Source organism: Mixophyes fleayi, chromosome 10 (assembly GCF_038048845.1).
Source record: "Mixophyes fleayi isolate aMixFle1 chromosome 10, aMixFle1.hap1, whole genome shotgun sequence".
Classification (NCBI taxonomy): Eukaryota; Metazoa; Chordata; class Amphibia; order Anura; family Limnodynastidae; genus Mixophyes; species Mixophyes fleayi.
In genome coordinates, this window is record NC_134411.1 from 32,484,806 (window position 1) to 32,628,984 (window position 144,179).

Here is a 144,179-nt window from a genome sequence, read left to right on the forward strand (position 1 = left end):
TGCTGTCTGGTGGAACATAAACCAGGACTTCAACATCTGTGCTAGTAGAACACATGGGTACTAGTCCAGCGACCCAGCACAGTATCTTTAGGAGGTAAGACTTGTCTAATCACCAAGCATGTGCAATATCCTCAGTACTAAAAATAACATCTGTCTGCAGATTCAAACCTGGGACTCTCCCATCACTGGTGGCGGCTTGTTGGGACAGCTCATGTACTTTTCTCAGTGCCACAAACCAGATGGATGCAACAATCATGGTAGTAAGAGAGACCACACCTAGGTATTCAAGCAACAAGGTCTTGCTCCAAAGAACGCCCCCTCTTCTCACCAGCCCCTCCAGTATTTTACTTACCTGAGCTTCTCTTCTTCTTTCTGTATCTTCTGTTTCTTTTGTCCTTCGGCTCCTCGGCTTCTGTGTTCTGACAGCGTCCTGACATCATTATTTGCATGTCTGGATCCTGCAGGAGCCGAGGAGCCGGCCCCCTCCTCCTTGTGCTGGCTGTCTTTCAATGGGCAAAGTAGTCCTGTGGCGCTGCCACCGCAGGTGGGAATGTGGCATGTAACGATCAGGTGGGTATTGCTCCCCCAGTTGTCCCTGTGCCCTCTGGGCTACACCATCCGCACCTCCCTCGTTACTTCCCTGTGGGGAGCAGATGCCCCCCAGCCCAGCCAGCCCCTGATGCTTTTATGCATCGAGTTTCTGCTACATGATTGGCTCATTAGATATTTGCATTAACTAGCAGGTGTTCAGTTATACCTAATAAAGTGGACAGTCATCATCATCAGCATTTATTATGTTTTTATATTAGGATCAATATAGACACATACAGTAGACAGGGTATTTATATATATTTATACATAGAATCATTTTTTATTTTTTTTATTTATTTTTCTTAAGTTGTTAGCACACTGTGCTTTGTTCAATGTTAAAAAGCATTTTGAAAAACATTTTTCATGTATGTTTCTGTTAAAGCACTTTATAAATTAAAATAATGAACCATTGTTTGTATTTTTGTCTTCAATGATGAATGAAATAACATACCTTTACCTCTCACCTGTCCCGATTCCATCAGGATAGTCCAGATTTTAGAGGACTATCCTGATCAGCCAGAACTTGTCCCGGCATGAGGGACAGCTGGGACGTATTTCCACTCTTCACGTTACATACTAGATGTGTGAGCCAGTTAGTGGTGCACTCTTTATATAAGGGAGGATGGGAGGGAGATGTAGGTGGTTGGAGGGAAGTGCAAGCTATGCCCTCCATGGTGCTGGCCACGCCCACACATCACTGGCCACACCCACACATCACTGGCCACACCTCCAGTGGGATGGCACTTCTCACAATAGGCCCTTTATAATTTTCAGCCCCAGGCCCATGTGGCCCTTAATCTGGCCCTGCCAGTTATCCATCTTGCTGAGCAGTTTTGGTGAGAGACGAGAACAGTTCCCGTCTGTGAGTTTAACTTGAAAGCTCATTCTGCAGCCTCATTTCTGCACAATGGAAGTGAGAACAGGCGGCTTTCACTGACCTGTGAAATTACTAGACAAGAAGAATCAGTGGAGCTTAAACAGACAAATAACGCAGAGTGCACAGTTATGTAGATGGATACCTGTTAAATCCCAGAGCTATTGCTTCATTTACCAGACTCCTTTATATTTGGGCTCCTATATCTAACGTGTAAGATTACAGGTATTCACAGAGAGACCGGTGGTGGCTAAATACAATTAATGTATCCCACAGTGGTGACGGCTCTGGCACCCCCAAATGGCGGCAAGAAATAGAAAGTAAATGCAGAATATCACAGCTTGGTCAGAAATACATCACCGGTGAGGCAACCTTACTACAGGAATGGGCAACCTTCAGACCTGGCTGGACTACATCTCCCATGGTGCTTTGCCATCTGGTATCTCCTTTGCAGCGATAGGCAAAAATTGCATTTGGGTACTGTACCTTGCAGGAAGTATAGGTGTTAATATATGCTGAGGAGCCTGTGGATGGCATTTAGTTTACTAGGAACCAGTGACGCCACCAAAGCGATAACCTGCCTCCCTGTAGAATGTAAGCTCTCAAGGCCAGGGTCCTCTATCCTACGTCTCATGTCTGTCCGCTCTATGTCCCTGATTTATCTTATACGGAATTGTTTCTCTATGCCATGCGACTTGTTCCCAGAATCCTTCTGCACAGGTATTAGTGTTCGTATATCCCATACCATGTGGTACGACTTCTGCTGCGATTATTTGCATCTCTGGGTCTTGTAGTTGCCCAAAAAATGTAAGGTTTCCACAGAGGCAACAACAGCTCCATTGGTAGCTAGAAGGGAAGAGATGTAATTGCCAGTTAAAAATGGATGTTTACGCCTCCGGCCAAACCACAATGTTCAAGGCTACCGGCATTAAAACCGCAGTATAGGATTCCAACGTCTCTGCACTTCTCCTACCTACAGATTCGTAGCTTTATTCGCTTACTAAAAAACTCCGACAATTACTACCCTTTGAGCGTTATTGTATCTATTCGGTGTAGAGGAAATGTTTCAATGCTATACCGATTCCTCTTCAAGCTAAATTCACCCCTGTTGGATCCCCACGAGGAGGCATGTGAGGTGGACCTCGGGCTGGCCATGGATAGCGATGGGATGGTCAACAATTTGGAAACGAGCAGCTAAGGCACCCATCAATGCCAGTGTCAGAGGAACGGCTTACAAAGTATACTCGAGATGGTACCCAGTCCCAATTAAACTTCATGGCATGTTCCCAACAACACCAGACAAGTGCTGGCGAAGTTGTGGCAGACAGGGTACTCACCTACACATCTGGTGGGACTGTCCAACCATTGTGGAACACAGCACTGACCCCCCTTCACCAACTTATAGCTGTTCATCTCCCCAGGGACCCCACAATTTGTTTGCTCAATAAATCCACCCCATCGATAAGCAAACCAATGAACCCCATGACACTCCAAGTCAGTCAAGCCTGTAAACTATTGATAGCCCAAGCTTGGAAAAATACACTTAACCCTACCAAACCAGAACTGAGAAATAGAATATGGCACATCTCATCCATGGAATAACATTACAACCCTCCTTAATGACACTCTGCCTAAATTTCACGAGACATGGATCCCCCTGGTACAGATTACACAGCTCCCCAGTTCTGGGTGGTTTGTAAATTAAACCTTTTAGGCCTCCTCATCATCCCCCATACACCTTGTCCCTCTTCCCTTCCTTTTCTTCCAGACTCTCCCTCTAGTCTCTTCTTTTACAATATTAGAAAAACCGCTTTGTTCTACTTTAGCCCTATTGTTAAGATATAAGGTGGAACTAATATTTGTGTCATACTGTTCTATCTCATTATACTTTTTCTACAATGTTGTCCATTGAACAAAGTGTGAAAATAAAGAGATTTAAAAAAAACAACCCACAGTATAGGACGTCGAACCAAAGAATTGTCTAATTGCCAATATGGAGAACAAGTTTTTTTCTCCTCTTAAAGCAAAAATTAGATTATGCTTCATAGTAATGTTTTCAAACCTTGGTATTCAAGGACTCCGAACAGCTCACGATTTGATGATTTCTTTAATCGTACACAGGGGAGTAAATCTATTTGGCTGAGTAGGTGATTTTCACACCTGTTCTCTCAGACAGAAACACGCAAAACTTGAGCTTTATAGATTTTTATTTTTGTCTTTTTCTGGATCAACTACATTTTTAGAGGATGAAAGTTTGGACCTGATGAATATACTGTACATACTTTTATTTTCAACCCAAGCAATGTTTACTCTGTATTTTCTGCTGTAAGTCAACTCCATATACAATACTTGTGATTTTTAGTTGATAATAGAGTCGTTGGCTTCTGTAACAATACTGTGGTTATTTTTAGAGTGTGAAACTGCTTGTGATTTGCCAGTGAGTTCCAGCCAATCGAGATCACTCTTGTTCTGATGGGGTCCACAGAGGGGCCATTGACATCTTCTGTTTTTGTTGTATTTTTTCATTTCCTGTGGATTAAAAAATATATATATTTTCCTGCAAATTATCCTCTGGATAAAAGGAAGAACTGGTTTGGCTTTGCCTTTCTTGATTACAAATTTTTGACCTTCCTTTTTCGGTTAAAAACGACAAGAATTCTTATTACATTTTGGCGGTGTAATAAAGTGTGAGATATAGGGGCATATTCAATTGTCCGTGGGATTGCTGAAAATCCCGCGGCCCGAGCATGATTACCGATATTACGGTAATCATGCGTGGAAAAACATGTAATACCGTAATTTACTCGCTGGATTTCAACTTGCAGCTCCCTGAGCCGCGAGCTGAAATCCAGCTACAAATTACCGTATTACATGTATGTTTTTCCGCGGACGATGCTGATTATGGATTTTAAAGGGGGACAGACTTTTGTTTTACATGAATTTATTCACTAACCAAACTTCTCCCATTCATTTCAGTGTGGTTTCTACATGCTGAACTACCCAGTGAAATGAATGGAAAAAGCTCTATGCCGCTAGCGTATGGACACATTCACAAACACGTCCAGTGCATATGAACCGCATGCACAGAAGCAATGGGTTTAAATGCATTGCATGTGCAGTTTTATTTTACACAGTTGCATTACCAGTGGGTAAGGTCAGGCGATACAACACACTGTGTTCTCAGGGCTGGTAAGTGATTTGCATTTAAGATCACCCACTTTCTTATTTACATTGTATTTTTGTGTTTCAAGTAACTTATGCCCATATGTACCCAGCGAAAGTCATCTGGAGTTACAGTAACTAGTGCAGCCATCTGCATTATCTTATTGTTTGGTGTTTGACATCCATTTACATACAGCACTTTGTTAATAGACGAAAATAATGCGTCTAATGTTACTGTGCACTGATTATCAGGATGTATTTACAAGAAACACGTCCATGTTGTTTAAAAATGAGGTAGATAAAAGTGTATCAGAGTGATAATGGTACATTGGATAATGCTGATATTATCCAGGCATTCTGATATAGAGCCTCAGAGGTTCTATTAAAACCGGATGACGCACTGCCGCTCGGGCATCGTGGGATGCAAAGCATTACACCGGAGTCCTGCGGGCTATGAGAATGTTGCCCCGAGATCTGGAGGTCAGTCTCCTGGAGCTGAATTCGGCATCCTGCCTCAATTCCCTACCTACAGTCAGGGGGATCCATCCACAGATGTGCTGCAGCAGTTACACACACCTCATGCAATATATATTAAAGAACGTAAGTAAAGCTATGTATGTGAAAGAAATAAAACACGTGACTTAAATGCGGAATAGTGCTCACTGAATTGTTCCCCAACGCGTTTCGTCCAATATCAGACTTTCCTTGAGAAAGTGGATATAACAATAATACATAAAAATAGAACAAGTATATACAACAGAATGAGGTGCAGACAGAGGGTAGAGCGGACTATTCTCATCCACCCTGGGAACTCTCATCAGCTAACACAACAAATTCACGGGGAAACTGAGAAATATAAAAGCTCTACACCTAGTAGGCTGCCCCAATCTGCCGCCTGCGGTTTAATAAACCATCGAACCCCGTGCTAGCCCAGTTGATGCAGAACTACGGTTAAGTGCATGCTGGGAAATGTAGTTCCAATGACAGGCGAAGAGCCATAGTTTGCCAAATTCTGGTTAAAGTTGAGAGTGAGCTGTTTTCTTATTGGTAGAGAGGGTTCTATCTCTACGTCAATGCTGCCTGGGGCTAAATATTAGGGTGAACGCGTCAGGAGGACACAGTTTGCAGTCAGCAGCAAGGAAGAAACAAGTGAGCTAGGAACATAAAACTAATTGTGTCTGCAATGGGATGGTTCCGCTCACTGTGGCTGTGTCAGCTCATTTCCTGCACTGTTGCTTTACAACAAAGAGACGAGAGAATAACCATCCCCGTCCCCTAAGGCTCAGTAGTTATTTGCAGAGTACATCTACCTTCTCCTCAGATTTGTGTGCAGAGTGACAGCTCGCTCTGTGCTCTGCATGATAATGACTGCGAGCTCCTCTCCCCTCAGTGTCACCAGGAGCTAAAGGTTACTGTCCCCCTTTCTGGGGGCATCCTGTACGTCTCGGTGAAGTTTCAGTCACAGTTACTGTAAAGATCTAAGTTGGTGTCAGATAATCCTCAAAGGAAGACTAGTGTATAAAAAAGCATCTATATATTAATAGCATAAGTACGACTTTTATGAGTTACTTATTTCTATGTTGCTGTTGTCTGAGCAGGGCACATCATATACGAAATTAAAGGTCTTGGTCTGTCGATTTGCAGAAAGATATTGGCGTTGTAATCGGTTACATTGTTATTTCGCAAAACGTCCGCCCCACCAGTGTATTACCATTGTCCTCTGGAAAATGTTACAGTCAGCAATACCCCCGTGCACCTGCTGGTTGCTCTGGAAACTGTGACCGCTAGTGAACTCTCCCTGTGCACCTGCTGGGTGGCCTGGAACATGTGACCTGGTGGGTGGTCTGGAAACTGTGACAGTTCTTTGCAGCCACATATATCAGCTGGACCGTACCCAGCAATGTAACTTCGGTGGAAGAACTTATACATATATTGTAGTGTATAAAAAAATTATTTTGTTCCTTTAATATAGTGATTGATATAGTAGTTATTTATTCATTATACTCCGTTGTTAAAATTTCGACATGTAATTTAGTGTATAAAAAAGTTATTAAATTGTGTTAATAAAGTAATTTAGCCATTACATTTCACTTTAATTTAAGGTGCTTTATTGTCAGATTTGTTTGTTATAGCGTGTAACGCTTGTTTAAAATACCTGCTGGTATGTTATTACACATAGGTGCCTCTTTATTTGACTAAATGTATTGTTTTAACTTATTACTTAGATTAAGGGCAATTTGTGGCCCTTTTGAAGGTTGATGGGCAACCAATGCAGCCCCCGAAATGTACAGGTTGCCCATCGCTGTGCCTTATAGAGGACGATGGCTCCAAAGAGTGCAGAGCCATGATGTGGGTATATGGAGGCATGATGGAGCTGTATTATTATTAGTATTAATATTTATTTATATAGCACCAGCCTATGCCGTATCAGTTTATTATTGGGAACAAACACGGTCATCAAACAATTCTGGGTAATACAGACAGCTCGGAAGCTTACACTCTATAGGACAAATGGAGTTTGTTACATATTGCTTATTGATTCAGCCAGATTGCAAAGGTAAAAGGTGCTTAGTGGGGCTAGGTCAGTGTTGGCTAACCTGTGACACTCCAGGTGTTGTGAAACTACAAGTCCCAGCATACCCTTCCAGCAATAAGCTGCTCTATATTGGCAAAGCATGCTGGGACTTGTAGTTTCACAACACCTGGAGTGTCACAAGTTAGCCAACACTGGGCTAGGTGATGCAGTCACCTATGATGGCATGGGACGGTTACGCTGGTCATATAACTACATAAGATGGGCAATGTAATGTATATGGCATGAGGAGCTACTATGTGTTGTACATTGAGCTTTACATGATGGATGTGAGGGCATGCTGAAACTTGTAGTCCCACAGCAATTGGCGTGCCACGGTTTGCCTATCTCTTTCCATATTAAAAGCAGGAAACAGTTTGACACATATTAAGTTTTTGCTGGTTCTGTGTTCTGCAGAAATAATCAGTATGTTAATTCTGCATCCAGTACAGGGAGGACCTGCATTATATAGTTATCTGTAATGAATAAAAGCTACTGGCGTGACTGTATAAATAGTACCTTCTGCAACTGAGATAAATTAAAAGTTAAGTACTTTAGTGTTGAATTCTCAGCTCGCTGTAGTTTAATATTAATAATCTTTAGGTGATGCAATTTTGCAGATAATAATACTAATTATGGTGAGAATAGAACAGTGGAGAAAGCAAAAGTAAGTTTCACCGCATTTAGCTCTATAAGAGGAATATAAATCAGGATAGAGAGGGATTTAGTGGGAGAAGCAGACAGCAAAAGTGTTGGTGCATAACCTCAATATATATGTGATTACTCCAGCTGGTGGAAAAAGCATTACCCAACTGCGCCGGATTATCCGTTAGGCGATGTAGGGGCTGATGTGTATTAGGAGAATATAACTTGCATTGGTCCAGCTGCTATTCTCAATCCAGATCAGTCAGATACACCCCTCCACCGCTAAACCAGTGTATCCGACAAATTCAGTTATCACTAGTAAAGATAGTTACAATATACACTTATAATTTTGCAGTTTACCAAGGCATTGTACGGTTTGTGCTGTCCCACGTTCAGTCTGCTGGCAGAATAAAGGACGGAGATCAAACGCAAAGCTTTCTAATTCGTAGACTCGCTACAAAATGCACTTACAATGTAGTAGTATCACTGATACAGACAATTATACTACAATTTTATTCCTCCAGATACTAGGGGCAGGAGTGAGATTTATACTTATCCAAACTCATGATCCTCTCGTTATAGGAGTCATATGAGGGGCCCTTCAGTGAAGCAATCTGTACAGCAAATGCATAGGTGACGTTTCTAATTCATAGACAACGGATAGGCTGCATTGTCACTGATAACGTTTCGGCCATTTTGTAACTGGTTCCTAGCGAAGCTCTAGGCTACATTCTCATGAATATTGGACTCCCATAAAATGGCTGTCTCCAATGTCAAAGAAGACAACAATTAACACACACAAAAAAGATTCCTTATGGCCTCTATCCTCATGTCAGAAAAAATATCTTCTGTCAATAGGAGATTCCAAACTCCTTGGTAATAGAAATACGAAAAAAACAAAGACAGCTATATTTAAAGTACATAAAAAAATGATGGCTCAAAGAATACACAAACATAAAAATTAACAAATAAAGAATCAACTTGATAAAACTAATAAAAAAAATAAAAATAAAAACCTATAAACATTGGCTCATATAATAAGTAGTAGAAACCTCCATTATAAATTATTAAACAAATGACTCTGGTCCCAACACGTAAAAAATATTGATAGGGAACTAATGGTGGTGCAACATTTGTATATATAAAAATGGACCACACAGACAAACTACAAACCTCCAATGAGGAACAACAAGAGCCCCAAAAATTAAAAAGAGGTATAGAAAAATTGCAGTGAATTCACAAATTTCTCAATCATAGGTTTCAATTCCGGTATAGAGTATTTCTCCCAACTAACGCGTTTCACCACCTGAGAAGTGTCTATTAGACAGTTGCTCTTTAATAAGGTAATATTTCATTATCCCTTTCCAAAGCCGATCTTTGGAATCATACAGAAGAATGCATCACATTCAATTATTCCGATTAGCACCGTATTATTAAAACGTATTATTTTCATTAATTTGCAATTTCACAGATTTAATCCATTTTCCATTCCGTCTCGCTAAAAAAAATAAATCTGAATGTGTTTTTTTTTTATAAATATAAACCATGATTGCAAAGTAACACAGTAGTTGGTTTTCTGAGATAGATAACGTTTCATTTCATGTCTAGGTTCCTATCGTGTACGACTGTAATAACTTCGGAGAGATTTGATAGGATATCTTAAGAAAAAAAAAAAAAAACCTTTTCTTGACACTATTAAGTTCCATCCGCAAACTACGGGACTCCTGATTTTTAATATCCAGAGAACTGAAAATCAGTTTCTATTTGCATTTCCTACGTCCTATCTCATGGCAGCATCTTTCTGCTTTATTGTAAAGGTTTCGATGGAGAACTGTACAAGAACGTTTGCCTTTGTCTGCCAAGAATTGAAATGTAAATGATTTCCGAGGCGCCTGGGAGCCCACAATGCAGTTAGTGTGTGCCGCCAGGCCCTGCGTTCTTTACCAGGTTCATTCACTCGTCTTCCGAGAGCATCTTCCTGATTAAATGTAAGTATTGTCAGTCTCGCTGGTAATTCTCACACCTGCCTCATTGTATCTGTATCAATAGCGCTCCGCCGCGCTGTGTGAGATGTTTGGACCTCTGTTACTAAAAAGAATTAAAATCTTCCCTCCTCTTCTGTCTGTAGACAAAATAAAGCTTTTTTTTAACTTGTTTGAAACCCACAAAAGTATTTTACTGTGATAATACAAATTTAGTATTATGATGATGTGTTTTGCCTTCCCGTTTTTTTTAATTGCATATTAAATCGCAAGTAAATATACATAGGACAGAGGTCGCATATGTGTTTAGTCTGCATTTCGATCCATTTAAATCTGTATTCTTAAACATGCAAAACAGTATATTAAAAGGACATGGCAACACAAATATTATGGCTTCTTGATTCCGTCACCTTACATTTACAATCCACTTCCATTCAGATGTAAGTAACTCTGCAACCGCATTGACGCATGTCAGGCACTCTAAAATGGAACAAGGTTTACAACGAAAGCAATGCTGTTTAACACATTACGAACAAAAATACGCGCTGTCATTTCATATAATAATTTTTATTTCTACGACCGCTTGCAGGCGCTTAACTTGCGTTACAGAGGCTTCCAAAATGCAGAATTTTTATCAATGTGTGTGCGTAGCCTTCGGTTCATTTACGAAACACCTAGGGCCTGATTCATTAAGGATCTTAACTTAAGAAACTTCTTATTTCAGTCTCCTGGACAAAACCGTGTTATAATGCAAGGGGTGCAAATTAGTATTCTGTTTTGCACATAAGTTGAATACTGACTGTTTTTTCATGTAGCACACAAATATCAACTTTAAATTTCAGTGTACAAATAAGCTATCAAGTATTTGTGTGCTACATGAAAAATCAGTCAGTATTTAACTTATGGGCAAAACAGAATACTAATTTGCACCCCTTGCATTGTCACATGGTTTTGTCCAGGAGACTAAAATAAGAAGTTTCTTAAGTTAAGATCCTTAATGAATCAGGCCCCCTATATTTTTAGAGCTCCTGGTCAAGGTATTTGTGGATTTTTAGTTTCCCAAATAAAAATGTAAAGTACCTTCTGAGTATTTTCACACAATTTAATCAACCCCAGCAGGACATTTCATATGAGGCCAATTTGTTTATTTATATGGAGAAAGGGAGGAGAGATAGCAGATGAAGTCTGTTGTAAGGATCACAACAATTGGATTTCAAACAATTGGCCACAGTTGGCAACACGACTCGTTGTGTTGCTGACTGTGCAAGATGACATCATCACAAACCGCGACTTGTCTTAAGGCAACGATGGGCGGACCCAGCTGTCATTGATGTAATGTATTATTTTAGGGGTTAGGGGTATTAGGGTCAGGAGTTAAGGTTAGGGTTTACTCCAACCCTAATCCCTAAAATAATACTTACATCACATCAATGACAGCTGGGTCCGCCCATCATCGCTTTAAGACAAGTCACGGTTTGTGATGATGTCATCTAACACAGTCGGCAACACGAGTCGTCTCGTGAAGACATCTGCATCCAGGTAAGTAGGTTTTTTATCAGGTCGCTCTACTAGGCATTCGGTCTCCTCCTGTCATCCTATTCTCTCTCGGGGTACTCAGTATTGTTAAACTGCACCAACATACATCTCCTCTCTTGTCTCAAAATATCTCCCAACTGGGCAACTTCGTTCTGCACAAGATCTGCGTCTCTCATCCACCCTCATTACATCCTCCCATTCCCGGTTACAGGACTTTTTTCGGGCTGCACCCACTCTATGGAATTCTCTCCCTCGCACAATAAGACTCTCCTCTGGTCTACAAACTTTCAAGTGTTCTCTGGAAACCCACCTCTTCAGACAAGCTTATAATATTCCTCAACCATCCTCTTAACCTCACTACCTTAGCCTATTACCACCCGTTACACAATTGCACACAAGACAACTACCCCCTGACCAACATTGTTGTGTGACAGGATCATTTAGCCTATGAGTCACTTTTACCTTTGCAGCCTGGCTGGGCCAAAATGCAAAATGTAGACTTAGCCTCATGTGTCAAACTCCCATTGTCCCATAGATTGTAAGCTTGCGAGCAGGGCCTTCTCACCTCTTTGTCTGTTTTACCCAGTTTGTTTATTAGTTTACTATGTTTGTCCCCAATTGTAAAGCGCTACGGAATATGTTGGCGCTATATAAATAAATGATGATGACTACCACCGGTATAAGTACTGCAGGTTGTCAGCATCATGCGTAATAGCCCATGATAAGGACTTGATAGCCATAAGATTAGAGGGGAAGGTGGACAATTCGAATACGGAACCAGACATTTCTATTCTAGTGAATGGTTCTTCGTTCAATGTAAGACTGCAGCGCAGAAAGGTCCCCAGAGTCCTAATTTAACAAGGATAAGTTTCATGCATAATCAGTTTAAATCACTTTCTCTGCATCTAACGAGACCAGGAGGGCTGGCGTTTTAAAAGCGTCCACATGTGACAATGCAGTTATATTACACAATCTACGTGTTTAATCTGGAGGTTAGTAATGAAGCAAACAACAAGAGTACTCTAGGACTATATCTGCCAAACTTCGGGATGTAATAATTGTGGTCTCAAGCATCTCTTCAGGAAAGAGGAGCGGAGCCCCAGAGACATTATTGAATGGAGAGAGAAGACGCTTTATTTAATCATTCTGTAATATAAACTGTAAAACAATAAAAAAATATTTTCAGATTGCTTATTACTTGATTGATTTCCTCTTTTGTCCAAGTTGAATTAAGATTTTCTTAGTTTTCGTGATCGATAAATAGTAAAGTTCGTCGGCTTTATTATATCTATTGTAAATTTCTTTCTTCTTAAAAATGGAAGCTACAAAGTCATATTTTGAATGGAGGAACCCAACGCTTCTTTATAAAGGATTTCAAAACTTTGGACCTGGCTTTCACTGGATTAAGTTTATAACATTTTCCAATTTGTGGATGAGCCCAGAAGGGTTGAAATGCGCAGACTAATATTGGAAGGTATTGGCGAGATCTTACACTTGATGAATTCAGATTTCCAGGGATATTTGTACAAGTATGATACTGATATTGGATAGTTTATGTAACTAATGTATTCTAAATGGCAAATAGAGATTATATATACTTACCAAGCACCATAGTGGATTCCAATTTTGTGTACATCAGTTTATATCCATTTAAAATGATTCTTTTATTTTTAATTATGTTGCTAATTTAATTAAGTGTCCACGAAGCACCACTGTGCGACCACTCCACGTTGAAGTAAAATTAAGTCCACTTGTGGTAATTATCTGCTAAAATAAGTTCTATTCTCAAATTCAAGTTCTTGGCACTGAAAAAGAAAGTGTACAATGTAAGTGTAGCTTTTTTCCCATAGATGTTGTGTTCTCTAAATGTCATGTAGGGCAAATTCATTGAGAAGTTTCGAAAACAATAAGGCAGCTGAGTGATTTGTCGCTGTGATTTTTGTCTGACTTGCCATTAAGTTGGTTAAAGCAACAATCCCATGAAAAAATAAGTTGTGTTTATTACCATAAAGCGATGTGGGCGGCTATAAAAGGAATCTTGGTATTTACATTTTCCCCCCCCCCTTGGTTTGGTTCTTCTATTAATGATTTATAATTCTGCAAAATGTCATCTAGTTAGAACATAGCGTACACCGATCAGCCACAACATTAAAACCACCTGCCTAATATTGTGTAGGTCCCCCTCATGCCGCCAGAACAGCTCTGACCCGTCGTGGCATGGACGCCATCAGACCTTTGTATTGTTTAAAGAGCTGGAGACTGATATGATTGTTCTGTGTCTGCTTATCAGCAGTTTCACAGGAAATCCCATCTGTATATAAAGGAGTGCTAGCTCAGTGGTCTAGCGATGGGTGCAAAGACTCTCTTGCAAGCTTCACTTGTCCGCGATAAATCTTAGTAGATTTGCAAAAATGATATCTCTGGGGACCATCAGCCCCTAAGTGACGTGGTTTGGGGAGTCTGTGGATTCTGTTGATAATCAAATCTAGAAGCTTAGGGTAGGAGGGTTTTAAATAGTTGTAAATAGTTCAACAATGTACTGGGACGGCTGTGATTGAGTTCATGCTCCTCGATTTCATCTCTCCTCCAAATCCACAATCTTATTTTTAATCGGTTCATTGAAAGTTTTAAGAGCAGAATGATGCAGATACACTTATTATTGGTCATAGATATCATCATTCCTCCTGTGGTCTATGTGAGGAGAGCAGTGACTGCCAGCCCGCATACCTCTTTGTGAAGTCACTGCTTGTGGAAGAGGCGTCCGACGGCCGGAGATGTTGGTGGGGAGGTGAGGACTTTGATAGACGCAGGACTGGAGACTGTGCTTGAGTGTCCAGGCTCTTACGTGGTGTTTTAGGATAAGCGTTTACATTTTTAGCTTATTAATATGTGCATATTTTAATTCCACAGCACCTGCTTTGTAATTATCCACAGTAAAATATGCATAAACAAATATGATCTAAAGCTCGCCCCCACACTCGCTCATCAATGCGTTTCCCCTCCATTAGGTTCATGATGGCCGTAAGCATCCGTTCTGCTAGTCAGAATTGTGCTTCCCACAACCCACACACCAGAAACCTTGATCTATGTGCTACAGTCTAGATACAGTTGACTTGTAATAAAAATAAATATTATTTTTGGAGTAAGTTACAGAGCAGGCTTTGGCCACCTTTGTGTGGAACTACAAATCCCAGCATACCCTGCCAGCCAAAGGCTGAAGACCCAGGTTCTGAGTGCCACACACCTATAATCGCCCTCTATGCTTGGCGTTACCAACCTACCACTAATATGTTACAGATCACCAACTACTTTATACGATGGTAAAACCATCATCAATAGGACGCAGTCTTCTAACGCAAACTACATTATTTACTGATCTGTGGTTTGTAAACCGGTCAGGCAAAAATCATTTAACTCTTTGCGATGTGTCGAATGTTGCCTAACACGTAACTTTAATTTACAATTTTACTTGGAGTATCTTTGTGCGCCCCGTAGGACTAGCACCAGTTAAAATGTTGGCAAAATGGACCATAGAGCCTGTGTGTGTTATGGAATTTAGACTGTAAGCTCCAATGGTTCAGGGACTGATGTGATCTTCTCTGTATAGAGCTGTAAAATACGGGCGCTATATAAATAAATCATCATAATTCTGAGCTCTCCCGTAGATCTACATTATTATCACTGTTCATGCGCTTATGTAGGACAAGCGATACAAACTGCACTTTAAAATTCATAAAGAACAAAGACATGTTAATTCGTCATAGGTAAGATTAGAGGACCCTGCCCAGAGGCTCGCACACTGACACAAAGGAACGGGGCGAGCGCACGTCCTCTCCTCTGAATCTCAATTTACTATTTCAAGGGAACCAATTATATAATGAGAGCAAGTTGTAACTGCCCGTCTCTGCACAATGAGAGGACGTGAAGCAGGAGCTGTCCATTCTAGTGGGGACATTAGTTTGTCACCCATTGGCTAATAATGATATTACATACTTCAATGCCTTCCATTGTTATGCTGCTGGTCTCTCATATTGCAGCCAGAATACCGTGATACCTTCATTCTAGGAAAATAATGACAGCCAAAATAAAGCTGTCAAATTCACTGTGTTCACGTGAAACATCGTATCTAGAATTGTGTCAATCTTAGATCCACCAAAAGACCCTTATATAACACCACGCTTATCCCCAACTATGGTCTTTGTGTGATAATTTTGTACTACAGACATGGCCAAAAGTTTTGTGAATGACACAAGTATTGGTTTTCACAAAATTTGCTGCTTCAGTGTTTTTAGACCTTTCTGTCAGATGTTGCTATGGTATAGTGAAGTAAAATTACAAGCATTCCAGCAGTGTCAAAGGCTTTTATGGACAATTACATTATGTTTATGCAAAGAGTCAATATTTCCAGTGTTGACTCTTCTTGTTGAAAACCACTGCAATTCGCCCTGGCATGCTGTCAATCAACTTCTGGGACACATACTGACTGATGCCCATTCCTGAGCAAACTCTGCACTGGTGGTGCCCCGATCCTGCATCTGAATCAACTAGGAGACCGTCCTGGCGCTTGCTAAATGTTCTTGGGCGCCCTGAAGTCTTCTTCACAACTATTGAACCTCTATCCTTGAAGTTCTTGATGATCCGATAAATGGTTGATTTATGTGCAATCTTACTAGCAGCAATATCCTTGCCTGTGAAGCCCTTTTTGTGCAAAGCAATGATGACTGAATGTTTTTCCTTGCAGGTAACCATGGTTAACAGGGAATGAACAATGATGTCATGCACCACCCTCCTTTTAAAGCTTCCAGTCTGTTATTCTAACTCAATCAGCATGACAGAGTGATCTCCAGCCTTGTCCTTGTCAACACTCTCATCTGTGTTAACTAGAGAATCACTGACCTGATGTCAGCTGGTCCTTTTGTGGCAGGGCTGAAATGCAGTGGAAAAGTTTATTGTCATGGCAAAGAGGGACTTTGAAATTAATTGTAATTCATCTGATCACTCTTCATGAGATTCTGGAGTATATGCAAATTGCCATCATAAAAACTGAGGCAGCAGACTTTGTGAAAAATAATAATTGTGTCCTTCTCAAACCTCTGGCCATGACTGTATAACCATATTAGTTTTAAAATGTGATTACACAATATACAAAAATAAACTGTGCCCAATTTATTAGAAAAATCTGAAACCACTGGCTAGAGCAGAGAGGGGAATAAGACCCTTTTACATCATAACTCTGTCGCAGATCACAGGGAACAGTTTTCACGCTGGTGGATGGGAGATTTAGTGGCCTGCAATCAGTGGTGGAAATACCATTGGTGCACCAGGTGGGGTGCACCGGGGCCCATGGAGATAATGGGGCCTGCTGCATGGGGAACTAGAGAGCTGTGGGCCCCAGAACCCTCCTCCCCACTTCCCTTTACAGGAGCACACAGCTCACTAGTTCAGTCTCTGGCTATAACCTGTAGACAATTATAGGATTCAAATATTAACAGCAGCACAGATTGTTTCAGCTAAACCATCTCTGTGGGCCAATGTGTAGGTAAGTTAGAAGTGGGAGGGGCTAGGCCAATATGTAGCCAATCAAAATGTCTAAATGTTAACAGCAGCACAGAGTAGTAAGCAAGCAATTCAGCTTCATTTCAGTAGCAGGTAGGTCACTGGCTTGTTTGCAGTCCTTTGTTTAGTCCTTGCCGGCCACGAAGGGGAGAGATGTTCCATATTCCTTGTAAGATCGACCCCTTCTTTTTTTTTGTTTATAAGCGTAGTTTCTTAAGTAGGGAGAACATATAGTTTGATTTTTTTCACATTTAGAATACTTAATGCATTTTATTATAATTAGCTTTATTCATAGGACGCCACAAAGTTCTGCAGCGTAGTACAGACAAGGCAGACCGTTCACATCAGCAAACATAAGTTCACAAAAGTTTTGTTTCTGAAAATTGACTTTCTCCAGACATAGGACCATATCCTCTATAAGTTAAAATGTCTTATCATTGATTCTAAAATGCATAAGAGCTATTTGGACAGTGCGCTGCGTTTGTTCAGACGGGACTAGCTAAGCGCTTACGCGTGGGGGGGGGGGTCTAAACTCGAGGTCTGCGCAGAGCTCAGGACAAGCGTTCGGATCACACTGAGGCCTATTAGTATGGTTGGCAGATTAATGCATACCCAGGCAGATGGTAAAATAACATAATAGGCTACATCAATACTTTATTTTATAATTGGAAAAAATTTATTTAATAGCCATTATAAGAGACCCTTTTGTTTAATCAAAATCATAAGAAAACATATTTTATGCAGCTAGGGTTGGAAATTCCAATATCTTCCCTCACTAAAGTCCCAACCCCTATCCACACTGTAAGCAGACATTTTGTGGGTGAACCAATGATCAGCCAGCAGCTGTATACTAGGACCTATGACATCATTGCATGATGGGTCCTGTGCCTTGGTGATGTCACTGGTTCCTAGTGAATCGATAGGTTGCATTCTCATGGTTCAGTCCGCAAAATGGCTGCTTCCACTGTGTGCAGGGGAGAGGGGCCACTATAATTTTATGAGAGAGTAAATATGTACTTAGTGGGGGGGGATCATTTTCAGATATATACAGATAGAGTCGGTACTCTGTGAGAAGGCAGAACGGGCAGCTGTCTTGGGCAGAAGTAGACATGGGGCACAAAAGTGCACCTTTGCAGACTTACACTTACATGATGCAGCTAAGGCATAAATGCTAATATCCGGCTTCCTTGCCTTGGTTGCAGAATACATTTTCCTGACATAGTAGGGTGTATACCTTGAATTTATAGTGCTACTTCAGTAAACAAGTGCTACATTTTCATTAACTACTCTGCAGCAGGTTTTTGTGAACCTGTATTCTTACACGTGTGTCCGCAATACTATCAAACAGATCTCATACAACCTGAGTAGTTAATTTAAGCATAATTCTAATGCTGTCGTGGAAAGAAGGTAGATTAATGGCGATGATCTCGTTTCAATGTATCAAGGCACTTTGCAAAAGAATATATAGTGTTGGTTAATGAGCAGAACAGTAACATTTAGAGGGAATGGATCAGGGCTAGGCAAGCTGCGGCTGTGCAGATGTCGAGGAACTACAAGTCCCAGCATGCCCTACCAGCCAGACTTGAAAGTTCCACAACAACTCAAGAGTCCCAGGTTGCTTCCCTTCTGTCATAGATACATATGAGAAACGGAACAGTTGGGATACAATGTTCAATCCTTTTCTGCCTCTTGTACCTAAGAAACGCCATATTATCAAGCGTACAATAGTATTCAGCAGGAGTATTCGATGCACAATAAAATCAGATATACGGTAATGCTGCGATGAATCCCAGGATCATACATGTAGTAATACAACACTGCTCAGGCGTCAGAGCTCCACGCAGTGTTCCTCCCCAACGTCTATATTCTGGAAGACCTCTGTTGTCCCTAGTATGCTCAGACGAAGGATGTCTCATTGATCTGGTCTGCGGTCTTCATTCTGCAGCCATTCATTAAATAAAAACACACATCTATTTTCTACGGTGTTGATAGAATAAAAACGACTTAGTCGCAAGTTGCGGATCAGCTATAGAACAGTGCCAGAATGCACTAATATCACCAGCACAGGTTGGTCTGAGTTACTTGTTACCAGTGAGACTAACTGCGCACTGCTGGACAGCCCTAATAAACATTGCACAGAGAGACACGCTGCCATAGTTTTGATGAGCACCTGTCGTCAGCACACAGCTGGGTGGCCATTTTGTGGACTTAACCAATAGTCAGGAGAATACAGCCCAGGCAAATCACTAGGAACCAATGATAATGTGTCACTGGTTCCTGTTGGGACTATTTTTTCAGCACACAAAATGGCTGCCTCCACAATGTGCTTCATGAAGTACCCCCGTGATGGTTCCTGGTCAATTGCTAGGCTGTTTTCTCGTATTTTTTGTTTCAGATCACAAAATGGCTGCCTCCCCCTATGTGCAGATGACAGGTGTACTTTAAGCAAGGGCGGGGTTAGAAAAGGCACAGAGCGCAAGTACAGACGTGAAAGCGTTCAAAGCTTTGTTCGGCTGTGGGAAGATACGGATATGAGGCTGGTGTGTAGAACCGATGTTACAATGTAAAGTGTCCATAGATTGTCTGGCAAAAAGGAAGATCTTTAGTATATAGCTTTTCAATGTAGCCATCAAATACAGAAATGTGTAATCATTCATTAGGTCTGAAGGTTGTTTTTTTCATAGCTGTAGTGGAGCCCCAGAGGATCATGGGAACACGGAACGATGCTTTAGTGAAGTCAGGCCGTATTTCAGGCTAGGCGTCTTCTATTGTTCTCCACGCTGTGACATTACTATTCATCTTATTTATGTTTTTTCATTTTTATTTTTTTTTGCCATTTTTACTTTGTTCTAGCATTCTGTATGTACAATAATGTTTTACTACTTAAGTCTCTCTAGAAATAATTTACTGTCTAAAGCTTCAAAAGGAAAAGAAATACCCAGTTCGGTGTCCAGTTTATCACACTGAAGAGGCGAAATGCGTTGTCAGCACTGCAGCTGCAATCAGACAATTTTCTGTGATTTTAAAGTGCTCCCATGGCCTACATACAACGGAGGCAGGCATAATGCTCCTCGTGCCGCTGTGATATCACTAGCTCCTAGCGGGCTGAGAGCTGGGCCTCGATGACGTGTTTTGTGTCATTATGACTACGCTCTCCACTGCGCGGAGGAGGGCAGGGTCGTGATGACCATTTCATCGCAAAGCATCACTTGCCCTTTGGACCTCCTCTCTGTTATCGCCTGGTGGGAAAGCACAAAAAATTAAGCAAGTATGGAATCCTCATGAACACTGGTAGAACTCACAAAATGGCCACCTCTACCATGAGAAGGGGATAGGTACACGTTAAAAACGAGTCTCCACCTCAAGAGTTAATTTTTTTTCAAAAATCAAAACCAAGGAGTCTCCCAAAGCATAAAGCAATTCTTCTGTCCCAAACACATGATGCGCTACGGTCTGGTTTAAGTGCCTTATTGCTTCAAGAAAATAAAGTGGTAGCAAAACAAAGGTTATTAAACAATACAAATAGAAAGTAGGAGAAAAAAAGAAAAAAACCTTCTAAAAAATATATCTCTGAAATCTATAAAAAATATAAGGAACATTTTGCTGGTAACAAATGCCGCAGACCAACCCATGAAACATTATCTTAGTCTCTGCCCAGACGGCGTTAGACCTCCAGCACTGTGTTTAGCGGAGAGTCGCTGGGCGCTGAGACGGTCTCCTGTGGATCTGTGGGGCTGGCGGAATCCCAAGTGCTACTGGGCGTGGTCAGGCTGTTGTCCGTAGTACCTGCGCTTGTGGCGCTCCCCGTCCGAGAGCGGTACGGTGGCAGTTCTGTCATGCTGGAGGTTTCCATGTCAGAATGGTACGGAGGAGGAGGCAGGGAGAACCAAGGCGGACGGGAGCTGTAAGAGGAGGACAATGTTATAATTTAATAGAATAGAAGACAGAGAGAGGGGGGGGGGGGGTATATGTCTTGCTGACTGTGTTTTAGGATGAATTGAGACATGTACAGAGATCTGAGGTCTACATTCTGATATCTGTGGATTAGAATGACATAAACAGAACATTTCCTGTTACTTGTATATATGCAGTGGTTGAAAATGGTCAGTATGATTGTCGCAATCAAATTTGTCTCCACTACAAACGCCACCATGGGTGAGCTATTTACAAAAGGCTCAGTGCATTTTGGTCTCCAGGAAAATGGCCGCTGCTTGTATAACTCAGTCAGTAATAGAGACACACTGTGAGATTAAAATTACGTCACCTGAAACTGATATTCTGGCAAAACTTTATTTCTGTACTTCCCATCTACAGACTGAATTAACCAGGTTTTTTTCTCAGCATCTATCTCAGGTCACAGACAGATACTTCAGGGATAGAGACACATTTCTGCAGACTGCATGTTATTCTCAGTCTCTGTTCTATGTGTGTGTCTGAATGTGTATCTGTCTATTTGTCTCAATGTATGTGTGTGTGTGTGTGTGTGACATGGGAGAGGTGGGGGACACAGGTGGAATAGCAATTAATATGTCTTTGTATTTTACTAGTGTTAAAGCGCATCTGGAATTAAGGCTAAAGCCTCCCTCGTCCCCTCCTATGTTACGGTCACTTCTGTATGACACTCCAATAACTTACATTTTTCCTAGGATGTTTGTATAAATCAGTCCTGTCCTACATGTGCATCATTGAAAAAGATCTCCGGAGGGATCTAAACGTTGGATTAAAAGGTTTTATTTTCACTATAAATTGCTGAGTATCTGTCTACCCCGTTTTCTATATTACTGTACTGCTGGTTCATATAATGCACCCCAACTACTGAATGAACCAGCACTGAGCCACAATCTATCTTATATGTATTAGCGGTTCAGAGCTCTGTGCATTAGGATGAGATAAGAGTTCAGTGTCTCATGGATTTGATGTCTATTTACTAGGAAGGGGTAAGAGGTTTGTATATTAAGAGGGGATGAGAAGGTTAGAAACAAAGGCATAACTAGATATTTGTGGGCCCATAACAAAATTTTGTAAGTGCAGCACGGTGGCTTAGTGGTTAGCACTTCTGCCTCACATCACTGGGGTCATGAGTTTGATTCCCGACCATGGCCTTATCTGTGAGGAGTTTGTATGTTCTCCCCGTGTTTGCGGGGGTCCTCCGGGTGCTGCGGTTTCCTCCCACACTCCAAAAACATACTGGTAGGTTAATTGGCTGCTATTAAATTGCCTTTAGTCTCTCTCAATCTGGGTGTGTGTATGTTAGGGGATTTAGACTGTAAGCTCTAATGGGGCAGGGACTGATGTGACTGAGTTCTCTATACAGCGCTGCGAAATTAGTGGTGCTATATAAATAAATAGATGATGATGAAGAAGGGTCACTATGGTTTTGGTTGATGGGGGAATAGTTCCGCAGAAGTCAGAGCTCACCAGTATACCCACAGATTACTACGAGAGAGAGACTCACTTGTCCAGCACTGCCTCATTATAGGATGGAGGCGACTCAATGTTCATAGGCGGCTGATATCCCTCACTAGACATGTACTGGACTCCGTTGTTGACATTGTAGGTGACCCTGCAGTTGTGTGGGTGATCCAGGACCACCAGTCTGGACAGGAGCAGCGGGTGTTGCAGCCGATGTACCGGGAGGCTCATCAGGTTGGTGCGTTTCCTCTGGTGGTGCAGGACAAGGGCGAGCAGTGCCACCACCAACACAAAGATCACAGAGCTCCCGATGATGGTGTATGTAATACTCGGGTAATAGAGGAGCTGGTTCTCGGAAGACACATACTTCTGCTCGTTGCTGCTCTCTGTGGAGGAAAGAGGAAATGAGGCTCAAAAAATGGGAGTAACTTAACATCACACTGGTCACACCACAGCAAGCCCGATAGAGTACACTAGAGTAAGGGGCTTACGGAGTCTAAGTGTACTCTACAAAGACTACTGTAAAAACTTCTGTTCACCTTACAGTGTACTTTGCAACCTTAGGATTAGGAACAGTTCTGAAGAACTACACACAACTCTATAGAACAGGTGAAGCAAACTATGGCCTAGCTGTAATTTTAGTAACGTTTTATTTAATGAACGCTGTGGTACTTCTACTATCCAACCAGAAGGAAGTCTACGATAATCATCTCAACCTTGTTCTGTAACTGTCACACTTTAACTGAGCTCTCACTTCCCGCTAATACACAGACATCAACAGTGAAACACAGCTTCATATTCATGCTTCCTAAGCTATGAAAAATCATTGAACACAAAACCAGGGAAGCCGCTCACGAAGGCTGGTGACCCACTAGTATTAGGAAAATGGCTGTGATACTACATGTCAAACGCAATCATGTTCGGCTTTCACCGGTACCCAGGGCTTGGGCGTTGGCTCAACGAAGGACACACCCATTGACCCATATACATTTACTTGTAACGCACGCAAGGAAATAGCGCAGGTAAAAAAGACTAATAAAAGTTTTATTTTGTTTGACACCAGTGGATAAGAAGCCTAAAGCCGATTTGTGCTACTTTTGCTACAAAGTGACAGACCTATTTTATTTGTCCAAGTTTTGCTCTTTAAATAAAGTGCGACAGTTACTTAAAATGCTGCTCTGAGGTTTCCTCTACAGAGCGGGAGCCAACTGCTTGCTGACATTGTGCCGTCTTTCTCAAAGTCTGATTTGTCGTCCCAAATTTGAAGAGCACTAAAACATAAATTAAATGAAGACGTACATGTCACGGCACGGCGGATAAAACGTTACATGGGTGACTGCTCCCACAGTCTTATATATTGTGCAATGAAATATACGCTTAGAAGAACCGGTTACATTTGCACCGAACATTCTGAGCGGAACTGAAGAAAATCAGCAACCAGAAGGTTTTAGTTCACAGGATATAGAGATATTAGCATCTAGCAACTGGTTATAAATAGTGTTTATTTTCCATTAAATGATCAGCACAACACCAGTGTTTACTAGGAGCACATGATATTTCCCGTCTATGGCAATGTGTCGCGTCTTTGATTTCAAGGGCCGGTTCCAAACTCTAAGGATTTGCCCCTATAATTTATCCCACTCTGCATGTTGGGTGCAACTTCCAGCATCTCTTCTTGTTACCGGGTTTAGTATGTTAATTTTATTGGAGTATTTAAAATGCAAAAGTGTTAAATTGTAATAAAAATGCAGCAACCGTGTAATTAAATGGATGGACATGCACCGAGGTTCATCTAGATAGGACTGCAAAAATGCACCTGCCCATCTGCAGAGGCTGTTCCCGAGGATATTTTAACATATTGGCAGCTATTGAATATTTAACTATGTAAAACAACAGTTAAAGGGATCTGGGCTGATTTTTGCAAGAAGAAATGTGTGCATGCAGCTTTTATTCATCTATAAGTGTTCATAACTTTTATAAATAGAGGGTTAGCCGTGTGTTACTGGAATTTAACTCATTGTGGTAGGTAGTCTGGCAGGAGTGCAATCAGCGGAAGAACTCCTGGGGCCCATGGAGTTAATGGGGCCGCTGCATGGCAGATGCAGAGGGTCGGGGGCCCCGGTTTCCTCCTTCTCACCAACCTGCACTGGGGCCCACAGCTCGCTAGCAAAAGTTGAAGTTGATGTAGCTTTTGCAGTGGCTAGCTTCTTATACCTTGATGTGAAGCTAGACGCACTCTCTTAGTTTGTAGAGGCATCTCCCAAGATGCTGTATTTCCACAACTGGTGTTTTAATGAATCATCATCATCACCATTTATTTATATAGCACCACTGATTCTGCAGCGCTGTACAGAGGTACTCGCATCAGTCCCTGCCCCAGTGGAGCTTACAGTCTAAATTCCCTAACATACACACACACACACAGAAATTAAGATAGACTAAAGTCAATTTTTGATAGCAGCCAATTAACCTACTAGTATGTTTTTAGAGTGTGGGAGGAAACTGGAGCACCCAGAGGAAACCCACGCAAACACGAGGAGAACATACAAACTCCACACAGATAAGGCCATGGTTGGGAATTGAACTCATGACCCCAGTGCTGTGAGGTATAAGTGCTAACCACTAAGCCACCGTGCTGCCCACAATGAATGGATTCTCTTCTCTGTCTTGACAAAAAAAAAATGCTACCTCACTGTATTCAAGCATCATTAATAATATCATTCAGGCATTGTATTCTCAGTGGTGACATCCCAACAGATTTGTGGTAATAATAAAATAAAATCTTCTTTCTCAACTGCATGAGTATAAAGACGTCACAGACTGCGTGATCTGTAATATGTTTACAAATTTATAAAACCACTTCCTAGAGATGCTGTAATGGATTGTAGTGACATGTGGCCGACTGCCCAGCACTTATTTTTTTCTGGTTTATAATAAAACAGTAAAAAATAAATACAGGTTTCTTATTTTATATTAAGCCCTAGAAACAGCTCAAAGTAGGGATGTATGCCACAGGATGTATGTGCTTTTCGTTTTTGACTATTTTAGAGCTTTTTGACAGAGATTTGAACGCAAAGTGATTGCTCATCGTCGAACATAAGTCCATTTGCATGACGTACCTTGCGCAAAATAGCTCTGCAATGCGCCAGAACGAGACATACGCCAATGAACACAAGTCAAGTCTGAATAATACTTAGAAGGGCGGAGCACGAGCGGAAAGCGGCGGACGCAGGTAGGCATTGCACAGTAAGGGCGTGCTAACACAGTAAGGGCGTGCTAACGCAGAAGCGGCTGATTCAAGCTCAGGATATTTTTAAGTGCTTGTTTATTAGCCGTATCAATTGCACCAGTTACAGGGCAGGTGTAAGTATTGTCTGATAGTGATGACTACACATAAGTACGCCACTAGGCAGCACAGAACATGTGTTTGTAAGGAAGAGAAACCATATAAATGCATTATTCCTACAATATGTATGAAGAACATTCTGATTTATGTATTTCATGTAAAAAAAGTTTTTTGTTTTCCTTTTGAACACACATTTTCATTAATGATTATAGTATTAAGAGTTGTTAATTTATTTAATAGGGTATTTTTTTTTACCATGTGTTCCGATGGGACTTTATATGGGTGGGGTATGGGTGGGGTACGAATTTCCGGAGGTGGTAAAACCGTCGGGCAGTAGGACGAAAAGAAACGAAACTGACTTGGCCTAATAAATTATGACTGACCCTTACAGGTTGCCGTTCTTACTGGTGATCGTCATTTGTGAGCACACTATCGGGGACTTGTTCTGTCATTGTAAAGGTCAGTCATCATTTATTAGGATTCGGCCAAGTCAGTTTAGCTTTTTTTTTGTTCGTGGTAGTCATTGTCGGTGTTATCAGCACGGTTACAGTGACTACCACCGCTTTATATGCAGTCTGTTCCGTCTGTCTAGATGCGGCAAGTAACGTATAGCCAGAGTGTCTTAAGCTGGGTACACACTACAGAAATTTCAACCAACTTTTTATGCCGAGCGATTTTACATGCGATCGATGTTCCGATCGCCCGGTCCATGGACTGCATACGCACTAGCCTTGTTTAGGACGTTAAAGGGAAGAGCGGACGTCCCTTTAGCGACTTTTTACAGCCATGTTGCCGTGAGCAATGACTGTAATTTCATACTGTTGTGGATCGGTCGGAAACTTATACACACTACACAGCGGAAACGAGATTGGAATGAAAATATTAAACGGTACGACCAACCAAATGAGGTGACAATCGTCCATTTGGGCAGACTTTCCACCATCGTGTCACTGCACACACTGACCCGACTTTTGAACAAGCGGTTGTATGTCGGCTGATTTAGCCGATTATTGGATGAAAACTGTGTAGTGTGTACCCAGCTTTACACCTAGATTCAGATGGAAACATCTCGAGATCCGCTTGGAATACGGGCAAACGTGCCCGCAGGTTACGCGCAGTTTTTTTTTTCCGTAAAACAAGTTGCGTTCAGGATACGTCCGAATTGCTCACTCCGTAAAGGTGGGGACAATTTGGAAGGTTCTGTCTAAGCTAAACTATCATTGTACTAAAATGCCTGTAGGAGCCTTAATGCTGCTTAATTAACGGGCAGTTTGTCTTGTGTCCAGCAGGCTGAATGGGTACTATAAAAATGGTCAAGGGATTAAACATCCCAGCGATCTAATGTCCGAGATAAGTGCCCGCACTGCTTGCAATTCAGCAACGAGAGCAGAGAATGACTTTTCCAATCACAGCTTTGGAATGAGAATAACAACATCGGATCTGCCAAATCCTCGGAGTCTGGGAGGGATAATGCTTTCAGAGGAAAGTGTAAACACAGATATAATGAAGGTGAACAGGCAGTCTGCTCCTCCTTGCAGAAAGAACGACAAAGTCAGCCCGCGTAGCTCAGCAAGTACTTGGAACGGCATCTGACTCTGGTCCTCCTGGGGTTCTCCCGGCTGTAATAAAACCGCAGGAAAGAGAACACACACAATGGCAGAAGGTAATGATAAAAATCACTGCGCAAAAAAGAGATTTTATGGAAAACCTGCTGCTGCCAAAACTTCTCCAGTGGAGCTGGTCTCTCACATAGAACCGGGTTTAATCATTCTGCCTGGCAAGTCCCTCGTACAGCGAGATGTGAAAATATACTATGTAAACAGATGGAAAATATTACAGTAGGGCCAAACATGGGGTTTTCATAGAGGGGGGGGGGGGTTCCAGCTTTGCCTATTTTAACCAAAATATTCACATTTATATATAAATATACTACAAATACGGTACATAAAGCAAATATTAATTACATATACAGTCAACAAATCAAATTGACCAGTGAAAAGAAGTCAAGTGTCTAAGCAGTGGTAGAAATGGCAACATATTTTAATCAAACTTGCCTTCATTCCCTACCTGCCCGCCACATCTCCCCGGGGGAGGTAGGGAAAGAAGAGGTGGGTGTGTCTTGGTGAGGCCATCGCATCATCGAGTGGGCGGGGCAATGTGTACGATGACGCCAATGGCCTCAATACCTTCCTGCCCAATCAGTGCTCACTGAGGTTGGTGTGGCTTGATGATGCGATTTGTGTCATCGGATGCATGGACCCGCCCCTTCTTACAGGCAGACAAGATGCCTCGTGGGGGGATTGCATGCTCTCTTGGAGGGGTCAGGGGGGTCTCCCAAACATTCCAGAGGCTGCAACTGTGGGTTTAAATCAGTATGCCTGGTCTTGGGAAGGCACCAATAATTATTTCCTAGCCAATGTATAGGCTATATTATCAGGAATATGGGGACCACTCTTTAATGCTGCAGATAAGCCGATGAGTTGTAATGTTCTTTTAAACAAAAGGCAGCAAAACAATAATATCTGCGCAGGGGCAAACGCAGGATTTGTAAAGGGGGGTTTCCACACCACGCCGCCAGTGGGCGTGACCAGCATGCATGGGGGCGTGGCTATAATTTTAGACAGTGCTTGGCTGCTCTCCAACTCTTCCTATCCCTATAATATACATGGGCAATGCTGCGTGCACTACTGTTAGGTGCACACAGCTCTCCATTTTCATGCAGAGCCGTGTGAAGCAGGGGCAGGGTCCAGCCACCTCAATTATACAATGCTACAGGCTTGGAGGGGGTTTCCAAGCACTAAGAAACCCCCCTCAGTTTGCCTATGCTGCACATGCTCCTATTATCAAGAAGGAAATATTATTCCTTTTTTTAAAAATTCTCTGTACAACGCTGCATTGAATGATTGGCGCTATATAAATATGCAATAATAATAATCCGAATTAATGAGAGTAGAAGGCAAGTTCTCAGGCTATGGGCTGCATAAAGGTGTGTAGTAATATACAACCAGAATGGGATCATTTGTTTTGCTCGAAAATATTTTAATTCACTTGAAAAATCAGCATATGTCATTCCCACGTTCTGCCGTTTGCATATATTTACATACAGTATATGATTAGCAGCCGTGCAGGGTCATCAAACGCGTATTTTAATACTGAAAGAGTGACAAGTCCCCCCCCCTCCCTTCTGTGTGCCCCCCACCCCGACATTCTGCTGGTAGAATCTGCCAGGAAAGATGGGAGATACAACTTTTAGATTCAACTTTTTATTGTTACACTTATGAATTCCATCTGTTTATTCCCACCAGGGCTGTAAACAAGATTAATATACCCGGGTGGGAACATTAAAAGTTTCGGGTTTTTTCTGGCACATTTCACATGTCAAACTCAGCAAGGTGTCAGCGCGGAGAGGGGATAGGACGCCGTTCATCGTGTAATGTCGCTATGAAAAATGTAACGTTAAACTATTGAAAAACTACAGGAACATTAGACTGCAAAATAACTCCCAGGATAATCTGATGTCTGAGATACGCTTTGTATAAACTCATTGCTGTTTCCTAAGATAATATGTCAACACGATGCATTATTCATCGGGAGTCAATAAAGGTGATTTACTGATCACAGAACAGGTGGACGCGCAGTGCGTTTAGTTTACCAGAAACGCGCTCATCTGTTGGCCTTTTGCCCACTGTCGGTTTTTGGGAAGTCCCCCCGCGCAAACAAGTTGCTAAACCATTAGCGGGGCTACGGGTCCAGACCAGGGGCGTAGGAACGAAAATTTTCATGGGGGGGCAAAAGGCCAAGGACTACTATATTATTATTATTATTTTTATTATCATCATTTATTTGTTAGGCGCCACAAGGTATCCGCAGCGCCGCACACAGTACTAACAGTGGACTATACAGGGTGAAACCATACAGAACAATGAACAAAAAGTACCAATACTTCAGAAACTCCGGCCAGTCATATGCAGTAAAGACGGAGCGGAAGAACAGGTATGGAGACAGGAGGGGAGGGGGCCCTGCTCATACGAGCTTACATCCTAAGGGAGGGTAAACAGACCAGGCACAAGAGGAGCCAGTTGAGGCAAGAGGAGAGAAGGGAGGACGAGCTAAAGGGAGGAGATGGGGGTTAAGTAGATGGTTGGTAGGCTTTGAGGAAGAGGTGAGTTTTGAGTGCACGTTTGAAGGAGCACAGAGTAGGAGAGAGACGGATGGAACGAGGGAGGTCGTTCCAGAGAAGGGGGGCTGCACGGGAAAAGTCTTGGATTCTGGAGTGGGAAGAGGTGATAAGAGTGGAGGAGAGGCGGCGGTCGTTGGCCGAGCGCAGGGAGCGGGCAGGATTGGCGCCCATTTTTCTCGACAGTTGTAACAGTGACTGTAGATATACAAAGACTTTCAAACCTATGTAAATTTTTGTCAGTGATTCAGGGGTTGGCCAACCGCAGTTTCCTTGTTTGTTTTACTATAAAAATGTATTTATACATTATGAAATAAATATTATTATTGATATTAACTACCAATTAGTACAATAGTTGTTAGAAATATAGAAAAATTCAATTGTTCATCTTAAATATTTTAATTTTTTCATAGACATTAACATAGTTTTTATTCAGATTTTGTTGACAGACTAATCTCATTTCATTGGGAGTATTTTAAATTTATAGTCACTGCCTCACTGGTTATGGTCTGTGCTATACATTTATATTGCTATATCTGTTTGTTACAGGACGCACCGCACGAAATTCAGGGTAAACGTAAAGTGAATAGTGTGATCCCAACGCTGCCGCTAATGGTCCAGTACGTGGTTTAAAAAAGAAATACTCGTTGACCAACAAAAAAAAAAAATCTCACAGACCTGAGTGCCAGAAAAGCAGTAATTTGGGATTAATATACAATGTTAAAAGTGTGGTGGAGCAGTGTCATTTATTAACGGCATCCTGAGATAATTGGTACACGCCTCCATTCTGCATTTCCATGTCTGTGATCCGCTGTCTGAACGATCGGTGCAATTTGACCTAAGAATGATTTATCGGACTTGTGCACAAATAATGTTGTCAGTCTCTGTTACACAAGGTATATGTGCAGCATAGCTGATAAATCCATTTAATGGCACTTGGAAAATGCATGCCGACTGCACAAACCCAATGATCTTTTCTCGTAGGCAGAATCCAGTCGACTACGTCAATGTAGCTGAAATATTCTCCATTGTGCAATATTACACTAGTGCGATCCTGCTTATTGTTCAGGCACCATCACAAGTCTGAATGATGTGATAATATAAACACTGTCATTAAAAGGTGGGACTCAGAGGCTCACGCAGCATAATCCCTAGTTGTGCCCTTAGCAATGAAAACAACGTGATCAGCTGACACAATGACATACAACCTTAATTTAGTACGTAAAAGACTGATTTCACACAGTTTTCTATTAATTAGCCTCTCCTGCAATTTTGGCAAATTATTTTCTTTTTGTATTAGACGTGGGCCTAAGCTGCGGGGGGCTCCTTGTCACATATAACCATGGCCTTATCTGTGTGGAGTTTGTATGTTCTCCCCGTGTTTGCGTGGGTTTCCTCCGGGTGCTCCGGTTTCCTCCCACACTCCAAAAAACATACTGGCAGGTTAATTGGCTGCTATCAAAATTGACCCTAGTCTCTTCCTCTCTGTCTGTCTGTGTGTGTCTATATTATGGAATTTAGAGTGTAAGCTCCAACGGGGCAGGGACTGATGTGAATGAGTTCTCTGTACAGCGCTGGGGAATTAGTGGCGCTATATAAATAAATTATGAAGATGATGATGATGATGATGATGATGATATGTCAATCAAACCCTGCTCTGTTCAGTACAGCCATTTAAAGTCCATTTGCCAAAATAATGGGATTAATGTACACTCCTTTCCTAGACTCAAAGTGACCATATACTTATAGGGCCTGATTCATTAAGGATCTTAACTTAAGAAACTTCTTATTTCAGTCTCCTGGACAAAACCGTGTTACAATGCAAGGGGTGCAAAATAGTATTCTGTTTTGCACATAAGTTAAATACTGACTGTTTTTCATGTAGCACACAAATATCAACTTTAAATTTCAAGGTAAGCTATCAAGTATTTGTGTGCTACATGAAAAAACAGTCAGTAATTAACTTATGTGCAAAACAGAATACTAATTTGTACCCCTTGCATTGTAACATGGTTTTGTCCAGGAGACTGAAATAAGACGTTTCTTAAATTAAGATCCTTACTGAATCAGGCCCTAGGTGATGAGTTAACTTTAACACTCAGTGAAATAGATCTCGGTCTGTCATGTAAACCGGCATCAGGATCGATCACATGAACCACTATACTAAATGCCTTTATACCAACAGAACAGGCCACACACACACACACACACACACACACACACACACACACACACACACACACACACACGATTAGTGCGGTATAAACAACCTGCAATTTATCACAGAGTATCTTACAAACATCCCACCCAGCTCCTGTGGTGCTGAAAACTGTAAATATCAGTATTCATAGCCTCAATCATCCGCATTTGAGAGTCTGGTGAGGAAAAACTAAATATATACAGAACAATGAATGTCTGTTTTCTGCAAGACAGTGATTTGTCTATCCCCGCCGAGCCCGCGCTAAGCCCTGCGCACAATGCAGGCAGTATAATTGCATAACACAGAACAACAAGCTCAGCACTTTGTGCCTTGAATGTTATTCTGTCATCTCTGAATGCCGCGAGCTGGAGGAAGTTTCTGACGATACTGAGATTAGTTTAAAAAAAGAAAGAAAAGAAACCGGTTCTAGGAAGCCGCTACTGAGCGACCATTACGATCAGGATGAGATGCTTATACTGAAGAATCTACTATAAAACAGAATTTGGCTTAACTTCAATTCTCTGCATTCTGATTGGCTACAGGCTGTTCTAGCTCCGCCCACTTCATCCTCCATAACTACCAATAGCCCAAATTATCAGACCTTGAAAAGGTGGGCAGCTTATCAGAAAGTGGGTGTGTTTATGAACCAATGTGGGCGGGGTTGGACCAGGGGCGGATCTAGAAAGATTTTTTACCCCGGGCGATTTAGGCCCCGCCCCCTTTCTGCCTTTTAAGGCTGCTGGTGGCTGCACAGTATGTGCAGGTCCGCGCTCGGCAGTGACAATGTGCTGCATGGCTGCTCTGATTGTGTTAAAACACAATCAGAGCAGCCAGGCAGCACATTGTCACTGCCGAGTGGACCTGCCCATACTGTGCAGCTGTCGGCAGCAAGCCCCTGCTAGGGGGTACGATTGCCCCGATCGCCCCCCCCCCCTCCTGGATCCGCCACTGGGTTGGACGTATTTGAACAGATTGGGCATGGTTTGACATATGGGGCTCGCCTCGATTGTACCCTTATAAATGTTGGTAGGGATTATCTCCAGCACCGTGTGTGTAACCGGTTTTAAAGAATGACAACAACAGGTCTTATGGCGCTAGTCAAACACGCTACATAATAGCAGCACGGTGGTTAGCATTGCTGCCTCAAAGCGCTGAGGTCATGGGTTGACTTCAGACCAGGGAACGATCTGTGTGGAGTTTGTCTGTTCTCCCCATGTTTGTTCTGTGTTCCTCTCGCAGTCCAATTTCACAAATGACATGTCAGGTCTGTACACATTGCATTCCTGCAATGCAGTTATATCACATTTAACTGGCTGATATTGCTCCCATGTGACCATGCACTAATTGCAATCCTGCCATGTCTGTCATATGTGCTGATCTGGTAATCCTACTACTCAAACATCTCAGACTTCTTTAGCTGCGAACCGGTTAAACCTTATGAGAAGAGGATGGTTTAACCCCCAAAAAGAAAAAAAAAATCCAATAAGCCTCAGAACGTAATAGAGCAAAATGAAACAACTTCAATTAATTTCTCGGTTAATTATAAGAAAATTCTGGGCATGCAGAAATAGGTTTAAGTGTGGAATAATTAGACAGATTTTTTTTGTTTGCAGCCTAATTGTGATGAATATTCATGAGGCGGGACACAGCAAGCAATTGTATTTCATTAAACCTTTAGCTCACTTGGCTTGTAAGAACAATTTGTCCAAAACATACTCCGTCTACTCCAAATATTAGAAGTTCAATAGAGAAGAGGGTGAGATGTAATTAGCGGAGGAGAGAATTGCCTATTTCCATTGGGGCATGTTGGGTTTAACCCCTGTAAAAATATTGATTCAGCCTACAAAAATGGCTGCCTCTAGTATGTGAAGATGATGGTTCATCGGTAAATGGTATTCTCATCTTCATCATCGTCGCTTATTGTAAGATCATCATAATCATTCATTTATATAGCGCCACCAATTCCGCAGCGCTGTACAGAAAACTCACATCAGTCCCTGCCCCATTGGAGCTTACAGTCTAAATTCCCTAATATAGACACACACACAGACAGACAGAGACGGACAGACAGAGACTAGGGTCAATTTTTTTTATAGCAGCCGATTAACCTACCAGTATGCTTTTGGAGTGTGGGAGGAAACCGGAGCACCCGGAGGAAACACACGCAAACACGAGGAAGAACATACAAACTCCACAAGATGAGGACATGGTCGGGAATCGAACTCATGACCCCAGTGCTTGGAGGTAGAGGTGCTAACCACTGAGCCACCATGCTGCCACAATATTGTGGCAGCATGGTCGAAAGAGCTTACAGTCTAGATGGAGAGGGCAGTGCCGAGCGGTACAGTGAATGTATTCTGTGATTCTGTTCCAGTAGAACATTGTGTACGTACATATAACTTGTCTCACAATAAATCCTATCGCTAACAAATTGAAGCTTTTAGTAACCGGCTGACATTCTGGACCAACCCCGCTGTAATATAGAGAGACAGCGAAATGAAAAACGTGTCGGATAATATCTGTGCGATTTCCTGGCCATCCATAAAACTCTGCATTACAGAAGCTTTTTCTGGAGCCAGTAATAGGCGATTTAAACTCAGCCCTCGCACTCATACAGATTCTGTCACTCCTTAAAATCAAAAAGGAAGAAATATCTGTTCCTATGCCAGCTCTGATGAGAACGCCACAATAAAACCGCATGTTTCATCTTAATTCCAGGCACTAAATGCTGAGCTATAAACGGTATTGATGTCCTGCATCTTCGGCTTCCCACACAAACAACTAAACAGCCTTTAGTGCAGCAGATAATGACAGATTTCTGCTGGTAACCAGAAGCCGCCGCAGAGGAGCTGAAGGGCTGACATCTTCCCCCCCCCCCCCTCAATGCTGGAGACGTATGTACGGACAGTGCAATTATTCTGCATGGCGTGTTCAACTAGCGAGCAGAGAGCATTATTATCAGAGGGATTAATGCCCACGGTCTTCACTCCAGATCTATTCTACCAATTCTCCCATGTCTCAGGCGAAAATAACATTTCAGTCATCGGTGACCACGGTAGAAAGTTCAGCGAGTTTTATGATTGAAAATTGTGTGTGTTAGGAGGAAACAAGGAATTTGATTGCAGAAAAGACCCAACCGTCATCCATATTTAATTGTTTGTTAAAGGGAGGGGGATGCAAAATCTACATAAGAAAAGGCGTCTTGTAATAGTCACAACTGTATATGTATCAGTTCCCAACGTGGTTTGCAGACGGTAGGTTTGCTCCATGATGTGTAACGGAGGAAAACCAAGGTGTGTCCTGATGCACGTTGAGCGTGATTCAGAAACGAGACTCAGAGCTAGATTTACTAAGCTGCGGGTTTGAAAAAGTGGGGATGTTGCCTATAGCAACCAATCAGATTCTAGCTATCATTTTGTAGAAGGTACTAAATAAATGAAAGCTAGAATCTTATTGGTTGCTATAGGCAACATCCCCACTTTTTCAAACCCGCAGCTTAGTAAATCTAGCCCTCAGTGTCCACATTTCTCAAAGACGGTGGCTAATAATATTAATTGCTTGATGACCGAGGCTATTTCATACTGAACGTGTATACATAGGGCCTGATTTATGTTTGGGCGCTAGTCCGTTTGCGCGCCGTATCTTACATGAATTCGCTCTGCGAGCGCTCTGAAAGCAGAACATTCGTCAATGATCGCAGCGGCGTGCAATTCATGTGCCAAAGCAAATGACACCTACGACTTCAGGGGCGGAACGGGTGGCGGGAAGAGGCGGATGAACGTAGGCAATATTCAAGTCCAGGTTTCCCGTAAGTACGCTTGTTTCAGCCGTATCACTTATGTCAGCTACAGGGCAATTGTAAATACCGACTGATACGGATGTCTCACGCGGCACTGTCTTTGTATTAATATCTACACGTATGCGTGTCACTACCTACATGTGTATGAAAGTGGACCAAAACACATTATATGTACAGTACGCATTAACAACATCCTGATTTAGCAGTATGGCTGCTCAGTGGTTAGCACTTCTGCCTCACAGCACTGGGGTCATGAGTTCGATTCCCAACCATGGCCTTATGTGTGTGAAGTTTGTATGGTCTCCCCGTGTCTGCGTGGGTTTCCTCCGGGTGCTCCGGTTTCCTCCCACACTCCAAAAACATACTGGTAGGTTATCTGGCTTCTATAAGTACCGCTCTCCACGGTGATCCAGCGCCATTTCACAGAGGGACACAGAAGGGGTAGCACAGTATGTAGAGCAGTTGGGCAGTGTCATTGGTAGAATAGAAAGAGGAGGGGTAGCAGTGTTCTTCAAAGTCTCCAGTGACATTCAGGAGAGCTCCATTGCTCCATTGCTAATTGTCATTGCTAAAATACAAATAATAGGTCTGGCAGGCTCGGTCTTCTAAATCTGCAGTCACATTGTACTGTGTTATGTAGGTAACATACAAAGAGAGCTCCATTGCTAATTGTCATTGCTGAAATACAAATAATAGGTCTGGCAGGCTTGGTCTTCTAAATCTGCAGTCTTTGTTTGAAAGTGTATGAAAATAATATTGTGACCTGTGAGGTGGTCAAAATTGACTGCAAATGACTTGAAATCAGTGTTATTGAGGTTAATAGTAATGTAGGGGGGCGGGGGGGGGGGAAGCAAAAATATGTGATTTTAGCAAACAAAATAGGGATTTTAGAAGAAAAAATAAATAAATCGGGAACTAAAACCAAAACACGAAGTTAATCCAGATCCAAAACCAGAACACAGGGGTAAGTGGACAACTCACATATTCATGTGCGTATCCTGTGTGCTGTCTGTTAACATACGGGAAGTCACGTTTAGCCAGAGTGTACTTACACCCAGATTCAAATCGAAACGCACCTCAAGATCCGCTAGGATTTGAATACGGGCAGAACTACACAAGTTCTGTTGTCTCATTTCATCCGCTAGTTGCATTCGGACTTAAATTATGGGACCATAATTTCTATATTAAATGTCATGTTGACGAGATGTGTTGATTTCACTGCATTTCGGTCTACTCTGAAGTGGATATTGGTTTTTTTTGGTGGACTGAGAGCACGTAACTTATTATTTATTGTAGAAACATATGGAAAATCGAACAATAAACAATTTTCCATATTAAAAAAAAAAAGTAATTTCTTTACACTTTTCAAGGCGTTAATATAACCTGGGAAAAGGGAAGGAGTGAAATATGTATAATAATATGATTATTAAAGAACTTTATCTATTTTCTATGAAAGTTGAATTGCAGAGCTCACCACTAACTAGGCTTTGTATCTCTCATATAATCCCCTTATCTCCTGGCAGAGCCCTCCTGTTAATCTTATCTAGGTGGAAGGTATGACACAATTGAGAGGGAGAGCGCCACGGAGCTGTAAGACCAGCCAGCTCTCTACATTTCTTTCTCAATCCACATTTATTTTCTTCTGCTGTCCTACAAGCCTTAACCAACGGTCAAAGGGGGTTACTCAATTGTTAGCCAGAACCGCTAAAATCCCACGCTCTAAAAATATTACCGTTAATACGGTAATATCTCGCTGGATTTCAGCTCGCAGCTCCCTGAGCTGAAATCCAGCAAGTAAATTACCGTATTAACGGTATTTACGCGCAATATTACCGTATTAAGGGTAATATTTTTCGAGAGCGGGATTTTAGCAGTTCTCGCTAACAATTGAATACCCCCCAAAGAATTTATTTACCGCTACCGATCCATTTATGTCGTTCATACAGGTGGAACATTGTAAGGGAGCGGTGTTATGAATTGTTGGTGCAATGGAATTAGGAGAAGGGGGTGGGCATATTTACCAACACAATGTGCATTGTATATGTATTTCTCTCTCTCTATAATATATATATATATATATATATATATATACGCACACACACACACATACAGAGAGAGCGCGCGAGAGAGAGCGCGCGCGCGAGCGAGAGCGTGCGAGCGAGAGAGAGAGAGAAAAGAGAAAAAAAAGAGAGAGAAAGAGAGAGAGAGAAAAAGAGAGAGAAAGAGAGAGATAAATATATATATCACAGGATCAGATGTGCAGGGGACTTTATGCCTCAATTAAAACAAAGAGAGAGAGCAAGTTGCCAGATTTATAAAGTTAATTATTTTCCCAAATAAGATTAGACCCTGTATCCAACCTCTACGAGTCTTCCAGTGCTCATTATTATCAGGTCAGCGGGATCACATTCTAGACGGCACAGTCTCGTCTTTACAATTTACCTAATTGCTGAATTTTACATTGTAGTTTAAATTCTGCAAACATTCACAGACACAATATGCCCTTCCTCAATGTGACAATGAAAACGGGCCTTTCAGAGCCCAAGTACGTGTAACAGAGCCTGTCCCACCCTCCGAGAGACACGGCGCAGTATGAGTTACAGAGCACCTTACTGTATATCCAGATACACATTGCCAGACAATGAAACTGAGGCCTGTTGAGAAAAGTTCAGACCAGCTCTTCTGCTTTTACGGCTGTATTTAATGACACTATTAATTATCTCAGAGATGCTTTTCTATGTAGAGCGCGGATCCCACCAGGCCTCATAAAAAACATTCCTGGGCGGGTGATACTGCAAAGCAAATGTTAGCTGGTAGCGTCTGTGAGCCAGATTGGGGGACTCTAAAGACCACTGGTGAACGGAGAAAGATGAGCGCCGCAGAGCGACGTGGGCAGAGGCCAGAGCTCTGCGGTGGATCGTGGAGAGAGAAACTGCAGAGCGGGTGAATGCAAAAACGTGTGCAGTGCGGAGCAACGTGAGGAGGGGGTACGAGCTCTGCAAAGCAACACGGAGAGAAATACATGGGTTCCGCAGAGCAAAGTGAGGACAGAAGTTCTGCAGAGCATTATGAATAAAGAAACATGAGCTCTGCAGAGCATTGTGGCATTAGCTCTGCAGAACACTGTGGATAGACAGATATTAGTTCTGCAGAACATGATAGATATGGTATAAAATCAGAGTACTGAACATTACAGGAAAGAATCAATGTGTCGAGTTCTGCAGAGCGTTGTAGGAGAGAATCAGAACACTGTTCCGCGCAGCAGCTACAGTAAAGTACATTAGATGACATATCGCACTACTCCAACACCATGCATTAGACAGAGCCACAGAAGAGTAACACTGTCATTAAAAACTCCATTAGTGAAACAAAATAAAAAATGCATTTCCAACAGCTAATAACCTACAGCCAACCCGTCATTAACCAACATCATCTCCATCATCCAGAACCAGTTAGTGCATTGCACACAGATAAAAGCAGTCATTTGTTAGTTGGAGGGGAAAATGCAGCAGAATCTCCATCAATTGCAATTAGCAAAATCTACTTTAAAAAACAGTACATAAAATCTCTACAACAGGCTTGGACAACCCGTGGCTCTCCAGGTACTGCGGAACTACAAGTCCCAGCATTCCCTGCAACAGCTATCAGCTGGCAGAGCATGCTGGAGCTTGTAGTTCCACAACACCTGGTGAGCCAAGGGCTGGCCAGGTCTGATAGGGAATTAGTTAATGGGTTGATGGGGAATAGAAGAAGTTACTAAATGCAACATATGCTGCTTGGTTGATAGGATCTGAGGTTGTCTTATTTAAAGGTCGTTTTTTGAAGATCAACTTTGTTCTGAGACATCCAGTGAATGGGGTGTTCGCAGTCTCACATTGGGCCTATTTATTAAGGCATAGACTATGCAGAAACGGCTTTTTCCACGTGGTTTAAACATTTTAAAAGCTTCGCATTATACCGCAGTTCCCATAATTCTCAATGGGGACTGCGTTTCTGGGAGCTCGACTCCAATGTCTAACGCCAGAGCCGTAACTAGGGGCGGCCGCCAAGGGCGCAAACATGAAGGGGGACGCAGAGAATTAATACTTTACATTCATTTGGTTAAAATTGAGGGTTTTGGGGCGTCACATTTCCTTCTTGTCCCAGGCGCCAACATTTCTAGTTCTGGCTCTGGCTAACACCATCTGTTAAATAACGCACAATGGCTCAGGACCTGGGGGTAAATGTATCAAGCTGAGAGTTTTCTGGGCGGGTTTGAAAAGTGGAGATGTTGCCTATAGCAACCAATCAGATTCTAGCTATCATTTTGTAGAATGTACTAAATAAATGATAGCTAGAATCTGATTGGTTCTTCAAACCCGCCAGAAAACTCTCAGCTTGATACATTTACCCCCTGGAGCTGCTAGTTTAGCAAAGTCATTGCCGCTGTCAAGCCATGATTTTTTAATTAATGACTGCTTTACGATAAGGGATAGTTAATGGGAGGGGGGATGGGGGGGCACTTTTGGCCATTTATAAATAGGCCCCATTGTCTACTTCCATCAAGGTAGTCTTGTAGGAAAATGAATATGCAGAGATATTCTATACCCATCTAGCAGGAGAGTGGTTTATTGTAAAAATACTCTGCAGACCGTAATGGGGGAAGTGGGGAGGTAGCGTTGAGCCACAGTAGCTGCATCTGCCCCTAGTGGTTGAAGCATGTCATTGCAGACACCTGTTTGGAGAAATCTGCAAGATGTCATTAATTCTGACCACACATAGTGCTCAACGGCCAACTGGCCAGATATCGCCGTGTGTGGTCCCACGATGACTGCAATGCCCACAAATAGTTGTATCAACATCAATGCACTGGTAAATGTGCGCAGCTATCTTCTAACCACATCAGCAGACACCCAGTACAATGGGAGTGACCCAGCTTTACTGCTTAACAGCCAGATCTCTTCCGATACGGCGGCCCACCTGGGCCAAGCTGCACACAACCTGTGTGGTCTACGAATCGATGTTGACCTTCCCTCCCTTATATAGCCACATTTGTCATTATTCACAGGGGCATTATTCTGAACTGAACACTCTTTGATGCCGACAGTTTAAAAACTAATGTACGCCTGACAAATCTGCACATAGACGTTTGCTTTGCTTAGGGTGATTTACCACGTTGCCAGCAGCATTCATTGGCATTAACATTCAGTAAAAATACATCAGAGTTATATAAAAAAAGCACTTGGCCTAGGGAAGCTTTCAGACGAGTTGGTGAATATGCCTCAAATGGTCTCCTAAAGTGAGGACAAAGTAAAAGGTTTAGTCTACAATTTAACTAGCGCTGTTTAACCCCCGGGTGAATGACCCCTTATACAATGCACCATCTCTTCCTCACCAAAAATGTTGAGGTTAGGGTACAGTTAAACATGTTTAAGCAAAACATGTTTATTCCTGGCCCTTCTCATTGGCATGACTCTCAAACTTCACAACGACTAGAGAATTCTTCACCCTCGTTAATCCAGACCTGAGTCCCCAATGACGAGCAGACAGTCCATTATCACATCAAATGTCATTGCCTTCTTTCTAGCATTAAGGGGTATTAGTTGGCAGGAGCTGATCATCACTTAATGGCACATAAGAGACTCCGAGTGCCCGGTGGAAGCAGTATTTAAGCATGGCACCTAAGGGCTGCTTTCAGACAAGAGCGAGCAGGCAGATAAAACCTTCTCGCACCCAAACACTGCACATCTAACGCTGTATCACTGAGAATGGGTAAGGGCTGAATTATTGTCTCTCCCGCTGAGTTATAGCCAGCTGGCTGTTTGATTACAGACATAACCTGCTATTTATAAAAGCTCCATGATGTCACGAAAAATAAGTCATGCTCTACTATTAAAAGACTAAAAAGACGGGGACAACAGTACAGTTTCCACAGTCGCGGTGCCCCAAGAATGGCTCCTTCAGTCAGCCAACTTGGCGACATTGGATAGTCCCAAGTGCTAGTTACTATTGGTGCTTTAACATGTTATAAAAAGTTTTCTAAAAGTGATATTGTCATTTAATTCAGAATCCTTATTTCCCATAATTTAGATAGCACCTAGACTAACAGTATTTATAATATTCTTTTTTTTTTTTTTTTTATTAAAGCCCAGGGTGCGTGCTCCAATCACCCTGTACTGAGCACTGACAGTGCAGGGGGCTTGGGTCTTTGGACCCTTCTCTAAAGGGAATGACGCTGTTCCCCCCCCCCCCCTTGCCACAAAGCCGTAAGTCCCTTTAGGGAGATAAGGGTCTTCAGGCCCCCATCAACCAAGGCTAGGGGGGCCCCTTGACAGCCCCAACTGTTACGACCCCTTGGCGCACAACAGTCTTCAGGCTCACCTCCGCCACAAGGTTTGGGGGTCCCCTTTCTCCCCAAGTTCGGCTGCAACTTCTCTCGGGAAACTAAATCTTCAGCTCCCCCCAGAAGGAGGAAGCCCATGATGACTTGAGGAGAAGACTGTCCATAAAGGTCTAACACAAACCCCACAAAAACGTGACGCACAAAAATGTCAAAAGTGTAAACGCAAAAATAAATGAAATAAATAGCGTCAAAGTGGTCCTGACCTTCCGGCTGGGGGTATAAATAATTGTCCTTCCTACATGACACTTATTTTTTCCAGTGAAAACTAGTAGGATAGAAGTGTTAAATAGAGGAGCTCATACATGAAGGGACAAAATTATTCATTAAAATCTTACTCTGACGCAATACCTACGTAGCGCCAATATCCCGGTTTTCAGAGTCGAACGTTAATCTGTGCAGTTTGTAGAATGTAAGATAATTTGGGGGATCAATTCCTCTATTCATCATTTTATTCTGCACCAAGAAACCTTATTTGCATTATTAACATTTCTGTCCGTTCATGTCTGAAGAACATTTACCATGACGCTCAGCCAACAACCTACGTATCATGTGGCTATTTGTTCCAAGAAATATTAAATATAAATTATTTTTTTTCCCAGTAATGCCCATGACATTCTGTGTAATTAAGAGGGCAGAAAAATCTTGTGCTACTGTAATCTCAGTGATAGAAAAAGGTATTTATAAATGTCCCCGTCATATATCATGTCTGAGGGACAACAGTATGTTTAATTGTGGCGATGACAAGTCTATTGTAACTCTCAGTATTGATCTATTTCATCTAGTTATCATGGAGCGTACGCTTCTCCAGAGGGGGCGCAGTCCTTTCGGTATTGACAACGTCCTTAATTGCCCCCCCCTGACATCTCTGTCAGTTCCCTGCTCTGGATCGGGCACTGGTGTAATTAAGTGGTGATGTTGCCCCCAAGCCTGTCTTTAATCAGAATCTTTGGCTGAGATCCCAGGCTTGTTTGTTTCCCTCTCTATATTTACTCCTAGCGGCAAAACAGATAGATTGGCCCAGTTAACGCCATCACTGCTGCACGTAGGCTGAAGCTCGCCACACACGGTGCCATTTGTCTGGTCCGTTTGGTTATTCTTACCAAATTGGTTGACTATTGCAGGATGGGCTATATACAAACAAAATTCATCTGTATTGGCCAAACTGTGATGCGTTCCTCTGGAGGTCACAGCCAGATAATAGAGTCTACGGGATACAAATTTACATCATTAGAGCCTATAGGCGCACAACCGTAGGCACGCTAAGATCCACTTTGCACAGAACATTTCATAGAACCACGCTCATGTCACAGAACAGAATGTAGTACACTGGAACAATTAATTCCGTCTACACATATTCCAAGGACCTCCGGACTGTAAATCAATTTAACATATTTCCACCTCAGTGCAAGTTTTTCTCAATCCATAAATTATTATTTTCTTTGCCACCGAAAGAATAATTCATTGACATTTACGCTGCGCGGGCAAAGAGTGGCTCCCAGCCCCTCCAGTCCCGAGGCCGGCATGTATTACGCCTTATGATAAATGCAGACTGTGGACCTACATTAGGTTCCTGTAGATATTTATAGTGAGTTACAGTTTTTGTTTAAAGCTATGAGTAAATGTCTTTAAATACAGGGGACTTAACACGCTGGGATGTGCATCACTGTTGAGAATGGTCTAGCAGCGTAGCGACAGGAGTTTCCCTTTCTGGTCAAAGTCAGAAGGATGTTTATGTTTCTGGCCAGTTCCCGTGTCTTGTGCAAGAGGAGATGACAGCACCAATGGTATACCCGTTAGAAGGCCGACAACTAACCCAAGGTCCATGAAAAGGAAGGACCATCGTTCAGACTTCATACGGACACTGTGCTCCGAACTCTACCCCTCTCAAGCTCCAAGTAAAGACTATTGGGGAAAGCACTAAACCATTGGCATCCAAATGACTTGACATACATGTAACATCCTGTTGCATGCTGGTATTTCGTCAAATCCCATGTTCAAAGGACTTATGATATTTCCCTCTGGAAGGCTTGTATCAGGGCTACTCTCACAGATGGGGAAGCTCTTCAGCCAGAAAGACAGGCTCCATATCTATACAATGTACCCACACAAGGCTTAATCAGTCTGCGGCTCTTTTCACAGTAGCCGTGTGTACAGTTATTGTTGTTTTGGACAAAGAGTCCCTCGCACGTGGCGATTACGTCCTGATAAAGGAATTTTTAAGACTTGTTTAATTCGAGAGCTGTGGGTGGTGTAGGGTACCATACGGATGGGGGACATCATTTAGTCTGGTTGTTAGGTAGTAAATCCGCTTTCTCTAGATTACATTTTTAACGGGAGTCAATAAAGTCTCTTTATGTGATGTCAGGAGCAAAAAGACCAGTCCAGGTTGTTTAAGAAGGAATCGGATTTAACTCTTTACTGTGATTCCTTGTAGTAGTATATTCTGTGTATACAGAGGGCACGTTGTATAATGTCACAAATAAAGGAGGCATTGAAGGCTGGTTTTCAAGTGATAAATTGCTCTATGCTGCAGCCTTAAATGTCATGAGCAGGATAATGAAGGAGAATTTCTGTAGCAGAGATTGTGATGATCAGCATGTTCTTAGAAGCTCGAATTCCCCCATCCAAACGTATCACCCAGCCCTACAGTGCACTCTGCAAACACAATGTTTAAACACAAAGCAGCCCGACACAGACACACATCTGTCTTTGTTGCTATATAACACAGAGATCAGGGCGTCAGCGGGGAGGAAAGGGGAATTAGAGGAGAGAATAACCCAGACCTTGCACAGTGCAACCAGAACTACCAGGCAGCCTCTTTTGAAAGACAAAGCGAGCGCTGGCAAACAGAGTATTCATTAGTTGGCGCCCACGCAACGACACAATTCAAACACAGCGTGATGTGTGAAAGACGGGATCAGCCTGGAGGAATCTCGCTGCACGCACCTTTTACATTCTCCACAATTATACGGAATGTGGATCCATGAGCGGCTCTTTGGCAGCGCGCCCGGGTCATGTCATCTCTGACAGCTCTCGGAACAACTAAGTGAACAACAAAATTAAACAAAAACATTCTGTCATCTGTATAGTGCTGTAATAAAATCATCGTACAAGAGTCACGATGCAGCGGGTAAATGTCTGGCCTTGAGTTTCATATGTGGGCATCATAGCCTGGATTATCGTCCACACTCTGATTTCATACCACCAATAGCAGGGGCTGGCTGGCAAATTTTAGTCAGGGGAGCGAGTCTCGACTCAGCAGCTTATTAGGAACATTTTAAAGGGGGGAAAAAAATGCAAGTAGCCCAGTGACCCAGCACATGGTAGCCCACTATGGGACCGGCCCAGGATGCCCCCCTGCCCAGCCAGCCCCTGACCAATACAGTGTACGCACACAGCTGGGGCTAGTTTGCAATTTTGCGATTGTTCCTCACCAGTGTATTCCTGGCACATAAAGTAGGGATAGCCTTGAATGTGAGCGGTGGCGGTATATAGATCACGGATATATGAATATCAGCCGTTCATTCACATGGGAGGTTCCAAGGACTGGGCAGCGGGGGGGGGGGGGGGGGGGGGGGAGGGGGGGGCCTTAAAATGCGCTGGGCTGAAAACTATTTGTACAAGAATTATTTAGATAAAGGAAGCAGTGCAGGTCTGCATCTTTTGATGTTTGCAAATGATCCCTTATGTTTGGGACTTAGATTCAGCCTATGACCAACAGATTAACCCGTCAATTGGGCTATGTGGAAATATGTCAAATCTATGTCAGAATGTAACACGGTTTTTCTACTAAGAAAAAAAAAAATTATATAATATGCTACTTATGTCTCATACCTCCCAAAACTTCTATCTTTGGAATCGAGATGGGTAGCGGGGCCACCTCACAGAGGATGTGGTCATATCCCAACGGGGTGTGGCCACACTAAGTGGCCTTCCTCCCCCACTGTGAGAGGGACATACCACCCAACATTCCCATCATCTTGGCTGTCGGGGCCCCACCCCAACCCCCATAACACAGACTGTCCTGCCTAAATTGGGACAGTTGAGAGGAACACACTAGCCAGTTATTTCCTCCATGTTCCAGCACATTTACTTTTGAAGCGACTCATCTAATTTGGCTGAAGTAAGAGAAGCCCTAAAATTTACATGTTAACTTTTAAGACATCCCCTGCGGGAGGTCTGAGAGGGAAGGTGTGAGGGGGCGTGGCTACGTGATTTGTGGCCGTGTTCGCTGCCATTCCAGCCATCAAGTTTCAGTCCCGCACACTTCGCTAGGGAAGTGGGCGGGATCCAGAGGAGAACTCCCTGAAATTCCAGAGTCTCCCGTATATTCCTGGAGAGTAGGCAAATATGTCTAATATCTGGGGGTATATTTACTAAACTGCGGGTTTCAAAAAGAGGTGATGTTGCCTATAGCAACCAACCAGATTCTAGCTGTCATTTATTTAATACATTCTACAAAATAACAGCTAGAATCTGATTGGTTGCTATAGACAACATCTCCGCTTTTTCAAACCCGCAGTAAATCTAGCCCCTGGTCTGTACACAGCAGATTACAGGCATCTGGAAAGTCCCGCTCTAGACAAAGCTTGTAGTTGCCCTGTATTCTGTAGCACTGAACATGCCCCTGCACGGACTCCTCTTTGCAGGGTAGAGGGGTTGTAAACTCTATATGAGCAGAGATTGTATATATAGTATTTATAGAGAAGCAGCAAAAGTGACCTGATCATCAGGGTGGGAGAGAGACAGCATTATGGAAATGCAGTATCACTAAATTCCTGCCAATATTGCATGGCATGGGTGCGGAGATAAGGCCATGTTTGGGAATTGAACCCATGAACCCTGCGTTGTGAGGCAGAGGTCCTAACCACTGAGCCACCGCGTTGCCCTGTGAATGATTTCTATTGATTGCACAAGCTGTGCTTGAAGGGGTGTTTAAGGCAGAACAGATATGTGCTTCCTACAAAGGCTGGTAAATAAAAAGCTGGGAGTGCAATAAGCAGGAGGGGTGTAGTGGGCAGCATGGTGGCCTAGTGGTTAGCACTTCTGCCTCACAGCACTGGGGTCATGAGTTCAATTCCCGACCATGGCCTTATCTGCGTGGAGTTTGTATGTTCTCCCCATGTTTGCGTGGGTTTCCCCTGGGTGCTCCGGTTTCCTCCTACACTCCAAAAACATACTGGTAGGTTAATTGGCTGCTATCAAAATTAACCCTAGTCTCTCTCTGTCTGTGTGTCTATATTAGGGAATTTAGACTGTAAGCTTCAATGGGGCAGGAACTGATGTGAGTGAGTTCTCTGTACAGCGCTGCGTAATTAGTGGCGCTATATAAATAAACGGTGATGATGATGATATCTCGGCTCAGTGGTGTGGGCATACAATGTGGGGATTTGGCCTGACGTGGCACACTTAAGAGCAGAGGGCATGGGGCTGTATTTACAAGGGCTTGGCAATGAGAAAAGACAAATTCTCTGCAAGCTGCTTATTGACATTTTCACAATACACCCAAAAATACCCTTAAAATGGTCAGATTTGCTCGTGACACACGTCTGTGTGATAAATCTCCCTCAGACCTTTATTTGACTAATTGAACTGTAGTTTGGGTAAAATATTAAGGCGTACTGAATCTTCAAATGTGTAATATTCCTGCAAAATATAACGTGCCGTTGGAATGAACAGTTGTGATGCATATAACGGCTATGGATGACTGCAATCTACCGGAGTCTTAATTTATCCTGAAATCACTTCGGCTGTTTCCCTTTTACGGATGTGTCATAAAACAGCTGCAGAATTGTCTCCCCTGTGAAATATGTGCTGTGTTTCCCTCCCGTTACTGTCCCCTACTGTTCACATAGCCGAGTGATTTCCCACTGTGGGCTGACGCCGTGCTGAGAGCTGGAGAACATCGCTCTCCCAGCTCCAGGTCCTTACACCTGGGTGACAGCCAGGAGTCAATCCGCTATTGCTTTGAACAAACTGTCTTAATTAAAATACCTCCTACTAGGATTTCAAAGCATGCGGGCAGGGTCTGTTTTGCATTGCATTTAGAACCCATGAAATTTCTGCTATTGTACGTGGGAAAAGAGAGGGATGGTAAGAATTATTATTATACACATTTATTTATACAGTGTACAATTGGGATTCAGCACGGTGGCTAAGTGGTTAGCACTTCTGCCTCACAGTGCTGAGGTCATGAGTTCAATTCCCGACCATGGCCTTATCTGTGTGGAGTTTGTGGGTTCTCCCCGTGTTTGCGTGGGTTTCCTCTGGGTGCTCCAATTTCCTCTAATACTCCAAAAACATACTAGTAGGTTAATTGACTGCTAAAAAAAAATTAACCCTCGTCTGTCTGCGAGTGCGTTAGGTAATTTAGACTGTAAGCTCCAATGAGGCAGGGACGGATGTAAATGGCAAATATTCTCTGGTCATTGCTGCGGAACTGGTGGTGCTATGTAAATAAATGATGATGATGATTGTTACTTGACTCCGCAATGATCCTCCAACAACGATGTGAATCTGATCAGCAGATTGGATAAGTTCATCTCAAGGAATCAGCTGCGACCCACACACGTCCCACTGAGGTCTGAAACATACATTGGGAAGGGGTGCATGTATCCCAGAGGAAGGGGCCAAGACATTTTACAAGTTGGGATGAAGGCTTTGGGGAAAAACATAAAGAGACTGAAGTTCTCCTTTAAATACTGAAATACAGACTATAAGAGCAGATAATGGTCAACAGATTCATTTAATCTACCCAATAACTTTTGCTGAGAGCGTACTGCTTAAGGGGATATCGATTCCCGAGACATAAGCTATCTCCCTGCCAAAACCAATGCTCTGTTCAGCTATTGCTGCAGATCAAGCACAATGGATGACTATAATCAGGTACTATCAGCCTCTCAAATCACATTTTCAATTTCTCCAAGAGGAGATGTATGGCGAGTTATGTGCAGGTAGTGGCAGTGATTCCCGCAGTAGCCAATCAGAATGCAGCATCGGTGTTTACTTCCCTGCGAGAGAATGCATCACACAACAACACTGCAGCATGCTTCAAGAGGGCGAGTGTGGGGGAGAACAGAGCATGCACAGCTCCCTCGCCCGTCTCTGCTCTGCCATTCACTTCTATAATACGCCTGTGTGCAATACACCTAGATCAATCTCCATAAAGATCAATGGGAGCATCCATCAATGAAGGATTGTTGTCAAACACCAGAATAGAGGGAACATAAATATAAAGAGACCTAACTAAACACAAACCCCACTTACGGTAACAAGAATGTTTGAAAAACTCAGGTTATTTCTGTAAAAAAATTACTCGTCATTAACCTTTGGTTAGATACATTCCCTAGTAGAGTGTATCTAACTTCCACCTCTGTTTACAATGGCTTTCATAGAAAATCATAAGAACTCTAGGGGTGCGGATATAAAAGAGCCATCCATTTGTGTAATATTCCAGGCATCATTGGATAATATCCTCCTGTATCAAAGCGCTGAATCCTTCTCCCCAGTTTTAGACAAAAAATACTATTTTGCAATGTTTGATAATTATAATATCAGCAGGAAACAAAATGAAAATAAAATAAATGTTTTCTAAAAGACATTTCAATTCATTATTTTATTCTCCCCGTTGCTCAGCCCTCATGCCATTTAAATAAAAGCTACAGGTTTGGGTTTATGTAAAGACCAAACTGGGAACCACAGTGGTAGCAATAATCCCCAATAGTCCTGATTTTTGCTGGATTAGGTCCAATTCTGGGCGACAAAAACGCTGTGGCCTACTTGACTGGGGCACGGCCAAACTGTACTATTGCTTTTTTTTAATGCTTCGGAATCTTGGGATGTACGGCAGCTGAGGAAGGAGTCTGTGGGGGCAAAAAATTAAGCCTGGACCTCTAGCAGAGTTCTATGAACATTATGCAAAACGAACCACTTCAAATGGACAATTACATTTTTGGGCAATGCCATTTAAAAGTAGAGATGCTCACTGACCCCCGTGAAGTGGTTTTGGATCTGGATTAGCTTCGTGTTTTGGTTTTGGCAAAACCACCCTCATCTGTTCTGGTTTTGGATTTTTTTAGAAAAAATCCTAAAATATGCTAAAATCACAAAATTTTGCTATTTTTTTGTTCCTACATTATTATTAACCTCAATAACACTAATTTCAAGTCATTTGCAGTCAATTTTGACCACCTCAGAGGTCACATTATTATTTTCATACACTTTCGGACAAATACTGCAGCGACCTGGCTGGATGGTAAGCGACAGAGCAATGACACAAACACACGGCAGTTCCTAGCACATCTAGGATACATTGGCACACAGCAGTAGCAGAAAAGATAAATGGGGGTCCGTCCTCCCTCCCACCCCTCACCATGTTGGATCTTAAAAAGCAATTCAAAACTCACGAGATCAGACGACGTCACAATGACGTTTTGCCTCGCTTTCAATTCCGAGGGAGCGCGACAGTACTGGGCTCGGTACTCGGATCCCGTAAGTTCGGGTGTGTTCGGTTCTCAAGGAACTGAGCCTATGCATCTCTATTTAAAAGGCGTTCCTTCAATGCCCCATGTAGGTGCTGCCCATAGTAACCAATCGGATTAGAACTCTCATTTACCTAGTATATTCTAAAAAATTATAGCTAGAATCTGAGTGGTTGCTAAGGGCAACATCTCCACTCCATTATTTTTAGTAAATCTAACCCCATCTCCTCATTCCAGGATAGAATCTTTAGGTCAGTGCTAGGGAGACACCCTGGCTAAAACAATAAGAAAAGATAGGGTGGATTTCCAGGCTACTCTCCCCAGCAACACTATGCAAATAAGCCCCTCAATAAACCTCTGAGAAATGCCGCTTCCACGGCTGCTCTTTGAATTTTTTATAAATGGAATTACCCAGAAATCCATTCTCCTTTTTCGAAAGATTTACAATCATTAAACAAAAATGGAACACTCAGCAAGCTGCGTGAATGGTGTTCCTGTGGTCAGATGGTTTATTTGTTGCATTAACCCTGGAAAACCTGTTGCTCGGCGACAGATAATGAGTTTCACACCCCCCCCCCAGTCGCTGTAAACATAATTTATAGCATGTAATCTAACATGTTCTTGTATCTGCCTGTTTGCTCACAGATTTCTTTGCATCAGACGGAAAGATTCTTATGCCCTTGGACTTACATTAGCGCATAATTTTTCGATCGATTACAGGCAGAAAAAAAATCTAGTATAGATCGCTGCTGTTTTGTTCATGGAACAATGTTACATTACTATAAAAATATTCTGAAATTACTGGAAAAAACCTCACAGGATGAGGAAGGGAAGAGCACTTTGAAGGCAGTAGGAATCCTGAAGTTCAGTTATACTGTGTAACATAACAGAGCTGAAAAACGGTCTAATTTATTCTCAAATAAATTGTTTTACTTCGTTGTCTGTTCTTTTAAATCGCTGATGAGTGCAGTCTTCCAGTGTTCAGGAACAGAGAGTAAGGACAATTCCATAAAGGGATATCCCTAACAGACCTGATTTAAATGGTACTGCCTGCATTTAGGGCTGCAGTAATGGGAAGTACCATTGCTATTTGGGAGGGGGGGGGGGGTTCAAATGTCTTGATTTTCAAATTAAAAGTTATGTGGTATGTAATTGTGACCACAATCCAAAATATATTTTTAATAGATGGGTTAACAGCACTGGGTGTTAGGTTATCTTTATATAATGTGTGGGTTTTTTTTTTGCCCCTGTTCCCCAAGCCCATTGTTTCACCTCATTGATAGCAAGCTGCTGACGGTCTACGTATCTTGTCTTAAGATCTACTGCTAATACTTTGAACTATCCCCCCCCCCCTGCCCGCTGCTGACTGTCTGACCGCTGCTTACCGGTCAGATGGTGACTTGTAGTGGTCCTACTCCGCACCCCTCTATAGGTCACTGTGTATGGGGCAATGTAGACACCCAGTTTGAAACAGGCCAAGCACTAGGAGAGGGGAGTGAGGAGGTAGCCGGGGCCAAGAGAAATTTCGGGACCCGGTACGGCAACTATTTGGGGCCCATTCCACAGCTGCCGAAGGAGACAGGGCCACACCAGGCTGGTCTCTCATTATACAGGCATACCCAGGAGATCAGTACGTTGTACCTACCCTGCTATACCCCTGTTAGCACCCCTGGGGCAGTCTTTGGGGAACTTGATGGATCCAGGAATGTCACATCTGTGGGAAGTTTAGATAGTTTTTATATTAACTATTGAACTCCACTCAAAAGTAGTTTTGAACAAAGCACATAACCCTCTGCTCCCATGTCCTCACACTGACACTATAAAACGGCCACCTTCCCCCCTCTCTACCCTCACTCAGCGTCACCTACTTTCCAACTTTGACTTTTTGCTGAACCCTTCCACAGCCGGCCTCCTTCACAAGCCTTTACCAACCCCACATAAAGCAACGTGCGACCTATTCTCCCATCACAGTTCTAAGACCTAGTAAAGGAATATAACCTGCGCCTTTTATTTCTTATGTAAGATGTGGGGAACTTAGCTCTTCCCCCGCACACAATGTACCTGTTCCTCTTTTTACTCCAAAGTGCCCCTGCTCAGACACCCCTCATAAATGCCCACACATCCGAGTGCCAGGTCTGCAAATGACTTTGTGCAAAGACCGGCATCATAACAGTACCCCATTGTACTTGCACAGACCTAAACATTTAAAATGTACATTTTGAGAGCTGAGATCGCCCACGACGGGTGCACAGGCTTATACCCTCTGGCCAGTGGTAAGTCCCCAAACAGAGGCAAAGCTCTTTATGTTATTATATTTTTGTCATACTTAGCTCTACCTACAGCCTGGGCTCTTTGCATTAAAAGACAGTTTCACACCTCTGCAATCAGCAGTAAACATAGCTCAGCATGTCATATAACAGTCACTTATATGGGAAAAGCAACATGTCTAAAAATGACGTGGCGCTTAAAGTATATATAGAACATTTCTTCAACTCAATGTACATTACTGACACTTTTCCATGTTCCTCCTGCTGTTTCTGTTCACGACTAGCTCAATGCATTTTGATGATAGATACAATGTTGTGGATCCTAGCTATACCTACCAGGTAGTTTGCAATTTAAAGGGAATGTGATATGTGTGTTATTAAGTCAAATTTAACTGAACACTCAACTGTATATTTAATTAGAAAGTAAGACAAACCTAAATTATGTTTCTTATGTAGCTTCTCCTTAATAAGATTCTTAATGGAGTGCAGTACTGCTTCTAGCCTACAGATGGCAGTGTTGGTGTTTGTACACAAGCAGTTGACCAATGGACATATTGCTCTGTATATAGCCTGTATACGGTAACACAGGCTACACAATGACAACAAAAAAGTATTCTACAGATATGTTGATAACGTGTTTCCTTTTAAGAGGTTCATTTTAATTTGGCCACTGCAATATTTTTCTGTCTCGCACATGTGAAACTTTTCTCTACGTTGGAATAACGTTACGGTCACGTTACTGCTATTCCAATGTGATGACTTTCCATGAAGAACTCATCACCTTCCCGCAAGAATCATTCCTAGCACTCCAGGGAACAGCTGGTTATATCCCCTTATCCCACCTCCCACATAGAGAGCACTTCTGTCCCATACCAGCTATCCCTACAGACACCCCAAAAATAAACTCTGAAGGACACAGAGTCATTCAATCATTCTGTATTGACAGCTCCCAGAGATTCCAGCAATGCGCGTCACATGATCAATGCTTAAGGGTGGCCGAGCAGAGACACCTGTCTTAATGCCTAATGTGTCTATCGCTTGTGTTGAGAGGTTTGGACACTTTTTCAACAGGCAATTGTCGAAATTTTTAAACCCTTATGCCCATAGGCATATGCCAGGATTGACGAAGACTGCCAGTCGGCAGGAAAGCTCAAGTGCTAGATACACTCTGCTAAAGAGTGTATCTGTCAAATAATTGGAACTAGAATAGGAGTCACATTTGCAAAATACGTTTTTCTTTGCCAATTTTGCAAACCCTTAACAAAAAGTCCACAGTATACGGCACACAGGGAAGATACCAGGAATGTTGTGGGTTTGTTCACATTAACAGGATTTTTGACTGATACAGTCATGTGAGACCCAGTGCTCAGACACAGCTACACCGGGGATGTGTACATCTGTTCTTATGCCCTAGCTCCGCCTTGTATCATGTACTAACAGGTACATAAAATTTACTAGGTGCATAGTGAATGTTTTATAAAACGGAATGCACAACAGTAATTAAAAACACTTCGATATAGTATGAGCTTTACCCCATCATAGGCAAACCGAGGGGGGAGGGGGAGTTCCAGGCACTTGAAAACCCCCCTTTAAGCCTGGGGCACTGTATAATTAAGGTGGCTAGACCCTGCCCCCGCTTCACACGGCTCTGCTTGAAAAGGGAGAGCTGCGTGCACCTAACAGTAGTGCACTCAGCATTGCCCATGTATATTATGGGGATAGGAAGAGCTGGAGAGCAGCTAAGCACTGTCTAAAATTATAGCCACGCCCCCATGCATGCTGGTCATTCCCACTGGTGGCGTGGTGTGGAAACCCCACCTCTACAAATCCTGCGTTTGCTCCTGACCATACAAACAACGTTTTAGTGACATCATCATACTCAAATAAATAAATACAACTGCACATAGCTGTAAGAATCTCTCCATCCCCTGATTTACCCTTAGAAGACATCAACAGAAGGGGGCAGTAGTGTCACATTATTCTGAATACAAATAGTGAGTTTATGTCGCACTCATACATAGTTCTACCTACAGCCTGGGTACTTTGCTTTTAAAACAAAATATCACATCTCTGCAATCAGCTAGTTGTCAGCAGTAAACATAGCTCAACAGTCACTTACATGGGAGAAGCAACATGCTGCGCTTAAAGTATATATAGAACATTTCTTCCACTCAATGTACATTTCTGATACTTTTCCGTATTTATCCTGCGGTTTCTGTTCACGACTAACTCAATGCATTTTGATGATAGATACAATGTTGTGGATCCTAGCTATATATACCAGGTAGTTTGTAATTTAAAGGGAATGTGATATGTGTGCTATTAAGTCAAATTTAACCGAACTCTCAACTGTATATTTAATTAGAAAGTAAGACAAACTTAAATTATGTTTCTTATGTAGCTTCTCCTTAATAAGATTCTTAATGGAGTGCAGTACTGCTTGTAGCCTACAGATGGCAGTGTTGGTGTTTATACACAAGCAGTTGGTCAATGGACATATTACCCTGTATACGGTAACACAGGCTACACAATGACAACAAAAAGTATTCTACAGATATGTTGATAACTTTTGAAGCACATCACAAGCAAGAGGGCTGTTTACAACTAATATTTGCTGCAGATGTTGAGAAAATCAGTATTCCGTTTACATAACGATCTGCCACGATAATCATCATTTATTTATATAGCGCCACTAATTCCGCAGCGCTGTACAGAGAACTCATTCACATCCGTCTCTGCCCCATTGGAGCTTACAGTCTAAATTCCCTAACACACACAGACAGACAGACAGACAGACACACACACACACACAGACTAGGGTCAATTTGTTAGCAGCCAAATAACCTACCAGTATGTTTTTGGAGTGTGGGAGGAAACTGGAGCACCCAGAGGAAACCCACGCAAACACGGGGAGAACATACAAACTCCTCACAGATAAGGCCATGGTAGGGAATCGAACTCATGACCACAGCGCTGTAAGGCAGAAGTGCTAACCACTGAGCCACCGTGCAACATTTCTAAGTATCAAAGTCTGGAAATTGGGTGAAGAGATTGCGTGATGTTACAAGATAGTGGGGCATGTACGATAACCTGGAAAACCCCAGGTTATTCTTGTATCTGATTTATGCATTATCTGAAAATATAAACATCTTAAATATTGTGTATTTTCATTTAAGAAATCATCAGTGACTGACAGCTGCCCTTTACCAGGATACATAATCTGCCAACTCCCCGCGTCATACAGACTGGTGAATCTTCCACATCTACCTACATTCAAGCTGTCACACGATTGAATATTTCCCCCGACAGCCTTTGTAGTGGGAGCGTCTCAGGCGCAGAGACCCAGCCGACATGCTCCCATTAATAATCTAAAGTCTGGAAGCCTCATCGCTGGCTATGTGCGAATCTGTAACCACTCGGGAATATTCAATGTAACCCGCTTGCAGTGATGTGTGATTACAGCTGAATCATCACATTCGCTGGAGTGTGTTATAAGACAAAGGATTCATAGATTGTCAGCTTGCGAGCAGGGTTCTCTTACCTCTTCGTCTGTCTGTATTATCCAGTATTGTTTTATTACGGTGTGTGTTCCCAATTGTAAAGCGCTACGGAATTTGCTGGCGCTATATAAATAAATGTTGTTGATGATGATGATGATGATGATATGGGGCAAGGTGCAATTATTTGCCATAAAGATGTGTCTCACTGTATGCGAAACATATTAAGGGAACAGACAAGTCTTAATTAGAAATGACAAAGAGCAAGTGGTGGTTATTACTATTTAGTCATGTCTCTCATTGTGCCCGTCACACCCCGTTGGGGCATCAAAGCAGGGACCCCTGTAATCATGCAGAGTTCCGAGAGATTACAATGTATCAAGATTCCATTCAGGGTGTTCTGTTCAAACTGGAACTCAGACTGGTGCAAATCAATCATCCCAACATTATGACAAGTCTTTTATCCATCCCTGTGTTATGTCAACGATAAAATCCTCAGTGCTTTAGTACTAAGGTGGGAATAATAGGACATGTGTGGGCGTCATTTTAGCTTCTGTGTTATCCGTGTTGTTTTAATGACACTTGGCAAAGGAAACGTAGAGAAGTCAGACGAGGGGACGTGATGTGTGATATTTTGGATCATTCGCACCACAAAATATTTCTATAAGGGATTCTTGTTAAGGACCAGTGAACCTAAAGGGTTAGTTTGTTTTAGAACGATAACAACAGACTTCAGAATTATATAGATGGTTGGGAGAGAAAGACGTTTGAAATCGGCGTGTGCACTAAACAAAAAAGACTTCCTTTCTGAAAGGCCGGCCCCATGCCTTACTAGCCATCATCCAATCCCATCTTTACTTATTTCAAACTGTTAAATAAAACAACAAATTGATACAGTTAGAGTCATTGTCGATGGACAAATCGATTGCTAATCTGACGGTCTTTAGCGGAAACATTTTGTCCAAAGACAATCAGATCGAACCTGTGTATGCAGCAATCTCTCGTTTATTTTTTGTGGTCAGACTATAAATAACGCAACTGCTCAAAATGCAAACACGATAACTAATAACACGATAACTGTAATTAATAAAGTGCAAACTGTCAGCTTGTACTTGTGACATTCGCGACTGAAATGCTGAAGAAGCTGTTTTATGATTTCAGGTATTCCAGCTATTCTTAGAATTATCTACAACACCCGTTGGGGTATGGGGGTGGCAGTTGTATTAGAACCGCGGAAATTCCACCCCTTGTGGTTTGGGAGAGTCTGATCTGTGCCAATGCTACGCCTCTAGCAAGGGAGGAGCTCGTCCAGACAGTAGCGTTAGTTCCACCATTGACCTGAGTCAGGCCATCAATGAACCTGATTGGACAGACGCTGCGGCCTGTATAACAGCTTACACAAATTCTTAACACCGCAAATTACTTCCAAACCTCTCTCTGTGGAACTAGTCCGGTTTGTTAGCTGTCCTTCAAATTCAAGGTGTGAAAACTTTTGCATGGATTTCTGCGGATGTCACAAGACTGAACTTCAGACTGGACCAAGCTGCCATTTACCCTCAGCGGCTCCTCAAAAAAACAATTTTTTCTCTAGCAGCCTCAACCCCACATTAATCCTTAATTGCCGTAGCCACGCCGACCACCAATGAACTTACTAAATTATCCCCATATGTGTATTTTTATACGTGGATACCACAGAAAAACAGGAGGGATGATTATCGTGTTAACGATTTCAATATAAACATTGGAAAAAACTGTGTATTATTAGCCCAGATAAGTTAATATCTTGTAGCTATTTTCCTATGGCTGCCTGGCAGCCTAATTAAAGGATGAGGGACTAGAGAGCGGACGCAGAATGATTAATCCTTTTAATATCTTGCAATATTCCCAGCAGGCAATCCCCGCGCAGTTTGACCGGCTCTAGCGCGAAGACCACATATCAAGACCTGCCAGTCACCAGGCTCTTTGGAGAAACCAGACGTAAAGGCTTTTATCTTTACAGGATACACTGGATGAAATGCATTTCTATAAGAGCCACGGCATAGGCAATTGTCTGCACTGTACGGTGACAATGACTCTTTTAGCATGGGAAAGGTTCCATTAAAAATCTAACAAAAATATATTCGCTGCATGGGGGTTTTTTTTTCTTCTTCCTTTTTTGGCTGAAACCCCCGTTTCATAGCAGCGTGGTTGAATGTCACAGATAATATCGCATTGACCTTCTCTTTTTTAATGTCAGTATTTAATACAATGGCGCTGTGTGTCGCTGAATTCACCCCCCTACCTGTTCAGAGGGGAACAAAATAATATAAACTGAAGAAAGAGAAGAGATTTTTAACTAGATACGAAGTTGGCGACGACTTATAGATCAATAGAGTAAATATGACTACACATTGGTACATAACGGCCACAAATGCTTTTAGTACGAGCTTCTTAACAATATATGTAACTGAGCAGGTGACTATGTTATAAAGACAAAAAAGTGACGTTTGTACGCTACAGTGGCAGATGACATTTATCACAGTTTATCTAGTGGTAGAAGTAGAAATTTAGAAGTGACGGTATGGAAAATGTACTGTAACTGAAGGGGATTGGGTAGTTTTACAATGAAGGCAGCAGGAGTCGCTGTATGGCACACCATTGTATACTGTACTATCATCATCATTTATTTATATAGCGCCAGCAAATTCCGTAGCGCTTTACAATTGGGAACAAACATTAATAAGACAACTCTGGGTAATACAGACAGACAGAGAGGTAAGAGAACCCTGCTCGCAAGCTTACAATCTATGGGACAATCGGAGTTTAAAACACAAGGGCACGTGCTACATCATATTGCACAATGGACCAGCTAGAATGCAAAGGTAAAAGTATTGAGTGGGCTGTGTGTGGCTATGTTAGTCATAGGGTTGTTGTCTTGTGTTAGCTGTGTAGAGGGTGGCAATAGAGTAATCTAGGGAGATTAAGATGGTGGTTGAGGAATATTATAAGCTTGTCTGAAGAGGTGGGTGTTCAGAGAACACTTGAAGGTTTGAAGACTAGAGGAAAGTCTTACTGTGCGAGGGAGGGAATTCCACAAAGTGGGTGCAGCCCGAAAAAATTTCCTGTAACCGAGAATGGGAGGATGTGATGAGAGTGGAAGAGAGACGCAGATCTTGTGCAGAACGGAGGTGTCGAGTTGGGAGATATTTTGAGACAAGTGAGGAGATGTATGTCGGTGCAATTTTGCTGACGGCCTTGTATGTTAGTTTTAGTTAGTACTATTTACACCACTATCTAAATTAGTAATGAGGATTGTCTTCCCTTTACTATATTCACCAAAAATATATTGTAAAAAATTATGCATGCAATTTTTCATGGTATTCTATTTTTATTTATATATCCAATCGTTCCTTTTACTTAGATTTCTCTCAGTTAACTTTATGATTGAACAATTACATTAACTCTTTCCATGAAGAAGTCTGCTTAAATTGACAAAACCTGTCCCCCATCATTATGACACACCCCGACCTTCACAGGCTGGAAGTCCACTTGCGCTCAATGGCGGAACGCGTCAAACATACTGTACGATGCAGCGGTCTACCGCGTTTCGACAAAAGGATTTCACACTCCTCAGACTAATGCACAAACCAGACACTGGATGTATGCTTATATTGTGTCGGAGATTCCTTAACAATATTGCACTAAGAACATTATTTATGAATTGGAACAGGAATAAGGCACACGCTGGACCGGATATTGGAGGAGTCGGCCAGTTATAAGCAGGACTGTCTGTGTATACAGTTATATACTGGAGAGGAATAAGTCTGATTTACTACTTAGGGACACAATGTGTTTTATATAGTTTTATTAATTTATCATTTTTGACTTGCATGTTTTATATACATAGGTTATTTTGAACTATTTAATACACGGAGAAGAAATGTTTCTATAAATACATGTCCTTTACACTTTATAGTTAGTATATACCTTGCCTGCCGTAAGCTGGGTATTCCATTTATTTTGAAATGAGTAGACTGTGGCTAAATCTATGTCTATGTCAGTGGCCTTAGGAAGTGGCTTCCAGGTAAAATTTATAAATAACTGATAACATCAGCATTTCTGTAAAATATGACTCAGTTAATATAAATGTTTTATTCTACTTTTCAAATCAATGCAAAAAAAAAAGTATTAATTTATGAGGACAGATCCCACTTCATCTAAATGGAAGATAAAAGTGGAACTATTAAGAAATTGAAAACTTAATACGATTTATTGAAGCAAAACAATACATTCTTAAATTTTCTCCTAATTTAATATAATTAATGGAAACAGATATAAATCAGACTTTAGGTGGACTCCTAAACTCACATGACTGATTTGTTGGCAAATTTCATGACAGCAGCAAAAGACTACTCCTAAGGTGAACGCCAGACGTGCCGATGCGTATACATCAGATGTATGTTTCTTTTCATTTGTTAAAGTAAATAATGACTAAATTCAAAATGTAGGTAAAAACAAAATCTGTTATTAAGTGCTGTAATATGCTAGCATCATCATTTATTCATATAGCGCCACTGATTAAGCAGGGGGAAGGAGGGAGGGAGAGGGGGAGAGGGAGATAGGGAGAGAGAGAGAACACACACCCGGAGGAAACCCACGCAAACACGGGGAGCACATACAAACTCCACACAGATAAGGCCATGGTCGGGTATTGAACTCATGACCCCAGTGAAGTGAGGCAGAAGTGCTAACCACTTAGCCACCGTGCTGCCCACTAGATAACTAAAGGTTAGTCAATAATCATTTTTTCTCTGTCAAATATACATATTATTTATGGACACACTTTGTGAAAGATAACTATTAACCAGAATGTCATCGTTCTAAACCACTAATTCAGTCCACATGAACAAATGCAAATTGTTTTTGGACAGAATATTTAGAAGTGTTTTTATGTGTGTATATTTTTGCCTTTATCTGTGATTACACTTCCTGTTATCGGACATAAAAACTATGTAGTGACCGAAAAAACCTTTGCCCTCTTGAAGTACAGTATCAAAGTGAACGTGTTATTTACATACAGCGGGGGCAGACATTTTTTTGTGGGCTTTTTGTGATATTAGCAATGGGGCAAAGCAACACTGGATCTGTCACCACTTTGTATTTGCTTTCCAGACTGGGTACCAGTGATGTTAGATCCTGTAGCTTTAACGATGACCTTGCAGAGCTCAGGAAGACCCAGTGAAACGCGTCTTATTTTCACACAAGCTTCCAAATTACATCGCCATGGTAACTGGGGCAATTTGGAAGTGATCCAGCACAGTAAGAAAAGGCTCTTTGCGGCCAGGATCACAGCTTCACGTGTCAGATATGAAAATAGAAGTAGAAGTACCCATTAGCATTTGGTCTGCAGGAGGACCAGCAGACAAAGGGGGCCAACGCGTTTCGCAGGCCGTGTTTGAGGCTGGCAATGTACATGGCATTTATAAAAGTTCAGGAAAGTTAATTGCAAACGTGAAATAAAGGATTAAATGGTAAAGAGAACAAATGATTTAAATAGCGTTATTCATTCTACTGATAAATTGCAGATCTTATTTGATGCAGTAATTTCTTATGATGACTTATAATTAAAAGTATTCTAACACCACTTGCTCCATCTATTCATCTAGTACGACCAGTTTGCTCACTAATGGTTTATTATTAGGACATTTTAAAACATATTTTTTATACAAGTGTTAAACTTGATGATTTTATAACACGATATTGTATACAAAATACACCAAGCACAATAACTGCTGTTTTTTTGGGAGGCGACGGGGGTTAGGGTTACAACCATTCTTGCCTGTGGGATTGGCGGTCTAGCTCCCACTGTGCAATACCGCAACGAGTCGCATCATCATGCGCTATGATCGTGGTATTGCACAGTGGCGGCCAGACCGTCATCAAGCCCCCACTGGTAAAGTGGGGGGGATGCAGGATAGTGCCCTGTTCTGCCGGGAGTTTAACCCAAAATTCGGGGGTCGTTTCGGCAAAGCAGGCAACTACGGTTATCCGTATTTTACTCTAATGTATCAAAGGCTGTGTATTGCTAAGTGCATAATATTCTTTCAATATCTGGAGTGTTGTACTTATGTCCGTTACTCTTTATTTCCCTTTGCAGTGTTAGGAGGGTGGGGCTTCTCTATCTGAGCCAGTAGAGTGTGAGCTACAAGCTTGCAGACTTGCTCTGCAGAAAGTCACTGTGTGGATTGGTGGAGTCATACACTGGGGCGGAGCCAGTGAGGTCACAGCCGCTTTCTTGACTGTAATACCACCTTTGTGATCTGTATTAGATCCCATTAGGATACTGTGTTTAAGATGTAGGTTCAGCTATGTGTAGGGTCTGGACCAAATACTGTATTAAACTTTACATTTTAACAGAGCCGCAGTAGAATTTATTTCGCATTCATACTTTATATATGAAAATGTAATTTTGTGGGCTTTAGTTCACCCTGTAATTTAATGCTGTTTTTCTTTCATCTACATCTGCAGTTACAGCAATGTTTTCTTACAATCATCTATTACATTTTCAGCAAAATAATGTTTTCGGACATTACTCCTGAGCTGTTCTACAAACAAGTTTAATAAAGTGTTTGCTCTAGAATATAATTTATTCTGAAACACTTTCTCCTCCTGAACCGTATGCTAAATCCTGTTAAACCCATTCATTTACTCACTGAATTACATTAGGTGCAATGTAACATTTTAATCTACTAAATTGCTTCTTCAACGGCTCTCTTTACTCTCATTTGAGCACACAGAGCCACCGGCCAAATTACTGGGCTAAACAAATTCCAGAACAAATGTCTAGCATCATAGTTTGGTATATTATGAATGAGGATTCATTATTCATAGATAAAGTCCCACTTTAAAGGTAAATACTCCCAGAAGGTCCATTACACCATAGTGCAGAACACATGGGGTGCAGCGAACGAAGCCTGAGGGCTTGGTCACAGTGGCAGAACACTGCATTGTTGGGTCCCATAGCGATAATTGGGGGGCTGGCGATGTAGTCTGTCCACTAGTGGCGCTTGTCAGTGCGCTTCCACTAAAATGATAGTGGCAGAAACTATGGCAGTGGCTACAGATGCACGCTCCGGGCCACACAGCCGCAGAACCCCCTGCAATGTTAGTTTCGCTACTTGCTCGTTCACACCACCGGGCTGAGGTAAGCTATACATACAATATACCTCTGAACTTGCAATTCTGTGAATTGGAAGAGGAGGCGTGGCTACATTACGGTGGAGGTGTGGCCACAGCCCAAGGGGAGTGCCTAGGTCTTTTGAAGTACTAGGCTGCCCCTTACCACCCTCCCCACAAAACACGCATTCATGCAGAGAATCGGTGAACGGGACATACTGCCCCATATTCTGGCCCATGGAACAAAGATGTCTGTGGGTGGAAAAGCAGAACAGAACCCTCAAATTGGGTCAGTTGAGATGAAACTTCACTGACAACATGCAAAGAACATGGAAATTGCAACAGGTCTTGTGATCACACACTAAAACACTATAGACACACTGTAACACAAACACTATACACACACAGTATACCGCAAACCCTATACACACAGTATACCGCAAACACTATACACACAGTATAACGCAAACACTATACACACAGTATAACGCAAACACTATAGACACTATAACGCAAACACTATACACACACTATACCGCAAACACTATACACACACTATACCGCAAACACTATACCGCAAACACTATACACACAGTATAACACAAACACTATACACACACTATAACACAAACACTATACACACACTGTAACACATATTAACGTTCAGTGTGCTGCAAGTACATAATCAATGTTACAAAAGTGCATCATGACCAAAATGCCATTAAGCATATAGGAAAAATCTTAGTACCAATTATCTGTAACATGTACACAGTGCCAGATTCTGTTATGTGTCTTATAAATTGTTAAGAGAGCTTCCTGTTCCCACCACCCCGGGATCTCACACCTCCGCACATTGCCCCCTGTTTACCTCTCATAAAAACATCTTCTGATCTCAGTCAATGAAAGAAGCCGGTGAGATAGAAACACATCACTGATCCTTTCATGCTCCCTGGTACTTGGGAGGGGGGGGGGGGGGGGGGGGGGCGGGTCCTCAGGGGATGCTAAGCCCTTAGAAAGTCATATATCAAAGCAATGAGGTGGAGGAGGAGGTGTGGAGACTGGTTCTGCTCATTCCTGGAATTAACCTGAGCAGTCGAGTCGCTGAGAGACCTCGGAGTGACAGGACTCATGCTGAACACCTGTCACTCTTTTGTCCATTAAACAATCAGATGTCTTTCTCTTACTAAGCTCACTTACAGCAACTATAAATGATTCTTATAATAGCATCCTAGATGGATAATTAAGATAAATACAGTTTTCTAGTTGATGAAACTAAAAATAAATGATTCCCATGATCTTATTTACATGTTTCAAGCAGGTGCACGATCCTGACTCATGAGCCAATTCTGAAGCACACAGAGTCGCCACGACTGCCAGGGATTGTGGGTAATGCTCTGCCTCAATCCAAGCAAAGATCTTGCTGCAACCGGGGCACTTGGGTAAGTATCCGTCTTAAAATCTAAGCAAGTGGCGCAGAGAGCTGCAGCTTCAGGCCTCCCCCGTGGTCTAATCCTAGATACGGAGCTATGGTTGCAGCAAGGGGCTCTGGGTAATAGTTTGCTCCTAGGCACTGAGCTGCTGATGGGGAACCGGCCTGTCATGCATCACACATGGCTTGTCAGCAGCAAAAGTCTTTTAGGCAATGGCCTCACTTAAAAGTGTCGTGAAATTGGAATATAAAATAGAAGAGCGGCTGGGCAATTTTAAAATTTTTTTTTACAATTGGAATGATTTAAAAAACCCCTCTAGGAGAAAAACGAAATAATCTTCTTTAATTTTAGCTTTTATTCTTCCACGCTTCGTCTGTCTCAGCGAGCGAGGTTCCAATAAGTGTAAGAGGAACCAACTGGTGTGTGAGACACAATTTCTCAGGCGCAGGGACATTTTTGGGGGTGTTGTCTGATTTGCAGGTGGCCCAGAGCCTCATTCTCTTCAAATAAAAGTCTTTTTTTTTTTTTTTTTACCATTGAGAAGCATTTGATTCGGGTTACACACAAATATAAGACTTATTCTACCCTCACTCTTATGATTCATTTAACACAGAAATTTGGCTGGAACAAGACGTATTTTAGGAAGAAAAAAAACACCAAAAAGTTGAAATAAGTGAAAGGTTTGTTCCTAAAGAGCAGTAGTTTGGACTTTGATTGGAAGTTTAAAACATTTCCACCTTGTGCCTTATCAGCTGGTTCTGCAATTTCCCAAAAAGTGGGTGCAGATTGATTTTATGAGGGTAATTCAAAAGCCAGATTATAGTTCTTGAGAAGAATGTTTAAATCATTCAATTTCATTTTAGTTGTCCTGATAGTTCTAATCACGTATCTTATATAACTTACTACAGCAAGGGATTCTGGGTATCGCTTGACCATCTTTTTTCTCTAACACGGATCGCTGTTAAAGGGGGAACTGGCAGTGTAGTGGGTTAGTTTGTAGCGTACCTTGTGAGTTTGGACAATGCTCCTCGTCGCTATTGTCCTCGCAGTTCTTCTGACCGTTGCACACAAAGCTCTTGTCTATGCACAGCTTGTTCTTGCAGTGGAATCGAGAGGTGGAGCAGAGCAGGGGGTGAGCAACTGAAACGGAGGAGCAGCGAGAGTCAGGGGCTGCGCTGTGTTACCAAACAATTGGGGGTTAAACTACACCCACGTGTCTCCAATAATCTGAACATCTAAAATAGCAAAGTCTATAATTAATTAATGCCAAGTAGTGTCTTGTAATGAACACCGAGCCTCCCCCACGTTATATATAAGGGTTAGCAGTGTTAGAGGACCCTTCTCTGCCCAGTCACTTACTGCAGTTCTCCTCGTCGCTCCCGTCCGGGCAGTCCTCTAATCCATTACACTGGAAGCGCCCGATGATGCAGTGGACTCCGCTGGCGCAGGGGAAGAACGTGGGGCCACACTTGGACTTGGCTTTAGCTGTGTTGGTAAAGGAGACAATAGATTAGATGAGGTCTTCAAAGGTTGTCAAATGATCAGTATGAATTTTACCAAATCCCTTCTCTTCTGAGTAACAGCCCGTTGGTGTGAGTCCCTGTCTTTAGCAAAGTCCCTGCACTCACATATATAGCTGGGACTGCTGGACTATCAGTAGTGGGAGATTCAAGGCAGCCGCTCTCAGGCTGTGTCAGATCTCTTCTGGAGAAAGCTGAGCAGTAACCTGGGTGATCATCAGAGGTCTCGGCTACAAACATACATACAGAGGGGTCTTTACATGTATACGGGGGGATTTCTACAGACATACATACATACATACATACATACATACATACATATGGTGGGGGGGTCTCTACATACATACATACATACATACATAGAGGGTTCTATATACATACAGACTGTGAAAGCTACCACTACATATCTGGAATAACCACAGGGATAACTACCAAAGTAGCACAGGGGGCAGTTGCCGGGGGGCCCACCTCCCTTGAAAAAGCCCCATGGGGACCTTCCAAAATATTGCTGTGGGCAAAAAAATCTAGTTATAGCACTGAGAACAACATAGCACCTCACAGCATGTGATAGATATACAGTATAATATTGTGTATATTTATATATATATATATATATATATATATATATATATATATATATATATTATACACACATATATACATACACCAATGTGCATACAGTCATAATATGTGACAGCAGAGGAAGCAGATGGGGGGGTAGTGGCAGGTGCGTCATAATATGAATGCATTTTGGAACCACAGTTGTAACACATACAATACCACGTGATACGGCGCTAGGTCAGGAACATGATTTGGTCATAACATGAAACATTTAGTCACAAGTATAGGTTTAAGCAGGGACAGCATAGACAGATAAACAGAAGATGGTACATTACCCCTCAAATAATCCTCCTCTCTCCTCCATCCATACAGTGAACACACATATCTTCTGGAGGTTAATAGCAAAATGACTAAAACCAGCTTCAGCCATTTTCTATTATCACAGTACAGTAACTTAAAACAGTTCCTTACTCACAGGGATGGCGGACATTTTTTTGTGGTTTAAAACAATATTTAGCCAATCAGTTCACTAGGAACTAGTGATGTCATCAGTCCCCAACAATTCATATGCTACATTGGCTTGGCCCACAAAACGGTGCGTCAGCGGTGAGAAGGCAATGAGTACACTGTAAAATAATATTATTTTGTTCCTTAGTTTGGCGTGTTTAATTATATAAGTATTAATAAATGTTTGCATAGATTATTACTTTATTATATTTTTGTTTAACTTTTGTTGTACGAGACCCCTGGCAGAATTAATTTTTTCATTTTTCGCACCTACACTTCGATCACATTCTACTGCGTGTTGAAAATCAACAAGACCGGTAGATCCATCTATCTCCGCTGGGTGAGCCGGGAGAATTTATTTAATGGCTGCTCAATGAAGCTTTATTTCAGCAATTTTGTTACAAAGGAGTAATAGTCATTTTTTTTAATAGATAAAACAGTTAACTCGGGGAACGTTATACTTTAATTAATCTCGGAACCCATAAACGCACTTACAATATAATTAAAATGGTTCATTTCCTAGTGGTTTATATAACTAACCGAAGATTAACATATTAATCTAATTACAAGTAAAAAGTTAATAACACCTTCAACTCTTAATGGTTATTCCAGACCAGTGCTGTCGCAGAGTTTACATAAAAAAAACTGCTTATGTGTCAAAACGACACGGTCACAGGCAAAATATAAAAACACTTTACAATAAAATAATCATACAATAGAATCTATTGAGTTTTCCAAGTAACCTGGAAACCACAAGAAGATGCCTTCACAGACTGCATTTGGACTGTTCTACACCATTGGTGAGTGCTGTTAAAAAAAAGATTTCCTCCCAAAACTTAAAATTTAGTTTTGGGTGGAGTTAATATATGATGCTAAACTACACAGTTCTACTTACCAATCGGTCCCCCAAAGGTTTGACTCGTACAGGGCTTACTGCCGATTGCCTGTTAAATCAGGTAGTAGTGTTGACAAGGTCTTTCCAGAAAATGGGAAATTCATGGGGGAGGGGCATCAACAACATCACTGTGTCTGAAACCGTTAGAGCCTTCGGGGGGCTATTCTGATAAACACTAGGGAAGTACAATTCTATATTCTATGACAATTTATGGGTGGAGATATTATAATTATCCTGTAAGCTGTACACTGTTAAGCTGAGCAGACAATTAGTCGGCCAATCAGTGAAAGCCCAATCTAACCCCGATGGCCACATTGCTCCAATCATTGAATAGATAAAGATCTACTGTGAACCTGACACCACCAACTTGGTTTCACATTCAAATCCAGTTGGACAATTTAACATCAGTGTAAAAGGGGGATTGTCCCATTAGGCGCCATCCCAAATGTCCCATTAAAGGATAACCCGCTTACTCCCGCTTCTTAACTTGGGTGGTGCGGGTACGGAGCGGCATGTTCTCCTCTTGGGGCATCAGGCGGTCACATGATAGCCTGTCGCTGCACTAACAGCCAATCACCAACATGGAGGAGCAGGTAAGACGCCAACCGCTGTCCGTCCATGTCAGTGCCCGGTGCATGGTATGGGGAGATGGCATGGTGGCAATAAAGACAGTCGCTCATTCAGTGGTTAGACGCCCCCTAAACCATAGCAACCTCCTAGGTCCACATAGCTTTTGCGCTGGCCCTGGCAAAGAGGATCATGGGAGTGGCTGGTTGGCAGACTATACCACTCAACACGGCAATGTTGGGAGCTCTGGGTATAATTTAGCCATCAGAATGTGAATACATTAAAAATATTACCCCAAAATCAAATCTCTTCTAATGTATTACCCAAAATGGTATTTGTCATTAATATGTTTTAAGTAATTCTCCTCTCTCCCCTGACAATCCTCTCATTGTTCTGCAGACGTCACCTCCCGAGCTGCACTAGATTATCAGATAAAGCGAGCAGAACGACAAGTGACAATCTGAATATAGGATGTGATAATTACTTCTCATTTGAATAACATTTAGTGATGTCAAAGCTAAATACAGCGAGCTAAAAAGCAATGAATATGCAATTTCTCATTAATGATCGGGCGCGCAATTCCTTGTGACAGTAAAAGTAATCCCATTACTGTGAAATGTACCTTTATTCCCGGAGAAAGATATTCAACATATATCAGCCGGGACTATCTGTATGAGGCACAGGATATAATAAGCAATTACAGGAAACAGGTAATTATTTTGCTATTAAAACTACACAATAGGACATTTTACTAAATAAAAATAAAATGCGCGTGATTTTTTGGTTCCTTTGAGAAGGTGAATTAGGAGAAGTGTGTAATTCTGCAGTCACTGGGAAGGATTTATCAAGGCGCGAATCTGACGATTGTGAGCGTATCATGCGCAAAATCACTCTGCGGATGCCCAGAACCAGGACATACGCCAGTGAACGCAGCCCTGTCCGTTCTGTCATCGAACGCAAAGGATACTTACTACATCCAACGATTTTGGGGAGCAACCGGAGCGGGAAACGGGCGTTTTGCCGCAGTAACTGTACAGTAGGGTCGTGCCAAACTCGAGCGCTCGCAGCCACCTCCGAATCCAGTTCTGAGCGTCTCAAAGTTACTTGTCTTTCTGCCATCTCTCTTGTTCCAGCTACAGGGCTAGTCTAAGTCCTGATCATTAGTGATGACAGCCTCGTATGCATGCTATAACATGTGTTTGCAATCAGGAGCAACTGTAAAACTGTATTTTATGCTCAGTAGACATCAAGAACATCCTAATATATTTCATGAGGGGTGGGGGATATAAAAACAAACAAACCACTTATTCCAGCGTTAACTTGCATTGGACTGGGCAGATTGTCAATGGGGTTTATTTCCTCCTGATCTTAGCGTTAAATTGTGTTTGCATCAGGAAACAAGATAATCAAAAGCTTAGAGGCATACTACCCTATTTTTGAAAATGTAAGGCTTTGTGTATATTTTGTGACAGTGTCTGCTATAAACAGCAATTAAATAGCCCATATTTAAAAGCCTTCACGGCTTTTAAATATGGGCTTTCTAAAGGGAGGGAGCAGAGCTATAACGCTCCCTCGCTACACGGTAGTGTAGCTTTAAGAAAGCCATCCACATTATCTTCCATAATGACATTCAAATTTCTCTGGCAGAAATACCATATTGATAGGACTAAATGCTAAGATCCAGAAAAGTGTTGGAGGAAGATTCGAGGGGAAGATAACACGAGGGACCCTCATCATCATCATCATTTATTTATATAGCGCCACTCATTCCGCAGCGCTGTACAGAGAACTCATTCACATCAGTCCCTGCCCCATTGGAGCTTACAGTCTAAATTCCCTAATATAGGCACACACTCACTCACTCAAGGAGCACTCACGGTGAAACGTCCATACTGAAAGATAGAACTCAAAAACAGACAGAATTTACACATTTATTTCCCTGCACACAACAGAAATAAAGAAAGAAAAATGAGAAGGTTAATATCCCTTTAAATCATTAGAAAGATTCATAACCCGCAGCACGTTATAAATTAATTATACAAAATATAACGCGTCCCGTACTGCGTTCTTATTTAGAATTTCAGACTTTTATGCTGGTCACTGAATGCCAATGGGAGCTTAAATATCCTTTTTAATCCACAGTCAGGAGTCGGTCATTAATTATAATACACGAACTGTAACTGTGTTCTTATACTGAGTAATTAAATCATAATAAAAGCCTAAAAGGGACACTAATGTGATTCCTTGTACATTTTATGTTGTTAAATATAGGATTATGGTCAGCAATCAATAATGCACAAATAAAATGTCAAGTTAGGATTCATATATCTGTTCTATTGATCTGTTATGGCTATGGGTGAAGGGCTATGGCGCCTTTAACAGAGCTGCTCTACCGCCAAAAGTGGTACACGCTATTTGGAGGCTAAACGCCTTTAAAAATCTATATTTGGCAAGTGACGACCTGACTTATCAACAGTTATGACGATAGATTCTGTTACTTATTACAGTGTTAAAACGGCTTATTTAATATATGCAGAATTATTTTAGTAAAAAAAAAAAAGAGAAGCAAAAGTCAGATGGAAAAAGAATTATGTTACAGGCATATATTATACCTATCAGAGCGCGGAATTGTAGGAAGAAAATGAGTCCTACGGATAAAATAACAGCAATTATGTGGCACAATGGTGGAGGAGCTCAGGGTAGAATTATCACATCTCTGTTGCATTGTCGTTGTTCTGCTTGTGTGTAATTCTTACTGGCTTCTAAGAATTATATGAATTTCTGAAGCATAAGCCCCGACCAGATGCAGCCAGAATACAAAGTCATGTTGGTTTGATGAGGAAAAAAGAAGAATATGTATTCAAACGTCATATACCGAAATTGTTGGAAATGAGACATGAAGAATGCTAACAAAAGGGAACGAGAACCAACCAGGAAATAAGACTGTCCAGGGATTTATATAATCATATTAAATACATTTAGGGGGCAACTCATGATACCTAACTAATTTGTGGGGTCCTGACCGTCAGTACCTTTGTCGGAATGTTGGGATCTATGATCCGTTTGCCAGTGAACAGGCACCAGGCACTGATGCGCTGGGAACTGCACGTTAGATTTTAGGAGTGGCCTAGCGCTTCAGAAGTGCGAGGCATGTGACACGGCCACCTTGTGCTGTATTTTTCACATTTATGTCAATAATCTATTCATTTCAATGGAGTTGGCGCTGTATGTAGAAACTCAATTGAATTGAATAGGCAATTGAAATGAATGAGCCATTGACACAAATGAAGCTTCACAGCATTGGTTATATCCACCACATCAGTAGAGATTGATGTGTTCTCTGATTGCCAATATCAGGATGGCATTAGTCGGTGGTCACTTCAGGACAAAATGCTTTATTAGAACAAATGTTTCTTTTTTTTTTAAAATAAAGTTATTTATTTAAATAATAATTTCACATGTCATGCAGATTAGCACTTCAAAAGCGATAGGGACGCCCCTGGAGGTGTGGCCACTCACCCATAGGGACATGGTCAGTCCCCTATTGTGGATTGGTTATGTTCCCCCCGTTCCAATGCTGGATTACCAGATGTTGAGGGGTATGCATTGGGGGGGGGAATTCAATATGAAGCAAGGTGCCACAGCACTACAGGATTTATACTCAATCATTTTTCCTCGGGACCTATAGGGATGTGAGGAGAAAACGATCAGAGATTCTGTACCGTATTGGCCCACCAATGTGCACGGTGATGTCCAGCGTCCCATCGTCAGTAGCTCTCCCCCCATTGAGTCACATCGTAAATGATCTCCTGTGTGTCGATGTTGGGTACAATTTATATTACAGACCAGGACGCAGTATTAACCCAGCATGCCAGATGCCACATCTCATGTGATTTGCAATTAATTAATATTTCTGGAGTTTGGCAGACGACAAGAATTAGAAAAAGAGCCAAGGTGGCCCTTGATGTTGTCAGAATGGCTAACTCTGAGCCACAAAAGGATGAACCTGACTACTCAAATAAAAGGCTCTGCTAGAGAACTGGCAGACAGCACCGACAATCTGCAACCTTTTTGCAAGCTCGCACAATAACGTGTCAGGGTTGTTCAGCTTGACGTCTGATGGTTATATAGGAAGGACGACAAGGACAGAATAGTCATTGAGCCTAGATTACAAACACAAAGGAGTAATTCAGCTGGAAACCAAATAACGGCTCTGAACCTGCTTCACTACCCATGCTTCACTCTTTAATTAATAATGTTCTCTCCTTCTAATTACTTCTCTGTAGCTTCTGAATTAAAGTACCACTAAAGTCCAAAATTGAAATTTTCCAATATAAACCATGAAGACAAAATGCCTTGGTTAGTGTGAACCTGACATTCTAGTGCAGCACTGTTAACAAGTGAAGTATCAACTCATCGACTCCATTACAGATAATTGAAGCTGCTCCCAATTCTTTAGGACAGTGCCCGCATGGGATCTGATTCAGGTCTAAAAGCTGGAGACGGCGGTCATTATTGGACCTTCCTCTGTGCATGAATCCACCAAACCAAACAGTGCAGGCTGTCACTCACACTCTGTTTGCTCAGTTAGAAAAGCGCCTCCCTTGTTACATGGCCACCCCTGCAGGATAGTGAAAGAGCACTGTGGACATAATTAGCCAATATCAGGTTAATAGAGATGCTTATCAGCGACCAGGCAGGTAGTTAGAAAGTGAGATCACGTGATCACTTCACAGCCAAATTAGGCTTTGGGGGGCTCGGCTCCTATAGAGCCTTCTGATTGGCTGTCTGTGCTTACATAAGATCAGGCAGCTATATTCCTCACTGCTCATGATAGGGGGCAGTGTACATAACTTGAGTTTGTTCTAGCTTGTGTTTATTTGTATTACTACCTTGTTTTGGGCCATTGCGATCTCCCTGCCCTGATCTCTGCTTGCAATCGTTAACTGGGTCTATTGTTTGTCGATTACCCTGACCTCGGCCTAGATTCTCACTATTCCCCTGTTGACTGCCACCTGCCCTGACCGCTGTCTAGATTCTCACTATTCCTCTGTTGACTACCGCCTGCCCTGACCGCTCTCTAGATTCTCATTATTACTATGTTGACTGCCGCCTGCCTTGACCTCTGCCTAGATTCTCACTATTCCCCTGTTGACTGCCACCTGCCCTGACCGCTGTCTAGATTCTCATTATTACTATGTTGACTGCCGCCTGCCTTGACCTCTGCCTAGATTCTCACTATTCCTCTGTTGACTGCCGTCTGCCCTGACCTCTGCCTGGACGGTTGCGTCTTATTTGGCTTTTCTTCGGCGGATGTTATACCTGCATTGCTCAGTGTGCATATTTCTCCAACCTACATCACGGTCATATCGGCTGCTGCCATATTGTCTCTAATTATTCCAGCCCCAACATCTTCCAAAGACTAAGCCTCTACTAATGTGTGCACAAGATCTGGGGGCAACGGTATACTGGTAAGGACGATTAGCCTTATGGGAAAAGGTGCTGCAAAAGGCGAAGACCACAATTAACCTGAATCTAGAGCTGCATTCTACAAGTCTGGCATTTTGCATCAACGATAATTATCAATTCTCCAGTTACTTTTCCATATTACTGTGCTAAAAAATAAACAGAATTTGATACTTATTCATTTTCAGATGGAAACTCTTTAATCATTTATATTGACATATTCCCTGACAAAAGCAAAGATCATTCATTCTGAAAAGCTCTTGAAGCTTTTACATATATATTGGAAAAAGTACTTCACAGAAAGGGTAGTGGATAAGTGGAACAGCCTCCCATCAGAGGTGGTAGAGGCTAATACAGTAGAGCAATATAAAACATGCTTGGGGTAGACATAAGGATATACTTATAAAGAATAAAGGATCAAATATGGTTTGAGGTTACCAGAGGTTAAAAAAAAGGTCAGACTAGCTGGGCCAAGCGGTTCTTATCTGCCGTCAAATTCTATGGTTTCTAATGTTAATAATAGCTCTGTTTAATATATTATATATATTATCAAGTACATACACACTGCATTCTATGTGTTTATATTATAAAGTATTCCCAGCACTGTATACAAATGTAGCAGCTTTGTATCCTATCCAAAGGCAATGACAACTCGACTTGATGTTATAAATGCATGGCTGAAAAGCCCAGAAGGGAACTTGAAAGAGAATTTTAGTAAATGTCGCATGAGGGCATAGAAAGAAATTAAATACATCCGAAGGCGGAAATCCCCTGTAAGTGCTATGCACTCGAGACTGAAAAAGGTTTTAGCAGCTGACAAAGAGAAACATTGCAGCCTGCAGGTCGCTGATTTCTATATATATATCTCCAGAGATGTTCTGTGCTAGGACAAGGTACTGCACTTACTGAGCCCGTCAGTCGTGTTACCTCTCATACAGAGAACGCCGGCAGTGAGGGGAATCAGAAGTGACACAATCACCAGCTCTATTCTGGGATATTGGAACAGCTTTCAGCCTTTTTGCCAGGAAAATGGACTTGTCTCCATTCAATGAAATTGATTTAATGATTGATTTAATTACTAACATTAAAGGAATCAGTCCAAATATGGACCCTCTTTTCTTCCTTCAGATCACACAGACAAACCTACTGACAGACTAATATCTCACATAACTATTCTATTACTGGAACCAGTGTGACCGCCCTTCACGTCAAGAAATCCTTAACCACATTTGGTTTGTATCCAACATGGAAAATATTACTAGGCTACAGAATAATATGGTAAACACACTGGTATTATTATAACTTGGTACCGTTACCAGGAAGTTCATTTACACCATTGAATATTGAAACCCCTCTCGGTTCACAGCATGATTCCTTTGCCGCTTACCCCTCTATCACATCCTTAATTTCATTTCATTTAAAAGAAACACCACTTAATTTGTGTGTTCTAGAACTCTGTCACCTTCATCATCATCCTTTATTTATATAGCGCCACTGATTCCGCAGCGCTGTACAGAGAACTCACTCATATAAGTCCCTGCCCCAGTGGAGCTTACAGTCTAAGTTCCCTAACACACACACACACACACACACACACACACACACAGACACACACACACAGACTAGGGTCAATTTTGATAGCAGCCAATTAACCTACCAGTATGTTTGTGGAGTGTGGGAGGAAACCAGAGCACCCGGAGGAAACCCACACAAACACTGGGAGAACATACAAACTCCACACAGATAAGGCCATGGACGGGAATTGAACTCATGACCCCAGAGCTGTGAGGCAGAAGTGCTAACCACTGAGCCACCGTGCTGCACCTTCAGCAAAATGCATATGTATGTCAAAGTCATGTCATCTGGTTTATGTGACTTATATTGAATCGTTATATTATTGTGAGAATCGACAAAATAATGGTTACAAACAACAACAACCCTAGCAAGGGAAATATATGCATTTACTGCCCCCCTGCTGTTTTTGAAGTATCCTTGTTTGCATTTAATAAACTATGTACAAACATTTATTATATTATAACTTCACTTCATCACGTACGAGCTCTGTAACTCGGATATACATGTGCCTAATGGATAGACTTATCAAACTTTCTAAAATGGAAAAACGGAGGTGTTGCCTATAGCAACCAATCAGATTCTAGCTATCATTTATTTAGTACAGTCTAACAAATGATAGCTAGAATCTGATTGGTTGTTATGGGCAACACCTCCACTTTTCCTAGGCTTGTAAATATCAATGAAATATTGTTCATAGAAAATTGACTTTTACTTTCTCCTCAGAGTAAACATTAAACCTTCAGATCTCCAGTCCGCAGCAGACACGCAGACTACCTCTGATGTTTAGGAGGGTCACATTTACACTGTACAAACACGTGGCATCTGCTCAGGGTGTTTATAATCAGCTCCCATTCCTTTAATGCGCTGACCTTGGACTGGACCCCCTGGGAGTAGACGCCACCTCTCATAAATATTCCCAGAAAACAGGACAACAAACACGGACACTTGTCCCAGCACACGTGATGATTCATCAGTTACATGCATGAGAGATGCAGCCACATGTGTGATGGAGACACCAGCCAGTGTCCGCGGGATGGAAGGGGATTTTAAAGTGCACCCGTTGCCGAAGCAGCCATTTTGCAGGCATACCTCATTGATGTCACTGGAATGAACATTGGGTCGGCCATTTTGTGCCTCAGTAACGCCCAAGTCCCTAGTGAACCGATAGGCTGCATTTCCAGAAATGGTTGCCTCCACTAGAACGAGGCAAGAAGTGCACTTTAAGCATGACACATATGTATTGTACGTATGGAGCTTACTACTAGTTGATTACAGCCATACGCTGACACATGTAACATCCAAGATGGAGAGTTACCTGTCAGCACGGATGCGGGTCTTCCGTTTGTTTCACCCTTGTCTGACCCACTTAAAGAAAGAAAAAAAGAAGAGGAAACTGGAAATAGTGCGATAATAGTGGCAGCGGTCCGTTCAGTGGCTGCGTGGACATCATACCTGCCCAAGAGTCCCTGTTTGGTGGGACTGATGTGTTTGATCACATGAAGCTCTGCGGCATGGGCAGGGGGGGGGGGGGCAAAAGTGGCCTTGAGAGGGGGCCGGTGACCAGAAACGTTTTAGTTTTTTTGGGGGGCAGGGGGTGAAACATATTATATAAGAATTTGACAATGAAAGAAGGAGCTAACTCGTTATTTATGATTTTATAACTATCAGTTTTTGGGTATAAACGTTTAAGCGGCACAGACAACGCTGGTTCAGTTTGCTGTGGCCCAGAGAGAACATTGTCTCTTAATGAACTGTCATTAAAACACAGACACAGACAGCATTCTCTGGGCTGTGTTGATATGTCTGGGATCAAGGCAATTTCTTTGTGAAAGGAACAGTCTAGGGAAGTGGCTGTCAGGCTTCACCTGTCACAGAGTCACACACTTCATCAGGGATTTAGGAGAATTGATAGAAAGCAGATTGGAAGAGTGTTATCTACCAGCCTGAGAAGGAGGCAGAGATCTGAGCTGACCGAGATCTAGGGGTATATTTACTATACTGCGTGTTTGAAAAAAGTGGAGATGTTGCCTATAGCAACCAATCAGATTCTAGCTGTCATTTTGTAGAATGTACTAAATAAATGATAACTAGAATCTGATTGGTTGCTATAGGCAACATCACCACTTTTTCAAACCAGCAGTTTAGTAAATATACCCCTTAGTGTCACCCTACACTATGAATAGGACGCATTTTGCACCTTAGCATTTCGACAGTGAAGCTTCATTCTGTAATATAAAACAAACACACAAAGGTGACGTGTAATAAAGACATTCTTCATGTCCCCTCAGTCCCATGATGAATTTAATCCATTAAGAAGGATAAACTGTTAATAGTATATTTCAGGCAAAAAAACTAAAAAGCTAAATTAATGAAAGTTCTACAGTGGTAAAGGGTTGGACTTTGAAAGTGACATTTACAAATGTACACTTTTTTTCAGCAAGCGGACGACCTTAGTGCACTGGTGTAAACCCGACACGTTTTGTGGTGTGCATTTGTGTAAACCCGATGCGTTTTGTGGAATGCGTTTTGTGGTGTGCATCCAATGCACTTTAAAATGAGGTCATGTGTAGATAATAAATTGCTCAATACCAACTATGTATTTATTCAGGTATAAAAATATATGTGTTAACATGATTTTGCAATTGCGTGTATAACTTTTTTTTTGCTGTCCAATTAAACCTGCATTACCACCTAATCAGTACATTTTACTCAAGTGCTCCGTCCCCTCCCCCAGCCCCAGGGGCTGCTCCATGCAGCCGTTTTGTCTCACAGCCAGAAGCCGGGGCTGTGTGATGCTGTGGAGGTGGCATGAGAGTGGCAGGGCCAAACAGAAGCAGCAATTGTGGCAATCCAGGACAAAATGCTGCTTGGAACAGCCCAGGCCGGCGTGTGCAACCTAGATGGCCCAAGGCAAGAGGCACTAAACCTCTCACCTTGTGTGAAGCAAGATGGCACCTTCTCTTCTTGTGTGGCGTTGCTTTATATTTACTAAACTGCGGGTTTGAAAAAGTGGAGATGTTGCCTATAGCAACCAATCAGATTCTAGCTGTCATTTATTTAGTACAGTATACAAAATGACAGCTAGAATCTGATTGGTTGCTACAGGCAACATTTTCAAACCCACAGTTTAGTAAATATACCCCCAAGGATGACAAAACAAAGCACTAATATAATTAACACCGAGAATGTTTTTCCAATGGGATAAATTGCGATGTTCAGAAAAATTAAATTTTTCTACAACTTATACATATATATATATATATATATATATTTCTGTTTTAACAACTCCCTTTCCTATATATTTTGAAGACAAATGAATAAGTGAGAAAAATAAAACAATACTCAACACAATTCAGTTACAATGTTATGATTGTTTTGCTTTAATTCTCCTTTAAGCCAAATAAAAGACGTGAACGTGTTCCGTTGAATCTATAGAGCGCGTCTGTTCACCGATACAATGTGACAATTTATAACGACGTAACATAAACTCCACTTTCTAGCTACAAAACAAACAGTTTCTGTGTTATGGTCTCCTATGTTCCTGATGTGATGTCGTCTCTCAGTGACCCGGGAACTGGTTTAATCCGCAGGGAACTTTGTAAGAAGAGAAACATAATGCGTGTCTCATGTTACCCTCCTCACCCCGCTTACTGCCTGAAGCTGTTCATACATGGCTGATCTCTGACAGATGTCTCCATAAATCGGAGAGGGCACCATTAGCAGGACCTACGGTCTTTACGGGTACCTACACACTGAAATTTGCAGCCAATTAGGTCTAAAACCGTCTAATTGGCTGTCAAATTTGCATTGTGTATGGACATCTTTAGGCCTCAAAATGACCACAGTTCAGAGGCTGAGGATTAATGAATTCTAGTTAAATTGATCCATTACAGTAATAATTTTAACGGGGTACATGTTTAATAGGCGGCTCTGTGCACTGGCCATAATTGTCCCTTTAGAATAGCTGACGCAAGGAGAAATGTCTTATTCATAGAGGATAGACCGCTATAAGTCTCAGAAAACTGTGGTTCATATATATATTTATGGACAACTCTTATAAAACTGAAAAGAAGAGATAAAAACTAAGAGCTAGATTTACTAAGCTGCGGGTTTGAAAAAGTGGGGATGTTGCCTATAGCAACCAATCAGATTCTAGCTGTTATTTTGTAGAATGTACTAAATAAATGACAGCTAGAATCTGATTGGTTGCTACAGGCAACATCTCCACTTTTTCAAACCCGCAGTTTAGTAAATATACCCCTAAATGTTCACAATATGAAGGATTGAAAAAAACATATTGATGTTTAACAAGTGGAGCTCACAGTTCCCACACGGACTTCCTATTTACAGGCACCGCAGTAAGTGTTGGCGTCTGGCCCCGCCCACTGCGGCAGGAGGTGATGCTCCAATGAGTGGCTATTAATGGTTCATTTACGAGCGCGCATCAGTGAAAATGCACTTTTGTGGCGTCTTGAACCTATATGTGGGCAAACGCACGCGATTTTACACGTGAGCGCATGGATTTCGAGAAGACAGAGGCTGCAAACGTTTATTCTTTCCAAAGGAGAAGAGCTGGGCGGATCAGGGCATTGCTGGATGAGGGTGGATTAGACAGCTGATTTTGCACTTAAAAATGCAAAAAAAAAACATTTTGCCTGACAGGATTTTTAAATAACCAGACAGGGGATGGAGAAAACGCTTTGAGGGTGGGTCAGATTCAAAACAGAGACGGTAGTGTTGAGATCTTTGTTCTCCCTCTTTCTTGCTCTTTAAGTATATTTACAGAAGATCAAGGCAACTTGAGAAATTAAGATGCCCTTTAGCAGTACATTGCTGCTGCAAAGGCTCATGGGAGGCAAGATCGCCATACAATTTGCTCGCTGACGTTCAGACATAAAAGATAAGGCTAAATCATATCTCCCAACTGTCCAGATTTTGTCGAGATATCCCACAAAAGGGAAAGTGGAACAGGAAAGTGGGAAGAGTTTTGCACAAATATATCCATTTGTGGGCGGAGTTTTGGCGCCACAGGGGGTGGGGCTTATTTTGTCCCGCTTTCGGGATTCTGAATGGTGGCCGGTGGGAGGTACGACTAAATCATTAACGTCATATGTTTTTCTGCTCTTAGCATTATTTTATTTCCTGCAGGGGATCAGACTTTCCCTTCCCCTAAAAGGACTTGAATTCTCTGGCTATTCGGAGGTTCCAGAAACCCAATCTCGTCCCTACAACTATAATATAACGGGACGTAGTTCGCACTTTTCAGCTGCTCTCTTGCAGGAAAAAACTTCTAGGCACTTCAAGCAATGCAATCTATTACCAGCGGTGACGGAATGATGTAGGGGTAAAAAAATAAAATAAAAATAAAGTAGGACTTACGACATTCTTTTTCATCACTCTCATCAAAGCAGTCGGGTAACCCATCACACTGCCAGCCGCCCGGGATACATCGCCCGTTGCTGCACATGAAGCTCCCGGGGATATTACATTCTGTGGTGACGTTGTTCCCTGGTAAGAGTTGACCCTCTGTAAGACAATGGAGGAGACGATGAGAGGAATCTAAGAGGTAAATGTGGGCATGACGAGTAAAATACAGATATTTTTCTCTCACATTAATATACAATAATAACCATTAAAAAAAAGGTCCAAGAAAAATATTTTTCAGGGCAATCGTATGAAGCATTTCTTATCAAGACCAACATTAGACTGGCAGTAGGAGAATCCGTGGCTCTGTTGCTGTGTTACAGTCACATGATGTGGCGCCCATTTTGTAGGGCGGAGAGAATACAGCATAACAAGTCTATAATAACTAGTGTTATCACTGAGGCACTTCATGTGGGCTGAGCCAGTGTAACAGGACAGCCATCAATCCGCCATGAACCGGTGACATCAGTTATACCACAATCACACTGCCTAAAAGACCTGGGTTTTTGCCGGGGCGAGGGCCGACGACCTGGGTCCAGGCTCAGTGTGAATGGGTCCAGGGGCATCTACCTGGGTCAGATGTCCCGGGAATTATTCTCAGGTCCGACCTAAGTAACCGCCAGCGTGAACGGTAAGACCCGGGTTTTTAATCTGAAAGTGGTATTAGGCACCATTTTGTTCCTCGGTGATGTCACTCCTTCCTGGTGCATTCTGATAAACATGGCTCCAGCCCACAAAATGGCTGAATGGTTCTGCAAGTGCAGAACTTCGCAGTCCCCATATTGATCTATGCGAACTGCGTTAAGAAACATTTGATTTCTCCTGCCATAAACCCTTCCCATATTACACGTTGGCCAGTTTACGGGGAAAACCGCTGTTTTAACGGCTGATTGCACTGTAATAAATAGACCCCATTATGGGGAATTGAAAGGAAACAATGGAACTGTACCAAAAGGTAAGCTCTGTGCAATTCTAGAAAGTAGCTAACAATTATTTTTTGTTACGTGCATCCTTAAATATTTATAGACAAATCAAGTTTAAAAATATATTAGGTAGAGCACCTCTAATAATAACAACTATTTTCGGACCAAGCAACTGTCATGAACATTGTTAATGTTAATTTAAATAGCACTTTTTCCTTTCATACAGTCACTAGTTGTAAGAAATACAGTAAGAAAAGCTGTCGTATAAAACAATATACGTGAGAGGCTGGACAGTAACGGGGAGACTAGAGAAATCGCAAGATCACAAAATGTACGTATATGGACGGATAGATGTTGACAGACAAATCCTGTGGTGTAAATGCACAATTATTCCAGCTTATCCGTCCAATCCTCATTTTCTAACAACGCACAATGGCTGTAACGATTCACGTTGTCAACCAACAAGAAAATGCTGTTGTAACAACCACAAACCATTATAACAATAAAGAATTACACAAACTCTGCAGCGCTCAACCAATCTATAAGTCAATCATCTAATAATAAACATGCCCAACTCTCCTATAATGTATATTAATGGGGAATGGTAACACAATAATTTGACAAAGCTCACAAGTCCATAAAAAGAGTCCAATAGCGTCCGTATCTTCTGATATAATGAAACCATTATAACCCCTGGCTCATTAGTAGGGTTAGTTAGTGAGGTGTACACACGCACACAGACACATGCACACACACACAGACACGCACACAGACACGGGCACACACACAGACACGGGCACACACACAGACACGCACACACTAATCCCAATGCAGGTAAATTATTCATATGTTAAATAATAGGACAGGAAACCTTGTACAACAAACATAAAACGTAGCTGCAGACGTAGTACTGAAATAATCTGTTAAATCAACAAACACACAGGAAAAAGGTCACATAAGCCGGAATTCATAATAAACAGATTCAGAAGTGTTACATTAGACTTTAAAGTAAGGCTCAACATAACAATAATAAATGGAATTTTGTACTTAAATAAAATGAAACGGCCGTGATAACCGCTGCAAATTATAGAGCTGGCGGGGATTAGAGTTTGACGTGTAAGCAAAGGAAAGTAGCCCGAGACTACCAGGGCATTATGGCACTTGTAGTTCCACAAGAGCTGAACCACCACACGCTGCCTAGGTCTGTCTTAGCGTTAAATGTTGTGCAAGGTTTAGGTATAGAGCTTGGCGTTATGATAGACCAGAACTACATAATCAAAAATCTTCATTTAGGAAATAAAATATATATGTTGTCAATTGGATATAAATCGATATTGTAGTATATACGGTCTACTTCGGGTTTACAAAAGCCTACTACCATGCCAACAGTGCCACCTTGCAAATGGTTGGCAAGCCATGCTGTGCCTTGTAGTTCAACAACAGCTAGAGAGCCGCAGGCTGCTTACTGCCAGTCTTACTGGTATCTTTGTATCTTAGATAGTGTCTCCTGCATCTTAAACATTTAGGACGTGACATTATCCCAGAGTATCTTCATCCTCATACCACCACACGGCTTCTAAAAAGGTCTCCAAACCTTATTATTATACATTGCTAATGAATCTTCCTGTCACTTTTAGTAACCTTAGAACCTGCAGGGAAAGCAGAGGAGTTTGTGGCAGCTTAAAGAATGAGAGTAATATGTTATGTGTGTTCTCCAAGTCCCACAGAAACAGTGCTCACAAAGACTTTCAAAGTCAACTACTGAAACGGCATCATCAGCCTTGTGGATCAATCAACCAATCAGCATTCTTACAAAGCAAAGCTGCCAGGCTGTCAGTCACTCTGAGCCTACTCTGCTAAAAGAAGCCCCTCCCTCATAACACGTCAAATCGCTAGAGGGCGCCAGAGAGCATGGTGGGCTTAATGTGTTCATTATAACTACTCCAGGTATAATATGTATATTATTCAGCTCCGTAACATTAAGCATTTCATATAGATCAATTTCAAATAAATCAATAAACACTCCCCACATTTACTGGGTGTAGAAACACAATAGGAGATTTTAAAATAAAGAATCCGTTGCATGGCATCTTGGTGAAATTAAATGAACAGGCACTTTTGCAAAAAACAATCTGTTACTTTTGCAGACACTTACAAGAGAACATAACTGGAACACAAGCGAGCCATGCTTGGCTGCCTAAATAAAATGTGTGGCAATCAGAATTTCTGAGGCTGGATAATATATTATTCCCACCAGCAGGGGGTGCCATTAAGCTTCATATATTATAACGTCTGTTGAAAACTATAATATTAATTTCCAATACTTATGGCTCAATTTCATTGACGCTGCTGCCCATTTAGAAAAAACAACCGAACAGCAGGCAAGTGGCTCTCCGCAACTTTTATCATCCTTTTTTAACAACTTGGTGGCTACAAGGTAGACACATACCTCCCAACCTTAGGGGAATAGGGGACCAATGTGTGCACTCCACTGTGCAAGATGGGGCCACGGATTTGTTGTATAGGAAGATAACACTGGTGCATCACAGAAATAAGTTGTATAATACCATTTAAGTCCTGTGCACCAGATCTGCTGCCAGGTGAGCTGACTACTTCATATTAGCCGCACAATGTTATAAAAGGTACAAATCCCACAATGCTCTACAACTGCAGCTCAGAGCATTGCTTTATTATATGATTATGTTATATTATTCTCCTGCTATCTTACGCTCACTACATCCAAGATTAGACCCCACGCGCATTCAAGAATCAATCTGTAGAGGACAGTTATTATTGTCAATTCCTGCACTAATCTATCTAGAAATGCTGAATTCAGTTCTGCCAATTAGGAAAGAAATTCACATCACATACATGTACAAATGTAGTGACAGCTATTGCTCCAACGCTCCCCAACTGCTAAGTGCCCCTAGGCTAATGCCTACTGTGCCTAGTGAAAAAGCCTTCCATGAAAGCAAACAGATAAACATAAAGAGAGACAGTTTCTTAAAAGTAGGTCATATTATGTAAACCTGGGAGTGCGCCGCTCGGCTGCAACCTTCTGCGGGTCTGGAGAACGGCACACACGTCCCCCCAATCAGCGGCTTAGTGGCACATTGTCACCTACAGACTCATACAATGTGCAGCTGGAGTCTGATCACAGGATGCTGGTTCTAGTTCCATTTCTTACATGCTATCCACTGGGGAAGTCAATGTAACCCCTGGTCATCTCTGCACAACATGAAAACACTGACATTACTTTTCTTAACGGACCCAAATCTATACCTTAAACATGTTTACATCTTATGATACTGTACCCTCCCGCCACCCAAGTGGGACGCCTGGGCCCCGCGAGGCACACGTGGGACGCCTGGGCCCTCCTGCCCCCCAAGTGGGACGCCTGGGCCCTCCTGCCCCCCAAGTGGGACTCCTGGGCCCTCCTGCCCCCCAAGTGGGACGCCTGGGCCCTCCTGCCCCCCAAGTGGGACGCCTGGGCCCTCCTGCCCCCCAAGTGGGACGCCTGGGCCCTCCTGCCCCACAAGTGGGACGCCTGGGCCCTCCTGCCCTACAAGTGGGACGCCTGGACCCGCGCAAGTGGGGCGCCTGGGCCCCGCGCAAGTGGGGTGCCTGGGCCCTCCGCCACTCCCAGAGGATAAGCGACACAGCTCTAGCCACCGTAGAAGCACAGCATTTAATAACACCATCCCTAGAAAATCCAATCGCCGGCTACCAGTTCTGGCGAGCCGGCTTCTAGTGCGGAGAGGATGGAGGGATCACTCGAGGTGATGCTTTGGTAGCCAGGACACACTTTTTAGAGCCACTGAGGGCTGTTATTCACATCTAGATCCCAGAATCTTGTCCATAGATTCAGACAGCACATTGCACAGTGTACGACTTATATAGTGACTTCTGCTGCTACAGCGCTTCTGGAAGGGACAGTTTGAATGATGTAGGAGTAGATTTTGATGTGCGATAGAACCGATGGTGACAGGTGCGCTACTACTACACGTATTATTCTGTTAGAACTGCCTGTTCGGCTGATCGCCCACATAACAGACCAGACTTGTTCATCAAGGACATTTCAGGTTGCAGTGGAGATGGACTGAATAAACTGACGGGTGATACTTTTTACAATTCATTTCTCTGCTTGCAGAATATCCTTTCACTCAAACGTGGCTCATGCAGACCTGCTCACGCTCGGTTTTGTGCTATTTTTATTTTAAGAGTAAATTACTCCCGTTTTGTGTCTAAGTGCCGGGGTCACCTAGACGACATAGAATCAGACGTTTTGCAGACCTGCAAACATTTGTGTACAGTGCGGCTCCATTTCTGCTGGTCAGTATTTCCTTTCCATGCACTCTGGTGAATTATTTGGACGCGGAGGAACAGTTAACCATTTAGGTAAAATAATTAGCATCATTACATTTCTAAAATGTTAGTTAAAACTCAGACCAAACAGCAGCGCCTGACAAAGAGATATCACACAGTCCGATCTCCGAAATATGGAAAGTTAAACTACAGATATCACATCCTCCAGAACGTTTAGATGTTACATGCTTTCTCCCAATAATGGATTTAGGCAAAAGATGTACGAAATAAATTACTTGCTATTGTATGAGAGTCAGCTTGCAGCAGATTGAGATGGTTTCATTTTACTGTCGCTTTTTCTTGCTGCATATTCATTTAACGTTAATTGTAGAGACAAGTAAAAGACAGAGCAGTGTGCTTAGGTGACCCCAGATCTATTTATAGTGCTACCCCTTCATACCACCCCTGAATTACTGTCAGGTACGTCCTCTGCTTAAATGCCACTTTATAATGCCATCCCCGCAATAACACTCATTTGTCCTCTGCTTTAAGCTGGTATTATAAAGAGGACTGTACGTACTAATTGTCTGATGACTGGCAAACCTACAGCAAAATAAGAATTTTACGTTGTCGGGAGCTGACCTTGCAGCCTGACTAAGTGACGCGAGAACTATTTGCAAAATCAGATGCCAGGCTCATAATTACGGAGCTTTGGTGAGAATAATCTGAAGCAATTATAAACATTAGGGTATTAAACGTACAAAAGGCCTCAATGTGTTGTATCCTATATCAACCAACCAAATTATAGCTCTTATTTTTCTAGAAAATGAATGCAAATCTCTAGTTATCAGGTCAAGGTGCAAGAAAGGAAATAGTTGCTCGAAAACAGCAAGACTCAGATACACTCAGTGGAAATAAAGAGAATAAGAATTATTTCGACTAATCCATCAGTCGTTCTTTAGAAATGCAACGATGGGATGACCAGTGTCTGGTCTCTGTTGTTTCTGCTACTATAACAGAGCTACTATGCTCCCTTAGATTGTACGCTCCTCTGAGCAGGGCCATCTCTCCTCCTGTTTCCACCACTTCTAACTCTGCTCTCCAGCTACTTAGCCCTCCTCCTCGAGGCTCCACTCAATGTCCATTCTCGCTCCCTCCTCCCCCCTGGGGGTCTCCCTGTCTTCCGCGCCCTCCTCCTTGGGCCCCGTCATTTGCGGATCCTCCCTCCCCCTTCCCTGCCCTCTCTAGCTGTGCATTGAGCTTACTGAGTTGCTGTGCTTACTGTACTGTGCTGTCTCCCATTGTATTGTAATTTGTTTGTCTCTGTATGGCGCTGCGGACGCCTTGTGACGCCTTATAAATAAAATTTAATAATAATAATAATAATAATAACAGACACAAGCACGTCTCTGACTTGAATCAGGATACCCCCAAAATAACCCATATCCAAAAGAAAGGGAAAAATTGTATGATTTAGGGGAGAAGAGTATTCCGGTTCCTCTCTGGTTCTGTGGTGGCAGGTAAGTAGTCAGAGGGAAACGGAGGGGCCTACGATGGTGATGGGGGCGATATTATGAGTATAAATAGGTTAATGTAGAATGAGGATGACAATGATGATGAAACAAGGTTAACGTAGGACGATTGTGATGAAACAAGGTTAACGTAGGACGATTGTGATGAAACAAGGTTAACGTAGGACGATTGTGATGAAACAAGGTTAACGTAGGACGATTGTGATGAAACAAGGTTAACGTAGGACGATTGTGATGAAACAAGGTTAACGTAGGATGATTGTGATGAAACAAGGTTAACGTAAGACAATAGTGATGAAACAAGGTTAACGTAGGACGATAGTGATGAAACGAAACAAGGTTAACGTAGGACGATAGTGATGAAACGAAACAAGGTTAACGTAGGACGATAGTGATGATAGAAGGGTAATGCAGGACGATAATGATGATGATAGAAGGGTAATGCAGGATGATAATGATGATAGGTTAATGCAGGATGACAATGATGATAGAAGGTTAATGTAGGATGATAATGATATAAGGTAATTGTAAAATGATGAAGATGATGAAAAGGAGTTAATGATGGCGGGTGAGGGGTTAATGTTTGATGAATGACAGAGGGGTAATGATGTCAATGGATATTGCACAGGGTTCCGCATTGACAAAGTTCACTCAACATTCTATATTATATCAAGGTAATACTTGCAACACTGAGTTTTCAGAGAAATAACTGGGTCCTCTCTACCTCCACAGGCCCCAGGTACACCCCGAAACGCCCTGATTGTAATTCACCACTGTAATAAAATATAGGTGTATGGCCTCACAAGGAGCAATATTAGTTGTTAGTGGTTATTATCACAGGATTACTATTTCTCTGTATTTTTGTAAATGCAATATGACAATTGCATACATTAACTAAACATAATATTTTCTCAGCATGTCTGAAAGTGGCATTAAGCTAATAACTGTCAACTTCAAAAACGGCTTGTGAGCTATAAACGTACAGTAATATGGTCGCATTTAAACGGCTTCTGCACAATGCGCCACACAACTCACTTATCTGCGTCTTGATACAATTATTTGGACATCACCTACGTTTTATATGAAGGTTTTACTCTGTGGTTACAAAGCAAGCTGGGTGCATCTGCTCACGTAACCTAATTTATTGAAAACGAAGATAAATCGCTCTTATAAAAGCACAAATCACTTTGCTGCTGAAAGGTATAGACCGTGCACAGTATGTTACTCTATTTAAAAAGGTATTTTACTAGATATTATAGGCTGACTGACAGCTACTGCACGCAGCTCTGAATGGCTGCTTTTCAGGTATTATTCAACTAAATAATTTTGGCAGCCAGGCTGAATAGAGTGTCCCTGCTATTGTATACCTCCGTATACAGTCCCAAATTGTGGATCTTGAAAAGGGGTGGGGTTTACAGGGAAATGGGTGGGATTTTGTTAGAAAGCGGGCGTGGTTAGTGGGAAAGTGATTGGGAGGCGATTTATGTGGATTGAGGACGTGGTTCGCCCAGATCATGAATGGGGCTTGTCGCAATTTTGCCTGGATAAATGTTGGGAGATATGCTACTCTGACGGGACCAGGTTCAATGCAGCTCAGCGTCACCATTAATGACATGTTGTGACAGGATTATTACTGGATTAAAAATTATTCAAGTGTGCTTTTTTTTTCCAAACATTAAGTTCTCAGAAATAGTCACAAACATTATGAGAAGAGATCTTAAGTGTAATTTCTAAGGTAAAAATGGTGGTTAAAATGTAATTTTGATATAGACTACCTAAGAAGCAGAACAATTACATTATTCCCTTGAAAATGGCAGTGCCAGAAGAGAGCACGCGTATTGACCAATCAAAAGCCACAATCTCCGTACCTGTGGTTTCCGCTCCTGTTTAGAGGCACCACAGAGCCCCGAGAAGAAATGGGTGCACATAGCAGCCCCTCGGGTGGACAAACATGGTGGATGTTTCCCAGTTAACGTAAACAGAAGAGGCCAAAGGCGTTTATTATGGCCGAGACAATGGACAGACAAGACTTGGGGTCCACTAGACATAGCAAGTCACCCACTCCTCAAGTCCCCACACTTAAGGCCTACAAAGGAGTCAGGATCTTGCAGTGAAATGTCCGGTGGTTTCAAGGCCAATGAAAAAAACGAGCTGGATGAAAAGGGCAAGAAATGTATATTTTGAGGGAATGTTATTGGTAGCAATAAATTGAGACTGAAAGCTGCGTGGACGAACGTCTAACGCCACTAATCCCCTTAGTGCAAGGCGAGCTCCATTTTTTACTTCAAAAAAGCGGCCATCTTCTTACAGGAAACGGCTGCCCATTCAGTGATGTCACCGCGTGTTTACGGCCATGTCTGGAAAACCGGGCGTCTCACCCGTCACAGGGTTTTTGAAACAAAACGTAAATGGTAAATGTGTTTCACATTGTATTCAGCACTAAAATAATTAACTTTATATTGAACATTATGTAGGTATGTTTAGCTTAACTGCGCAGCTATTCCTTTATGACCTAATTTTCCTAATTTTGTCCAATTTTATATGAAAATATATTGAGGACGGAGCAATCAGAAAAAGGTGTCAAATCATCACGTTAATTCACTTCCAAGTGGAAATTGTATTAAAATTTATTAAAAAAAATAAAATAAAAATAGTAATGGTTATCTTTCGGCGTGAGCCAACATTTAATTTGTCAAGCGGAGAAAACTTCAAAGCCTTTAATCCTGGCCACTAACCATCTCATCACTTCAATGACTGCGCACTGATAATTCAATCATTAACACGTCTGAAAATGGAGGATTTTTGTTTCATTTTTTTTTTTATCCTGCAAGTAGTTTGTGTCCATTATACAGTTATATAGTCCTTTCCACCCTGCTCAGATATAAACCCAACGCTCCACTTCTCTTCCAACAAAACGCCCTTTGTTCTAGTCCCATTCACAAAAACACTGCTCGATTTTATCATCTTACTCAAGCCAAAAAAACGCCTCAGGGCCCCGGAGCTTTCCATGGCGGTAATCACTGCCAAGGCCCAGTCACCTGAAAATAGTATAATATTTCGGTTGGAGCAACGGAATAAACAAATCCTTTCATTAATACGATTTTGAGACTAATACCACGCAAGTAATGAACCGATTTAGGTACAGGCAACGAACAAACAAAATGGCTTCCAGTCAGCTGATACGAAGATACCATACTAGACATTAGCTGCCTGACAGGCATTTTGCTGCGATACTTTGAAATATTAGGGAGACGACTGAACGTGTGCGGTTCTGCTCAGCAGTCAGATAAATGCAAATCTGAGGAATATAAAGGACATTATATCAGACTTCTGTCAGCATGCATGTCCCCTCAGAGTCTGCAGGATACATGAATATATGTTTAATATTTTAAAAGACAGAACTGCAGTACAGTTCACAAGAGATATCGTATGCTTATTAAATCTGACAGCCCACTCAACTGCTTACCCGGGGCCATCTCTTCAGTCTCAACGTCTGAATATATTATAGGGTTTGTACTTCTGAAACGGCTTAACCCCTCGCCTGCTGGGGACCGGCGTCGTTATAACGCAATTGGGGTCAAAGGGTCATTTAAAAAAAAAAAAGTGCCTGAGATAAAATATAAAACTTCCACCGGCTCGTTTTGTTTCGATAAAATTCTTCAAACTAAAGGGAGAAGGATGAAAAATATCACACACGTCACCTGTCACATGAAATACAGGTTAAATCAACTATTTGGTCTATAGATATCCTTCTGCATTGTTTATTTTGGTGCTGTATCCAAAAGGCGACAAAAATATATACCTACATATAACATGTACTGCTCTGTATATACAAATATATCCAGTACATGTTACAGAAGGGTGAGTGCTGCAAACCAACAAGTTAATGTTGTCTGAAGGTGGAAACCCCACTTAATTAAGTCGGAGAAATAAAAAATCAATTAGATCCAGGAATTAAGGGACTATTAATATACTAAAGGCGAGTACTGTTAAACTACATTGTTCAGTGGTAGCCTAATATTATACTGCACCTGTTATAAACATACTTGCCAACTTTTCCTCGTTGGCTTCAGGGAGATCCCGGGTGAAGGTGTGCATGTGGGGGCGGGGCTTGATGAATCGCATCATTTTGGCACCGCCCCCTAAGCGATTGTTACAATTTTGGCCAAGTACAGCAGAGGGCGGAGCTAAGATGACGCAATATTTACATCATGAAACCCCACCCCCCATCTATTGCAGGGGCGAAATATTAGGGGGTTGGCAATTATGCGTTACAGAAAAGCAGCTAATGAATCTCTAGAGACTGAAGTGTCTTTTACATTTCTGTCTCCATTACTGAAGTCATGTTGTCTTCCCTGTCAGTCTTTGATTAAATCTTGGTCTTCATGAAAATGGCCACCTCCATAGGCATCAATACATGGACATAGGACACAATTTCTGAACGGTGTCATCATGCCACAGATGGAGAAGCCAAACCACATCTTGTACTGGCTCAGCATCAGGGAGAATGCCAGACTCTTCAGGGAGTGAGGGAGATCACCCCTATTTCAGGGAGTCTCCCTGACATTCAGGGGGAGCTGGCAAGTATGGTTATAAAGTACCGTGTTACCTCCCCGCTACATGACAGACAGCTGTAGCTCCTCCCACATCTATAGGACAGTGACCTCATGGGATACAGGCGAAAGAGTTGAAACTAAGCTGCTGTGACATCACTGTCCCCGCCCCTGTTTATGCACCAACCAATCCGCACGGTGCACTTCTGCAATGCAGCTCTGCCCAGCTGTCAGTCACAGCATCTCGGCCCTTCCATCACAGCACGATGATGCAAATGGTGTCATCGCGCCACTCCCACTGACGTACTGTGTACATTGGTGGTGACGATACATATCACTGAAAGCCTCAAGCTCTATGAGAATCGTGTCAACGAGCTTAAGCCGCTGTCCAATGTCTTCAACTGTCCAGTAACCAGACAGTACACCCAGCGCACATCACTCTCGGTCTCTGCAAACTAGGAGGCGCCTGGATGTGCGGCGAAGCGCAGAAATGTGAAACAGCGCTCGGTTCAATCGTGTAAGCGTCACATCGTAGTCCAACCTACCACTTAAAAATCGCCCCTTCAATTGAATTAAACTTTTCTGTCTTCTGCCAAACATCATTTCTGTTTAGCCACATTAACAACTTGAATTATCAGAGAGCCAGGGGGACGTCAGAAATATTTCAATTATATGTGGTAATTTTGTGTGTTTGAAGTAGAGATGCTCACTGACCCCCGTGATGTGGTTTTGGTTTTGTTTTTGGATCTGGATTAGCTTTGCGATTTGGTTTTGGCAAAACTGCCCTCGTGTGTATTGGTTTTGGATTTTTTAAATATGCTAAAATCACATACTTTGCTCTTTTTTTGTTCCTACATTATTATTAACCTCAATACCACTAATTTCAAGTCATTCGCAGTCAATTTTGACCACCTCACAGATCACAATATTATTTTTATACCCTTTCGGACAAATACTGCAGCGACCTGGCTGGATGGTAAGCGACAGAGCAATGACACAAACACACGGCAGTTCCTAGCGCATCTAGGACACATTGGCACACAGCAGTGGCAGAAAAGACAAATGGGGGTCCGACCTCCCTCCCACCCCCGCTATGTTGAATCTTAAAAAGGAATTCAAAACTCGCGAGATCCGACGACGTAACCATGACGTTTTTCCTCGTTTTTCGATCCCAAGGGAGCGCGACAGCTCAGCTCGGTACACGGATCCCCTAAGTTCGGGTGTGTTCGGTTCTTGAGGAACCGAGCCTGATCATCTCTAGTTTGAAGCCTCCATTAGAGTACTTGCAACATGGCTCTCATTAAAAATACAGTAGGAAACTAAAAGACCGCCACATCAGAGCTCATGCTAAATTAAAGTCCTTTCGCAGACTGAAAACGTTTGTGCACTCCTAAAAGTGCACCCTGCTCCGTCCCTTTATTTAGTTTCAGTAATCTCCCCAAACTGAAATCTTGCCCTCACTCCACCCAACACCTTCTATGCAAATCCTTCCTCTGTGAATGTCTGTTTTTCTCCCTACACTCATGCACGCTGGCGGAATGCAAGCAAATTTGCGCCAATTCAATCAAAAGTGAAATCTGAGTAGCAGCGCAAAAATTTTGACCCGTTAATGCCCTCCGAAGAAGTCTAATTACAGCGGTTTAACCCATACCCTGCCAGTGCACTGTGCTGCGTTCAGCTGCCCAGACTCTGCCCTGCCATGCCCTGTAAGCCGCCAGTCAGCACCAGGGAAGTAACAAAGAAGCAGTCATACAATCACATGCTTCTGCCGGAGAGACAGAGCTTCAGTTATTATTTCGGAGTAAATTCCCCAGAGGGCTTTTGGAACGCTCTTAAAACATTAGCTGTTTCTGTCTTCTTTTTAATTTGCAACGTTATATTTTTATCACCAAATAAAAGCACTGAGCACATCTATAAATCACAGAGTGCACATTCGCTATCTCACAGGCCTCGGACGATAAAAGCGCTTCTGCCATCAGATGGGGACATTAAAAAAAAATAAAAAATACACTTTCATCAAAAAAAGAAAAAAAAAAAAAAAAAAAAAAAAAGACGAAAAGAATATTTTTTTAGATGTGGGCAGTTTGTGTAACAGATGTCTGCTCCGCGCGGCAATCCCGCCGGCTGTCCTCTGCACATTACGGATGCATGCGCCACGCTTTAACTTGGTAAACACACTGCATCAATTTTTAATTCGGTTAAAATAAAATCACATTTAAGAGAAGCTCAGGACTCGTACTTTATGTCGGTGATAAAATATGCAATTCGGAGAGTTACAGCCTTGGATGTTTAACTTGGAAATTCAAGCAATGTGGTTTTTAGCTTTTAGCGATAGTGGCAGAAAATAAAACGGCGGCTGTAAGAAATTATGGGCGATTTGTTTTACCCTCTTCTTGTTTGCCCCTGTTTAACATTACAGGCGGTAAGAAAAATATCTTATCAAGGCTATTTATCAAAAACAGCCTCAGAGATTTACTCAACTGCCACGGCGATACTGGCCCAGCGGGTTAAGGGTTAACTCGACGCTTCGAACAGACAGCACCACGGCATACACACGTCAGGAGAGTCGACTTACGCATGTATCGGGGAATTGATTAGAGTGAGTGAACTCTCAGTCTGTGGCTTCCTGCTGCCTCCATTCCCCTCCTCACATCATGTCACTGCCCCTGTCACATGCAGCCCTGTCCTCACTAACACATCACTCATCTCCTGATATACTCTGTGCTGCTGGGGGGACCCTGCTCCTTCCACTATATAACTCTCAGTCTGTGGCTTCCTGCTGCCTCCATTCCCCTCCTCACATCATGTCACTGCTCCCCACAAGATCAGCACACTCATTACCTATACTCTGTGCTGCTGTGAATATTCCATTTATCTAATTTGCAACAGGATGCTCTATCACTGATCACATCAAAGCAAAGCCACAAAATATAACAAGATAGATGTACGCTTCGCCCTGTTTTGCTCCGAGCACCCACGTGTATGGCCCTTGTGATCCTTATTGAAATCAGTACAGCTCTGTCGCTTGGAGCAAGACAGGGTGACCGCCCGTGTAAATGAGGCCTTAGTCTCTCAGAATACATGCGGAGGACTCGGCATACTCCCAAACACAAACATAGAACAAAGATCACTTTACAAAGTACAAAGTTCATATAGGAAAATAAATTGTTACAGTAAGGAAGAAAATAGGACATTGCATGGATGATATAAAAGCTAATATGATGATATAAAAACACACAGAAGAATGTAAAAGTTGAATGAAGGCATATCAAACCAATGCTGCAAAAACGTTAACGGGAGATAGAGAACCCCACTGCTGTGAGATACTTATAGAAGGGTTTATTTATCTTATTGGGGAAGAGAAGACATTGAACAGTAGCAGATAAGATAAGGAATACAGCCATAACCCTGTATCTGCCAGAACCTGACCCCAGGAAACCAGGAATGTGTCATTAATAACGTTTCCTCTTGGGTGAGGTTATACGGTTCACATATTTATTATTAACCGGCTTCCTGTTCTTATGCCCCGTAAGGTTTCAGGGCTCCTGTACGCCGGTCTCATAAGAACCTGCAAGTTTATAAACCAACTCTAGACTAATGATAGTTTCCTTTACAGAAATGAAGGCAGACTGGGATTTGCAGCTATTCAGCCACAAGAACATTAGTGAGGTCGGGAACTGATGTTGGGGGATTAGGTCTGGCTCAGTCCGGGTTCCAATTCTTCTCAAAGGTGACTGATGGGGCTGAGGCCAGGGCTTTGTGCAGGACAGTCAAGTTCTTCCACATAAAACTCGGGAAACCATTTTCTGATGGATTTCTCTGTTTGCACGGGGTCACTGTCATCCTCAAACTATTGCCACAAAGTTGGGAGCACACAGTTCTCTAAGATGTCATTGTATGCTGTAGTATTAACATTCCCTTTATTGGAATTAAGGGGCCCAGGACTATCCATGAAAAACAGCCCCAGACCATTACTACTCCTCCTGGCGGTACGCATTCAGGTAGGAAGCCTTCTGCTGGCATCCACTAAACCCAGATCCATCCGTCAGACGGTGAAGCGCGATTCATCGCTCCAGAGAATGCATTTCCGGCTACTCCAGATTCCATTGGCGGTTTCCGTGATGCCACTCCAGTCAATTTTCTGCATTGCTCATGGTAATCTGAGGATTGTGTGCGACTGCTCGGCCAGGCTGCTCCAGAAGAACAGCTCTTGTGGGGACGCTGAATCCAGACGCGGCAACGAGTGTTGTAACCGAGGACGATTTTTATGCGCTACGGAACTCCGTCGTCCCTTTCTGTAAGCTTGTGTGGTACCTACCACTTTGTGGCTGTTGCTTCTAGAGATTTCCACGTGACAATAACAGCACTTACAGTTGACCGAGGCAGAACTAGCAGGGCAGAAATTTAACAAACTGACTTGTTGGAAAGATGGCGTCCTATGACACTGCCAAGTCACTGAGCTCTTCAGTACGTCCCGTTCTACTGCTAATGTAAGACTATGGAAAGGGCATTGGCTGTGAGCTTGATTTTATGCACCAGTTAGCAATGACTGTGGCTGAAATGGCCAAACACACTTCTTAGAAGGACATACTTTTGGCCACGTAGTGTATTGACATTGTCCTGCGCTCTGTGAGCCAGAATTTGGACACAATTTAAGGAGAACTCAATATACTGAGCCACTGATTTCTATAAGGGAATCCTTCGTCTATACTCTCTAACAGCCAGGCAGACCCTGAATGCAACTTGGTCTATCTATAGTCCATCCAGGGCCTCAGCGAGTAGACACAAAGCATTCCTCCAAGTCATTAATAAGTCACTATTTACGGACTACTTAAATTGCGTTCACCTTCTGATGAATCCAAGGCGTAAAAATAAGTGTTCTGAAGCTGGAGGAACATCAAACATCTCCAAGCTCAGTTTATTGGATTACAGCCGGGAACAGCCAATAACAGCCATATTCTAATGTACAGAAAATCCCGTCCTCTTTTGGACATAACACTGTTTAGATGGAGTTATCCCATACTTGCCAACTCTCCCTGAATGTCAGGGAGACTCCCTGAAATAGGGGTGATCTCCCTCACTCCCTGAAGCGTCTGGCATTCTCCCTGATGCTGAGCCAGTACAGATGTGGTTGGCTTCGCTATCTGTGGCATGATGACACAGTTCAGAAATTGTGTCCTATGTCCATATATTGATGTCTATGGAGGTGGCCATTTTCATGGAGACCAAGATTTAATCAAAGACTGACAGGTAAGACAACATGACTTCAGTAATGGAGACAGAAATGTAAAAGACACTTCAGTCTCTAGAGATTCATTAGCTGCTATTCTTTAATGCATAGTTGCCTAGTCTCCCGGAATGTCCGGGAGATTCCTGCTTTTCTGGGAGACCTCCCAGGCTCCCGGGAGAGCAGGGCAACCTCCCGGTTCTCGCCCCCCAAACAGATATGTGGCGTGGGGGTGGGGTTTAATGACGCAACTTTTGCATCATCTTGTGACAATCGTTTAGGGGGCAGGACCAAATTATGCAATTTGTCAAGCCCCGCCCCTGCACGCCCACCTCCCCCGAGATCTCCCTGAAGCCAACGAGGAAAAGTTGGCAAGTATGAGTTCTCCTTAAGCGAACGCCAAGACTGTACCATGTCCTGACGAATGTTATGACTGGTAAGGGATCCGCCAACCAGTTCCACCATACCTGTAGCAACCACAGTTTGAAAGACCTAATTAATTTTTTTTCACCCTTGGGTGGTTTATGGGGGCCCCTCGAACAATTTGGCAAATATCTAGATACACCTCTGCATCTCCCTATGCACATTTTAGTGGTAAGGTGCATGTACAGTTATACAAGAGGTTTAACTGATTCGACCGATTATCACATATATTTTTCCTAATTATATCCAATTGTTCATCACCTACTCACAAATCAATAATATCAGGGTTTTACCCAAAAAGATTAAGCTATATTATATCTAACCAGAATGGGAAATGATCATATATAAGATATAACACCAAAAATCCAGGGGATCATTGAACGCGCGATTCTTTGTGTGTGCAGAGAGACATAATTGAATTAAAATACTGCTTCTTTACTATGAAATCATGAATACATTGAAAAACTCGCTTTACATCAAAGAGGACTCGATAGAATGCTGTAATCCATAAATAAATTGCATAATAAAAAGAAAACTAAGTTAATTTATAGCCTTCCAAGTAGAAGTAACAGGATGAGTGAAAATAATTAGAGATATAATTAAAAGTCACCGATTAGATATAATTCTTTTAGCTCCATTAGGACATGATTCGTCATAATAAAAAGAGTGAAAAATATCTATAAATGTAGGGAGGAGGTTAAAAATGATAGATGTAGAAGTTGTAATTAAAGAAAAAAAAAGTGCAACGTTATTCAGTACTTGTTGCCATATTAATAAAATGCAAAATTATGAAAAACAAAGCACAAAAAAAAACTGTTGCCATAAAAAGTATTAATCAATTAATGTCGATAGGAAGCAATTAGACTCTAGATTGTCATAACATACCTCCCACCCACCGACTTAGGCGGAAGAGTCCCGATTTGAGGGCTTTGTCCCACTATCCCAGTCCGGGACAGCACACCCATCATAATCACAGAACCCACTGTATATGTGTAATATATATATATATATATATATATATATATATATATATGTATATATATATATATATATATATATATATATATGGCAAAGAGGCACAGTTTCCCTACAAGAAAATAGGTGAAAACACAGTAGGCTGCAGACTGGGTTAAGTTTACCCTAGGTTCCTTTTTTAGCACATACACACACACACACACTGGTGTTACACATGGGTGTAATCGATTTTGCTTTGCTGTGATTTGTTGTAGTGCTTGGGTGGAGGATAAAGGCACTGTCTGTATGTGTGGGTGGAACCACCTATGCCAGTAAGTGGCCGGCTTGCATGTCTAGCTAGGTGTAGGTGGTGGGGATTTTTGTGTTACTGTTTCTGGATGACTGCTGTACCATTGCTGGAGCTGTTTACGATGCTGACAACTGCTAATAAACAGTTAAATGGTTCAGCATACCTGTGTCCGATTCCTGTGAATGCTGTACTTCTCACTATATATATTATATATACATATATACACACACACACATACACGGTTCCTTTAACAGTATGAGTCTATGAGAATATATAACTGAAACTGTTATTCCGTTGCTCAGACAGAGCTCAGCAAGCAGAGAATCTACCTGATTATCCTAATACAATAATCACTTTTTTCATTAAGTAGATGCGACTATAAGGAGTTTTAATTAAAATGACAATGTCTGAGTTTCCCGGGGGAGCTGTGAGGAGCCCGGTAAGAACACTGCAGCGTCTTACAAACAAGTATGAAGATTTCTGTGAAATCCATGAGATATTAATATGCATAGGAGAATAAACTGGGCAGCAGTTATATATTAGGCTAAATCATTGCTCAAGGCTAAAGGATGAGGCAAGACGATCTTATTCCAACCATCATCAATATGAAGGGATAAGTCCTTATACATCACCATCGCAATAGTTTTTATCATTTATTTTCTTCTGTGCCTTTCAGTCACGTCTTTATATCATTAGTTGCATAGTTTCCTTACACTGGGATACTCTGCTCTTTGCGTTTGATACAATTGTATCCAGAGACCAACACTGTGCCTTATCCCACGGCAACAAAAATAAATAACTCTGCCTGATGATATAACTACAGGGGTAAAACACACAGAATGAACCCCTTGGATACGACACAGATCTGCTATGCTCTGCGCTTTGGATACAACAGTACACACAGTAGAATTAAAGACCTAATTTACTAAAAGTTGGAGGAGGGCACTTAAATCACTAAATTCAAGTTGTCTAATGGTAGAAGACACTTGTGGATTGTAAAGGGTGAACAGCTACAAATTAGGACCTGCACTGGGCACCAAGTAATTTTAAATCGTCTGAGGTGGAAACCTCAAATTGTTTTATTGCATTAGACAACGAAGGGAGTATGGGTTTCATTTTTATAAATCTTGGACACCTTTCACTGGGTGTCGGGACATGTTCTGCAGAGGGGGTGCTGAATCCATAATGCAGCGTGAGATCGCTGTAATGAGGGGGCACAACCGTTCCTATACAGCAAGACTTAAATTCTGCACCAGCTTATAGCTGGCAGAGATGATCTCATCCTGTATTTTTAATTCTGACAAAACAATCTCCATGCAATGTTTAAAATAGGCAAAAAGATAATTAACGAATGGGCAGCCTGTCCCCCCCTTCCCAAATCCTCATCCAACCCCAGCACTAGGCAGCTTGGTCTGCTTTGCACTAGAACAGGAAACCACAAACCATAGTAACAAACCAACAAGCCCAGGATGGTCTGTCAAGCTCTGGTTCCTCTATATGGGGGGGATGGGGAGGGGAAGGGGGAGGAAGGTGAAACACATTCCCACACAGGCACCAGCCCGGCTTTGACTTGTCTGGTACTGGGATGGTTAATCATTTTTGGATAGGGGAGCTCTGCCCATTTTTTAATTATTTATATTAATCAGTGACCCGTGAACTGTTTTATTACAGGTGGCAAATTCTGTGTGTGAAGATTACAGTGCTTACGTGCGCCGACAAATGCGCTACAAAGAACGGGCGAGGTTAAAAGCATAAGACAAGTCCTAATCTACGCCGGACAGAAAAGTGCTTTCCTAGGCAGACCCTGAGGAATGTAATAAAAAGCTTCACGCACAAACAAGTGACGTGTAATAAAAAATACAGTCCCAACGGTCCCCTTGGGCTCATGATTTACTGAAGACGTAAACAGTTAAAGCGATAGAGCATTATGCTCAGCACTGTAGGCGGTAGTGCAGCGTTAAGTATTTTAGGAGTTGATTTCATTGAAAGGGCTGGTATTAAATTATTAGACGGTGGCAGGTAGCTTGTTTTGGGACGCGATGTACATCTCATCATGACATTATCGGATCATGGGCAACCTGATGTGAAACTACAAGCCCCAGCATGCTTTGCCAGTAGATAGTCAGCCGATAGCTGGCAAGGCATGATGGGACTTGTAGTTTCACAAACACCTGGGAGAGCCACCGGTTGGCTCGGTTGTCCCTCCCTTATGGGAGGGACATGCCTGTAGGTAGATGTGAAGGTGGCATTTGATTGGATGGCTGCAGCTCCCCTCCAATCAGATTTCACCTTCACTCCCCCGAGCAGTTCCAGCGTTGCAATAACAAAATCCTCACTTATACTGAGGTAACACGTATTTTACCATGTACGGCATTTAGTGTCTATGTCGAAGGTTGTAGGATGTTCGAATGTAACCCGGCAGCTGTGATAATGCCTCAACAGAGGAACACACAGACATGCCCGAAATAATTGCGAGCTGGTGTCACACCTGCAGTTTGGAAGCTGAGTTTTATATGTCAGCAATAAACAGCAGATATCTGCTGTTAATCCATCCAACTAAAGTCTTAGGACCTTTCCTGGCACAGTAGCGGTTTCCAAAGAGCCCAGGAGTGCTCCGGGCAGCATTTTCACCAAGAAAATAAAAAAATTAAAAAAAATGCTGCTGAAACCCAGCCTCATTGAAATGAATGTACAATGCTCAATCCTGTCACACACACAATTTGTATTAAAGCAGCGTTATCTCCAGCAAATAAAAAAAACTTGCAGGATTAGTATTTTTGGGACATTTCGAAGGTACAACTGATAACGTACCATTCCATATGTCAAAATGTATTCATTTATTGGCTTAACCGATAAAAAAAAACAAAAGCAATGTTATTATTCTGCCAATAACCAGATTTTATCTTCTTGGTGTACTATTTAGATATCTAAGAATTATTTATCTTGAATATAAATGTCTCTGTTTCAGCTGTAAACTCAGTTCTCCTGCTACAATTAGGCTCCTGTTATGAAACATCCTCCTTGTGTCTACAGCAAATGTGATTTCCCCAATCATTACTTCACTGACCTCATAGTCAGCTGTCTCTGAGTAACTCAATCAGTATGACCACAACATGGCTACTCGAGGTGTAACTGTCCCACACACAGGGGCAGCAGCCATTTTGAATGGCTGGTGCAATATTTATGAGAATGAGGCCTATCATTCACTAAGTAGCCTAGTCATGAAGACACTGCGCTGTCACTGGTTCCGAATGAGGGTGCCACAGTTTGGTATGCTATAAGGCATACTTGCCAACTCTCCCTGAATGTCAAGGAGACTCCCAGAAATAGGGGCGATCTCCCTCACTCCCTGAAGAGTCTGGCATTCTCCCTGATGCTGAGCCAGTACAAGACGTGGTTGGCTTCGCTATCTGTGGCATGATGACACCGTTCAGAAATTGTGTCCTATGTCCATGTATTGATGCCTATGGAGGTGGCCATTTTCATGGAGACCAAGATTTAATCAAAGACTGACAGGTAAGACAACATGACTTCAGTAATGGAGACAGAAATGTAAAAGACACTTCAGTCTCTAGAGATTCATTAGCTGATTTTCTTTAACGCATAGTTGCCTACTCTCCCGGAATGTCTGGGAGACTCACGCATTTCTGGGAGACCTCCCTGGCGAGCAGGGCAACCTCCCGGTTCTCGCCCCTGCAATAGATAAGTGGCGGGGCTTAATGACGCAAATATTGTGTCATCTTAGCTCCGCCACCTGCTGTAATTGGCCAAAATTGTGCCAATCATTTAGGGGGCAAGGCCAAAATGATGCAATTTGTCAAGCACCACCGCCACATGCCCACCTCCCCCGGGGATCTCCCTGAAGCCAACGAGGAAAAGTTGGCAAGTATGCTATTGGGTGTTCATCGGCCAGTATAAAAATGTGCTGGGGGCACTGGTTAGTATTAAAGTATGCTTGGGGGAGCACAGGACAGTATAGAGTGTGCCAGATGGGGCACAGCTGCCATGTTAAAATGCTGTGCCAACAATGCATTCTGCATAGCCGCACCTACTAATGTGCATAGCTCCAACTCAAATTTTTTGCAAGCTGCTCGAACATTTGATCTCATGATTCCTGGCTCCTGACGTTTGACCACTTTCTAACTTTTTTTTTAGAAATTTGTACGGTCACCAACATGTTGTCTATGGACTGCGGAGGCGGCCATTTTGTGCGCCAAACCGATAGCCATGTAAGTGCAGCCTATCGCTTCATTAGGAACAAAATGGCTGATCCCACATCTATGAGAATGTGACCTGAGGAGAAGTTGAGGTACAACTATTAGTATTATCTTACTGCTAACTAAAAGCAAGTAAAAATTTAGCAAAAATGACAATAACAACATTTTGCATTCTGTATTGTGTGGGAAACACCTGGGATACAATGAAAATGCAATTTGTATCCAACGAGCAAGTTTGTGTCATATTTCAGGCAATAATAATAATAAACAATTCTGCCTGATGTTATAAATAAACGTCTAAAAGGAAAAGTAGGCAACAATGTAGAAATAGCAATGTGTTTAGCAAATGTTGCAGGAGGGTATGTAATAAGATAAAGACAAACACCTTTAACTTTTGGTCCTCATCTTAGATAAAAAAAAAATAATCTCAAATACATAAACTTTACACATGGAAAACCCAGTTTAGCTCTATAAATGCCCTATTCTTGCACAATGATCAGAAACACTAGCTCCTGCTTTAGGTGGTCTCTGCGGCCCACAATTGGCATAAAGTGTTTCTGAAAGTCGTGTACAAAAACCTTCTAAATTAAAAATCAATACAGAATAGAGACACAGAGCAGAACAACACGTAACAACCCACGCAGGGAACAAGCCTGAACTTGCCCAATGACTCTGGGTATGTGAGCAAGGTGGTACTGTCGCCCACAGAGGCGAAGGGGGGCACTTGTGCTCTGAGGTAATATTCATAGAAATGCAAACTATCAATCACTGGGAACCTCTGGTTCCTGGTGACCTATCTTGTGAATATGGTTTCGGACACAGGAGTCCTCATTTAGAATTGGATCTGCATAAATTTATTCAGTATATATTGGCTTATATTTAAATTGTATACGGAAAATGTATTTTTTGCATTTATTAACACCAGTCCAGATACTATTCTCTCTGGCATACATAACACTTTATTACAATGTTATATTGTGCACAAATAGGGAAATTTGACTTTAACATCCACTACTAAGACTCCCAAACCGCTTCTCTACCCTATCGTTAGGTGTAAGTACACTGTCTCCCAAACGGAGACGCCAAGTTGCAAGTTTAGGGGGGCGGATCTGGGAGAAAGGCCAGCTCTCCCGGGGACTCTGGGAGTACTACCCGAAATTCAGGAGTCCAGATATTTCGGAAGAGAAATCAAGTATGTATTAATCCTTTATTCGCACTAAGATGTCACAATGAAACCAGGAGATTCAGCAGCTCAGCCCGTGTGCAAATGGCGGTTGTCAAATACAACATTGAGCCTATTGCACGACCCTCGATCTGTGACTAGTCAGCAAACGACCGGATAAGTCTAATCTTTGAATGTTCCTTTGCTTTGGCAGTGGGCAGGTTAATACCTCCTTGAGAGAATGATAACAGATATTTAAACATGGTTTGAGTTTTAAATTGGCAGCTGCAATGACTTTGCAAAAAAACAAAACTACAAGTAAAATGGCTGAAGATCAGTACCATATGCAACATCAAAAAAAAGTGTATTTACACAATGATACGTAGGGTAATATCCAAAACACATGCAGCGAACACTTTTGTTTTAGAAACCAAGTAGCAGGAACCAACTGAGACTTAAGCTGGGTACACATCTGTGCAATTATGGCGCAGATCAAACGATTCAAAAAAGAGATGCTCAGGCTCGGTTTTCACAAAAACCGAACATCGTCAATCCGAGTCTCGGTACTTTTGCGCTTCCTCGGATCTGAATCGGAGAAAAACATCATTGTTGCATTGTCGGATCTCACGGGTTTTGGATTCCATAAGTACCTCCCTCCCCAGGAGATCCAGCGCCATTGCTCACACAGAAACAGGGGTAGCAGTGTTCTTGTCACTCTCCAGTCTCCAGTGACATTGCTCAGTGCCATTGCTCACACAGAAACAGGAGTAATTCTTGTCACTCTCCAGTCTCCAGTGACATTGCTCAGTGCCAATGCTAATACAGAAACAGGAGGGGTAGCAGTGTTGTTGTCGCTTGACAAAAATTTACAGGAAATGACTGGAAATTAATGTTATTGAGGTTAATAATAATGTAGGAATAAAAAAAATAAAATTATGCAATTTTAGCATTTTATTTATTTATTTTTAAAAATACAGATCCTAAACCAAAACACATGGCGTCTGTTGATTCGCTTTTCTAAACCTCTTACAAAACTCACCATCAAAAATGGAACGATGTCTTTTCAGCAAATGGTTATGAGAGATGAAGATCACAGATCTCCAGGTAACCCCTGTAGGTGTGTACTCAGGAGTCAGCATGATCATCGACTTTCAATCATTGGTGAAATCGTTACACTCAGCGCATCTGAAGTATAATTGCAGAGGTGTGTACCCAGCTTAAGAGGCCAACGGTTTAAGAGATTATAACAAAATAAGGTACAATATCTGTGTCACCATGCAATTCCAAATTAACGCTAACTAGTATGGACAATGGTACCAGTGACACACACCAATTTAAAACGTGCGTACTGATTTAGGGTTGAGGTGTCCTAGCTCAACTCTAAATCACAGTGTAAAAATAAAGTTGCCCAGTATGTGTGTGTTAAATGCAAAAGCAGATTTCTAGCATCAACAAAGAGCATTTGTCTAAGCTTCTGTACACTCATATATAAATATAACCCTTATTGTCTACATAAGGGTTTCTCAATTTATGATATGTCTGCCAACAGGGGCACCGAATTAAAGAGCACCTGCCAACTATTAATGTGAATTTAATTTAACAGTTTAATGTTTCAGTTGATAACTAAAACATTCACACTACTTAGAACGATTATTTTGTAAAACACAGAATAATAAATAAACAAATAAATACAGATTTAGAGGCACTTGAATGAATGAACGCACATAATTTAGAAAGCACTGGGGTTCAACTACGATATGATAGGGGTGCTTGGTGAACATTGACCATCATAGAGGGATAAGTGATAAATAAAGGTTGAGAAACCCTATATAAATGATCAAATCAACGCCAGAATGTGTAACCAAACTGGAAAAAAATATGTCAAATTAAAAGAATTCAGAATTTTCTTTTGAAGCAAAGGATTATCAGGTGCATCGGTGACACAGAATTATTTCACTTTTATATTATTATTTTTGTAAAATGATTTACGTTGTTGTTATTCATCATCATCATCATTTATTTATATAGTGCCACTAATTCCGCAGCGCTGCACAGAGAACTCATTCACATTAGTCCCTGCCCCATTGGAGCTTACAGTCTAAGTTCCCTAACACACACACAAACAGACACAGACACAGACTAGGGTCAATTTATTAGCAACCCATTAACCTACCAGTATGTTTTTGGAGTGTGGGAGGAAACCGGAGCACCCGGAGTAAACCCACGCAAACACGGGGAGAACATACAAACTCCTCACAGATAAGGCCATGGTCGGGAATAGAACTCATGACCTCAGTGCTATGAGGCAGAAGTGCTAACCACTGAGCCACCGTGCTGCCCATAATATTGCTGCAAAGTTATATCTTTGATGCGCTCACAGCTTGAACTTCACGTACTGAAAGATCACACATCATATATGGTCTCTACATGGGATGGAAGAATTTCAGCAAGAGGATTTTCGGCTGGAGTTCTCCCTATCCCGTTTCTAAACACAACCAGACCCCCCCCCCCCAGGCCAGATGTGCTAGTGCAGGGTCTCAGGGGTGACCTGTGGCTTTGTGTGAGGTGTACAAACATATCTCCAGTGGAGAATGAGACAGAATTTTGCTAAAACAGAATGTGGGACCAACACACAGAAGTCACTAATGGCCACGGCACGGTGCAAAATGCTCTCTGGTAGCGCAGTGCATTTACATTTGAGCAAGTGCACCCAGATGTCAACCAACTTTTAAACAAAGAGTATTTTAGCAGAGTCTGAAACGTATTTCACCCCTCCACACACATAGACGACTAGTTTGCGCAGGTGCCTTCCGAGGACGGAGAATTTGAGTGCATGCAGACGTGCGCTGGGCAAGCACAAAACGAATATAATTTTCTTCATGCAAGAAGTGCTCTCTCTAAATTTCTGTGGGACAGAAACACACACAAAAACACAGTGTGACACACGTGAAGATAAAGAAAAGGAAAATCAGAGGGTTCAGGGCAGACAGACAGATGAAAGGTTGTGGTATGGACAGCCACCATCATTTATTTCTATAGCGCTAGCAGATTCCATAGTGCTTTATAACGGGGAACAAACAGAGCAATAGAGCAATACTGGGTAATAAAGACAGACAGAGAACCATAATAATATACAGTACAGGGTGGGGGGGGGGGGTCAGTGTGACTGTACAGAGAGGGGGGGTCAGTGTGACTGTACAGAGAGGGGGGGTTAGTGTGACTGTACAGAGAGGGGGGGGTCAGTGTTACTGTACATAGGGGGGCAGTGTTACTGTACAGGGGGGTCAGTGTGACTGTACAGAGAGGGGGGGATCAGTGTGACTGTACAGAGAGGGGGGGGATCAGTGTGACTGTACAGAGAGGGGGGGTTAGTGTGAGGTCAGTGTGACTGTACAGGGGGGGGTCAGTGTTACTGTACGGGGGGGGTCAGTGTTACTGTACAGGGGGGGTCAGTGTGACTGTACAGGGGGGGGGTCAGTGTGACTGTACAGGGGGGGGGGGTCAGTGTGACTGTACAGGGGGGGGGTCAGTGTGACTGTACAGGGGGGGGTCAGTGTGACTGTACAGGGGGGGGTCAGTGTGACTGTACAGAGGGTCAGGGGGGGGTCAGTGTGACTGTACAGAGGGGTCAGTGTTACTGTATAGAGGGTCAGGGGGGGGGGGTCAGTGTGACTGTACAGAGGGGTCAGTGTTACTGTATAGAGGGTCAGGGGGGGTAAGTGTTACTGTACAGAGGGGTCAGTGTTACTGTATAGAGGGTAAGGGGGGGTCAGTGTGACTGTACAGGGGGGTCAGTGTTACTGTATAGAGGGTCAGGGGGGGGCAGTGTGACTGTACAGAGGGGTCAGTGTTACTGTATAGAGGGTCAGGGGGGGGTAAGTGTTACTGTACAGGAGGGGGTCAGTGTTACTGTATAGAGGGTCAGGGGGGGTAAGTGTTACTGTACAGAGGGGTCAGTGTTACTGTATAGAGGGTCAGGGGGGGTAAGTGTTACTGTACAGGAGGGGGGTCAGTGTTACTGTATAGAGGGTAAGGGGGGGTCAGTGTTACTGTATAGAGGGTCGGGGGGGTAAGTGTTACTGTACAGAAGGGGGTCAGTGTTACTGTATAGAGGGTAAGGGGGGGGGGGTTCAGTGTGACTGTACAGAGGGGTCAGTGTTACTGTATAGAGGGTCAGGGGGGGTCAGTGTGACTGTACAGAGGGGTCAGTGTTACTGTATAGAGGGTCAGGGGGGGGGGGGTCAGTGTTACTGTACAGAAGATCAGGGGGGGTCAGGAGGTGGAGAACTCTCAGGGGCCACAATGACTATGTGTCTGTGTTGGGGAGGGCGGGGCACACACCCGGGGGCCCCTGGCATGTGGGAGGGGTTAGTGACAGCAGTCAGTGACCCGGACATGTGCCCCCCGCACCCCGTCACCCGCACTCACCCGCAGACCCCAGCAGCAGCCACAGCAGCCACATGTCCTGTACACACCCGGCCGGGCGGCTCCTGACCCTCTCCGGACCCCGCAGCTCCCGGACCCCGGGGAGAGCTGGATCCATTCAGTGTCCGGGAACCATCGCTCACTTCCCCCCGTGTGATCCTGGTGTGATCCTGTGACTGACGGGACATGCGCAGTGCGAGCGGCGGCTGGTTACTATACTGCTAATATATATATATATATATATATATATATATATATATATATATATATATATATACTGCACAGGCTGCTGGTTACTATACTGCTTTTATATATATATATATATATATATATATATATATATATATATATATATACTGCACAGCCCGGCTGCTGGTTACTATACTGCTATTATACACTGCACAGTTATATACTGCAGATATACTACACACTGTCTGCACAGTGCATATATATACACTACACACACACTACACATACTGCACATATACTACATATATACTGCATATTGACACTACACATACACTGTACACAGCACCGCTCATATACTGCACATACACTGTACACAGCACTGCTCGTATACTGCACATACACTGTACACAGCACTGCTTATATACTGCACATACACTGTACACAGCACTGCTTATATACTGTACATACACTGTACACAGCACCGCTCATATACTGTACATACACTGTACACAGCACCGCTCGTATACTGCACATACACTGTACACAGCTCTGATCATATACTGCACATATACTGTACACAGCACCGCTCATATACTGCACATACACTGTACACAGCGCTGATCATATACTGCACATACACTGTACATGGCACTGCCCATATAGTGCACATACACTGTAAACAGTACTGCTCATATACTGCACATACACTGTACACAGCACTGCTCATATACTGCACATACACTGTACACAGCACTGCTCATATACTGCACATACACTGTACACAGCACCGCTCATATACTGCACATACACTGTACACAGCACTGCTGATATACTGCACATACACTGTACACAGCACCGCTCATATACTGCACATACACTGTACAGCTCCTTCCAGCTTTATATATTATCTGCCCTTTTTGCTGCTTTCATCTTATTTCTGCTTTATGCCTCACACGCGTCACTTGTGATGTATTAATTGTTATGGCTGGAAAGGTGAGTTCTGATTATTCAGTATTTGACTGAAAAGAAATGCAGCCTTCATCGACCCAGTGGACGCAGTCATTTTATGGTCTGAGTCAATATACAATCAACTAAGCTACAGCGAAAAAGTCAGGATAATCTAGAACTACATTTCTCCTGTGTCCCGTTGTACTATTATATGAACTGATTACAAATATTTTCTCGGTGGTACAAACAATTCTTAAAATCCTTACTCATTGGTGTTCAAGTTGATCGTCCGTTTACTTTCCAAAACACAACAAGAACATGTTATTTTTTTCCCCCCTGTAAAATCCTGGATCACATCCTGGTAATCACTGTTTGTTTTCAGAAGCTGTTAGTTTTCAGAGTTGATTAAATTGTTTGGAAAACTGAAGGACGTTCTGATGAATACGCAAAACTCATCTTATAACCAAAATAAGGGTCCTTGAATGTTTGTGTTCCTGGGGTACGATGGCACACATGGAACTATTGCTATAGATGTCCATTTATTTGCCTAAAATAATTGTATAGTTCTAGTTTTCTGGGACAATTCCAAGTTTCTGGTTTGTTTTTTATCTGCACAGTTCAGGGGGCTGCAAAGCTTATAATAGAATATAACTAGGAATGTTGACTGACCCCCGTGTTTTGGTTTTGGATTTGAATTAACTTTGTGTTTTGGTATTTTGCAAAACCACCCTCACGTATTTTGGTTTTGGTTTTGGATCTGTATTTTTTTTTTAAATTGCCAAAAAAATGCTAAAATCACATAATTTGGCTCTTTTATTTTAGTTCCTACATTATTATTAACCTCAATTACATTCATTTCCAGTCAATTTTTGTTAAGTGACAAGAACACTGCTACCCCTCGTGTTTCTGTGTGAGCAATGGCACTGAGCAATGTCACTGGAGAATGGAGAGTGACAAGAACACTGCTACCCCTCTTGTTTCTGTGTGAGCAATGGCACTGAGCAATGTCACTGGAGAATGGAGAGTGACAAGAACACTGCTACCCCTCCTGTTTCTGTGTGAGCAATGGCACTGAGCAATGTCACTGGAGACTGGAGAGACAAGAACACTGCTACCCCTGTTTCTGTGTGAGCAATGGCACTGAGCAATGTAACTGGAGACTGGAGAGTGACAAGAACACTGCTACCCCTGATTCTGTGTGAGCAATGGCACTGCAGAATGGAGAGTGGCAAGAACCCTGCTACCCCTGCTGATTCTGTGTGAGCAATGGCGCTGGATCTCCTGGGGAGGGAGGTAGTTATGGAATCCAAAACTCGCAAGATCCGACTACGCAACAATGACGTTTTGCCTCAATTCAGATCTGAGGAAGCGGGAAAGTACCGAGCCGGCTCAGCCTGGCTCTCGGATTGGCAATGTTGGGGGGGGGGGGGGGGGGCAAGCCTGAGCATCTCTAAATATAACCAGCATGGCTGTGGAAGTCAGATTAAGCATCAGGCTGCATTTGCACCTGTTTACTATGGTTTGTTATATTGGCACAAATGCGTGACCACTGGTGGTTGTATAAGCAAGTGCTACATACTGGCAAAACTTTACAGTGTCAGTTTTATCAGGTCTAGATATGCAGTGAAGTTAGGTATGACCTGGCTGGAGCTTTTAATTATGTTTGGCTGGATCCCATGCCTGAAAAAAAAATCAGAGTTGTTGCCTAATTTCTTCTCATTTTCCAGTGATAATGTTGGGGGTATGTTTTCCTGGAAACCTTACAGTCTGTTGAGCTTCACTGCATGAATTCCTTTGCTTGGAAGAAAACGCAGCTCAGCCAAAAAGCAAATCAACACCAGTAGCCCCACAGGGCTGAAGAAAGGTCCAGGGGTGGTAGGAGAGAGCAACGGAGGTTGTTTATGGGCATCGGGACCTCAACATGTAAACAGCGTCAAAGTGCTTCAGACACGCTCCTAAACAGGCTGTCTAAATGTACTTTTAGTACATGAGCTCCAATTTTAAATACTTTTTGTTTTTTTGTGTCTTAGCCCAATTAATAACTTACAGCAGGGGGTCAGTGCCCATATCTGTGCTGCTATAAATAGGATTGGCAGATCCATACCTCCCAACTGTCCCAATTTTGCCAGGACATCTCAATTTGTGAGCCGAAAAGGGGCTGGGCTTAACGAAAGTAGGTGGATTCTTATCTAAATTTACCTATTTTGGTCAGAAGAGGGCAGAGCCTATTTTGTCCTGATTTCGTGATTCTGTACGTAGGGAGGTATGAGGATCCTTCTACAATCACAATTAACCTTCCTTGTGAAAACATTGGGGGCTAGATTTGCTAAGCTGCGGGTTTGAAAAAGTGGCGATGTTGCCTATAGCAACCAATCAGATTCTAGCTTTCATTTATTTAGTACTTTCTACAAAATGACAGCGAGAATCTGATTGGTTGCTATAGGCAACATCCCCACTTTTTCAAACCCGCAGCTTAGTAAATCTAGCCCTGGGTCTCATTTAGTTAGGGGTAAATCCAGCTAGAAGGTGCAATTTTGCACCTTGGCAAAACCGTGTTGCAATGTTGGAAGGGAGGGCCAATATAAAATGTGCGGACAGATTTGGAGCTGGGAGGGGGCATCTCCTAGGTTAACCTCTTACGCCGGAGTGCTGAGCGCACATAAAACGGCTCTGTGTACTCCCAAAGTCAACAAGGAAGATACAAGTGGTGATGACTACGGGTGTGTATTTAATCTGCTCTGCTAAACCAGACACTGCAGGACACGTACAATACCTATGTGGAATCTAAAATCTCAAAAGAACACAACGAAAAAAAACAAAAATAATGTTACCTGTCAATAATAAAGTAATTTATGATATACATGGAATTTTAAAAAAATAAATAAAAAAAAATCTGTTTTTTTTCCCCCTTGTAAAAACTTTTGTAAGACCATCATTAAATAAATAAATTAAATTAAAATAAAATAAATGTTTACACTTGTTCCTGATTGCAGTCACGTTTTCGCATACATACTCAGCCGTCGGCACTAGTATAAGGAAATGAAACTAACCTCCCCATTGGAGCAAGAGATACGGTAGAAAACCAGCTTACTTCTGTATGTGCCTGAGTTTGACATGGCTGCAGGGGAACGTCCTTACTGTATATTGCCTACGTGATTACGTCCATTCCACACTACGTTCCCTCTCAGAAATTTTAGGCTGTAATAAGTGTCGTTTGCGCTTAAAGCTGACTTGGACGTGGCTGCGTTCTGTTGCGTATCGTCCGGTTCTGAGCATGCAAAGCCGGATTTTCGTGCACAAAAACGGCAGATAAGTTCCTTAATGACTCAGGCTCTTAAAGTGCAGTGTTAATTTTGCCCAGTATTTGTGCTCTACATGCAAAAGCAGACAGTGTTTTCCCGGAATGCAGATAAAAATGGCATTTGCCCCCTTTTCATCGCAGCATTGCTTGTCATGGAGCAAATGTCCTCCCTGTGTCTGAATTTGCTCCTGACTCTCAAATTGAGGCCTGTTATGTTCTACAGAAACATACAATTCTTTTGCAAGAATGACAAGATTTTACTCTTATCTCACCTGTTCAGCTCCATTTATTTGTTACTTGAGTTCTGTCTCAGCAGTTTGTAGGAGTCTAACCGGGCTGCTATTTATAAAGCTCCTAGAAGGATTGCAGAGAGGCAATCACTGATGTTTTGGAGGAAGCTGAATGGATGCTTATGGGATCAATAAATGGACAGGCTCATGAATAGACTCTTGCTTCAAACATAGGAGTAAGCCTTTCGGCATCCATTAGTGGAAATATCTAGCCGATAAATTCTGTTCAGAGAATCAATATCTCTCGGTGAGTGAGAGGCCGCTGGTCAAGGAGCAGATAACCTGGGATAGTCTGCAGAATACTATAATTGCTAACAGTTAAATGATGTCCATTAAATAATGCATTATGCAGGGTTACACTGAACAGCTTTGTCTCGTTAAAAAAATATCTCCTGTTTACAAATAAGCAGGGTGTGTTTTAATATGTGCTGTATTTAAGAAACATATTTGTTTTTCCGTGGTTATAATAATTATATACTGTACAAGTGATGTTAAAATATGTATAAGCTAAAAAATTATATCCGTATAAATTGTATCTTCTGTCACTTTCACTTCTTTGGTGTGTTCTGATTTCAACGCGTCAGGATTGTATCATATACACTAAATGGCCACATTATTAGGTACACCTGCGGAATTAGTGGCGCTATATAAATAAATGGTGATGATGATGTTAATGCAAAAATATAATCAGCCAATCATATGGCCACAACATATTGCATAAAAGCATGCATGGTCAAGAGGTTCAGTTGTTGTTCAGACCAAACACCAGAAATGGGAAGAAATGTCATCTTAGAGAGGAGTGTGGAATGATCGTGGGTGACAGATGGGGTGGTTGGAGTATCGCGGAAACCGCCGATCTCCTGGGAATTTCACACGCGACAGTCTGTAGAGTTTACAGAGAATTTCAGCGCAAAACAAATACATCCAGTGAGCGACAGCTCTGTGGGCGAAAAGCCCTTGCTAATGAGAGGTCAGAGGAGAAGGGCCAGACTGGGTCAAGCAGGAAAGTGACCGTAACTTAAATAACCGTGGCATGCGGAAGAGCATCTATGGATACACAGAACAGCAAAGTGGATGGGCTACAGCCGCAGAAGACCACACCGGGATCCACTCCTATAAGCTAAGAACAGAAAACCAAGGCTCTCCAAAACTGTAGATTGGAAAAACATTGCGTTGTGTGTGTTTACAATCCTAAAAGCTGGACAAATTAAATCCTGCCCACGTGCTGCCCACAAAAACTCCACCCACTCCTCTGTTACGCCTCACCCCTTTTGTGGTCCGCTGATCTGGATGTCCCTCCAATATCAGGACCATTGGAAAGGATATATTATATATATGTACCCCATACTTGCCAACTCTCCCGGAATGTCAGGGAGACTCCCGCATTTCCCGTGAGTCTCACAGACTCCCGGGAGAGTGTGACAATCTCCCGCATCTGTCCACTTCCTAGTGAAGTGGGCAGAATTAGGTCCAAAACGCTGTAAAATTACGCGTTTGCGTCATTACGTCACGGGGGCGGGTCCAAAATGATGCAAATTTTGGAGCCCCGCCCCCCATCAAGCCCACCTCCCCCGGCAGGCTCCCGGAAGTCAACTTGAGAAAGTTGGTAAGTATGATGTACCCATATACATACACACACATAAGGAGTGCAGGATTAATCAAAAGTGGGTGGTGTACACAATTTTGCACTTTTGTGAAGGGGCAGTGCTTATTTTGTCCCGATTTCATGACTTTAAATGTTGGAAGGCATGTATGGGTATAGATTGTTCTGAACAAGGACCAAAGCAAATATTACTGAGTGTCGTAAATAGAAATATTTCCATTTTGGATAGTCCTGCTCTCTGTTACTGCAGTCAGCAGAGGAATTTCTCACCATAAATATTCAGCAGGGTTTGGGGACGAAATGAGTGTAGTCTACAGGCTTCCAGAATCTCACCCAGGCCTGGAGGACTGGCAGGACGGCAGAGCTGTATGCAATGTGCCTTATTTCCTGTACTTGCTGTGTGCTTAATGTAAGGTTGAAGCATTTATCTGTGTGTGCCCATGCAGGGCTGACTGACCCCGGCTGCCAGAGAGATCTGGCCGCCTGCCCAGAGCAGCAAAGTGTCAAAGGAGAGCAAGGATCAGTGTCTGGTCCCGGAGTGATCTCGGGCCAGCAGCAAGCCAGGGAAACTCAGATTAAATTACCTGTAACTCGTGTCTGTCTCCATTATCGCTGCCTGCCGTGTCACATTAAACGTGAAATAGATCAGTCTGGCAGTAATAGGAATGATATATATTATAGACCTCAAACTATCATTTTAATCTGCTAAATGCAAATATTGTAACATTGAAGCTGTGTAAATGGCATTTTTAGGTCTCTGATGTTGGAACGTGAGTTGCCGGAGAAGTGTCGCTGGATCGTTCTGTGGTTGACACTTAAGCTGTTCTTACACGGCTTGACCACGGACCCAGTTGTTCGGTTCTCGGACACGTACGGTTGTCAGCGGTTGTCTGACAACCAGATTTATGGACATGGTCAAAAATAACCTGCTTGATTTTGATCGGATTATTTTGGAACATTGCTGTTTTGTGGGACCCACACACACAGCGATAAACATCAGATTTGCTGATATGGCCAGTGATATTGCTGTGTGTGACTAGACATAAATGTATTGTTTGTCACCATACCTCCCAACTGTCCTGATTTTAGGGATTTTTCCCACACTGGGACATGTTTGTCCTGCAAGTGGGATCCTTGGGGGCAGGGTGAAACCAAATAGGTAGCACTCTGAGAGGTTGACCATACCCCCATTGTTATGTGGCCACACCCCTGCATTGCTGCAGACTACTGACATGCTGGGAGGTATCATGTCCCAGTGGTGTGTGGCCATGCTCACGGAGAGCTGCCTAGCGCCGTCCCTAAAATCGTGACTGTCTCGCCAAAAATTGGGACAGTGGCAACGTATGCAGACACAGGCGCGGGCTGGGAGAGGGATGGCCGGGGGGCACACAGGCGGCCGCATCATATGACAGGGGATGCGGCCGCGGGGGGAAAACTATGTTTTTTGCATCCGGGGGCGGCCGGCCAGCCTACCCCCCGGCCCTAATAGCCGTCTGACCCAGCCCGCCCCTGTGCAGACATCACCTCTGTTCATACCCCCTAATTGCACTGATTTCGGTGGGACAATCTAGAATCACGGCACTTGAAGGGGTGGAGCTTTGCATAGGCTTGCGCTCGGGTGCCGCTTCACAACTGGGTGGGATTGGCGTGGGTCTTATTTTGTCCCAATATTTGCAATTTTTTGGGCCAAACTGGTTCCAAATCCCTAAGTGTTCGCAAAGAACTAAGAATCCTGACCGCCAATCACCTGGTTAGTTTGTGTGTGCAGTTATCAGTCAACAACTAACATTGTGGCCATTGTAATCCACCTATTCCATCTACAGGCGGAAGAGTTAGTTCTGCAGTCTTGTAATAAGCTCTACTGAATACATTGTCAGCAGGGAAGAAATTCTCCTGGAGGATTATTAAATACTTGATATGGGTGGAGTAGTTTTTGCAATGGGGAAAAATAAATTGCTTCTTATTTACGGCCAATTTTAATTTGAAATGCATTTGAACCCTTCCACAAAGAAGTCTGTGACAATTAGACGTTTATCATCCTCAGAAATCTCTGTTTGAAAACGTTGGCTAATGGCAGCTGAACAAAATATTATGAATCTTCCTCTTTAAATCTTACATTTCCAATGTAGACGTCTAATACTTTGTACATTTGGGAAGGGATCTGTTAAAACCCCGCTGTGATGGATGGCACACTCAGGAAAATAAAACCTGACTACGGAACGACTTAATTCACGCTAGTTTATAGCAGTATACAAACATCTCGCAAATGGATGGGATATTATGCTAGGATCATCATCTCCAGGTAATGGATATTCAGACAGTTTTGTTGTTGCTGGAAACAAATGAACATAGTGCTGAGACGATATTTTCGTCCTAAGCAGTTTTCTTTGCGTGATGCTCTCCAAGGATTTGTGGAGGGTTTTGTTTTTTTTGTAAATTTCCTTACTGACAGATTTAGAATGAGGCTCTATAGGTCTGTGGCTAGGGGCAGCGGGGGTTGAACATAGAGGATATAGCTAGTGAATATAACTAACAGATTTTTGTAATCAGAAGAAAAAAAAAATTAAGGAATGAGAAAAATCCAGATATTTTAAGTTTGAATGGGATGTGGATGAATTGTTCCGCAGAGGGTATGTCCCTGTCATCATCGTCAGCTATTTATATAGCGCCACTAATTCCGCAGCGCTGTACAGAGAACTCACATCAGTCCCTGTTCCATTGGAGCTTACAGTCTAAATCCCCTAACATACACAGAGAGAGACACTAAGGTCAATTTAACAATAGCCAATAAACCTATCAGTATGTTTTTAGAGTGTGGGAGGAAACCATAGTACCCGGAGGAAACCCACGCAAACACGGGGAGAACATGCAAACTACACACAGATAAGGCCATGGTCGAGAATCGAACTCATGACCCCAGTGCTGTGAGGCAGAAGTGACTGACAGGGGCAAACGCAGGATTTGTAGAGGGGGGTTTACGTGCCATCCCACCAGTGGGCGTGAGCGTGACCAGTGCCATACCACCAGTGGGCGTGGCTATAATTTAAACAGTGTTTGGCTGCTCTCCAACTCTTCCTATCCCCATAATATACATGGGCAAAGCTGCGTGCACTACTGTTAGGTGCACGCAGCTCTCCCTTTTCAAGCAGAGCTGTGTGAAGCGGGGTCAGGGTCCAGTCACCTCAATTATACAGTGCCCGAATATTGGAGGGGGGGGGGGGGTTCCCAGGCACTAGGAAACCCCCCTCGGTTTGCCTATGACAGAGCCACCGTGTTTCTCTATGTCCACTGTTTGTTGCGCAGTAGTGAAAGGGTCTCGAGGGGAGGGCGTTGAAGGGCAGAATATCGCTTTAGAAGTGCGCCCCTATTCTGACACTCCCACGATATGTGTCCTCATTTGATCCACTGCCAAGTTGGGAGAATTGCACCAACGTTCGCAGAAATATGGCAATGTACATGTAGCAACTTTAAAATGAGACCATTTCTAAAGAAAATTGTTATGATATTCAATGAAAGAATCCACTGCAGCATAGCAATATTTTTTTTCTTCTGGGGTTCGTTCCACTTTAAGTTCATTGACTATACATGCAGCGAGGCATTCAGCCGAAAGGTTTTTTTTTTCTATTCATAAATATCCTTTTTCTAGTGCGTGATAAGGAAGGCGGCTGTGAGAGGGGATCTATATCACGGTCAATAAAAGTGCTTAGGCACAGGACAGATTATTAAGCTCTGCTGGAGAAATTGCACTGCCCTGGGCGCTGTATAAAGCCGGGATGTGAAAGAAAACCGATATTCTTGTAGGGATTTAACTTTCAATATTCTATCTTAATAACATATTAAATATTCTGTAAAACCCAGCAGCGTGAATATGGGATATGTGAGCAATAAGGGGACTTACTACCAATAGGAATACATTCTAGACTGACATTCTGATTCAAGAGATACTTTATATGGTGATCCAATAGGATTAAACAATGAGAGTTGTATAGTACAATGGTTTTGTTAAAATGTATCACTCTCTAGACCTTTAAATGTGTGTCAAATATCACGTGATGCCCGTTCGTGTTTACCAAATACTATTTAATGCTCCTTAACTTTTACTAGGTAGCCCAATGGTATAAATGGTTACCATGTGCCATCTAATGATTCAGTAAGTGCCTTCTAATACCATGTAAATGTTAATTTTGTGCCACCCAAAACCAACCCCCAGATACATCAAACTGGGACAATGAAAGTCAAAGAGAAAAACACAGCTCCCAGCAGTTTAATGGCTGGCGTTAATATCTAGCGTCCATCCACCGAGAGGAGTCGGGAATTGTCTAATGGCTGTTCCTGTTTTCCGGCCCAGCTGAAACTCTAGAACCCATTTATTGGTTTTGGAATATAACTCACTTAGGCTTTAGGACTGCTTCTCTTCATCATATTGGCTTCTACCACCTAGATCTTCCTTCACTTGCTGCTACGCTGCTGTAGGTCAGAGATAAACAGGAGATTTATTGAAGTAGTTCAATATGTACAGACAATCGATGCAGATATCACAAAAACAGGATTGGAACTTAGCAGGTTTGCAAACAGACAAAGCAATGTGATATAATCTGGCACAATGATGACAATGTTTTAGGTTACTCGCAGGATAATAAACCACGGAAATACACTGGCACAAAAAAATAAATGACACGGTATAGAGTCACTGACACAGATGGTGAATGGCGGTGTATGGTAGGAAACACTTGGCACAGTGGATGGATGGCACAGTAAGCTGGTATGCAAGTAAGTGATAATATAGTCCGCTGCTTAAAGGCTGAGCCCAACTAGCAGGGTTTAGTATGCACAGTAGCAGTACTGTACAAGGTCCTGGTCACTCCTGAGACAAGCCTAGAGCCCCTCAGTGTGATGCAGGTGAGTCCAGACTCCGGTAGAACCAGGAGCAAATGCAGGATTTTAAGGGGGGGTTTCATCCCCCGCCCCAAAAAAAATATAGAGAGAGAGAGAGAGCTGCTGCGCATGCGCAGCAACTCCATTTTGGCAATGCTGTACTGTACAGCAGCCGCGGTGCTGTCAAAGAAGCGTCCGCGGACGCTTCTGTGACAGTGCTGCGGCTGCTGTACAGTACAGTGCTGCTGTGTAGGGGCAATGTTTAGTGCCCATTCGTTCGCGGAGGGGAGGGGTTTCTGGAGAACCAGAACCCCCCCTGCGTGCGCCCCTGAGTACGCACACAGTATGGTGAAGATAAGACTACCTGTAGCATGCTGCAGAGAAGGAGTAGTACCTACACAAGCCAAGTAATCAGAGCCAGAAGTCACTGATCTCCTAAACCAGAACTCACAGGCAGGAGAGCCGGTCACAGAACCAAGTAACTAGCGTAGGAAACGCTATCACCAACAATTGATGCATTGACGGGTGGGAACCATTATCTGGGAGATCACCAATCAGGTTAGGGAGAGGACATTCCTCTCCAATGGTGTAGATCACCTGACCGCCTCAGATGTACACAAAGCAGCCATGAAGAATCAGAAACACCAGTGAAAAGCTCTAAAACGGTCTGGCAGAAGACACCATGATCATATATCATCATCATCATTTATTTATTTACACAGATCCAAACAGTTGCACAGTAAAAAGGGACCATCCTTTGGATAAGATATAGACATAGGCAAACTGAGATGGGGGGGGGGGGGGGGTTCCTAGTGCCTGGAAACCCCCTCTAAGCCTGGGGCACTGTATAATTGAGGTGGCTGGACCCTGTCCCCTCTTCACACGGCTCTGCTTGAAAAGGGAGAGCTGTGTGCACCTAACAGTAGTGCACGCAGCATTACCCATGTATATTATGGGGATAGGAAGAGTTGAAGAGCAGCCAAGCACTGTCTAAAATTATAGCCATGCCCCCATGCATGCTGGTCACGCCCACTGGTGGCGTGGTGTGGAAACCCCCCTCTGCAAATCCTGTGTTTGCCCCTGATAGAACACGTTGACAAACAATGAGGGAATCCCGATCAGAATCTCATGACTGCTGACCTAATTGTGTCGGTGAAGGGCTTTGCAACATCGCCCGTGCTACATCAGCAAAGATCGAGTTGAAGACGTGGACAGCCTCAAGTATACTTCTGATCTCTGGCATGTGCTAAGATACTTCACTCTGGCCCTGGGGATTTCGTCTGGCTCAGGATTAGGACAACGGACTCTATCCAAACTTCGTTTTGGACTGGTGTGCCTGAATGTCCCACTGGTGCACATCATGGTGTATTCCTACTCTCCACTGGAGTTGCCTCCACGATCTGGAGGTGCGCCAAGGTGTGAGCATAGAGGTGGGAAAATTTGAGGAAGCGCACTGTGCAAAAGTATAAACGTCACGTCACATATCCAGCCTCAATCGCTTTAGAAACGTCCCTTTCATTAACTAACACTTTTTTCCTTTTTTTCTCCTAAAATGCTGCACAATTTAGTCTCACTGACGGCTTGAAATAATTGCGAGGGTGGTGGGACTCCTGGACGTGTGTTTGAAGATTTGGATTGGACTAAAAAATAAAAATGCCGTCTGAAAGGTGCAAACTGTGCTGCATTATAAGTTAAGGACAAGCCCTGATCCCTCCCAGACCAGGACTGGGAAAAATCTAAACCTCTGGAAAAAGAACTGTACAGCAAATTTTGGGTAGGACCCAGGCAATGCCATTCTCGAGTCCCGTGCCACAAGCGCTGTTCTCAGTAGAGAGAAGTCACAGTCCTGTGCATGTTCAGAAGAGGAGGCCGCGAGAGGGAGCAGGAGCCACAGATTGGGTGGTCCCCAGCATTGTGGGGTCCTCATACCTTCTTGGCCCTATAGCAGCTATACCCCCTGAGCCCACTATACCTCTGTTCTGGATCTTGCACCACAATCCATTTCACTTTGCTGGAAATATAGGAACGTGCTACCAAAAATAAAAAGGATTTTGCTCTTAATAAATGAGACCCACAGAAGGGATTCATCATATATCAGGAAAGAGCAATTTAAACAGCTAAGTCAGGAACGCTCGAAGCTTTTCAATACTCAGGGATATTTTTAAATCTTCAATGACTGATCCTGGGCCTATTATCCAGGTCTTCCCGGGGCAGTACGAGCATTTACCTCCCGCGGCTCTTACAGCTCTCTCTTCATGTCGTTATGATATCTTGACAAGTCATCATCTCCCTTCTCTAAAGTGACAGCTCATGTTCCTACTGCAGAGAGCGCCTTTGTCAGTTCAGCCCTGGATGCCGTTACGTCTGCTTGGAAGGAAGTCTTGATCTTAGTGAACAATTTATCTAAGGCTGAGTGTGGATCAGCTTCCATTATTGCTGAAGAGATTCGCTGCCGATTCCTGTGTTTTCAGAGGCTTATTGCTCAGTGTGCCTTTAATGTGCTGCCTCCTACGACAGCAGATCAGGTGCAGCAGTTTTATTCTATAGAATGCACCCACTCTTTGTGTGTCATTATTCCATCCGGAACTCCTCTCAACCTTTCCGTCAGGCACCGCGTTTGTGCTCCCCTCTTTGGGCTAGATTTACTAAACTGCGGGTTTGAAAAAGTGAAGATGTTGCCTATAGCGACCAATCAGATTATAGCTTTCATTTATTTAGTGCATTCTACAAAATGACAGCTAGAATCTGATTGGTTGCTATAGGCAACACCTCCACGTTTTCAAACCCGCACTTTAGTAAGTATACTCCTTTGTGTTTGTGTTATTCTTTACTAACATGATAAAGTGATAATTTGTAGTTAAAATTAGCAGGCGGTAGTTTCCTTTATTTTTAACTTGGGGGTACTTATACCACAGGAAGATATATCATAGTATGGCAGATATATCTCCATACCAGTGAGCAGCCTGGTTTGAAAGGGACACTATGGGATAGATTTATCAAACCTTCCATAAAGGAACAGTGCAGGATTTGCCCATAGCAACCAATCAGATTCTAGCTATCATTTATCTAATACATTATAGAATCTGATAGCTAGAATCTGATGGTTGCTATGGGCAACACCTCCACATTCTAGAATCTGACAGATAGAATCTGATTGGTTGCTATGGGCAAATCCTGCACTGTTCCTTCATAGGAGGTTTGATAAATCTACCCCATCTCAATCTATCTCAGATGTGACCCCAGCTGTAAAGAAGTAAAACATACTTGCATAGTCCCCTGAAATTTCCGGGAGGTTGCTAAATTTCGGGGAGTCCTCCCAAACTCCCGAAAGAATAGGCATTCTCCTGGGTCGTGGTGGAGGTGGGGCTTAATAATATTATTTTGCATAATCAAGCCACCCCCCCGCTATGCAATGCCATGACTTTTGGCATATCATAGCAGAGGACGGGTCCGTGGTGACGCAATGGCGACACAGCGCCCCCTCATACACTTATCACATGACCTCCTCTCCTGGAGGGCACGTTTTGCAAGTGGGCAAGTATGAGGAACAAGCCCATGGAGAGCGGCCATCTTTCTGAACAAGCCAGGCGGGGGCAGGGACGTTTCCAAATGCTTGGTTTCAGAAAACACTACAATCAGAATAAAAATAGAGAAGTACAATGTATATAAATGTAATAACGTATGTTAAGTAAAAAAATAAGGCACAAAGTAAGCTGCACATTAAAAAAAAACACATTAATATTAATCACCATTAAATAAATTATTCTTGACCATCTTACCAGAATAATGTTACACCTTGTAAAGTAATACAGCAATTAGTGTTACAGATACTCATCTGGTCACATCACTCTCAGCAGCTAGACACTGCAGAATATCACAGTTGACTACATTTTACTTTTCTCTAAAGTCGCGGAGACACTAGAGCCAAAACTGTGAACAATCACAGGGGCCATTTTGTTGAAGACAACATTCATTAAAACATAGCCGGATCCCTACAAAAATGGGTCTTATATTGCAGTGAGCTCTATGAAGAAACAACAGTAGAACCAGCAATCAGGGACCGCGACATACTCACTTGTTGAAGTAGAGAGGGGCCGCAGCATTGTCCATCCCCTTACGGTGGAACACTACTGGCGTGAATCTTGTGCTTGATGACACCACAGAGACCTAACCGGCAAGGTACCTAATTGTGTAAATATTCATAGCACAAGTTATCTAATCCTTTACCTATTGAGTGCAACAGAGAGTAATTCACTCACATCAGTCCCTGCCTCATTGGAGCTTACAATCTAAATCCCCTAACACACACAGACCTGTATGTACAACATACATATAAGGCAGGGGAGAGATAGCAACTTTAGGCCAGAGGGACAAACACAACCAAGTGGCTCGGGGTTTTCTGAATGTCAGGGAGACTCCCTGAAATAGGGGTGATCTCCCTCACTCCCTGAAGAGTCTGGCATTCTCCCTGATGCTGAGCCAGTACAAGACGTGGTTGGCTTCGCCATCTGTGGCATGATGACACAGTTCAGAAATGGTGTCCTATGTCCATGTATTGATGCCTATGGAGGTGGCCATTTTCATGGAGACCAAGATTTAATCAATGACTGACAGGTAAGACCACATGACTTTAGTAATGAAGACAGAAATGTAAAAGACACTACAGTCTCTAGAGATTCATTACCTGCTTTTCTTTAACGCATAGTTGCCTACTCTCCTGGAATGTCCTGGAGACTCCCGCATTTCTGGGAGACCTCCCGGGAGAGCGGGGCAACCTCCTGGTTGCAGGGGACGGGGCTTAATTACGCAAATATTGTGTCATCTTAGCCCCAAAATTGTGACAATCGTTTAGGGGTTGGGGCCATAATGGATGCAATTTGTCAAGCCCCGCCCCACATGCCCACCTCCCCCGGGATCTCCCTGAAGCCAACGAGGAAAAGGTGGCAAGTATGAATGTAATATTTCTTTATGCCTCTGTGATGTCACCCTTTCCTAACGGATTAATAGTCTGCAGTCACGTGAGTATTGGCCATTGGTTAACCTCCAGTGTCATGTGACATCAAGACCCCAGATTCTGGCAAAAAGACATGAACAACATAGTAAATTACACTGTATATGACTTTGTTTCCCCCAGGGAGCCAACTATGTGTAGGAGACAGGACGCTGCCAGCGGCCTAATTAGTCTTTGTCTCCTATAGACATTTATCTGCCTCATATTACGGCATCTCGCCCCAGTCTATAACAATAGAGAGTGCCTGAATCCGGCTTGTTTACCCAGTCAGCAAAGTGATAAGAGAATAAATAGTAGATCCCACTAATGAGCCGTTCATACAGCGAGCTTCCTGCTGTACATCTATACATAGAGAATACCAATCTGTGTTATCTGTATCCTGTAAACTTCATTGTTGACGCAACTCAGTGTCTCTAATGTGGGGGGTTCTACTTAAGGAATATGAAGAAAGATGTGTGTTTTATTCTTTAAACTTACAAGACGCCAGTCAATTATCCAACACCGCGGCAGCTCAAACGATTATATATATATATATATATATATATATATATATATATATATAAAGTATATATTATCTGTTTCCTTTCTGGACTGCTCAGCCTAGAGGGAACATTATTATTATTATCATCTTTAACTTATAAGGCGCCGTTCTGACATATACAGTACTGTACAATACACAGACAGCATCTATCCATAATACATTACATAATACCTGTAAAACAATTGATTACAAAAAACAGATATCTACTGATTAAACAAATGCTACACAGATAACTTGGTAATGCAGATCAAGTTATAAAGGGGAAGACACAAATAGGGAGGTGGGGGAGTGGGGGTGATATTATTATTAATATTCTTTATATATAGGGTGCCACATGCACAGTACAGAGGTGATGGTGAGTTAGGAGGGGGGCTGATAGGCGTGAAAAAAATAAACGGCACGCTTGAAGACTGGGAGTGTAGAAGCTAACCTGGGGTGTGGGAGATCTAACCTGGGGTGTGGGAGACCTAACCTGGGGTGTGGGAGACCTAACCTGGGGTGCGGGAGATCTAACCTGGGGTATGAGAGATCTAGCCTGGGGTGGGGTGGTGTGGGAGATCTAACCTGAGGTGTGGGAGATCTAACCTGGGGTGTGAGAGATCTAGCCTGGGGTGGGGTGGTGTTAGAGATCTAACCCGGGGTGTGGGAGATCTAACCTGAGGTGTGGGAGATCTAACCTGGGGTGTGGGAGATGGTTCCACAGGTGAGGAGCAGCCTGGACAAAGTCCTGGTGGCGGGAGTGGGAACAGGTCATCAGTGGTAGTGAGGCGGGATCGAACCCAAACGGTTCGCACTCACTGACCTCAGTTATTCAGGAGTCGGAACGATATCGCATTAGTGTGTACGCTGCATTGATGAACAATTATCATTCCAAAGCTCATGGCTTCTGCCTAAGACCCAGAGGACACTGAGTGGCCCTGATTAATCTAACCCATCTTTATTCGGGTTTGTTTCGACGGGGTAAAACGAGGCCTAAACCAGTATCTTGCCCAGTCCCCCGGGGTCTTAGTAAGTCTCTGCCTGGAGTTAGAACCAGAGTAACTGAAAAGGTGACTGGGAATATAAACTTACAGATAGAACAGCGGACAACATTGTTTCTGTCATGAGAAATTGATTGATATTTCCTGCGTAATTGATTTTATTAAGGGAAAATTCAATTTATTACATGCTTGCCAACTTTTCCTCGTTGGCTTCAGGGAAATCCCGGGGGAGGTGGGTACATTTGCTCACGGTACATTTACTGATCACCCTCAGCGCTACTTATCTCTATCTACAGCAGGAAAGATCTAACTTCATTAACTAAAAGCCGTAGACCCTCCATGTTGGATCTCCCCAGCTGTGGAGAGGGGAGGTACCACCACCAAAGTACTATTATGGGAAGGGAGCAGATTTATTCAATTTATAAAATAAAATTGAAACTCTTATAATGGCCAATAAGGTTGTATCATGTGATGGGAGCATGTATTATATGGGCATCGTTATGTCTTACTAATGTCAGTTATAGGGATAAGTGCCTAATATTATAGGCCTGGACATTTTGTCGCTGTACGGCAACCAAACTATTTTTTTTTTTGTAAATAACTACAATGTTCTGATAGTAATGGACCTAATTAGCAGTACATTTAAAGGTCTAGAAATACATTGTAAAGAGTGGTAGATAAATCAGTTAAATCAGATTTATTAAATTACAGGAAGTGATATAAGTTGAGAGAAAGTAGATGAGAAGATAAAAAGGTCTTGGTGACAGAGGACTATATGAGCAGACAGGTGATAAATATCCTGTGGATGTTTCCTCTTTATGGAATGTTGAGCTGAGTGAGGTCATGATGTGACATCATAATGGTCACTGCTAGATCACTGCTTCAAGACTCCATCCACTGTCACACACAGCCAGGACACTGACCCAGCAGCAGCAGACATCACCAGCTCTCCTGCACATACATCAGCAGACATCACCAGCGGTCCTGCACATACATCAGCAGACGTCACCAGCTGTCCTGCACATACATCAGCAGACGTCACCAGCTGTCCTGCACATACATCAGCAGACGTCACCAGCGGTCCTGCACATACATCAGCAGACATCACCAGCGGTCCTGCACATACATCAGCAGACGTCACCAGCTGTCCTGCACATACATCAGCAGACGTCACCAGCTGTCCTGCACATACATCAGCAGACGTCACCAGCTGTCCTGCACATACATCAGCAGACGTCACCAGCGGTCCTGCACATACATCAGCAGACATCACCAGCGGTCCTGCACATACATCAGCAGACGTCACCAGCTGTCCTGCACATACATCAGCAGACGTCACCAGCTGTCCTGCACATACATCAGCAGAAATCACCAGCTGTCCTGTACATACATCCTCTGCACCTCGCCACCCTCTGATATATGCTTCATCTTGCCGAAGGAGGCCTGCATTAGGTAAGTATATTGTCCAATAATCTATACCTCATTTGGATTTTGCGTGATCAACAAACATTTCACGTTCACACGATCAAAACACGTTTCACTATCGCGTGATTAGCAAACATTCTACGTGTGCTCAACAAACATTTCACCATCACTTGACCAACAAACATTTCACCTTCACACGATCAAAACACGTTTCACCTTTGCGTGATCAACAAACATTTCACATTCACATGATCAAAACATGTTTCACCTTTGCATGATCAGCAAACATTTCACTACCTCATGATCAACACGCATTTCACCTTAGCGTTAGCCACAAACATTTCACCATCACGTGATCAACAAACATTTCACCTTCACGCGATCCAAAACACGTTTCACCTTCGCATGATCAGCAAACATTTCACCACCTCATGATCAACACGCATTTCACCTTTGCGTAATCCACAAACATTTCACCATCACGTGACCAATAAACATTTCACCTTCACGTGATCAAAACACGTTTCACCTTTGCGTGATCAACAAACATTTCACGTTCACGTAATTAACAAACATTCCACCTTCGCATGATCAGCAAACATTTCACCTTCGCATGATCAGCAAACATTTCACATTCACGTGATCAAGACACATTTCATCTTTGCGTGATCAAGACACATTTCACATTCGTGTGCTCAACAATCATTTCACCTTCGTATGATTAACACACATTTCACCTTCGTGTGATCAACAAACATTTCACCATCCCGTGATCAACATATTTTTCACCTTCCTCTGCTCAACAAACATTTCACCATTGCGCGATCAACAAACATTTCACGTTCACGTAAATAACAAACATTTCCCCTCCTCATGATCAGCAGACATTTCACCTTCACATGATTCACAAACATTTCACCTTCGCATGATTCACAAACATTTCACCTTCGCATGATCCACAAACATTTCACCTTCGCATGATCCACAAACATTTCACCTTCGTGTGATCAAAATACATTTCACCTTCGCGTGATCCACAATTATTTCACCTTCGCATGATCCACAAACATTTCACCTTCGCATGATCCACAATCATTTCACCTTCGCATGATCCACAAACATTTCACCTTAGCGTGATCCACAAACATTTCACCTTCACATGATTCACAAACATTTCACCTTCGCATGATCCACAAACGTTTCACATTCACGTGATCAAGACACATTTCACATTCGTGTGCTAAACAATCATTTCACCTTCGCATGATCAACACACATTTCACCTTTGCATGATTAACACACATTTCACCTTTGCGTGATCCACAAACATTTCACCATTACGTGACCACCAAACATTTCACCTTCACACGATCAAAACACATTTCACCTTCGCGTGATCAACAAACATTTCACCATCCCGTGATCAACATATTTTTCACCTTCCTCTGCTCAACAAACATTTCACCATTGCGTGATCAACAAACATTTCACGTTCACGTAAATACCAAACATTTCACCTCCTCATGATCCACAAACATTTCACCTTCGCGTGATCCACAAACATTTCACCTTCGCGTGATCCACAAACATTTCACCTTTGTGTCAGTGTGTCATTGTTCTGGGACCACAAGTGTCAGTGTACCACTGTTCTGGGACCACAAGTGTCAGTGTACCACTGTTCTGGGACCACAAGTGTCAGTGTGTCATTGTTCTGGGACCACGAGTGTCAGTGTGTCATTGTTCTGGTACCACAAGTGTCAGTATGTCATTGTTCTGGGATCACAAGTGTCAGTGTGTCATTGTTCTGGGGCCACAAGTGTCAGTGTGTCATTGTTCTGGGACCACAAGTGTCAGTGTTTCATTGTTCTGGGACCACAAGTGTCAGTGTACCACTGTTCTGGGACCACAAGTGTCAGTGTGTCATTGTTCTGGGACCACGAGTGTCAGTGTGTCATTGTTCTGGGACCCCGAGTGTCGGTGTGTTATTGTTCTGGTACCACAAGTGTCAGTGTGTCATTGTTCTGGTACCACAAGTGTCAGTGTGTCATTGTTCTGGGATCACAAGTGTCAGTGTGTCATTGTTCTGGGACCACAAGTGTCAGTGTGTCATTGTTCTGGGACCACAAGTGTCAGTGTACCACTGTTCTGGGACCACAAGTGTCAGTGTGTCATTGTTCTGGGACCACAAGTGTCAGTGTACCACTGTTCTGGGATCACAAGTGTCAATGTGTCATTGTTCTGGGATCACAAGTGTCAGTGTGTCATTGTTCTGTGCCCCCCAAGTGTCAGTGTGTCATTTTTCTGGGACCACAATTGTCAGTGTGTCATTGTTCTGGGACCCCAAGTGTCAGTGTGTCATTGTTCTGGAACCACAAGTGTCAGTGTGTTATTGTTCTGGGAACCCAAGTGTCAGTGTGTCATTGTTCTGGGACCCCGAGTGTCAGTGTGTCATTGTTCTGGGACCCCAAATGTCAGTGTGTCATTGTTCTGGGACCACAAGTGTCAGTGTGTCATTGTTCTGGGACCACAAGTGTCATTGTGTCCTTGTTCTGGGACCCCAAGTGTCAGTGTGTCATTGTTCTGGGACCACAAGTGTCAGTGTGTCCTTGTTCTGGGACCACTTAGTGTCAGTGTGTCATTGTTCTGGGACCACGAGTATCAGTGTGTCATTGTTCTGGGACCACGAGTGTCAGTGTGTCATTGTTCTGGGACCACAAGTGTCAGTGTGTCATTGTTTTGGGACCCCAAGTGTCAGTGTGTCCTTGTTCTGGGACCACAAGTGTCAGTGTGTCATTGTTCTGGGACCACAAGTGTCAGTGTGTCATTGTTCTGGGACCACGAGTGTCAGTGTGCCATTGTTCTGGGACCACAAGTGTCAGTGTGTCATTGTTCTGGGACCACAAGTGTCAGTGTGTCATTGTTCTGGGACCCCAAATGTCAGTGTGTCATTGTTCTGGGACCACAAGTGTCAGTGTGTCATTGTTCTGGGACCACAATTGTCAGTGTGTCATTGTTCTGGGACCCCAAGTGTCAGTGTGTCATTGTTCTGGAACCACAAGTGTCAGTGTGTTATTGTTCTGGGACCCCAAGTGTCAGTGTGTCATTGTTCTGGGACCCCGAGTGTCAGTGTGTCATTGTTCTGGGACCCCAAATGTCAGTGTGTCATTGTTCTGGGACCACAAGTGTCAGTGTGTCATTGTTCTGGGACCACGAGTGTCATTGTGTCATTGTTCTGGGACCCCAAGTGTCAGTGTGTCCTTGTTCTGGGACCCCAAGTGTCAGTGTGTCATTGTTCTGGGACCACAAGTGTCAGTGTGTCCTTGTTCTGGGACCACTTAGTGTCAGTGTGTCATTGTTCTGGGACCACGAGTGTCAGTGAGTCATTGTTCTGGGACCACAAGTGTCAGTGTGTCATTGTTCTGGGGCCACAAGTGTCAGTGTGTCATTGTTTTGGGACCCCAAGTGTCAGTGTGTCCTTGTTCTGGGACCACAAGTGTCAGTGTGTCATTGTTCTGGGACCACAGGTGTCAGTGTGTCATTGTTTTGGGACCCCAAGTGTCAGTGTGTCCTTGTTTTGGGACCCCAAGTGTCAGTGTGTCCTTGTTCTGGGACCACAAGTGTCAGTGTGTCATTGTTCTGAGACCACAAGTGTCAGTGTGTCATTGTTCTGGGACCACAAGTGTCAGTGTGTCATTGTTTTGGGACCCCAAGTGTCAGTGTGTCCTTGTTTTGGGACCCCAAGTGTCAGTGTGTCCTTGTTCTGGGACCACAAGTGTCAGTGTGTCATTGTTCTGAGACCACAAGTGTCAGTGTGTCATTGTTCTGGGACCACAAGTGTCAGTGTGTCATTGTTCTGGGATCCCAACAAGGGGCCGAATTACAGCCATCACAGGGGGTGCAAAGACTATGAGGCCCAGAGGGGAGATGAGCGCGACGATGCTTGTTTATCCGCTACGTGGCCCCTGCGAATATTCAGAAGCCCCAGGGGAACGGAAATGCATCGTTGGACCCTCATCCCCACATTTTACTAGGGGGCTGTAGGGGGGACAGAGAGTTCTGATGCTGAACAGAGGAGTTTGCCTTGGAGAAAGTGTGAGAGTGCTGAGTGTATATATAGCGTGTGCTCCCTACAGATCTCCATCCATCACACTGCAGGAGATATCTTTAACCTTTTACATTAAGATCCTTTTAGCATCTATTTGATTAAAAGTGAAAATAAAATCTACAAACCCCTGTGAAGGACGTCTTTGTTTGGAGAGAACGTTAGCACTGAATGTACCGTAATAGTGGCCACAGACGTCAATGGCGGTTCAAACGTCAGAAGGAGGAGGTGAGAGATTTTATGGTGGAAAAGGCAATACTGTAACATATATTTATGTACATGTATTTACACCATTATACCCAGAGCATGAAGTAATAAAATCTTGGTTAAACATAGTATTAAGGTCATGTTATAATGTGGGGGCGTGTGGAAGGGACACAGCAGCAGCTCTTAGATGGGTCTTTGCAGAGGGATCACATTAGCTGCAGAAATACACAAGTTACTACGCCCACAGCCTGACCACAAATGTGTCTGTTTGTAATTGTTGGACAATTTGCTGTCCCATAAATTCTGAGACAAGTGTTTCAGTCCAGGCCATTATATTAGCAGACCTGGGGGTAAATGTATGAACCTCCGGATACTTCAACTTTAAAGCGGCGCTGCCTTGTAAAGGGAGACTTCCCTTTACAAGGCAGCGGCGCTTTAAATTTAAGCGCTGAAGACGCTGAACTCGCCGGAGTTGAAGAATCCGGAGGTTCATACATTTACCCCCTGGTGTTAAGTGATAGTTAAAGCAAATGCAGCTCTTTGAGTGCACAGGTCCACAGCTCATTCTACTGTTTTTTACGATTATCCGCTCCAAGTCTTGCAAAAGTCAGATATCACTGGTAGGACTTTTGCATCAACCCCCAAATCAATTGCAAAGTTTTCAGATAAAATAATTCTCACTAAGTCCTGATTTGTGTCTTAATTCATGAGAGTCTTTGTTTTGAACAATTTGAGAAGACGTCAAGGGGACAAGTGTGTGTGTGTGGGGGGGGGGGGGGGGGGGGTGAAGATGTGACTTGTGTCATCATGGGCCTTATCCCCCCACGAGCAACGATGCAATTTACATCATCACGTCGCAGGTGTAGGTGATATGAAAAAAGTTTCTTAAACTCTAAGCTGGGTCATGTTTGTAAGCCCACAGTAGAAAACAAACATCCAGGTTAATTAGGGTAACAGAATAAACACATATATCATTTCCCAATAATGATTTTTATTACGTTTTCTCAGTTAAAAGGGTTCAGAAAACAAAAAGTAAAATAGGGAACTTAGGAGGTAGGAGAGGGGATCAAAGAGGGCGAGGAGGGTTCAAAAGGGGGTCAGTACACAGCAACATAAACACATATATCATTAAATAAAAATAAAACACAATGTATAACTATCTGAAACATATATGGATGAAGGATAAATTCTGATTCAGCTGGTATCTTTGTAGCTGGGGGCAAATGCCCTTTTTTATCTTGCTTTAAAACCAGACCAGTTATAAAAGGCAAAATGCCTCTGAAAAAAAAAACACCCAACTATACAATGTTTGCTAATCTATGGAATAAATATTACTTGCAGTTAGGTGATAAGTGCATTACTTTGCAAAACACAGATCATTCGAGCAGGCAGTGGAGGGAAGCAGCTGCATTAGCACAGACAGGAATGTGCAATATTGTACTCGTGGGGGATGGGAATCTTGTAAGGATTTAGACAGTAATCTGCCTGCAGTATTCCATCAAACAATGGACAGTCGGGAAGGCATTCAGGGGGCCTCTGGCAAAATGAAGGGTCGCGTTGGGTCACTGCTCTGTGATTTGAAGGTCGGGTGAGGCTAGAAATGTTCAAAGTGCAATATACAGACTGACTATCAGTCACACAGATACAATGGCCATTCATAAGGTTGGTCACGCGTGTACTCCTACAGCAAAGATAGGCAATCTGTGCCGCTCTGGGAGTTGTGGAACTACAAGTCCCAGCATGCCTTGGCAGCCAGATGCTCTGTGCCCCCACTGGATATTAATCCACCCGCTATGTGAGATTGTAAGCTTGCAAGCTGGGCCTTCTCACCTATTTGTCTGTTTTACCCAGTTTGTTTATTAGTTTACTATGTTTGTCCCCAATCGTAAAGCGCTACGGAATATGTTGGCGCTATATAAATAAATGATGATACTTATGAGTGGGTTATTTCCTCTTTGAGGCACTAGGCAGAACCAAGGAATAATTAGGACTGATCAGAGATTGAATGACATATCCAGGACCGATTTTGCCATGTTTTTGCATGCAGTCCACTTGTAAGACACTGCAAGTAATCTGCAAATAGAAAAAAAACCACTTAAGTTTACAGTCTTAAAATCACATATTACATTTGCAGTCTACGTTCATTATGTCCTAAAATAGTTTACAATTCTCAAACTGTTACAGATCTCTAATAAATAAACAACTGGAATTAAATTGGCTCTGTACTGACATCTGTTGGCCATAAGTGGTACTACAGTAGCTGTACTTGACATCTGTAAATTAACCTATGTACTGTAAGTGGGTATGAATAACAGTAAGCAGTGGCCACTGAGCATAGTAGCTCTTGCTTTTGGCAGTAGGGTTTCCATCTATGTGTGAAATAGAGAAGGCTTGTTAAACATCAGCGGTATCCAGCCCAGCATGAATATCAACAAGATAAATCCTCAATGTCATGCCCTGACCTGCAGAAGATTGGATTATGATTTTCATACCTCCAGATTTATGAGATTAGTATTTGTACAAGGGCTTAGACCGAAATGTCTTTGTAGCAAGTAAAATGAACGTCTGAGGCCCTCAGAATATTAATACGTGGACAATGCTCATTGCCAAGTGTGAGTAATTTTAAAAATAGCTTCAGATTACAGAGAACTAAATCTTGATAACAAGTCAAAGCATTATAAGGATTATGTAACATTATATAGATGGGCTAGTATTCCAGTGACTACATTGAGTTTAATGTGTAGTAATCTTTTTCACTATCTGCTTAAAACACAATTGCTCTATATAATTGGCCATAATGAGTACATCCCTTAATATTCTGGAATAGGCTCTTGCAAGAAGCTTGGTGTGCATAGAAAAATCACTTCCTCCGTGGAACAAATCCTCAGCCTGTTTTACAAGGACTGTTTAGATTTCTAACATTTACTAATCTGTTGTTCTGAAAAGAGAATACAATGTCCAGCCTATGTTATTATTCTGTGTACAAATGTCAGTGTTCAATTTTTCGGGAACCCCAAAATATGCAGTTATCAATAGAATACATTGCACATCTGACAATCGAAGATCCCAAAAACAAGTTCTGTAGCCCAACCTGAGGTACTGATGGGATCGGACAGAAGACAAAAACCTCACACGGAACGTTAGCTCCCTGTGGTATCACTGGCTCTTTAGAGACTCTTTAGCCAATCACACAAGCTCTGGCGTTGCACTGATGAAAGATAGAGGGGTACCACCCTCCTCAGCATTTCACTGACGGACACGATAGACCTCTCTGTTCATGTCAGAATGTGGCTTTACACGCTCTCGAAATTTGTTTTTCTTTTACCTTTTTCACCCCAGCTAGCATTTACTCTTTGATAAGTATAATTAGGGAACATTCTTGTGCTCAATCCCATTGAATCTCTCTAACTCTGCTGTTACAACACACTTGCGTGTCTGAAAGGAAGCTGCATTCCTGTGATCACAGCGAGTCCTACAAAAAGCGTGAAGCAAGTGGGGCGTCTGCGGATAGATTTTCTAGTTTGACGTGAATACATTCCAGTCTTTCAAATAGCAAAATAGAGACTCAGAGATTAGTGTGAATGGCTGCATGTTGGCTCAGATTTCACACATACACACGCAACACAACCTTTATATAACACAAATCCTCATTAAACAGATTAAACACATTACACCAAGACACGGCAAAACATTAAACAAACAGTTATGCATATGGAGCAGGATTGGCGCAGTTTAGACAGCTAAGCTAATGTTTACTCAATTTGGGCTATATTTATCATAAAGAGGGAGGAACATGCCTTGGGAAGCACTGCTGGGGGGAGCAGAAAATTAATTGAATTTCCTTTGTCTGTTGCAGCGCTGCTAAGTCTGACGGCTTCTTAATTTCAATTTCCGAGTCTGGTCACCAATGTACTACTCTGTGAGTAAGGATACATGTAAAAGTATCCCAGAGATAACTTGTATCTTTACAAAGAGAGACAGCAGCGAATGTCATATTCACTGAAAACCGTACGAAAAATGATTACCTTTGAAAACAACCAAATTACCATGATATTCCTTTGGTATCTGGTGACTTAATATGGCACACAATGATAAATGATTAAATACCACCTGCAAGTACTCACTCTAGGGTGTATTTACTAAACTGCGGGTTTGAAAAAGTGGAGATGTTGCCTATAGCAACCAATCAGATTCTGTTATTTTGTAGAATGTACTAAATAAATAACTAGAATCTGATTGGTTGCTATAGGCAACATCTCCACTTTTTCAAACCCACAGTTTAGTAAATATACCCCCTTGTCTCTTAGTTGTTAGAACCCACCTTGTAACCCAGCATAGGCAAGCCGAGGTGGGAAGGAGGGGTTCTAGTGCCTGGAAACTCCCCTCCAAACCTGGGGCACTGTATAATTGAGGTGGCTGGACCCTGCCCCCGCTTCACACGGCTCTGCTCGAAAAGAGAGTTGCGTACCCCTAACATTAGTGCACGCAGCATTGCCCATGTATATTATGGGGATAGGGAGTGTTGGAGAGCAGCCAAACACTCTCTAAAATTATAGCCACGCCCCCATGCATGCTGGTCACGCCCACTGCTGGCGTGGTGTGGAAACCCCCCTCTACAAATCCTGCGTTTGCCCCTGGCCAGGTCCCTACACGGACAGGTGGCCGTTTTCTTACTACTGGGTGAAGACTAAACCACCATATGCGGCTCAGAGTGTGAGGTCGGTCCTTACAACCCTATACCATTACAATAAAATAACCAGGTGCCATCTTGGTACTGTACCAGGATAGATCTAGGGCAGCACATACTTAGATTATGGCTCTGGACTTTACTCCTTAATTATTATTTATTTATGCATATGGTACAACAATATTCTACAGCGCCATACAGTAAGTAAAACGAGCATAGTACAAGAACTGTGCAAATACAACCAGCAAGATACAGAAGAAGCCAGGATGCCAAGAAATTAGACATAAAACATTAGAATTAATAGGTAAGGTAGAGATGAACCATAAAGTATTGTACAAAACATATAAGAGACATAATACAAGGATGCACAGGTGGAAGAGATGGGGGCATACGAGAAAACAGGAAGAGATATGGCTCTGTAGCAGAGAGCTTGCAATCTAATTTCTGATATAAAAGATACCATGTCGATTAATACAATGTGTTTTTTTTATAAAATCTGAGTTTAAAAGGACTTTTGAGCATCATCTTAAACCTAAATCACCTGGCCTATACATACTTATCCATAAAATCATCATCACCATTTATTTATATAGCGCCACTAATTCCGCAGCGCTGTACTGAGAACTCATTCACATCAGTCCCTCCCCCATTAGAGCTTACAGTCTAAATTCCCTAACACACACACACACACACACACACACACACACACACACACACACAGAGACATGCAGACAGACACAGACTAGGGTCAATTTTGCTAGCAGCCAATTAACCTACCAGTGTTTTTGGAGTGTGGGAGGAAACCGGAGCACCCGGAGGAAACCCACGCAAACACGGGGAGAACATACAAACTCCACACAGATAAAGCCATGGACCCATGACCCCAGTGTCTGTAAGGCAGAGGTGCTAACCACTATGCCACCGAGCTGCCCCTAGATTAATAAACATTAATAAAACAATACTGGGTAATACATACAGACAGAGAGGTAAGAGAATCCTGCTCGCAAGCTTACAATCTATAGGACAATGGGAGTTAGAAACACAAGGGCATGTGCTACATCATATTGCATATTGGACCAGCTAGAATGCAAAGGTAAAAGTATTAAGTGGGCTGTATGATCAGTCACACAGCAATGTTGGTCAGAGGGTTGTTGCAATGTGTTAGCTGTGTAGATGTTGGTAATAAATTAACCTAGGGAGATTAAGATTCTGGTTGAGGAATATTATAAGCTTGTCTGAAGAGGTTGGTTTTCAGAGAACGCTTGAAGGTTTGAAGACTAGAGGAAATTCCACAAAGTGGGTGAAGCCGGAAAAATGTCCTGTAACTGGGAATGGGAGGATCCGATGAGAGTGGATGAGAGACGCAGATCTTGTGCAGAACGGAGGTGTCGAGTTGGGAGATATTTCGAGACAAGTGAGGAGATGTATGTTGGTGTAATTTTGTTGATGGCCTTGTATGTTAGTAGAAGAATTTTATATTGGATTTGTTGAAATACAGGCAACCAATGTAGAGACTGACAGAGTGGATCAGCAGAGGAAGAACGGTTTGCAAGGAAAATCAATCTAGCCGCTGCGTGCAAAAAAGATTGTAGGGGTTCAAGTTTGATTTTGGGAAGATCAGTAAGGAGGGAATTGCAAATGTCTAATATATTTATGCAAGCTGTTCTAAATAATATTTGGTCTTATCACGTGATACCGAACACACAAGTTGAGATAGCTCCTGCACTAATCTTATTTATCCAGGTTATAGGACCTCTAGTGGGACCTAACAGCAGTGCAGAGGGACTGCAGCTGCAGGTGCCTGGGAAAGATGAGACAAGTCCTTGTGAAAAACTCTTGTTACATTTTAAAGAATCCAAATCCCCGCTGCCCCCGAGGTTTACAGTATATTGTGTCTTACAGTCCATGTTACTGCACTCTAGTCTGTACATTATGTATCTCTCGCTGTAAATCATAAGAATACTGTGAGTAGCCAAGTGATTGTGACTATATAAAGACACAATGTCACAGACCGAATGCTCTTATATAGGTCATGAGTCTCCGAGGTGACTTGTAACATCCGTAATAATTGCATTGTGGCTTATAACTCCCAGTTTGTATATATAACAGCATCACATGTGTATTGTAGCTCAATTGTCAGAAACTCTAAAATATATATATATATTTTTTTAGTTCATTTCTTTTTACCCTAATACACATCCCTCTGCTTTTCACGAAAGGCCAACGATATGGCTTCTAATATTAATTTATTTTATACGGTCTAATAATCTTGTTTACAGCAGTTTAGCTAAGAACCGGAGAACTGAGTGGCTTTCCCTTTTTCGCCGTTTCATAAAAGAAGATTTAGGTTCTGGAAAAGACAGTGACGTATCCAGATTTATAAGACAGCGTCACTTCAAGTTGCGGTAAATAGTAGATTCTCAAAAATGTAACTATTTAGCAAAATTTGTAACATTTAAATATGTAAACATATGTACTGGATACAATGTTATTGTTATTATTACACATTAGTAATAGAAGCCTTGTTTGTAAACGTGAGCTAAGTTCTTGTACATTCTCTCAGTATTTATTTACAATTAATATCTACTGACATTTATTTATATGGCGCCAGATACACTGTAACGCTTTACAATTGGGGACAAACATAGTAGTAAAACAGACAAAGCCTTAAGATGATCTAAAACTTACGGTCTATTTTGATGTACACATTTTACATCTGTCTGTCCGTCTCCGTCCCCCGCGCAAAATAAACTTTTTCCATAGGGACTGTTGTTGTGACTGCGGCAGTCATATGCAACCATCAGTCCAAGGCATCTAATACCTCTTTAACATTTCTCCCAGGATTGATACAAATGTTTTCGTTTTTTCATTTAGGGTATTATTTTGTACTAAAAAAAAAATAAAAAAAAAATTCCCCCAAATATATTAAGAAAAGTAGCATTTATTTATTTTTTAACTTCTCTGCTGCTTTCTGGAAGAGAAATTAGCATGCATTTATATTAATATTTTAAATATTATGAACTGGAGGTTTCAGCCAACCTGTTTCATCTCTCACATCCCCTCCATGTTTTCTGCAATAGACCTTGGCAGACAGACAGGGCCGTTGTTAGTTTATCGTCACTGTCTTGCAACAATGTTGCTGCATTCTGCAAACTGGCTGACCATTAGGTTATGTACACTCCAGGTAAGACTATATATATGTACACAGTACACACTAGGGATCTCCATAGCATGCAGGGAATGCTAAGACAACAGAGGTAATAATGTAATTGTTTTACCCATTGTATATATGGCCTTCAGAGGCAAACCTAGGATTTGTAGAGGGTGGGTTTCCACACCGTGCTGCCAGTGGGCGTGGCCAGCATGCATGGGGGCATGGCTATAATTTTAGAGAGTGCTTGGTTGCTCTCCAACTTTCCCTTTCCTCATAATATACAGGGGCAATGCTGTGTGCACTACTGTTAGGTGCACGCAGCTCTCCCTTTTCGAGCAGAGACGTGTGAAGCGGGGGCAGGGTCCAGCCACCTCAATTATACAGTGCCCCGGGCTTGGAGGGGGGTTTCCAGCTACTGAGAAATCCCCCTTGGTTTGACTATGGCCCTTATTGTTGTACATTTAAACTATTACTTTTCAGAAATTGCATTAAACCAATGAGGGGCAACGTGAAAGAGGTGGAGAGCCGCTTGCGTGGGCCTCTAGTCTTCAAAGGGTCTGCACAGAGGAAGGAGGGAGAGCACTGAGTAAACCCACCTCCTCCAGTTTTGCCGCATGACCTCCCTGCACTGTGCAGAGGAGGTCACATGACATGGAGGTCAACTACGCCCGTTCTTTGCTGCCTGTAGCCCACCGCTGCATTAAACCATACATTCTAACTGTCCCGATGTCAGCGGGATAGTCCCGAATCGTGGATCTCAAAAGGGATGGGAGTGGTCTTATGCAAAATTGGATGGCGTTACATCCCAAAGTGAGCATTTGGGGCGGATTGGGTGTTTGTGTTTGTATCCCAATTTTGCATGTTTGAACGTTGGGATAATGATAAATGTTTCCGTATCATATTAATCATGAAATATAACAAATATTACAAACACACTGCAACACAAGAGTCTAAATTCAGCAAAGGACCTAAGGGAGCCTTTATAGCAGGGGTCAGGGAACTTTTTACCTTTTACCCCCAAATATATTTAGATACGCCGACGTTACCCCCTTGATTTGAAAGGAAGGAAATCATATATTATTAATTATTGGAATTCAAAATTTTATTGAATCTATTAAAAAAATTCTTTGAAAGCTTCAACTTCAAAACTTCAGGTTTTGGAGAAATGATGTTGCTTCATTTTTGATACGAGAGCATCAATATTGGGGCATTTTGATGTCAGAGCAATTTGGATACAGTCTTCAGCGTCCAATCGATTTCTCTGCTTTGTTTTTATGGTCGTTAGAGTGGAAAATCCTTGTTCGCAAAGGTAGGTTGTTGCAAAAGGCAGCAACTTTTTGACTGCCTCCTCATGTGCAATTTTGATGCCTTTGCAGCTGTTGACATCCAAAAATATGACAGATCTGCTTTGTTTTCAAATGCAATACGTGCTTCATTATTGCATCGAAGCTCAAGAAGTGCCTCTGCCAACCCTTGAGGCTCTTCTGGTACAACAGCAATTTCACATTTAAGGGGTCTACAATCCAACTGACAGCATGTGAATCGGCAGCATTACCCCCAGGAATTTTATTTTTACCCCATTTGGGGTAATTTACCCCTGTTCCCTGACCACTGCTTTACAGTCATGTCACAAGCCCACCAGGCCCATCTTATCCGCTTACGCCATATAATTTCACTGACTTCTAATGCAGTAATCCTGCTCCATCATTCATTTTATTCCCCACTTTCATGTGACAACTACACATTTCTCACAGCTTCGGTGACACTACCGGTGGTCTCTCCCTGGTATTTATAAGCTTTGCTTCATGGACAGAATCTGACCTCTTGGTCTCTTCCAAGGCCCCATCCCTGAGAATCCAGACATAATCCTCATAAATCTTCTCCCCACTCATCAGCTGTCAGGGGCTGAGTAAGAAGAGAGATCAGGTCATTTCATGGGATGCAAATCACTATCTGTCCGAGTCACCGCTTTGGGGACATTCCTGTAAATTGGGGGAGAGGACAGGGCTGCATTTTACAACATGACTAATTACCAACGTAAAAATATCTTTTCTTTTTTGGGAGTCCTGCTACCATGTTACCAGCATTAAGAACACGTGTCTGCGGAAGGGTTAACCCCAGGGAACAAACAAGTATAAAATAACAGTCTCAGTAATCTCACTAATACATAGAAACAAAGGCTGCAATGATTGATGGGAGAGGCTGTACACTGGGAATAATACCTATCAGTACTAACAAATTACACTTTCTGTGCAAAGGGAAACGGCTGCAATGCCTTATACAGGGAGAGGGGCTATAATGAGGTAACTGGATGCAGTTGTCCTAGAGAAAAATGTCTGGAATTTGAAAAAAAATAAAAATAATCTAATTTAGTTTACAAGTCTATGTCAGTCGTTTCTATCTCGTTGACAGATCTAATAATCATTAAAGTGACAATATGTTTTACTGTTTACACTATGGAAGTTAGTCTAGTAATCTGTGTGTTTGGAGCTGAATCATCCACTACACAACACAGGTCTGGCGTTTTATTTGATTATTTTTTTTGGGAGGGGTATTGGGATATCCCAGAGTCCCAGAGCAATATCACACTGACATGGGGTCCCAGGATCATCATCACTATTTATTTATATAGCGCCACTAATTCCGCAGCGCTGTCCAGAGAACTCACATCAGTCCCTGTCCCATTGGAGCTTACAGTCTAAATTTCCTAACACACACACACACACACACACACAGACAGACAGAGAGAGAGAGACTAGGGTCAATTTGTTAGGAGCCCATTAACCTACCAGTATGTTTTTGGAGTGTGGGGGGAAACCAGAGCACCTGGAGGAAACCCATGCAAACATGGGGAGAACATACAAACTCTACACAGATAAGGCCATGGTCAGGAATTTAACTCATGACCCCAGCGCTGTGAGGCAGAAGTGCCAACCACTGAGCCGCCGTGCAGGATAATGATAAATTAGCACTTGGGTTCCCAGTTATTATTATTATTTAGTGGATTATGATTAGAAATTTGAATACCGAGAAAAAAATTTTTGTAAATGGAAACTAAGGCGGAGTTGGTGTAAGAGCAGCGATTACGGAGAAGGGAATAAACGATAGGATTCTTGGAAGAAAGGTTCATTTAATATTTTTGAAAATGTGATAGAAAGTGGTAGACGGTTCCAAACAAGAGGATCTGCCCAGGAGAAGTCACATGTATTTGATGAACTTATGAGAGAGGAAGATATTAGGAGGACACTGGAGGAACG

At 42.5% G+C, this 144,179-nt stretch overlaps 2 protein-coding genes across 3 annotated transcripts in view; both read right to left on the reverse strand.

Moving 5' to 3' along the window:
* Positions 1-17,186: 17,186 nt before the first annotated feature.
* Positions 17,187-109,785, reverse strand: LDLRAD3 (low density lipoprotein receptor class A domain containing 3). Of its 2 annotated transcripts, none has more exons than XM_075188346.1 (6): positions 109,613-109,785; positions 81,534-81,680; positions 66,423-66,548; positions 66,069-66,203; positions 22,374-22,716; positions 17,187-20,820 (listed from the first exon to the last, which is right to left on the reverse strand). In XM_075188346.1, the coding sequence occupies exons 1-6, from the start codon at positions 109,725-109,727 to the stop codon at positions 20,583-20,585; spliced, it is 1,104 nt and encodes a 367-aa protein (XP_075044447.1). In that variant the 5' UTR covers positions 109,728-109,785; the 3' UTR covers positions 17,187-20,582. The 2 variants fall into 2 exon arrangements, with proteins under 2 accessions (XP_075044447.1, XP_075044448.1); XM_075188347.1 differs by lacking the exon at positions 109,613-109,785 and adding an exon at positions 77,470-77,519 and having other exon boundaries at positions 81,534-81,621.
* Positions 109,786-134,403: 24,618 nt separating this feature from the next.
* TRIM44 (tripartite motif containing 44) overlaps positions 134,404-144,179 on the reverse strand; it is a 70,693-nt gene continuing 60,917 nt past the window's right edge. Inside the window, exon 5 of the mRNA XM_075188350.1 lies at positions 134,404-135,154. Coding sequence (XP_075044451.1) covers positions 135,076-135,154 — 79 coding nt within the window. The 3' untranslated portion in view covers positions 134,404-135,075. The remainder of the gene's footprint in view (positions 135,155-144,179) is intronic.

Coding starts and splice junctions, on each gene's coding strand:
- LDLRAD3 (XM_075188346.1), bottom strand. CDS start 109,727: ATGGATCCAGCTCTCCCCGGGGTCCGGGAGCTGCGGGGTCCGGAGAGG. Junction 81,681..109,612: donor GCTGCTGCTGGGGTCTGCGG/GTGAGTGCGGGT, acceptor ATTGTCTTACAG/AGGGTCAACTCTTACCAGGG. Junction 66,549..81,533: donor GAGTGATGAAAAAGAATGTC/GTAAGTCCTACT, acceptor TTACCAACACAG/CTAAAGCCAAGTCCAAGTGT.